General features: G+C 37.7%; 10 protein-coding genes and 2 pseudogenes across 10 annotated transcripts; 7 read left to right on the top strand and 5 right to left on the bottom strand.

Annotated features, from left to right (window-relative positions):
• Window positions 1-11,740: 11,740 nt before the first annotated feature.
• LOC103966394 (protein FANTASTIC FOUR 3) lies at window positions 11,741-13,210 on the bottom strand. Its single transcript, XM_009379552.3, has one exon. The coding sequence runs from the start codon at window positions 12,990-12,992 to the stop codon at window positions 12,006-12,008; it is 987 nt and encodes a 328-aa protein (XP_009377827.2). The 5' UTR covers window positions 12,993-13,210; the 3' UTR covers window positions 11,741-12,005.
• Window positions 13,211-36,028: 22,818 nt separating this feature from the next.
• Window positions 36,029-41,338, bottom strand: LOC125477266 (rho GTPase-activating protein 5-like). Its single transcript, XM_048584212.1, has 5 exons — window positions 40,806-41,338; window positions 40,005-40,125; window positions 39,718-39,837; window positions 37,373-37,603; window positions 36,029-36,839 (listed from the first exon to the last, which is right to left on the bottom strand). Exons 1-5 carry the CDS (start codon window positions 41,228-41,230, stop codon window positions 36,255-36,257), a joined length of 1,482 nt encoding a protein of 493 aa, XP_048440169.1. The 5' UTR covers window positions 41,231-41,338; the 3' UTR covers window positions 36,029-36,254.
• Window positions 41,339-44,859: 3,521 nt separating this feature from the next.
• LOC125477267 lies at window positions 44,860-45,721 on the bottom strand. Its single transcript, XM_048584213.1, has one exon. It carries the CDS (start codon window positions 45,564-45,566, stop codon window positions 45,009-45,011), a length of 558 nt encoding a protein of 185 aa, XP_048440170.1. The 5' UTR covers window positions 45,567-45,721; the 3' UTR covers window positions 44,860-45,008.
• Window positions 45,722-48,536: 2,815 nt separating this feature from the next.
• LOC125477261 lies at window positions 48,537-50,783 on the top strand (annotated as a pseudogene).
• Window positions 50,784-55,584: 4,801 nt separating this feature from the next.
• LOC125477265 (germin-like protein 9-3) lies at window positions 55,585-56,217 on the top strand. Its single transcript, XM_048584210.1, has one exon. It carries the CDS (start codon window positions 55,585-55,587, stop codon window positions 56,215-56,217), a length of 633 nt encoding a protein of 210 aa, XP_048440167.1.
• A 9,268-nt stretch (window positions 56,218-65,485) lies between these two features.
• LOC103941600 (putative germin-like protein 9-2) lies at window positions 65,486-66,100 on the top strand. The gene has a single exon (XM_009351807.2). It carries the CDS (start codon window positions 65,486-65,488, stop codon window positions 66,098-66,100), a length of 615 nt encoding a protein of 204 aa, XP_009350082.1.
• Window positions 66,101-66,458: 358 nt separating this feature from the next.
• Window positions 66,459-67,233, bottom strand: LOC125477269 (40S ribosomal protein S14-like). Its single transcript, XM_048584215.1, has 3 exons — window positions 67,153-67,233; window positions 66,889-67,016; window positions 66,459-66,663 (listed from the first exon to the last, which is right to left on the bottom strand). Exons 1-3 carry the CDS (start codon window positions 67,231-67,233, stop codon window positions 66,594-66,596), a joined length of 279 nt encoding a protein of 92 aa, XP_048440172.1. The 3' UTR covers window positions 66,459-66,593.
• Window positions 67,234-87,019: 19,786 nt separating this feature from the next.
• On the top strand, window positions 87,020-87,655 carry LOC103941605 (germin-like protein 9-3). The gene has a single exon (XM_009351810.2). It carries the CDS (start codon window positions 87,020-87,022, stop codon window positions 87,653-87,655), a length of 636 nt encoding a protein of 211 aa, XP_009350085.2.
• Window positions 87,656-89,990: 2,335 nt separating this feature from the next.
• LOC125477263 (germin-like protein 9-3) lies at window positions 89,991-90,623 on the top strand. Its single transcript, XM_048584208.1, has one exon. It carries the CDS (start codon window positions 89,991-89,993, stop codon window positions 90,621-90,623), a length of 633 nt encoding a protein of 210 aa, XP_048440165.1.
• Window positions 90,624-102,088: 11,465 nt separating this feature from the next.
• Window positions 102,089-110,270, top strand: LOC103941604 (annotated as a pseudogene).
• A 5,760-nt stretch (window positions 110,271-116,030) lies between these two features.
• Window positions 116,031-117,129, top strand: LOC125477264 (putative germin-like protein 9-2). Its single transcript, XM_048584209.1, has one exon. It carries the CDS (start codon window positions 116,059-116,061, stop codon window positions 116,665-116,667), a length of 609 nt encoding a protein of 202 aa, XP_048440166.1. The 5' UTR covers window positions 116,031-116,058; the 3' UTR covers window positions 116,668-117,129.
• Window positions 117,130-117,135: 6 nt separating this feature from the next.
• Window positions 117,136-118,777, bottom strand: LOC103941601 (40S ribosomal protein S14-like). The gene is made up of 5 exons (XM_048584211.1): window positions 118,730-118,777; window positions 118,592-118,635; window positions 117,687-117,774; window positions 117,416-117,550; window positions 117,136-117,201 (listed from the first exon to the last, which is right to left on the bottom strand). The coding sequence occupies exons 1-5, from the start codon at window positions 118,775-118,777 to the stop codon at window positions 117,136-117,138; spliced, it is 381 nt and encodes a 126-aa protein (XP_048440168.1).
• Window positions 118,778-124,221: the final 5,444 nt, after the last annotated feature.

The following is a 124,221-nucleotide window of genomic DNA, read 5'->3' as shown; positions in this document are numbered from 1 at the left end:
TTCTAGTATGATACCTGGCTTTCAAGTGTCAGATTAGTTGACACATATGGGGGGCGTGCGATTGTTGATCTCAGCTTGGGTGATGCGCTCCTACTGTCTCGGATTTTTGGTCTTCCACTATTCTTGGAATCTTTCTTTTCCCTCAAACGACGAAAGAATCTGGACCCTTACGTCTAATGGCCTCTTCACCATCCAGTCAGCCTACAAGGCCTTAACTCCTCCTGCTACCTCCTTATTCTGGCCGAAAAAACATCTGGTTCCCGGCCGATGCATGCGTGCACAGGCTATCTAAGGGCGATTAAAGACGAAGGACTTCCTTGCTAAACTGGGCCTTGGTTACGACTGCGACTGTGTTCTCTGTTACAGAGAATCGGAATCGGTTCCCCAAAAATGAAAAATCTCTCTTCAGGGGCATTCTCAACCTACAGACTATCTTCAACATATCTCTGAAGTTTGGTCAGTTGAGGAGATTGAGGGCACAGCTACTAGACTGGTATTTGCTGCTGCGATTTGGTACATTTGGTCTGAGCGCAACGCTCGCATTTTCTGTACGAAAAGGGTGCCCAAAGAAATGCTGCTCTCTCTTATTCACGAACAAGCAGTACCACAGAGCGGTAAAAGGAAGGGAAAGTGTTCCGCTACTCTTGTTCAAATGGTTTCCATGGTTCGACTTTCATCGAGATTGGCGCAGTCCTTAGGCCGACAAGGGCAGAAATAGCACTCGTTGAAGGTGAAGGACCCTAATGCGGAACATAAATAAGAAGACAAAGTCTTCCATTGAATGGCTGGTTTACAAACCTGGGCTCAGACGGAACTCAGGAGAGGATTTAGCCTCTTGGTGGACTACAAGTTGAAGAGTTCATAATGTTGGGAAAAAAACGGATCTGCCATTCCTACTCCCCAGTTATGTCATCCCTTACCTATGATTCCATCCTAGTTTTCGCCGCCCATGGTTCCGAGAGACCCAATTTATACAGAATGAGCACCTCACCCCTTTCTTTCCTTGTAGTTGGAGTTGGGCAAGATTTCACTTGTAAATGGATTGGCTTTAGATGCGAGATACGGCTCATAACCACTGCTTGTGAACAGCTTGACTCCTGTTTACAGGCTTTCCCGGCTACAGTACAGATTGTGCCAAAGACAGCTCGCTCTGCTCGCTCCTGCTCAAAAATCACACAATAAGCCAAGGCGGCCAGTTCTAATCTAATCTAGCTATTTCAAAACAAATTCTCATCTCAGGAAGACAGATCGAACTATTACAGATAGAACAGATAGATTGGTGTAGGCTCTAAGCCAAGCCTATCTCGTGTGCTATAAAATACACAACGTACTTTCCCAAGCCTTTCTCAAGCTATTATGTCTAGTCCCAGGTACAAAGAGGTGTATATATAGCGTTCTCCTTCCTGCCTCGACCCTTTCGGCCAAGAGGAAATCCGGAGCGACAAAAGCGATTCCGGTCTCCCCACCATTTTACAGGTATAAGGCACGCCATTCGGTCCTTTCTAAAGTAGTAGTAGTAGTGGTGGCTATCTCCCTATGAAGTCTGGGATCTATTCCAACTTTACTTAATGTAAATAGTTGATCAGATTCGTGAATCCTGTTGAGTCCACGGGAAGATCTTCTTGTTCGGATTGCTAGCTTAGCTGCCCTTTTGGATACAACCATTTTCATTTTACAGCTTACATCCAGGCCAAGTCCTTTTCTGCCTGTGGGAAACCAAGCAATTGATTCTCCCTGTGTCAATGTTATGGGTCCAAGTCTCACTCTTTCATTGCTCTCTCCAGAAGCTTCACTTGCGACCTTCTGCTTTCTATCCTAAATAGAGAAAGAGGGAAATAGGTCAAATCAAAAGACGAGGCTGAGCGTTAGCGATGGGCTGGGTAACGAAGGGTGAGTGTAACGATGGTGCGAAGCAGAGAAGGAAAGTCAAGGGCTTTGTGGGCTAAGGGATCTCGATATGCCCTTTTAGATAAGAGTCAGTAGGCCTAGAAGGCTCCTATGCCAAAAGAGAATGCTCTACATGACTAAAGTCAAGGCGAACGGCATTAGTACAGCTGTTAAGAATACTCTCCGATGTTGACTTTGTAAACTAATAGGCCTTGGTAACCGGTAGGTTACTTTTGACATATAATTTCTAATGGAACTGCCGTCTATTGTATAGGGCTACTATATTCATTTGTACTCGTCTACTAATGCCGGTCGGATTAGCTACATCGGATTGACTACTACCCTAGGATTATAGGACCAGTTGGAACGGCTTCTTCTCTTTCTACCTACACATCTCAGAGCTCATACACCTGCGCATCTCACTAGCGTATCTCCTCTCTGTCCCGTAAGCATTTAGGGTCTGACTCTCTCTTCTCGGTCAGTATATTCCCCTAATCTCTCTGTCATTGGAATAGCCAACTATAATAGGTAATTAACTCCTTGGGATCGAAAGAGAACTTTTGCTTTGGTCTCGAGGAATTGTTGAGCGAGGCTGACTTTAGAGGTGTAAGCACCGCGAGTCTCAATCCAGTCAAATTCCTGTTCTATTACTGGCTCATAACTGAGCGAAAGGCATAATAGATTCTTGCTCTTCTTAGCCTTGCAAATGAGGCGGTTGATAGACCCTTCCTGTCCTAGTGGTATGGTTAACATAAACTTCTTCCTCTGAGGCTAGCTCTAGGACAAGCGGAGGTGGTTCTTTCTCCTCTGGGGTTAAGTCCAAGACTAATGAATGTGTATATTTCTGCTTTATTCACTTCCTGAACAGTTTCTGTGCCCATTCTGGATTGAATACCTTTATATCTTGGTAAGATTAGGGTCAACGGTTTGTGCCTGTCTATTCCATCCATCCCTTCGTGGAGTTAGGGTGTGTGATGTGTCCTTTCCGATGGAATGCCCTCGGCCGCATTTCGGAATCAAAGAGTCATGGTGCTTTAGTTGTGGGTTAGCAGGGATAAGTTGGACTGCGTCAGATGGTAAGATGAGCACCGCGATCGAAGGGCTCACTCTATGGAAGTCCTCTCCCACTTGAAAGCTAAATAAGGAGAAGAAGTGCCACAAATCAATGTATTCCATTATTAGCAGAGGTTCCCTCCATCTAATCCCCCATTTTCCATTCAAATGGACTTACCAGAGAGCAGTCCATTTGAAGCCATTAATCAAAGGCTTCTCCTTGCGGCAGAAAGAAAAACGGGATGGCAACCGCCGGTTCAACAAATTATGACCTTAATCGCGCTAAAGGAGGGAGTTCTTACACGCATGGCGGAACTCGACCCACATCCTTTCTGGATGGAGGAGCAAAGCCGAAACCGCCTTCTTAGAGAAGGTATTTTAACTAAACAAAAATGGGAGTACAGCCCAGAAACTCTAAGTAGAAAGCTGGCCGAGTTAAATAAAACAGGACAAAGAAGCTCCTTTTTTCAGGAGCTTCGCCGAGTCCGCCAGACCGAATCAATGAAGTCCTCAAGAGGATTGGGGAACGAAGTGGATTGGTCCGCTCTCTAAGGGAGGAGACAGGAGCTCCAGCCTAGAGACGGTCCTTAGGCCGGACAGAGGTCTGAGGAAAGCCCCGGAAAGGTGGGCTTCACCTTATTCTCTTCTGTAGCCTTCTAAGGCGAGGCCACCCTATATTCAGGTATGGGGTGGAGAAGGAGAGCGGGTATGAGGGCTCCTTCTACCCCTTCTCTGACGAAAAACCTAGAAAGACAACTTATAAATGCAGCCTTTCTCTTGTTTGTTTTTTGAATCTGCTATAATATAAGCAGTTGGGCCAGGCCATTGATAGATGTTCTTTAGGTGGGGAGGATAAGTTTCAAGTGCAGATACTTCATTTCAAATGGGTGAGAAATTTTTGATTGAGACAACATCATCCATTGTGATGCTAACCATCCCCAAGTGGGATTGGGTTTTTTTACCAAGTGCCCCAAGAAGTGAGTCGATAATGGTTACCTGATAGGGGACCTAGGCTTGTTGATTGGTAAACTTCACTGAGTTCCTCGGCTAACCCTTTCATTCCCGAATGGAAATAGGGTACAATTGCTACAGACGATCCTTTAAGGATGTAAATGAGGGCACGTAACGATGCTGGAGTTGACGGTGTACCGGTCTCCACGCGTATAAGGATCATCTTCCCTTTCAACAAGAAGGAGAAAGTTAACAGGGGGCCTAATCCTATTATCTGAAGCTCTTGAGAGATGAAGGGTCTGGGGTATGATCACAAGGCAGCGCCATGAGAACATAGTTGCTTCTGTTAAGCTCAAGAGAAGGGTTTCATTTCCCCTCCTCAAGGTTCTATTACTAGTCTTTATGTTATTAATTTTTACTTTTTGTTTTCCGTTTGTTTTATGAATTTTCATAGATTTCTTATTGCAGCGAAGGAGTCTCCGCAGAAGAGAGCAGCCCCATTTTTGTTTAGTTTTAGTACGAGATCGAAGGGAAGGACGTAGGCACCTCTTCCTTAACTTAATAGAATAGGAACTACCTAGCCCGGGATTAAGCACTAGCTCAATCACTGCTACAGCTTCTTACCTTTGGGACAGGATTCCACGACTCTCTTATTTGAATGAGAGCCCTTATCTCGTTGCGGTATACTTTTGCTCCGACTTCCACTCTTTGTCCCACGTACTGTGCTCGGACTGCTGGAGCAGAAACTAGAAAGAAATGCCGGGTCTAGGAAAAGCGAATTCTCGGTTAGCTGCTTTTTTTAGCACAGGAGGGTGGTCGTAGATCAGGAAGCAAGTCTGACACTCATATTGGAAGAGACTGGCATCTTATCTTTCTTACGATTACGCCCTTAGAAAAAAAAAGTGGCACCTATAAAAAAAAAGATTGGCTTGGTCTTACATCTACCGGTAGAGTAGAAGATCGAAAGGGTCCATCCGTTTAAGAAAGGAAAGAAGGGATGGCATTCAGTCAAGACGATGCTAGTAGGCCTAGGAAAAAAAAATAGTCCTATGCAAAGCACATGATGTCCCAATTAGACTCCTTTGTAGATGTAAGTAGCCATCGCTACAACCATCATGAACGTCACCAATTCGTTGTTCGGGTCAACCGATATGCAGTCAGAACCAACAAAACACAAGTGCCAAAATACAAAACTACATATGCAAACAAGTCCCAAATGAACAAATCTAATCCTTTACTTAACAACTACAAAGATGAACAATGAAGACATAAATTTGCCTCTTAAAAGCTCAGTAAAATATAAAAGCAGCCAAAGCCAGCAACTGTATCCACCACCCGAGGACCAACAAGTGAATACTTTTGATGCCAACAAAGTAAGAAGACAGAACACCATCAGAATCGTAGAAGGAGGTGGCGCAATGACCTAAAACAATTGTAAAGCAGTTTTGCACACCTCCATCCGAGTGAGTGACAACTCACTCTCAAGGTGGGTAGCAAACATAGTGGCCAATAGAGGCTTCTCAATTGAAAGCAAGCATCCAATAGACAATTGGAGGATTTGTAGGTGGATGAGTGGAAGGTAAAGGAGAGTTCTCGTGTGATGCATATAGGAAGGAGATCTAAGTAATTGTTTGAGTTAGTGTAGAAATATATTGTATTGATTTAATTGATCTCACAAACATACAAATATATACAAGTCAATTGACTTGAAGTACAAGTAATCTAAAGCCCACATGGATTTACAAAACATAGCCCATAAAAATCCTAATTGGATTCTCCTACACTAATAGTCCCCCTCCAACTTGGTAGGAGCAACAAGTTTGGAACGTAGAAAATCAAAATGAGGCTTAAAAAGTCCTTTAGTGAGAACATCAGCAGGTTGATTAATGGAAAGAATAAACTAGACTTTGTGAGTGCCCAACTTCACCCGTCCATGAACAAAATGGTAATCAAGCTCTATATGATTTGTCTGAACATGAAAGAGAGGATTGGTAGCCATGTAAGTAGTACTGAGATTATCACAAAACAGAAATGTGGGTGAAGTGACCGGAAATCGAAGCTCACGAATTATCCAAAATCATGTCAATAAAAATAATCACCAACAAACTATCCAAACATACAAAATTGTTCAAAAAACAAAACCAAACTAGTTAAGGAAATTCGGCCAACATAGGGGAATTTTGGTCAACATAGGGCCATGTCTAAAAAAAAAAAAAAATATAATCTTTCATCGATCTAGATACTTCTTGAAAATCAAAGAACTCCATGGTGGTATCTTCGGGATTATCCACTTAAGCAAAATTAGTTGAGCAAACCTTAATGACGTGAAATGATACTCGGCAAGAGCTTGAGTAGAAGACTGGCAAGCTAAGGACCAATGTTCCTTTGAACCACATCGGTAACACATATCAAGTTTAGTAGAAGCTTGGGTGGTTTAGTCTTTGCTTTTATTCTTGAAGTTTGAGGCTTTGGGAGCTAGGAAATCATGTTTTGGGGTTGAATTTCATCCCTTGGATAGGTCTCTGCCCTTTTGACCCTGAGGCGCCGGCTTAGAGATAGAGCCCTTGTTGTTCCTACCATGCTTATTGAGTTGGTTTTGGCCTCGATATTTGTTGACATGTGCTTCAAGTACAGCGCTCAAGCTAGTGGGCCTTTCTTGATGATTCTTCATCAAGAGATGACTATTCTTCTCAGCTAATGTTAAGACATATATCAAATTCGATAACCTCATAAAGTTATGTGCCCTATTTTGTTTTTGCATGACAATATTGGTGGCATGAAAAGTAGAATAGGTCTTTTCTAGGAAATCATGTTCAGTCAAGTCCTCTTTGCGGAATTTGAGGAGTGATCGAATTTGACATACTTCAGAGTTGTATTCATTCACAAACTTGAAGTCTTGTAAGTGTAAATGTTGCCAGTCTTACCTTGTTTTAGGCAAGAACATCATCTTCTGGTGATCAAAGTGCTCTTTTAGAGCCAGCCATAAAGCTCAGTGCTAGATCCTCTTCAGCGAGGTAGTTGGTTTGCAGTGCGTCGTGCATATGTCTTCTAATGAAAATTATGGCGGTGGCTTTGTTAGCTTCGCCAACCGTACATTCGTCTCAGTGTCAACAGGGGCTTTCATTCTCTTTTCGGTAAAGTAGAGCTTCACATTTTAGACCCAACAAATTGACAAGAGATTTTTCAACCAATTTAATATTGTCAACCTAAAAGCTTCCTAGAATCCAAGACTAGGCGAAGTTCATTTTGAATTACTGCCACGTTGCAGTATGATTTTCAGTGCACATTCTTCCTGACTGATTATCTTTCTCAAGGATTCATGCTTTAAGAGAAAATGAGCTTCAACTCACTTCATGACGAGTGATTTTATAATCATCTAATCATCTAATACTCTCGACCCAAAAGCTTCCTAGGATCAAAGACTAAGCCAAAATCTTTTTGAATTACCGATGCTACCTTGTAGTATGATTATCAATTGACGTTCTTCTTGACTGATTATCCTTCTCAATCATGCATGCTAATTATTTTTAAGCCTTGCCCGATGCCCATATCCACAAATTGATATCTTTGATATTATCTGGCTGTACATGGTTTGATCTTGCCTTTTCCATTGTTTCCCTTTCATTTCAGGTGTACGTTTCTTTTTTATATCTTTCATCAGAATTATTATTAGATTCTAGTCCTTTACGTTTTATTTAAAGAATTGTATGCTTACTCTTTACCAATGGAATTATTAAAATTAGTTTTTATTCATCTCTATTCTCTTTAAATTCGAGCAGACAACAATCAAAGGTGTAAAGTCCTTAGCAAGCATATAAAAGAATCTTTACTAAGCCAGCATCTCAGAGACTCACAACACAGTTGTTTGATTAAAATGTTAAGTAATGATACCCCTCTCACACATACACTAGCACTCATTATCTGTATGATGGTGGCATATAGTAGTGACATGCTCACACGCGTTAATAATTTACAGAGCAATTTAACCCAATCTAATTGAAACGTCAACAGGAGGGAAGGGTGCTTGTATTAAGGGTACAAATGTAACATAGTTAGAAACATAGTTAGGAGATTTCACCACCGAGAGCTTCTCCTTCTTGGCGTTGGGTTTCGATCCCAATCTTTCTTGAGTAGTTCTTGGTTTTTTTTTTTTTTTTTTTTTTTTCCGATATTTTCTTGAATCTATAAATTTTTTTCTTGGAACTTTTGGTTCTTGCAATTCTGGGTCACTTCGATTTCATCTTATCTTTCACTTTTTGTTTATGGGCAATCAGACATCTTAGTTTCTGAAACTGGGTTGTGGTGATTTCGATCCAATTCGATTGTTTTTCTTCGAATTTTAAATCCCAAGGCAATGTCATCGAGCTTTACTTCGATCCAACCCTTGAAAACCAGGTCTTGAAGGCTTGGAACGTGCTTGCCCGTCGTCACATTAGGACCCAACTTATCGAAATCAAATCACGACCTCGTATCACCTTCTTCTCAAGTCCCTTTATCGAACCCGCCAAGCTCGAAAACGTGATCAGAACCTTCGCTTCCAAGCAAGAGCCTCTGGCATTGTCTTTCTCTTTGATTGGGAGCCTCCCAAATGACAACAACGTCTTGTTTCTGTCACCAACTCTGTCGGTTTCGTTGTTGCAGTTTCAATCCTAATTGTGTGAGACAATGAAGAAAGAAGTCCAGTTGTTTGATGAAATGCCTAGCTCAGAATTTTCATGTGAAGAGTAAGGAATCGATGGTATCTTGGGTGCTCTATCAAGACTTTCCTTATGGGCAACTTCTTAAAGGATCTTATTTCCATTGACATATGCAATTGCATGCTGATGGCCACCTTCATTGGCAAGATTAGGATTTGCAGATTTTGGTATGGTTCTATGCTTCTTCCTTCCATAACGTTTACTGAACTTGCATTAGATTTGGGTATGGTTCTTGAAGTTGTTGGAGTATAGTTCTTGTTCTTGGATTGGTGATCTTGCTGTAATATTTTTTGGTGGTGCTATTGGAATCAGGTCGTTACATTTCTTTGTTTATTCAATTTTGCACATAAGGTGTTTGTGTTTTATGGGTCAATGAAACTTTATGTAGTGTTGGTATGAATTCTATATGATCTGTTTCGGGGTTTTGAGTATATGATTAAGGCTGATTGCAAGAAATGTTGGTAGTTGAAGAGATTTATGAAGTTGCTTGTTCATAGAGTTGTCAATTGTTGAAGTTTATGAGTTTTATTAATTGAGAATTGATAAGGCTGATGCCAAGAATGTTTGAGTATATAGTATTCATTGAAGTTGATAATTGAAGAAGGTCGAAGTCAGAAAGTTGGTGAATTTGTTACATATATTGAGTAGCATTTGTTGAATTTGTTGAGTTGTTGAAACTATTGAGTTCTTTTCTCTGAGAATTTGTGAAAGTTAGGAATACATTGTTGTATATTTGGGTTTAAGATTGTTGCTCTGGATTGTTCCTGAAATTCTGCTCAGTCTCTTTAATGGGTTTGAACTTTCTGCAAATGGGTATGGATTCTTGGATTCTTGTGTTCATTGTCGAATTACTCAGGAAGTTTTGTAGTATCCAATTCTTGTCTCTCTGCTTCGTTGATTTTTTGCAATTCTGTTGAGGAGTTTGTGTAGCAATTTTCCCTTATCTCAGCCTATAATGTCGAGTCTAACTAACTCAGTTGTTAGCATGAATCTACAGTAAGTCCAGTTAGATGATGAAGTTTGAAGAAGTTGTAAATGGTAAATCCTATGAAGGGTAATTCCATGATGTAAATAGGAAAATCCCATAAAGGGTAGAAGAAGTTGTTAATGGTAAATCCCATGAAGGGTAATTCCGTGATGTGAGTAGGTAAATCCCACAAAGGGTAATCCTACATATATAGATGTTGATTTTCTGCTGTCGAAATTGTGAAGGCCGATGCCACTGTTAAGAGAAGTTGTGTTTTGGTAAAATCCACAAAGGGCGATCTTGCCGATGGCACACTATAGTTTGTTAATTTTCTGTTTTTTTAAATATTAAAGGCCGAAGCCAAGTTGAATGAGATTGTTGACTCATGAAGGGTAAACCCGCAAGAAATTGTTATAACCGGCGTGAAGGTGTGTTACAACTTTATAAGAGGCTATTCTTTGATTGAAGCTCCTGTTAGAGGCAGTAATATATTTTGAAGGAAAACTATGGGTTGGTAAATTAAGACCCAAAAATGAGAAGGGAGAAGATATTGTTGCTATTGCCGTCTTCTGTTTCTACAGGTTGTTGCTGCCCATTGGAAGTATTTTGTACAATATTAGTAGGAAGGTCATCCATAGTTTGGTCAAGATTCATCGAATTTTGGTACAAGTCTAGCAGAAAATTTATATGTCGGGTCTTTGGCAGGTTGCAGGTCCTTTGGTCCATTGGAAGTGTTTTGAACTTCCTTCCAAATTTCTCTTTTGCGTTTTGGCAAGTTGTTACAGGACATATTCTAGCTTTTCCATATCATTACTGTGGAGCCAAAAATAATTAAGAGGCAACACGTGGATTTTTGGGCAAAAAGGACAGGAGCACTGGAATTCCTACGCGTGAGCAGTGGACAAACATCCCACAATCAAGTCAAAAGTGCCCAAATAGGTATTTATTTTTAAACCTATTTCATCCATCCTCATCAATTCCTCTCCACAAGGTAACCCCCAAAACTTTTCTTTTAAATTATGTCAATTGGCTAATTAATGGATTTATTACCTAATTAATCTATTAATGACCAATTAAACCACCAATTACACCCAAAAAATACACAAAAGGTTGGTCACTTTATCTCCCAAAAGGACCAGCCATGCACTATACATTCAACCTCATTTCCTCTAAAAACCTAGGTCTACACTCTTGCTAAATACTCAAAATTCTCCAAACATTTTTCCCTCAAAATTCTAACTTTGGCATCGGAGGTTCTTCGGCCAAAGCCCCTCATTCATCGTGGACGTGTGAGGTTATTGGCCTTGACCTAAGGTGTAATTTGTTTTGTAGGTGCAATTTTGTCCAAGAACAAGGAGGAAGAAATTTGCGTCCACAATTATAGCTATGATGATCAAGCAGATGTCTCAAATTGCAATATTCAACATGCTATTTTATACTCACATTGCTGCAATTGTGTTCTGTTTTATGTTGTGGACATATAGGAAGAAAAACAGATGTTGCATTGTGGCATTGAATGTATGGTGGAGATTGAAGGACTTATGGTTTGTGGAAGAATACATAATTAAAACTTAAAAGAGGAGAAGTGGTGGATCTGTTGATTTTTGTTGATGGGTCTGATGCCTAACTGAGAAGTGATTCCATCAAAAGCAGCTTTTTAAGTTTCAAGTGATTGCAAGATTGCAAATTGTTCAACTTTGTGTTCTGTTTTCTGGTTTCGTAGCATTAATTGCAAAAATGTTCTTCCAATCTCAAACTGGGTTACCCCAGTTGAGATTGAGGGGGAGTATTAAGGGTACAAATGTAATACAGTTAGAAACAGTTACTAATATAGTTAGTAAGGTTGTTAGTATTTGGTTAAAGTAGTTAGGATTTCTCTTATAAAAACTGTGTGTGTAATCTTCATTTAATTAGTTAATACAAATCCTATTTCCCTCTCTAAACTCTCTCTCTCTCTCTCTCTAATATCTATGTGTTCATCCTTCTGTTCATCCTTTCTTCTTAATTTTCCCTTCAATTCCCAAACATTGCAATGTAGTTAACAGCTTGAGCCATCAAATATACAATGTTCTCTGATTGAATAAAATGTTCTCCAAATTGAGTGAAACAGTAAAATTTGAATAAAAAATGGGTTTGGGCCAACGTGTGTTGAAAATATATAAATAAAGCAAAACAAAATATACAGTAACAAGAAAAAGAAGAATCTAATTTACTGCTAAGAGATGAACAGACAGAGAGATCATGATTATCTGACAATGACAAAGGCTAAGGCAAAGCAATACAAATACATTTTTGTTTGCTTTCTTTTATCCAACATTATTTGCAATTCCTTACCTATTGGGAGGAATTAATCACAGAAGTTGAAGTGAAGCCTTATTGGCATCCCATGCCACAAATTCAACACTGAAACTTTTCCTACCTAAACCAAACAACCTCATGTTTGTACCTCATTAATTATTTGTCTTTGCCTTATCATTTCCTTCTTTATTTATTGAATCACGAGCAGCATCTGCATCTGGATGATCTTCTTCTTCTTCTTCAATTTCTTCTTTTTGTTCTTCAATCTCGTCGGATAGATCATCATCGTCGTCGTCTTCCTCACCTAGAATCTCGTTGTCGGGCATGACGAAGTGCAGCTTGAGGCGCCCATCTTCCCTGTGAGCATGCAAGAACTCTTGGGTGGGGATTCTGATTTCTTTGAGGACAAACCTGCCATTATGCCTGTAAGACTTGAAGCAAACCCAAGGCTTCCCGCTGTTGCTTATGCAGGATATCGGCGGAGGGAATCCCCCAACACTAGTACTCCTTGACCTCCTAAACCCTAATTCACCACCACAACAATTATTATTATAACTAATTTCTGAAACTGGAAAATATTGCTTTGTAAAACTAATCTTCTCCTCTTGAACAGTAATGTTTTCTTCATCCTCATGATATCCATGATCACTAGGAGGACTTTCCTTGAATAGTTCCTCAACCTCGTCCGAGCTTTCGAATCCAAGTCCCTCCGTGCATAACTGCAAGCTCTCCGAATTCATTGATGAAAAGCTATCACTGCTTTTGTGAGACTGAGACCTACTGTAATTGCTCGAAGGGGACTCCTTTGAGGGGCTCTTCTGGCCATTCATCTTCTTCATCTCCTCCTCATTTTTCCCAATCTTGGTTTTAGGGTCAAATTCTACGTCCGAAGATGTCAATGAGGACGAGGAGGATGACATGGAAGGTGATGAAAATATTGGAGAATTAACATTGTTATTCTCTTTGAAATGAAGCTCCCCAAACATCTCAGTGAGGGTCGATGATGGATTATTGTCAATGTTGGATGATTTGAGAGGCTGGATTTGGTTCCATGAGGAGGAGAAGGATTCAAGAAGTGTTGTTGGGCTATCGGATAATGGGGTTTCAAAAATGTGATGGAGGCTTCCACAGGCAGCCATGGCCTTGATTTGTTCTCAACTACAGTACTACTACTACTCTCTCTCTCTCTCTCTCTCTCTCTCCCCCTCTCTCTCTCCAAGATGATGCTTGGGACAAAAGAAAGAAAGAATTAAAAAGAGTATTATGCCTTTCCAGAAAGAAATATAAGACGATGAGATTTTGATGGTGGAGAGGAGGAGGCACGGGATCAGACGTGTGGTGTGAGTTGAAAAAATCAAAGGGTGTGTTGTTGCTATTAATAAAGATTGGTGGTACGTGTTGGTTCTTCTACGCCTAAATTTTGGTGGTTATTCTTGTACCAGGGATTTTTTAAGCTTTTGAATAGGGCCTATGGCATTTGCTGTTGCTTTCTACAAATAATTTAGTTAGTTTATATGGGTTTTTATTGTTACTTCATTTCTTCAACTACTCGATGTTGTTACATTTCACAAGGCCTAGCTTCGTTTTAGCTTACACACCAAACTCCCACTTTTCTGGACTTCTAGTATCTATGTTTCGGCTAATACCTTACTATGCAATACTTTCTCCACAAGCTTATTTCTCCGCAATAATTCTCCGCTTTTACGTTTCAGTAATGTTATATTTCACTTGCCTTACGCTGATAAATTGTGTTTCAATAAAATCGTATTTCAATATGTGATTCTTATGAATATGTACCTAAATATGAATTGGCATGCATCTAGGTTCCAAATCCCTTTTCTTATAGTTCAAAGTAATTGAATTAGTTTAACAAAGTAAATCCGCAGCTTGTTTTATTTATTTATTTTTCTCAGATAGATATATGTATCCATCATTTCTGTACGTTCGAAATTATTTTCTTCTAACAATGCTATCTAGCAATCCAAACCATCAATTATCAAGTCCTTATTTCAAAGACTATTCTAAATTTCTAATACTGTAATCATCTAAATATACTGACAAACACAATGAATAAGACCAATCAAAACGTTTATAATGATAAGGAAATATGAGTTCTGAGTTTCAAGCGATGGTTTTATAATATAAATATAAAAATTAGACGATTCCAATAATGAGACCAAGTCGCTCTAGAAAGTGTCATCTTGATGCCTCTTTATTAGACCTGACATTCGTGTCGTGTTTCTCGTGTTCGTGTCGTTTTCGTGTCATACTTGATATCTTAACGGGTCGTGTCGTGTAACACCCGTTAAAATAAACGGTTAAAATGACCCGATCCGAAATCGACCCGATAATATTAATAGGTAATATGACCCGACCCGTTGCCTGTTAAGGAAAATATATTTTAAACCAATACATAATCAAATGAAAAACATAATACTAAATAAGTATATGTATACCATATTATTACACTCAAAACATAAAAACGCATTTGTTTTTCAAGTATTACATATTTACATACCCAAAATAAGAGCATAATAAATAAAAAAACATTAGAACATTATAAAATATCAAATGTTCAAAAGATTTGCAAAATTAAGGAAGTTATGTTTCAAGGTTTGGAACCTTGCACATTTTCTTACAATCAAACTCTTCAATTTTCATCAATCACCAAGAGAAACAGTATTGGAACTTTGACTTGATATATTGTCTTCAAGAGTTATATTGATGATATTTTCAGTGAGGCTTTCTACATTAGCACTCTCTTCTCATTTATCCTATGGCTATTGTTTAAGTAAAGTATTTAATAGTTTTTTAATTAATGTAGAAGCGTGAAAAATATAGAAAAAAATTTATAAACGCTCGTAATGACAAACTTTACAACTTTTGTAAAGGGCTTAACTTTGAACTATAATCATATAAATCATAGATCAAAATTTAACCGTCAATTGTTATCTACACATTTATGCTTTTTCTCACCAATTTTTTTTTTTTCTTTCAGATTTTGTTTTTTTAAAACATGATCTATTAGAGGATACAAGAAGATGAACGGTTCGGATCGTTGATATTATGTTCAAAGTTTTACCGTTGGTGAAAATATTGCTTGGTGTTTATAAAGTCTCTACAAACTATATAACTTCGACTCATATTTCAATTAACCGTAAATATTGGGACGTGATATCAAAGATCCGAACCGTTCGTCTTCTTACATCCCCCAGAAGATCATGTTTTCAAAAAAGAAAATTTTAAAAGTGAAATTCAATATAAAGAATAAAGCCTAAACGACAATCAACGGTTGAATGCAAATTTAAGGTTTATGGATTATAGTGTCGGATTTCGAAGTTGACCCCTTCACAGAAATTGTAAAGCTTGTCACTATGAGTGATTGTGTGTGTATATATATATATATATGATTGTGTATATATATATTTTTTTTTTTTCCTTTTTTAACATTTCTTACACTTCTACAATAATTATTATTAATTTTATTACTTTTACACTCAAATAAAAAACACTGCTCATGATGATTTGGAGGGTTTTAAAAATCTAAACGATAATGTAAGTGTAACCATTGTCTACTCGTGGAGGAATGATGAATCACGAGTGTTTATATATTATTTCACATTTTTCATACTTGTAGGGATGTCCTATTGCCTATACTAATACTATACTTGTTGATTTTAATTTTGGACAACAACATGTTAAGTAAAATTTAGGGAAGTGTTATTGACACTCCAAAAATCTTATTCTACACTCCTCACAAGTGTATTTTTCTTTTCCAATATAGAAAGTTTGGAGTGTAGAATGAGATTTTTGGAGTGCTAATAACAATTCCCAAAATTTATCCTATTAATGAAAACAAGAAACTCTCATAATAAAAATAAATAAATGAATAAAGCTTAATTTTTTTAACTTATTAGAATAATAATACAAAAATATGTATTTAATATAGAATATACCAATATATACAATATGGCTATTGTATTTTATAATAATTTTTTTAGTAATTAAACTTTAAAATTATAATTTATTTTTCTTAACGGGTCGAAAACAAGTTACCCACTTGTTACCCGCGTGTATACTCGTTAACGCGTTCTTAACGGGTCACCCGATAATGACCCGATTAGTTATCGTGTTTACCCAAAATTCGTTATTTTCGTGTCGTGTCACAATGTCATGTAAGAAACTGCCGTGTCTACTCTTTATGATCGAGACTTAAATCGTATTGGCTCCAACAATTTCCATCATCCAACCACATGGTGCCACATCATTGTTATATTGTGATATGGGCGGAGCTGATGTGATTTGCTGGACGATATGAACCCATGGCCTTTTGCATGCATCAGTCTTTACATCATCTCTACATTTCTTGTCGATGCCTCCGAATAACAGAAACGAAAGTGACTTGGTGGAAAAACAATAAATAATGGAATTAGGAATTGTCCTTGATTTGCTTTTGGATATGTGGATATAAAATGCATGATTAAAATATTACTCATTTTAAATGATTGCATCACCCCAAAAAAAAAAAAAAAAAAGGATCAAACCCTATTTTTACGTTAGAAATGAAATTTCAAATAATTTTTTTTTTTTTTTTTGTAACAAAAAAGTTTAGGGGAAGGGGAGGCTACCCCATTTTAGGGCTAAGACATACCACAAGCCTCATTGAAAACTTATAGAGGGAGTCTTAACCTCTCTCTCTCTCTTTCTCTCTCTCTCTCTCTCTTCAAAGATCCCCACCAAGAGAAATTGTTGACAATGAAACTCAAACCTAAACCTTGATCAAGTGAAGAGAACAAAACATTCTTTTAGTACCTGAGATTTTGTTTCCATTCCACTTTCCGTGCATCTATATGAAAAAAGAATACAATTTTCCAAGATTCTAAAAGACGCTAGGCGCTAATCGGGCGGCAAGCTGGGGTTTAGCGCCTAGGCAGCTAGGCGGGGTCTAGACGAGCGCCTAGGCGAATTTAATTAAATATATTATATTTCGTTTAAATAAGTGTCAATTTAACTTAAAATATATATAATTTCATCATAAATTACAAAATAGAATGATATATATATATATATATATTATGAGTTATTGGAACATAATGAAAACGTGAGAAACAAGCATATAATGTGTATTCATTTAAGTATTTAACAAGTGTCTTACAATTTCTTGAAAAAAAAATGCAAAATGAAAGTTATCTATTTTTTGTCTAAGTGAGTCGCAACCTAGGCAGGTACCTTAATAGGTCAAGGCACCCTTTCTTAATTTTCAAACACCTAGGCAGAGATTTTAAAATAGTGCAATTTTCAATACCATGGGGGCAATTGCCCCCTCTGACTTTGTTTAGATTGTAAATAATATACTTGGTTGATAAAATTACTCCCAAAATATCTCTCTTCTTCAATCGTTCTCCATGAAACAAGCGAGTTCAACAAAAGCTAAGCAACATCGTCATCTCTCCCATGTAACTCTATCACTCGATCCTCATCCAAGATATCACGAGGTGATTATCCAATTTGATTATGGCAGCTCACCCGAAGAAAAAGAACAGCTTAAAAACTACATGTTTTTTAGTGAAACAACACAATTTTTTTTTAATATAAATTTAAAGTTAGTCAGCTTTCTTTTCTTAAAATAGTTAAAGGTCCATTAACCCTCCTTTCTTCCAATCGTGTTATAAATTTGAGCTCCTAACCCTATACATATATAATTTAACTTTTTATTTTATTCCTAAAGGCATATAACTAAAAGAGCATTAAAGGTGCATGAATGTATGCTAAGCACAAAATGGTATGAGTCGGCCAAGTGCTCGACAAAATGCCTCACCATAAAAATTGAAAAACAAAATTTTGGCTCTTCGCACACTATTGTTGGGATGCAACAAGGATAGAGTCACGTATTTTCCATTACAGTAGTGCTCTCAGTGAACTAACTTTTTGGCTTTGCCCTTGCATTCAAATACCAACATTTTTTTATACAACAATATATAAACTTACACTAAAGAGTTGGGAAAAAAAAAATTTGTGATCTCATCAGCCAAGAAATTTGAACCTAAAACACTAGGTGGCAATATCATGAATTTTGTTCACATAAAAGTTTAATATTTATGAAATTGAATTAACAGTTTTAACAGTTTCTACTAATTCCAAATCTTAATCCATCATTTTGATCATTTTTAAGGTTGGAGTTTTTCTTTTCAATGAAATATCTCAGAAATTTGATGTTAAATCAACAAGATGAATAGTATGCTGCTTTCAAATGTCTGCCACAGACATCAGTTTTGTATCAATAGGAATTGTTTTCATCAAATTTGATCACACAATGCAACGAATGTTGTAATTTCGTACATGAGGAAAAGAAAACTTCCTAACAAATTACAAGGGTATTGATGTACTATGCTACCTTCATGACAAGGAGGAGTTGTTAATTTGTTACCTCCAATCTAAAATCTGATTTTCTATTGCATAATGTGACTCTTCAAAGTAGGGCACGTGCATGAACCAGAGCAATGTTAATATCATGGTAAGATTTAGTTTAAACTAGGAGCATCACCAAAGCAAATCAAAACTAATCATTCTCTTTAGTATTATTTGAGCAAAGGAAGTCTTATTTTTATCATTTCTTTTATATTTATGACCATGTAACAAAATATCCTGTCTAAGGCATGATGAAGCACTAATATGATGATCTACTTTTCTTATTTTTTGTCTCTCTGTTGATTACTCTATGTCTTTAATTGGGTACTTGATGCAAATTAGAGTAAATACAATCCTAAATTTGAGGGTTGCTTTTTGCGGGTAAGAGTTGTAATTCTACTAGATAAATATCATACTCATAGAATTACTAGGTGTTCGTACTTGTACTAAATACCATGAAAAAGTTGTATTATATGGGTTAGTCTAAGTACCATAGGTAATTTATACAAAAAGAAAACTAACCAATATAACATCAATCGGATTAACAGACGGATAGGTAAATATGAAGCTAGATTGGACTTGATTTTCAAAATTCTTCTTCTCATGTGTTTACATGATTTTAAAAACTCTTCTAGTGTTCGCAAAACTTGGTTTTCAAAACTTTTTCGTTGTGTGTTTATATGATGTTCTTCTTAAATTTCTTGTTAATTTAATTATTAATCAACAATTTGTTTGTTTTTTTTAATTAAGTTTTGCGTAATTAATTGGTCAATTTTCATGGAAATGGCCTTGTTTTTCCGTTGTTGTACTATTGTTAGTTTTATGCACTTACGAGTATTACTAGTGTTTAATTTATTTATTTCATAAAACTGAACTCAAATCCAGTGTTTTAAAAAATGTGTTTGAGGCATGCCAAGGCGGCTTCAGAGGCGGGACTTCTGTGAAATCGCCTCTACACAGTGGGAGTAGGCGAAAACTCGCCTAGACGTGGTCAAGGTGTGCCTAGGCAGTTGAGGCGTGCCTAAGGTGGTCAATAGGCGTTGTTTTTGTGTAAGACCTGCTGGAATCTGGAAAATTTTCAGTTAAATATGGAAATTGTAGGCATAGTAAGACTGCTTGAAGAAGATGAATAGCATGGTGTCGTTTGCTGTACTTTCATTTGCTTACTTTTTTTTTTTTTTTAATATTATTTTTTTCTTTAAAGTGACTTCCAGCTATCTAGCATCCCAACTTTCAGCATCATAACTTCTAGCATATTCTTCCAACATATTTATAAAATTTAATATTATTTTATAGATTTGAAGACACTCATTTCTATAAAAATATCTTATAACTTTATATTCCTTAAAAAGTAACTTTGTATTATTTTTGTGTAACGTTATATTTTTTTCTTCTTAAAATGTTTATTCTTGTTTTTTTTTTTTTAAGACTCTTTAAGTGTTCCACCAAAATATTACATAATATATAATTATACTATAACTCTTAAGTCTCATGAGACTTCGCCTCACGCCTCAAGGTTTTCGTCTAGGCGGGGCTATTCGTAGAACGCCTCACCTACGCAATCGTCTTTTAATACATTGCTCAAATTATATGTTATGCGTCTGAATTTGATTCTAAAACAATTTGTATGTTCCAATTTTCTTTTTGTTCATAGAAGGAAGGCTCAATATAACTCAATCCAGTTAGATTGAATAATCTGTCCTAAAAATTAACCTAGGTGGCTGTGCCACATCCAACCATCGTCTTACATTTCCTCCTGTAATTTCAATGTCACGATGTGGTATATTCGAGTGGTTCAGTTACAGCAGCCACGTCTTTTTTAAGACAATGGTTGGCTCCTATCACGCAATGGTGATTCCTCATCTAAATATACAATTATTATATACAAACAAGCCACTGATATTTTATGGATGCAGATATTTGATTGATACGCATACACTACTCAACTGAGTATATCAACTCCTAGTGTTTGTGGAGAGTTCCATAATCCGATATATTTTGTGTCCTGCTAGTATGACGTATGATATTCTTTCCGCGCGACGTTTATTGCTCACGGGCCATGAATTTGTAGTCCACCAACTCATGGGAAAGTACTTTCTCCAAATAGAAGAAGGGTCAAGGGGTCATGTTTTACCCTATAGTCTTGGAAGATATATTTTAATAAACAGTGTTAGGTCATATTTTATACAATCTCCAACTGAGAGGGCCACATGCCAAACATAACCCTTTGACCAAAAACTCATCTCCAACCGAGCAGGCCAAATGATCATAGGTCAAACATAATTAATATATATTTTATTATTTTAATTGAATTAATATGGTTAATTAAATTAAACAACCATATTAAAAAAAAGGTTTTCGGACATATTTTGAGAGCCACTTGTCGCTAAATGAATAAGTCTCTGGATTTCTTATGTTTATATAATCTCAATAATTTTTCGGATAGGATTGTGAGTCGCAAACGTGAGTAACTCTCTAGATTTCTTATCGTTATGTAATTTTGTTTAGGCCCGGGCCCAAAATAATATTATTAGGCCGAGTGTAGATTTATGTTCGGCCCAAAATTTTTTAATAGGCTATGGGCTGCCTAGTGGTCCCGAGCCGTTCAGTAAGGATGGTCGAATCCTATATCAAGAAGGAGTAGTTCGGATGAGCGAAGGGGTCGAAGAAGTCCTGATACGATAAGGGGTCCTAGTGCAATTTGGATTCTCGACCAACAATGAATTAATACAGCCTCAAAAAGGGGTGAGTTCAAAGTCCTAATAGGAGTAGGATTGGTCGAAGTAGAGTTGGAATAGAACAAGAAGTCCCAATCCAGGTATGATTTTGACTCGATCCTAAGGAGGATTTGTTGCTATAAATACAAGACATCATGCAACAATCAGGCTCTCTCGAATTCAACACACAATTGCTTTATGCAAACCTCTTAAACAACTTGAGATTTTTCATTTTCTTTTTCCGCTGACATATCTTCAGTTTGGATAAACAATATTGTGGAGGCAACCGGCGAACATCTTCAGTTTGGATAAACAGCACTGTTGTCTTAGAATCAATCGACCGAGGGGAATCTTCAGTTTGGATAAACAACACTTTGTCGAGGCCGATTGGTTATCTATCCAAGTCTTGGTCAAGAAGGGTTTTCGGATCCTTATAGGCAGAGGTCATCTTATTAGCCTTCTCGGCGAAGTAAGGTGTTACGAATTACAACATTCGGCACATTGAACGCCGAGCGATTTTATGATTGGATACTCACAAGTGAGTTTTAGAGTTCGGCATTCTGACGGCCGAACTACATTTACCATCAAGATATACATTACCTTTGAGTACTTATGTCCATATAGTCTGGTGTCGATTCGACGTGCTTATACACTCACGAATATAATCACTGTGACCGAATCCGGCGCCGACGATTCGTGAACTTCACATAATTAGCAGCCTTGTCTTCAGGCTCGAGAATCCAAAGGCCGAGACTTGTTCCTTCCTCAGCCGCAATTGCAAGATAAAGAAGTCAGCAATGCACTCAACGTAACATCAACAAATTTTACTTCTCGGCCGAGCTAGACCGACGAGTTGGCACGCCCCGCATTCAACCGAATGACGTAGTTAGCTTATTAGTTACTCGGCCTGCGTGCCACATAGGTTTTGTAAATTTTAGAGTCAACATTTTGGCACGCCTGGTAGGACCTTGTGCTAGACCTTCGGAGTTCATGACCATTGAGACACGGTTCGTAAAAAAGAAAACAATCATGGGAAAGTCAACAACCGACTTACCAGTATAAAGCCCTGGACAAGATTTGTCTCAAGTACAAAATCCCCTCATTGTTGTGCCACCTGAGGCTACAAGTGCGACACGCCGAGAGAAGGAAATTTGTCTCGGCGGACAGCCTCGCAACCCAGAAATTCCCAACCAAACGACAAGTATTTTCGTCGAAGGAATAGTGGAAGATTGCGACGAAGATGGTGAGGAAGGTTCTGATCCGCCAACTAGGTCATTTCTTCGAATACGACTTGATGAACAATCTCGGCAGGTCGAGTAGTCGATTAGCCAGAAAATGAATGATTTGCTTGACATAATACGAAGCAATAGTGATACACAGACCAAGATGCTTGAACTATTGGTCAATAAAGCCTTTGAAGATGGCCATGTCGGCTAACCTCGACAGCCTCCCTTTAAGAATGTTCCATTACAAGCCGAGAAAAGATCCGCTCAGCTAAAACCAATTCACTTGGAAAAAAGAGGCGGATCAAGCAGTAAATCTGATGGGCCTAACCAGGGAGTAGAAGCAGCATCCGTCAATATGACTGAGGTCCAAAGAATGATTGACTCGGCCTTAAAAAAGGGCCGAAGTTCCCAAAGTTCATCCATCCGTACCCGATTTATATTGAAAAGTTTGAATACCCTAAAGGCTTCAAGATGCCTGACTTCAGTCTTTTCGTCAAAGAATCGTCCTTATCTTTATTAGAACATGTAGCTTGGTTCAGTGCGCAATGTGGAGACGTTAATAACGACTTGCATAAACTACGACTATTCAACTTTTTATTAACAGGTTCAGCTTTTGCTTCGTACACCAATCTCCCACCAAACTCCGTCCAGAGTTGGGAGGAATTGGTCGAGAAATTCCATGAACAATTTTATTGACCAGGAATGGAAATGTCCATTTCATCGTTGGCTAGGATGGCTCAAGCTTCAGACGAATCACCAATGGAATACTTAACAAGGTTCAAGTCGGCTAGGAATTGGTGCCGAGTACATCTCCCTGAAGTTGAATTCGTCAGAATTGCCCTAAACGGCCTGAACGTGGAATACAAAAAGAAATTCCTGGGGGCAAATATTTGAGATATGTACGAACTTGCTCAGTACGTTGAGTAGTATGATTATTTGTTCCGAGAGGAAAAAAATATCAAAGTCCCTATCCCAGGGAACAATATACAAGAATCCCACGATCAGCTACGCATTGGCCAAAAGCGAGGACCCCCAATACGCCAATGTGGACACGGCTGAGATAGTGATAGATAAACCATACGTTTGCAAGGCATTAGCTCAAATCAATCCCAAAGATGCCAAGACCCACTCGGACTCTGAAGAGATGATTAAAACATCAAAAGTTTACACTTTCGATATCACTAAGGCCGATGCAATTTTTGACCAATTGTTGGCAACAAAGATCATCAAACTTCGGCCAGGACAAAACATCCCTAAGGCCAAAGAATTGAAAGGCAAAACATATTGCAAGTACCATAATTCAAACAAGCATGCAACCAATAATTGCATTCTGTTCCGTGATGCGATTCAAAGTTGGATTGAGAAAGGTAAGTTAAAATTCCCTGAGAAACAGATGGCAGTTGACGTCAATCCCTTCCCCTCGACAACAATTGGTATAGTGGATGCTCATCTCCCTAAAAATAAAGGAAAAGGGAAGGCCGAATTCGTCCCGATACAGCATGTCCGTAAACAGAGTGGTCAGCCGAGACTTAAGATTGATTTAGTTTCAAATGCACCACCCACGGAGTCTTTAGGGTTGGCCATCATTGAACCTATGTTAGGTTCTAGTTCTGAAGAAACTGATGAATCAATGGTTTTGTGCGACCACTGTAAAACACGAATTGAACCTAAAAAGAGAACATCTCCAGCACCAACTTCATGTCCGCCATCCACGACCACAGCAAAACCGCTGAAGGAACTCAGTGCCGCCCAACGACGGCAAGTGTTTGAGAGACTCAGCCAACAGGTACAAGCAAAAGACCCAACCTCAGTCAGACGATGTCTTGACTTTGATGCGCCATTCTATAATGAGGATTATTACTCGCCCAACTCCAGTAGCTCGAGTTCATTAGTAGGTCGAAAAACCTTCAAGCCACCTAAGTTACGTGACCAACATTGGTACAGTTACAATTCTCCAACTGGCCTGTATACGGTGTTATCTAAGTCTCAAAAATGTCGTCGCCAGTGGATAGATTGCATGGCTCAACAACAAGAAGCACAAGCTAATTCGACTACCCGGTGGTAGCCAAAAGAGGCAGTAAGAAATGGCGACGACCGGCTTACCCCGACCATTATGGCCGAATTACTTCAAAAGAAAAAGGCAGTTGATCGCAACTTTGAAACCACCATTGAAGAGTCTGAGAAACGCATCAAGCTCTTTCTTTGGCCCGGAGAGATGAGAGATCGTCTCGAGCATTTCAGATAAGAAGCCGAAAGTAAACTTCCCCTGTTACCACCGCAGGAACCGTTAATAAAAGTACAGCGCAATCTGCACCCTCCATTCCTCAATGAATCCTTGGAGTATATGCGGGAATTTCATAAGAAATATTCCGCCAATGACTTGTATGGACTGCCCAAGGCATGTCAGGAAGCTCTCAACCTAGAACTAACTTTCCCTAATGCTGAACAAATTATCCAGAAAACCACCGATCTGGCAATGAAAACTAGGTTCCAGCATATACGTGAGGCTCGAGTCTTCGGCTTTGAGGTCGACCCATACGCAGATATAGACACCGCCAAGTTACCTTTTTCACTCGAAGACCTTCAGCATCTGCAATATCATTTTGAAGTCTTCTCAGCCATGTTCTTTTTCGGCATTACGGCCGATGAAGAAAATCGTGTGGCATGTTTAGATGCATACCTGGACACAAGGAACGCCCGAATTGCCTACTAAGAACAAGCCCGTAAAGCACTACAAGAACGAAATCATTCTTCGACAATAAACAGGCTCGAGGAAGATAACCAGAATGGAATAGATTCAGTCCACGTGCCCCAGAAGCAGGTACATACCAAGGCGTTAAATAATCCAATTGAAGACACTCCAAAGACTGATACTACATCAACTAATCTGGAAGTCGACGACCAAGACCCGATGGGTCCTTCAGTCCTTGAGCATATGGAAATCAGTATGGTCGATGTCCTACCAGCTGAATTTCAACCGAGAACCCATCAGTCAAATTTTTTGGATGGGGACGTGGTTGTCGAAAAAGTAAAACAAGTGGATTTCATTGCTACTGAGGAAGATGGGGAAATCAGTAAAGGCGACAAACTTAAGGCAGCCCTGGCCGAATTGTTTCCTCGCTCTCCTTCTGTTAATCTCCAACATCTATAGTCGTTATACGTCATGGCTTATATTGAAGGATATCCCATTTCTAAGGTGTTTGTCGACTGTGGAGCCACAGTCAACATCATGCCAATCTCTATCATGAAGGCATTACGTTGCTCCAATGACGAGCTCATACCATCAGGGATTAGGATAAGCAGCTTCATCGGCGACAAGTCTCAAACCAAAGGAGTACTCTTATTAGAAGTCAGCATCGCAGGTCGCAACCACATGACTGCATTCTTTATAATTGATTCAAAGACCGACTATAATGCACTGCTCGATCGCGATCGGATCCATCAAACAAGTTGCATTCCTTCATCGTTGTACCAAGTTCTCATCTTTTGGGACGGTAAATCGGTCATAGTCCATCCAACTGATAATCAACCGTTTGAAACCAACATGATTTAGGCTCACTATTATGATGATCACGTCAGCTACATCACTCTACAGGCTTTTAACAAGGAAGGACGACCGACTCGAATTTCAGTTCAGAAAGCCATCGAGGTAAGCGCCGAGATTGTACAATAGGATTCGGCAAGACACAGCTTGGCTGATCTAATTACCAATGCCGATGACTGACACTGCCAAACAAGAAAGGAGTTGGGCTACTGTTTCATCTACCATGGAACGTCTGCTGGCTCATTGGTATGCCATTGCCAAGCAACCACACTCGGGCGTAAACTTAATCAAATTTTTGGCCGAAGCGGATAGTTTTATCGTTAGACAAAGTTCAGGACGCACCAGCCGAACTCAAAGACAAGCGGCCCTAAGTCAAAGACCCATTAGAAAAAATAAATGTTGGCATAGCCGACGAGCCTCGATCGTTGTTTAGTTGTTCATTGTTGCTGCCCCCCCCATGAAGGTCGAGCTTTGTAAACTGCTCCATGAATTTAAAGATTGTTTCGCGTGGAATTATCATGAGATGCCAGGCCTTGACTGAAACCTCGTCGAACATGAGTTACGCATCAAAGTGGGGTGTAAGCCTTTTCGACAACCCCCACACCGGTTCTCGACAAAAGTACAGCTCGGCATAAAGGACGAATTAGTTTGGCTTTTGAAAGCTGGGTTTATTCAGAGCGTTCGATACGTTGAATGATTGGCCACTATCGTCCTAGTGTTAAAGAAAAATAGAGCCCTACGCATCTTCATCGATTTCATAATTTAAATCTGGCAACTCCCAAGGATGAATACATAATGCCAATCTTGGATTTACTAATTGATGCTGTAGCCAATCATGAAATGTTGTCCTTCATGGACGGCCATATCGGTTACAACCAAATCTTTATCGCTGAAGCTGATATTCACAAGACCGTATTCCGTTGCCCTGGGGCATTGGGCACTGGGCACCTACGAATGGGTTGTCATCCCATTCGGCCTCAAGAACGCTGGCACCACATACAACGAGCTATGAATACGATATTCCATGATTTGATCAGTACGGTCGTAGAAGTTTAGATCGATGATGTCGTTGTGAAATCGAAAAGCCGCTAAACGCACCTAGATGATCTTCGGCAAGCATTTCTTCATATGTGTCAACATAATCTCAAAATGAACCCAGCTAAATGCGCCTTCGGTGTATCGATCCGTAATTTTTTGGGTTTTCTTATGCACCATCGTGGCATCAAGGTCGATGAAAATAAAGCTCGCGTAATCATTAGCGCTCCACCCCCGACGACCAAGAAGCAACTCCAGTCGTTGCTTGGGAAGATAAATTTTCTCTGCCGTTTCATAGCTAATTCCGCAGGCAAAATGAAAACATTATCTACACTCCTAAAACTTAAGGACTCCGACAAGTTTGAGTGGTGCGAAGAACATCAAGCAGCTTGCATGCAAATCAAGGTCTCCTTTACCACTCCACTAGTACTAGTACCACCTCATCACAGTAAGCCTCTTAAACTGTACATTTCTGCAGCCGACGAGTCCATCGGTTGCCTCCTCGCGCAAGATAACGAGGCTGGGCGTGAACAAGCTATCTTTTATCTCAGCCAGAATTTGAATTCACTTGAGATCAATTATTCACCCATCGAGAAACTTTGCTTAGCTTTATTTTTCGCCACGACCAAACTTCGACATTACATGCTCCCATCAGTTACCCAAGTCATCGCCCAAACACATGTTATTCGTTACATGCTTACTCAGCCTATCGTCAAAGGCCAAATTGGGAAATAGACCATGGCATTATCCGAGTTTAGTTTGCAGTACATCCCCAAAAAGACCATCAAAGGTCAAGCCCAAGTCGATTTTTTGGCCCAGCACCCCTCTCCTTATGGCTTTGAGGGCTACGAAGTCAACATCAGTTTAGTCCAAACACGCGAGAACTACTAGATGATGCACTTTGATGGATCTAGCATTGCTACCTCGGCTGGTGTTGGTATCGTCATTCAATCCCCCGACCATTACCAATGGTATTTCTCTCTCAAGTTAGATTTCAGCTGTACAAATAATTAGGCTGAGTATGAAGCTCTCATCATCGGCTTTCACATCCTCCACGACTTAAGAGCAGCCCGTGTCCTCGTCCTCGGTGATTCTGAACTAGTGATTAACTAATTAAACGGCATTTTTAGTTGCATGAGTTGTACTTTGGTGCCCTATCACATGGTTGCCACCTATTTGGTCGAGTCATTTGAGCGGATTACATTTGAGCACATTTCGCGTGTTTGAAACATTGACGTAGAAGAACTCGCCCAAATAGCCTCCAGAGCACAACTCACAAGGGGTAAGTTAGGCCAAGTAACACCCACAGAACTACGATCTTACCCAGCCTTGGTTAATCAGCAAGTCCTCCAGCGCAATCACGTTATACGCATGACAGTGATGTTTTTACCATCATTACTAGAGCGAGGAGACCCCATAGAAGTATATGTTGTCGAGACACTACCGGACGATTAGAGAAATACGATTTTACGATATCTTGACAACCCTAACGATAGACATGACCTATGGACGAGGGTCCACGCCACGAAGTATGTGTCGTACTAGAATGAATTATATCGAAAGGGTGAGCATGGGTTACTATTATTGTGCATCGGCCTATAGGATACTGCCTAAGCAATGGCCGAGGTGCACGAAGGGATTTGTGGAGCTCACCAATCCGGGCGTAAAATGCGTTGGCTGCTTCATCGACATGGCTATTTCTGGCCGAGTATATTGAAGGATTGCATTGAATATGCCCAAGGACGCATATAGTGTCAGGTTCATTGGCCTACATAGAAAGTCTCAGCCAAATTACTCCAATCGGTTACCAAACCATGGCCGTTCAGAGGATGGGCAATGGACGTAATTGGAAAAATCACGCCGTCTTCTGGAGTAGCAAAACACGCATGGATATTAATGGCAATCGATTACTTCACAAAGTGGGTTGAAGCAAGATCATACACCGAATTAACGTCCAAAGAAGTCTGCAATTTCGTAGAAGAAAATATTATGACTCAATTCGGAGTACCAGAAACGATCATAACTGACAATGGCACAATCTTTATGGCCGACAGGTTTAAAGAGTATGCGGCAAACCTAAAAATTCAACTCAAGCAGTCTACGCCGTATTATCTGCAGGCGAATGGACAGGCTGAAGCAAGTAATAAAGTTTAGATTGGTATTCTTGAAAAAATGGTAAGAGAAAGGCTAGGGATGTGGCATTTGAAGCTAAATGAAGCATTATGGGCTTATCGAACTTCACTCCGACCAGCCACCAAAACAACTCCATATGCCTTAACCTATAGGCACGATGTAATATTACCGGTTGAGCTTAGTATAAATTCGTTGTGAGTAATTGAACAAAGTAGTTTGATCAATGTCGAATACAGTCAGGCCATGAGGTGGGAGTTAGAAGATTTGGAAGAGGCGCGACTTGATGCTTATAACTTTTTAGTGGCGCAAAAAAAGATTGCCGCGCGAGCCTATAATCAACAGGTTAGACAAAAAAACGTTCGGCAAGGGATAATTAGTTTGGCAAACTGTGTTACCCGTAGGAATTAAAGACCCCAGGTTTGGTAAATGGTCGCCGAATTGGGAAGGGTCGTTCGTCGTACATAAAGTTCTCAGCAAGGGGGCATATCATCTTAAATACTATACCGATTTAATTCACAAATTACCGATCAATTGCAAATTTTTAAAGAAGTATTATCCGATCACTTGGGAGATGCAAGAATAGTTTATTTCATTAATAAGCTAGCAAAAACGAGTATACAAGTACAAACGGTCAATTCGTTTATAGCTAAATATCCCTAAGGTGAGGAGGGAAGGAGAGTTTCAAGAACAGCCTTCAATTCCAACCACCTCATTTCACCCATCGTGACCTCGGCCTACCGATTCCTCTTATCCATCTTCAGCTGCTCGATCTGCCGTACACTAGCCGCATATTCAGTCTGGCAGGATTTGCCGCTCGACTCGAAATTTATTGCAAGCTCGGAAGCAACTGCCAACCTCCGGTTTTGAAGTTCGGCAATTTGACGATCGAGGTTGGTCGTCGCTTCTTTCTTCGTCTTCAGCATGTCGACCTGTGGACGCAAAGCTTCTTGAACGACCATCGCAGCTTTCAAGTCATCTTCGGCCCGAAGAGTTCTCTCAAAAATACCTAAATATTCTTGAGTTCGTTCCAGAGTAGAAGATGCTCGAGTAATGGCTTCGTTGCTTAACTAACCATCAGCTGCAAGATCGTTCAGATATACCCTTACGGAGTCGAGGCCCTGGCACTCAAGAATTTGTGACGTCGAAAAAGACAGTAGTTCCTACAGCTTGACGAAGGCATCTGGTTCGGCCGTTGATGTGGAAGGTTTGGTTCCGATCGTTCAGGAGCTAGCTGCTCCCAATGTAGTCGTAATTAAGGCATTAAGCTTAACCTCCCACGAAGGCTGCACAGAAAAGAAAATTTGTAAGCAAAAGGAAAATTATATGGAATGTATAATAGAGGGAATTTTTTTCTAAGCCCACCTAAAGGAGACTTCGGCCATGTCCTCTGGTTCATTGCTCGAACCTAGAGAACTTAATGGCCGAGCCCAGTGTCTAAGACTACTTCTCAATTCACGCGGCCGATGGAGTTTATCTACATTTGATGGCCACTGAAGTGGCCAGGAAATGTAGATCACACCGTTCGATGCATAAAATTGTTGGTGAAATGAACGTTCCGACACCTGACATTTAATATTTTTTTGGGTTCAGATGCGTCATAATAAAATTAAGGAAGAAAGGGGAATGAGACTTACAAAAGCTGAGGCAACTTTTTGTGGAGGAATGTCAAGGTTGTCATCTTGTGGATGAAGCGGTGTTTCTACCGTCGACTCAAGCTCGACCACGGGTCTCTTCCGACGATCGGCCGTGGGAGAATCCAGTTGAACAGCCGCCTTGACCACAGGGGGAAGATTAGCGGAATGAGGTCTGGTTAGTTGAGGGCAACTAGCCAACGGAATCTCGTCACCCTCGTCGCTATCATCTTCCTAAAATAAAAAACTGTTAAGATTTGTAAATTTGATAAAATGAAGAAGGGTCAGTAGCGACATAGTCATACCTCTTCAAAGATTATCGTCGACTGTTTCTTCGGGAAATTTGTCCCGACGAGTGGAGATATTTTCTCCAGGGCAGGCGCAGCCGTTAGCCCCAGGACTACAAGTCCCTTGACCAGCGAAGCAGTCCCTAGATCAACCACGACCCCAGGGACGACTCGGGTTGCTTGGCAGGATGCTATTGGTTGTTCCTTTGTTGGGGCTTGGACGACCGGGGTGGGGGGAGAGTTGCTAGTTGTAGTTATCCTAGTAGTGTGGTTGGAAATCACGTGGATCTCCCATTCCCCCTTCTTCGCCAAGTTCTTGATGCGTTTTGAGGGTCGGGGAGCTTCGTCGGCCACTTCAGCTTCCGGACAAGGCCGTTTGCCTTGTGAAGGTTGCACGGCAGTTTTGCTTCTTTTAGAGAGAGCAGATTTCTTCTTAGCTGTAGTCACGGTGATCACGTCCGCTTTTTTTAACGACTGACCATCTGAGAAAACGAGATTACATTAGCAAGGATCAGTGACAATAGAAAAGAGAAATAGAAGAAAAGGTAGCTGTCTACCTTGGGTTGGCTCTTTGGATTAGGGGCAAAGATTTTCTTTGGCCGATCGTTGAAAATTTTGTCGGTGACGTTTTCGACTGCAGCCCCAAAAAAGGCTCCAGTGTACTCTTCCCACCAGTTGCTAAAGGTGTCTGTGCCGAGAGATTTGAGAAGAATTGGTCGGAGGTGAAATGTTCTGCACCGATCCTGAAACTCTTTCTTGGAGTCTCTGCACTCTCTCTCCGATGAGCCAGAAAGGCGTTCTCGGCTAAGGAGGGAACGGGAAGTGAGTAGAGGTCCCGGACAACCTTGAAGGTATTCGAGTTGTCAGGCCATGAAGTGGGGGTGGTAGACTTCCCAACTCGCTCGGCGAGAATCACAACCAAGCGGAAGGTCACGTGCTAGCACGATCGTCCCCCAATTCTGACGAATGGCAGCATCTTCACTTTCATTCCAGGCTGATGTTGGAAGCCTGATGGAGTAAGAGTTCTCTTGACGATGACACACTAAAAATTTATCGTCGGAGAGGACTTCTAAGCCGAAGAGGTACTTGAAGACTTCTTTAGCCTTGTGAGGAGACAGCGACCGAGATGCCAACTGAAGGCTGAGCAAGGTAGTAGGTTGAAAGGCAGAGATGTCTGGCCGAAGTGTGGCAAAATAGACTTGTAGTCAGAGTTGGAAGACCCGGAGGGGACCGTTCTGGTTTGGGTTAATTTTTCTAATAGTCGCCTCGGCCAGATAGCGGAAAAGATTGGCGAGAACGGCCGAGCTAAACGCTAGAGTATGACCACTGGCCAAGGCTTCAACCACTCGCATGTTCTCGACCAAACACTTGTTTGACCAAGTGCAACAAATAAATTTGTTGTACTAGTAGAATAGGAAGGCTTTGTGTTCTCCCTTCCGAAGACTTACTTCTCCTCGGCCAGCAAAGTGGAGGATGAGGGTGTTGTAGTTGAAGAAGTTTTTATGTAGCTTCTGAACCTCTTCTTTCGAAGGCTCTTGACCATCTCGACTTAGTGTTTCGACGGCTCGATCGTCGAAGAGTGCCTTAAGGTCGAGATTCGACAGGCGTCCAAAAAGAGTGGCATCTATCGGGATGCCAGAGGGAGGAGTCCCAAGAATAGCCGAGACATCGAGGATGGTAAGGTCGAGAGGGCCAAAGGGAAGGACCATGGTATTGGTGGCCGAGCATCAGAGACTCAGCGTTGCCATAAGAAGTTCTTTATCCATTGCTAGCTCCATGGTTAAGAGTTTAATGGCATCATAAATACCTAGAGCCTTCCACTCGTGGCCGAAGGAATTTTCCATTCAGACGACCTAAGCTGCCCAGTTGGCATTGGTCATAGGCTAGGCTCCTTGGGGCTTCGATAGGTCCCACTTTGACCAGTCGAACCCTTGCAGTAAGGGTGTCAAGCAGTGAGCCTTGAAGAGTGTGGTGATGGACGAAGGAACTGCATCTTTGAAGAGTGGCCTTAGGATTTGATGAGTAGTGCTCAGGTCACTCTTGAAGCGCAGGGTTTTGATGGCGCTTCAATCGATAAAGTTTTTGCATTTGCTGCATTCGTCGTTGAGCTTGGAAATAAAGGTGTTGGAAGTCATTTTGGAAAGCCTGGGAGAGTTTTGGAGAAATGCTTAGGTGGATTTCTGGGATAAGGGTTTGTTTTTTCTAGGATTTCGAAAGCAAAATGGCAGAGAGATTTTTCAAAGGTTTCTCGAAGCGTACAAATGGGAGGATTTCAGGTATTATAGGTGTATTGAGAAAAAGGTCAAATGTTTGATGATCTGAGGCGTTTTGATTTTCAAATTTGAGGGAAAAATTGATCACGCAATAGCCAATCATTTTGGATATCTCTAGAATCTCCAAAGATAGGAGCAAGGTTCTCGAGGTTTTAGGACGCACGATTGCGTGCGGCGGCAGATTTAATGCATTGATGAGGAAAAGACGCTTCGGCGGGTGCACGTTTTCGAGGGCCATGATTAAGGGCTGTTAGGTTTATGGGAGAATCAACACGTGGCAGGACATCGGGAAAAATAGAGATTGTGCAATCATATTTCATAAATGCACATAGTGGTGGTTATCGAGACGGTTAGGTCTAATGGTAAAAGACGTTTTCGCTTCTTCAAGATCAAGGCTCGATCGAGGATTGACGATTGACGACCTCAGAAGCAAGGGGGCAATGTTTAGGCCCAGGCCCAAAATAATATTATTGGGTCGAGTGTGGATTTATGTTCAGCCCAAAGTTTTTTTAATATGCTATGGGCTGCCTAGTGGTCCCGAGCCATTTAGCAAGGATGGTCGAATCCTATCTCAAGAAGGAGTAGTTCGAACGAGCGAAGGGGTCGAAGAAGTCCTGATACGATAAGAGGTCCTAGTGCAATTTGGATTCTCGACCAGCAATGAATACGGCCTAAAAAAAGGGTGAGTTTAAAGTCCTAATAGGAGTAGGATTGGTCAAAGTGGAGTTGGAACAGAATAAGAAGTCCCAATCCAGGAATGATTTTGACTCGATCCCAAGGAGGATTTGGTGCTATAAATACAAGACATCATTCAACAATCAGGCCCTCTCGAATGCAACACACAATTGCTCTGCGCAAACCTCTCATACAACTTGACATTTTTCGTTTTCTTTTTCTGCCAACACATCTTCAGTTTGGATAAACAACACTGTGGAGGCAACCAGCGAACATCTTCAGTTTGGATAAACAGCATTGTTGCCGTAGAATCAATCAACTGAGGGGCATCTTCAGTTTGGATAAACAGTACTACGTCGAAGCCAACTGGTTATCTATCCAAGTCTCGGTTGAGAAAGGTTTACGGATCCTTATGGGCAGAGGTCATCTTATTAGCATTCTCGGCGAAGTAAGGTGTTATGAATTACAACATTTGGCACATTGAACGCCGAGTGATTTTATGATTGGATACTCACAAGTGAGTTTCAGAGTTCAGCATTCTGACGGCTGAACTACATTTACCATCAAGACATACATTACCTTTGAGTACTTGTGTCCATATAGTCTGGTGTCAATTCAACGTGCTTATACACTCACGAATATAATCACTGTGACCGAATCCGACGCTGACGATTCGTGAACTTCGCAGAATTAGCAGCCTTGTCTTCAGGCTCAAGAATCCAAAAGTCGAGACTTATTCCTTCCTTAGCCGCAATCGCAAGATAAAGAAGTCAACAACACGCTCAACGCAACATCAACAAATTTTACTCCTCGGCCGAGCTTGGCCGACGAGTTGGCACGCCCCGCATTCAACCGAATGACGTAGTTAGCTTATTAGTTACTCAGCCTGAGTGCCACGTAGGTTTTGTAATTTTTAGAGTCAACAAATTTCAATAATTTTTTAGTTAAAATTTCGAGTGACACGTATGTGAGAAATTAAAGGAAAGATGTGGCCATTTGAAAATTATTGAAAAAAAATTAAAAGAAAGATTATTGGAAGAGGTAAGAGAATAAAATGTGAAGAATTGAAATAAAATAAGGTAAGATAGTATGGAATGGTGAAAAGTATGTGAGAAAATGTGTAGGAATGGTTTATGTATTTATAGGGAAAAAAAAAGAATTAAAAAAAAAACAAAATTCGTCCCAAAAAAAAAAAAAAATCAAATTCCAACGGTAACATGACGTCAGCTAATTGTTGCATTTGAATTAGGCCGAGCTGGAGGGCTAGCTGGTTGGCTGGAATAGGCCAGGTCGCTGGCTTGATTTCAGTTTTTTGGCCCGATGGGTTGCACTAGCCCTTTGGCCTAACCCTCGATTGGAAACGGTTTTCGTGTCATCCCAAGCTATTTTTAGCCCTATGACCCTTTAGCCGGGTCACTTGGAGATGGCCTTACATGCATGTTTTTGGCCGTCACTATAGCATCTTATAATGTTTTAGACTAATAGCACAATGTTATGCTATGCCTATATCTTTATTCACGTGATATTGTGTTACTGATTTAAGACATCACTGCAATGGCAATTTAAATTTAACACTACATTAAAAACTCGTTTGATAATCATTTTGTTTTTTGTTTTTATTTTTCACTTTTGTGTGTTTTTAGATGTGAGAAAGATACATACGAGAAAGGAGGTTAATGTGAGCCTAAGGATATTCAAGGGGGCATTTTAGGACAATACCAACAATCAATGAAAACGAGTTATCTAACAATTTTTAGCTCCCAACCTCTCACACCATTAGTAACAAATTTTGAGAGTGCTAAATTTTATGAATAATGACATTTTGACAGGCCAACTAAAGCCTTTAGCCCCCGGCCCTTGCCCTTCCACTAGGCTTGCTCCTACATCTCTGTATCTCCAACCATCCTTCCTCCACCCTTCTAGTTCCCCCATTTCTTCCACAACTTTTTCCATAACATAACACAAAAATGAAAACTAAAAATTAAAATTAAAAACAAAATAATTATCAAACGGACGCTAAAGTTTTTAAATTTCACTGAAATTTTCTGGTAGATATGCGCATTACTCATGACCAAGTTCTCATTGGTTGTGAATGATAATGTTATAAAGGGTCTCCGGCAATGCACTCACACAGGCACGTAAACGACTAATGCTCGCATAGTTTCCGAAAGCTAGAAAAATGGTTCCAGAACTCGGTTTTCAGAGACCAAATTAGAAAGTAAAAGAAATGTTTGATCACAAATACATCAGGAACCACACCAATGGAAACTCCGATTAACAATGTTAGTTGATAGTAAACATTGTCATCCATGAAATAAGAAACAGGTTAAGTAATCCACCACGGAGCAAGACAGAAAACGCAAACATGAACATATCACACACACCCACAATTTGCAAATCAATCCAAACTATATATATTCACACAATGTCATAGAATCAGTTAAAGCTCCAATCATTGGGCCGAGCTTTTCTTTACCGCCAGGCTTCAATCCGCTCCATCGTTGAATCTATGCGACTCAGAGTGCTGATTCCCCTAGCCTTCTCAATAAGCCCTGTTTCCCTTATTACAGACTTCTGATCACTTAGTCGTTTAGGCCCTGTTTTGATAGTTAAATTACTCGACTGACCAGGCGTGTCCGCTTGAACTTCAGATGTCATCTTGCTGGCTCTGCCAGCTTCCATTTCATTAACCAAGTAGTCATCTTGCACTGCATTCTCGCAACACCCACTGCCGTCAGGATTTAGCTTCTTTACCAGCCTCACCAAACTGCTAGCCTCTCTATTGGTTAGGTTACTGACTTGGTTAGAGATGGAGGAACTTTCAGATTGAGGTTCTTCAGTAATCACTGACTGCTCTTTCTCTTGGTTACATTTGCCAATATCTTCCTTGAAGGACTGGGAAGGGCTCTGGTGTCCATTATCGTCAGAGGGCTCTACATTGCACACAGGAGGCTCTACCGCAGAATCCTTTCTTTCTCGCAATGTCTTCAAAATAAGTGTTTTGAGGAAGTTCATCACTTGGACTGCATACATCAATGCAGTCAAAGGATCTGCCATCTGAAACCAAATAACTCAGTAAAATCTGTCAACGCTCCAACCATTCAGTAAGGGATTAAAATTATACTGTTATCTTCTATTCCTTTTTTTTAATAGGGGATTAAAATTAACATGATAATGAACATAGTGCGAAATCATTAATGACTTTCTATGCAAAACTACAATGATCCAAAACCAGGGCAGTGGGAGGTGTCTCGGTGATGCTTTATATCTTTGTATGTCATATAGGACAAAGCTTAGCATACAACATATGACACAGTAATATCCTCAACCCTTAAACAAAAAGAAGATGAGAACTAACTGGAAATTTAAAAATGTTATACATGTCCTAAACTAAATAAACAATAAGAATAAAGAATTCATTCATGCAGCGAAAGCGTGTATCCAAAATTCCAAATTAGTGATTTGATTCTAAGAAAGTCTACATGCAATCTTTCAGGAAGATATTAATTATGCTTTAAGACTAGTGGTGTTATATCAAATGCACTCTTCAGGGAAGATGGAAAAAACAATGAATAGGAAACTATACACACCTGAGTCATGTTTGGTGCAAAAACCATGGCTATGTTGCGTGCATTCATCTTGTTTAGATGTTCCTGTTGAACAACATCAGCCATAAGGTTGATGGCCCAATCCAGTAGAGAAGCTTCAGTCGGCGGCAGAAGCCTCACAAGTTGTGAACAGTCATCTTCAGTCTGGCATTGCATTACCTGCTCAGGCGATAGAGAGTCCAGAACACCGGCTGGGAGTTCCCTAAACCAAGCCTAAATATCCAAGTAAACATCAGGTGAATGTATAAGGAATCAAGATAATGCAAGATGAGATAAACAGAAGGCACAGCAATGAAGAACATTGCAAATCCAAGTGTTGACTTCACAAACCAAATTTTGGATCTTAGTATAAGAAGAGTAAGAAATAGAGCAGAGAGACCGGGTAAACAGAAGAAAGGAAGCGAAGATCAATAGGGAGCCCAAATGGTTTCATTATTTCGTAATTCATGCTGTCCCAAAAGAGTTGCACCATGACCTATTTATGAGGCCAATTTGAGAAGCCTTCAAAATCAAATTCCTTAGTGAAAAAACTCTTAACAAAATCAATTCAGTAATCGAATCCTTAATTGACTTTCTAATCAAATCCCTAAAATAGGATGGAAGTCTCAAAATAGTAATTATTCTTTTTATACTCTTCACCACTCTCCCTGGACCCCTGCTAGACAAACTTGTCACCTGCAAGTTAATTTCTGGTCAAGAACAAAAAATGAGCATGTGATGGCACAAGTATACAAAATTCAAAATCATTCTCCAGCACTTCCATTCATTATCGAGGAAAGGGTACACAAGATAGTGACAACTGACCAATTACGCTCAAGGGTTCCTCAACAAAACAACGATCATGCTCACATTTGTGTACTTGTTGTGTCTTAAACTGTGCTTTTAGCATGAGCCTTTGTGGCTTTTTAAATAGAATTCATAATGAAGTTCAACACATCTGAGTAGAAGACAATTCATAGAGGCAGATAAACAATGAACACAGAAAAACATTCCATAAACCCAATCTGCAAAATAAGAAGGATTTGAGAGAGAATTAATTCCCAGTGAAATGTTCCTACAAGGGCCTCTCCAATTGGAATCTCACCTGTTTTTCTCTTTATTTTAATTCTTTGTCCCTAACATTAAAGAGCCAGTCTGAATCCCACTAAATCAAATCCCATAATCAACTCCCTTGAAAATTAAATCACTAATTAAGTACTACTAAATATCTGAATATAGTTAAGTAATTATCCTCAACACTCTCTTTACCTGAGAACTACCCGGAAAAGATACATACCAGGACATCATCAAACTTAATTTTCCTGTTATATTTGTCATGCTATAGAAGAGTTTTTTTTTTTCTCTATCAAGATTCATCAAACCAACTACCATGATAATCAAGGGGCTAATGAACTCGTAGAAACAGTCACAGCATAACAAAAGTCAGCACAATATTAATGCAATGGCTTAGAATAGTCAAGAACATTTTGATCACACTATTCAAAAGATGGTGGTATAAATACCAAGATGGTAAGGGTGGAGGTGGATCGCAAAAGCAGCATCAGTGATGGTGTTAACCTGATGCAACGCTTAGAAATCATAGTAGAGTAGGATTTCCTTTTAACTTTTCCTTAATTGAGATGAGTTTCAGGCACGACACCCTGTGTTAAATATAGGAAGCTTTTGAACTCCTTGCTCTACATTGCAACATAATAACATACAATGCAGCTGCCTGTTGTAGACATCTATCTATATGTCCTTAATGTAGCAAAAGCAATCCATATAGTTGGGGGGCATACCACAGAAAGCTGATTAGTTGGCCGTACTTAAAACCCATTTTGCCAACAAAGGTGAAAGGGTCATGTAGAAAACATGTCTTTTGCAAATGAGTAAAGTAGCAAAAAGACTCTAGCTTTGATGTAATTCCTGACCAAAGATACAACAATTAACAAACGTTCTATATGTTTCATTTTGTTCAGATGTATAACCGCAATGGTTGTATAAAATAGAGTGTAAGATTGACACTGAAATTAAAAGTTCGTAAAACGAACTGACAAAAAAACATACAGTTGAAGTTCATTGTTGAAGTCTTAAAACACGTCACATTTGTTTAAGACACATTAAATTCATATACACATTGAACTTCATTTGGGACTTTTTTGGCACGTAAATTTCTGAAAACTTGAAAAGGAAATAATTAGTCCAAAAGAAGGTATTAATTACATCCCTGTATCACTATCCTAATTCATCACTCAGATCATCTCACTTTCACGGCTTCACATATTTCATGCAAACAAGCATATGCCAAATATGATGCAATACATTAACTATCAATCATAATGCTCTACCTTGATCAGTCCTGCCAAACAGTGTATATCCATGCCTTCTGGTACATCTCCCCTATTTAATTGGTCCCTTACATGCTCCTCTTGACTGTTTTCAGCATTAATTCTGAAAATCCCTTCTGCCTACATGTATAATCGAACAATATGAGAAAACTTCAGGGGCAACCATATAGAAGCAAAATTACCCCATATCACACAGGAAATACAAAAGATGAAACAACTATAGTTTTACCAATTCTTAAATAAGAATTCATGATATGAATATGGAAAGCATGGAGGGAAGTGAATACCTGAAGGCCTCCTTCAGCATATAACCGTCCTTGCATAAGCAAGAGAATTGTTGGCACACTATTACCTCTAGAGTCGTATGACAGCTGCATGGACTCCGTGGAAACTCCAAAAACAGTTGTACTACATAGTAAAAACTTAAAGTCAAGGGATAAACAAAGAGACAGAAATGATAATACTTGAATGATTATCTTTCTAAACAAAACAAACACTTCCAAGCTTTGATTCAGGAACAAATAGTTGAGCTGATGTAATGTTGTAAAGAGTTCCTTACACATTGTGCAATTGCAAAGTTTCATCTCATTCATCTGCGATGATCCTGAATGAGATTGAATCCGCAATTGTCAATGTCATCACCCTTACTCAATCGAAGACACCACTCGACCAACCCATCAGGAAGGCAACACCTTTAACCAATCCACAACTAGGCCGAAATCAAGGAGGTTAATAGAACATAATCAGGCAATGCATGTACCTCAGAATGTCGAGGTTTAATCAAATCCGGCCAAACCAAAAAAAAAAAATCAGAAATCGACTGTAGTGTACCCTCACAATCTCAATAATTCCATAGCAAAACAAAAACAATACTATATAAACAACATGCACTATTTAAATTCAAGAAATTCACAAAATTTCAATATCAAGCAAAACCCATCGACCAAAACCAAATGCAAGCAAAGCCCATCAACTAAAAACAAATGCAAGCAAAACCCATCGACCAAAACCAATAATTAATCAACTGCAACAACTGGGTTAAACCCACATTGACATTTCACCCAGAAAGGTAAAAAAAGAAAAGTTACCTTGCACTGGGAGGCCTACTGGGCACTTCAGGTTCAAACTCCACGGGCAAACCCAAGAACCCATTGAACCTATCAAAGGTGACATGGGCAACGTGCCGCACATTGGTTGGCCATCCGATCTGCATAGCGCAAACCTGCCTCCTGTCACTCTTGCACGGAATCAAAGATTTCCTGAAAAAGGTGACCAGCAACGCCAACAGAGAAAGCTGCTCCCTTCTGCGCTTGTCACGGTCCTTCGCCTCACAGTCAGCCACCGCAGAGTCGCAATCGTCGTCCTCTTTGCTGCGCGGGGGTGCGCCGGACAAAGAAGACGGGGGTGCGCAGGACAAGGAGACGGATGAAGAATTGGAAGGAGGAAGAGAGGAAGAGGAGCTGGGTCTTGGGGAGGAACAAAAATGGGAAGGGGAATGGAGAACCTCTGTCATGGCTGGCAACGAAAGCAACCCCTTTTCTTTTTCTTGATTAAAAAACAAAAGAAAGCGTTTTCAAGATTGTTTCTTTGGCTTGGTCTTGCTCAAGGTTTTGCAGAGGGGGGAGAGAGAGAGAGAGAGAAAGTTGGATGATAATTGGATTGAAAGGAAAGGAAAGGGTCTCATTTGGGGAATGCAATGTGGGACGTGAGTATCATTAACTGAAATAAATATGGTTTTTTTTTTTTGCTTACAGAGGAGAGAGAGAGAGAGAGAGAGAGAGAGAGAGAGAGAGAGTTGAGGATTTGGTGGGAAGTCATGACTCATGAGAGAGAGGAAGTAAAATACGGTAGGTTTTGGACGGCTTTAATTTTCTACGCGTAGGTTTTAATTAAGCGTCCACAATCCACATCGCCCCTTAGTTTGGCAGCTCACTGTAGACTCTAGATAGAGTCGGAGAGTGAGGTTGGCTGGCGGCAGGTATTTGGGTTTTTGCAATGGACACCCGGCTTTCGACAAGTTTGTAAACTGGGAATATTTTTGCTGGCCTCTCACTCTCCAGTGGGTATAAAAATAAAAAAACTGTGAAACCAAACCTAATCCAATTAAAAAAATTATAAAAAATCGGATTGACCAAAACCGTTCAGACTTGGACCGGAAGCGAACCAGTTTAAAACGGTTCCACTTCATTAGTTTTTTTTTTTTTTTTTAAATCTAATTCTTTAGCCCTTGTTTTACATAAGGGCAATGCTAGTGAGACCTAATTTATAGACAAAATTTTGAAAACTAAAGACCATGAAAGTTGATGATTGGTTTATTACTTAAACATCGATAAACATGTTTATTTTTGTTGGTGATACATTATTTGTTTGCATACTTTATCTTCAAATTTAATGTGTCTAGCATTACCCTATATATAAATACTAAGCCCAAACTAAAAACCTATATATAAAAGTCTCAAGTACAAAAGTCAAATTTAATGGGTATGTAATATGTCTTACCTAATCCTTATTTACGTTGTTTTCTCTCTTTCGATAGTAATATCTTTTATCATTAATATATTATTGTTTTACAAAAACATCTTTGACGTCATAGATGAAAACCGGACAAAATGAACAAAAAATAGGATGACATGGACACAAATTACGTTTCAAGTGAAGTATCATATGGGCGTGTTTGTTTAGCTTCACTAGATCTCGCTGGACTGGACTAGACTAAAAACTAGTGTAGTCAAGTATTTGTTTGCAAGAGGCACTAAGTTTAATGAGACTAGATGGAATTCGCCTCGACTAAAACACCTGCTAGGTGGTCTTAACGAGACCCCTCGAGAAAGAGGGGACTGCTAAGACCCTATTCTCCTTCACTTCGCCCCTATCCAGTCCCCGCTTCTCTCTTTTTCTTTGTATTTCCTCTCTCTGCTTGAAGCTTTAGATGTTCATGGTGGCTGCACTATCATTGATCAGATGCGATGACCCAGATTCTTCCACCACCGACATCAGCCATGGGGGTTGGACAGGAGCAACCTCGTTGCTCATGGTGACCCAGATTCTTCTGCTGACATCATTGTTGCTCAGAGATGGTGACCTGGGATTTTGAAATTAACAAGTTTTGGGTGCAAAAGGTTAGGTTGGAAACATAGTATAGGGAAATTTCGTGCAAAAGATTGGTGCAAGATTGAAAACTTTAGCATCGGGTGCAATGAAGTTAAGTGATTTTTCTTGCACAACTATGATTTGTCCAGAAAATACAAGTACCAAATATGAAGAAAATGGAAAAATAATTACAAAGGGAGGGATGGGAGAGGGGAAACTAGTATAGAAGTAAAACCGAAGAAAAAAATGGAGGGGAGGAAGATTGGTATAAAGAAGAGGAGGGACAAAAATGGGAGAAAGGGGAATCGGGAGCGAGAGGCAGAGAAAAAAAAATGAAAGAAGAGATTGTAGAGGAAGATGATTCTAGAAAAAGGGAGACGATCCTCTCCAGACCCAAACCCTCCAGGTCCTCCTTCTTCTCTTTCTTTTTTGCAAGGTTTTTTAGCCAAAATAGTCCCTAAGATTTGCATAACTCCTCACTTTGGTCCCTGAGATTTCAAATCAATAGAAGTGGTCATTGAGATTGTCCACCATCCATCATTTTGGTCCTTTCATTAAAAACTCCATTAAGTGTTTCGGAGCTCTTGGCCAGAAGTTTTGGGCAATTTTCAAAGCTTTGTAACTCAATCGTTTCTTAACCAAATTCGACCCATAATATATCAAAATGAAGATAGGAAAATGTAAAATAAGATTATACCTATTTGGAAGCCCAATGGTTGCTGGATATTTTCAGAAAATAGCATCAAAGTTGACTGGTCTGAGAGAAAACTGGAAAACTTGCCGAAAACTGGGCAAACTTTAAATGTTCATAACTTCTTCAATACTTTACGAAATCAAGTGACTCAAAAGTAAAAATCATACTTCTCGATGAGAAGAAGAGAATGGTACCATTTTCAATGGCTAACTCACCATGGTTTGGCCGTAAAACGACTCGAAAGTGACTGTCTTGGTCTCAAGTTAGCCACTTTCAAACCATTTTCCGGCCAAACCACGGCTATTTAGCTGCTGAAAAAGATACCTTTCTCTTCTTCTCGTTGAGAAGTATTATTTTCTTTTTTGAATCACTTGATTTCGTTGAGTATTGAAGAAGTTATGAACGTTTAAAGTTTGCCCAATTTTTGGCGAGTTTTCCAATTTTCACTCAGACCAGTCAACTTTGAGGCTATTTTCCGATCATCTCCGGCAACCATTGGGCTTCCAAGTAGGTATAATCTAATTCTACACTTTCCTATCTTCATTTTGATATATTATGGGTCAATTTGGTTAAGAAACGATTGAGTTACGAAGCTTTGAAAATTGCCCAAACTTCCAGTCAAGAGCTCCGGGACACTTAACAGAGTTTTTAACGGAATAACCAAAATGATGGATGGTGGACAATCTCAGGTACCACTTCTATTGATTTGAAATCTCAGGGACCAAAGTGAGAATTTATGCAAATCTCAAGGACCATTTTGGCTAAAAAACCTTTTTGCAATTTTGCTTCTACTTCTTCTTCACTAACCCTTCTTCAACATTCCTTCTTCTTCAATTCTGCATCTTCTTCTTCACTTTTTTTTGTTTGTTTGTTTATAGATAAACTTCTACATGCTTAGTTTTATGTAAGCACGATCGTTGACGACCATTACATCGATGTTGCCAAGTACTAGCGCTGGGGAGGCACAACTCCAACTTCGGAGAAGCCCGACGCCGACTCCAAGAAAGCCACGACGTCGGCTCGGCCTTTAAAGAAGAAGGATCCGCAGGATACAGAGGGTTTGGATTTGGAGAGGATCCTCTCCCCTAGAAAAATAGAAAAAAAGATAAAGTAATAATAAAATATTAATTGATATATTAAATTAACAATAAAATATTAATATTAATAGATTAAATAATATAATATTACAATCATGTTTCTTAGTTGGACATTGCACCAAAAACATCACTAAATCAATCCAGCTTACTCTATTTTAAACCAATTCAGCTTAGTCCCTGAATCTAATTCAGTCTAAAATAATCCGATACAATAAACGCACACTATAAGTTTTAAAAGCATTTCAAGATATAAGCGTGACATTAAAAAGAAAGTTACGTCTTCTCGCATATCCATTTCATATTATTTAGAACATAATGTCAAAACACCGATTTAACAAATTAAGCTTAGCATGAAAACAAAAACGTAAAACAATTAAAATATAATATTAGCGCCGGGAGAAAATATCGGCTCAAGTATGAAGAAGACTAATCTCCATCTCAGACTTATTTTCCTGATCAATAACATCAAGAAAAACCGGATCAACGGTCAAGTGACTATCCACGTGGATCTTAAACTTGTGGTCCCACCACAAAACCCTTGCCGCACCGACAATATCCACAGCGGCGTCCAGCACCATCTCCCGCCTCGCCGCGTCGGCAATAAAGCTAGCGGCGTGGTGGGCCATCTGGAGGCCGTAGAGGCGAGCTGGGAGGAGGATCTTCTGGGAGGACTTGGCGGGCTGAGAGCCTGCCTCGACTTGGGCGGTACCGAGGAGGGAGCCCTTGTAGAAGATGGACATGGTGGTAGAGGAGTAGTGGATGGGGGCGATGTTGGGGTTGGTGACTTGGACTGTAAGGATGAGCTCGGCGTCGAGGAGTGGGAAGTTGAGCTTGAAGGAGGTCAACTTGATGGACATGACGTCGAAGGTGGGGTCCTTTGGCTTGGAAGATATTACAGCTGTTGCGGCTACGGCGGTCACTGCCCCGATGAGAGCTTTGTTCCAGCTCCATTCCACCTTCAAGTCCATTTTCTACTCGGTTTGCTCGGAGTTCAGACAGACAGAGTGGCGGGCGGCGGCGGGCGGCGGAGTTGAGATGAGTTAGGATTGGGTTTTGAGTTATGAACTCAAGTGTGTGGTCATTAAATATTGTCGTCCTGGAGTTCATTTTGGGAAAAGACGCTTGAGACAAAGTGCACGGTTTTGGGGAGGATAATGAGAACAAAATTTTAAATTAAAAGTTTTGTCTAGTTGTTGATAACTAAATTATTACATGTTTATTTTATATTGGTGATACATTATATAATTAGTAAATTTAATTAAAAAAATTGATTTACTTAACATTACTCTTTGGTGATTGGATGTCCAAAGTAGTGTCGTGTGCCAAGTGTCTGTGTGTCGCACCGAACTTTCAACCTTTCCATTTGCTTGTTTTGGAAAATTCTTCTAGTAGTATTTATTGACATGAAAAATGAATGGCTAAGAGTAAAAAGAAAAGATCTAAGTCATTTAGTATTACGTCTAATAGTATTTTGTAGTGAGAGAGTGGTTTTAAGTTTGATTCTCTCTAAAGACGACTTTGAGCTATATTCAATGAAGCTTAGCTACTCTCTCACCCATTAGTGTAAATAATATTATATGTATATAATATATAATCTAACGGCTAAAACAATTGATAACATTAAATATTACGTAGTATTCAAATCAGACCGGTAATTTATTATTTTGTTTGAAAGAATTTTATTCAATCAAGCATTCCCAAAACCTTGGAGCGTGGACAATTGAAGGAGGAGTTAAAATTCTTCATTACTCCTAGCCTCCGTATTATTTATTTATTCACTCTTTCTAGCTAGGATTTATTCTCTCTTAGATATTCTTCATTAATCAGGTTTGGAAGTTTTCCCTTAATTTTTTCATTTGCCATTGTTCAAATTGAACTTCCAAACCTGATTAATGAAGTTTTCCCTTAATTTTTTCATTTCCCTTAGTTTTCTCTTAGCGTATTATTTATTTATCACTTAATATAACTCCAATTTTACGAGCCATTATTAGTTATAGTCCAATTTTGTTTAATTTTTGCGTTAGGTCCAGTAATTTATTGTCCACACCAGCTTATTTGTATTCTCTTGCCACATTTACCCTTAAAAATTGACTAATCAAGCAATTACTATTTTTTTTAATTTGTGATTAAAGTTAATCTTATCCTTAATTATAGGATTATTTTTTGGGATTTAAATCTCATTTTTTTCTTCTCCTTCCACAAACCATTCATTTTTCTTTTCTTGTTTCAATTCTCTTTTCTTGTTTCTTCCTCACAATATCTTTCTCTCCCTGTATTATTCTGCCCAGCAATCTTCCTCCATAATATTCATCTTCTGCCCCTCCTCCTTCCATAAAGATGATCAATATATATTTGATTGGATTAAAAAAAAGAGATTGCACTAGTCAATCTTATGTTTTGGGGTTCCACAAAATCACTTCTTTTTTCTTCCACGAATTGCATACTCTTATGATTCTCGTTTATGCATATATAATTGCAGGCTCTCACAATTGATTTCTTCTTCAGTTTTTTGGTATATATTAAGTAGAATAAATCTACTTTATAGGTATAAAGTATCTGTCTTCCTAAAGAGTAGGTATACATAAAATTGAATCTATCTGAGAAATAAAATCCTAAATGCCCCACTGAAGGAATAAACCCTCCATCCCCGGCACTCGTAGTCACCAAATTGCTGCTCCACTTTGATCTGCGCCTTCCACCAGTTCAGGTAAACAAAATTTTGTTTCATTTTTTTTGGACAGAAAAAGGGAGAATATCAAACAAATTAAGATGGCATCATAATTAAAGGTCCCCAAACACCAAGGTACAAGCACAGAAAGTAAAACAAACTATGAATCAAATGGATATATAAAAACTCTGGCCATACGAGGAGGATGGATTGGGCGTGCCATGAATTATACACAAGGAGGATTGAAGATGCATAAATCATTCCACCAAAACAGGTAGATAAAACTAAATTAATTAATTCCACCCACAGAGGTAGAATGAAAACCCTTTTCCACCCATAGAGGTGGACAAAAACACATAACTTACGTACCTCTATCACAGGTTTTAATTTTTTTTATCTACCTCTCACAATTGTTTTACTTTTATTTTTGACAAACTTATCATACTTGTTGTATATGGATTTTTAAATTTTTTTTATGAGAAAGTAGACAAAGGCATTTGAAATTCAAATTTAACAAATTAAAAAATAATTTTATTTTTACTTTAAGGGGCAAAATGGACATACTAACAAATCAAATGAAACTGGTGCTGGAAGTTCTGGACGCCATTGTTGAAACCTGATTAACTAAATTTGAGTTGGATGAGATATTTGTGCTTCTAGGGACTATATAGAGGGTGATTTGTGTCGATTCTAAAGGCAACAACATTTGAATTTTTTAATTTGTTGCTGCAGACCTTGCTGTAGTTGCAATTTACAATATTAATTTATTTTATGTTAACTTTGTCGAGCATTATGATGTTTCCTTGTAGTTACGGTAGGAAACCATGAAAGTTAGAGCTCTAGCTTATCTTGATCAGCATTAAATATATAGATGGAGAAGAACACAAGTATATGCTTACGAGCGTTTGGCTTTGTTCACAAAACGTTCCTTGTTCATTCAATATTGTGTTGAATGAAAAAGCCAAATGCTCATAAGCATATACTTGTGTTCTTCTCCATCTATATATTTAATCCTGATCAAGATAAGCTAAAGCTCTAACTTTCATGGTTTCCTACTGTAACTACAAGGAAACATCGTAATGCTCGACAAAGTTAACATGAGATAAATTAATATTGTAAACTACAACTACAGCAAGGCCTGTAGCAACAAATTAATAAATTTGAATGCTGTTGCCTTCTCTTTAGAATCGACACAACCATCACCCTATATATAGTCCCTAGAAGCACAAATATCTCATCCAACTCAAATTTAGTTAATCAGGTTTCAACAATGGCGTCTAGAACTTCCAGCCTCAAATTCCTCTCACTAATAATTTTTTTATTTGCCATTGTTCAAATGGCAATGTCTGGAGACCCGGACATTCTTACTGACTTTATAGTGCCTCCAAATGCAAATGGTGTAAGAATCCTTATTGGACTCAACTAGTTGTGATAAAGATGAATCAACATGTTTGAGTTATAAATCAGTATGAGTTTTGTATGCATGCAAAATCATTCCCTACAATTGAGGAGTTACATCCATAGTGTTTCAAACTGAAAGCAATGGAGCCTGTAACCAACTCCCATGGTAGATGGACGTTGTGTATACCTTACTTTATAAATTGGATACCTTGCTCACAAAGGATAACACTCTTCGATCGCTTTGGGACTATCACCATAAAGGCTCGTTTACTAATCCGTAATCAAAATGGGGGGAATTGAATTGAGGATGAATTGAATTGACGTGGAATTGGATTGGAGAGGAATCATAATTAGATTCCTATGAAAGGTGTTTACTAAATTGTCAGGAAACGGAATAGGAATGATGTTGGTTTCATATAAGTTGTTTACCAATTCACTTCTGAATCGGAATCAAAACCATTTGATTACTAAACTACCCTTGGTCTAAATGAATTATTTTATGTGATAATTAGTATAATTTAATTTTCATACAATCTTAACCCATAAATGATTGAATTTTCTATCTCTTTATAAACTAATTTTTGAACTTTTTTTTTTTGACCTTTTCAAACCTAATTTTTTATACCCACCCCATTTCTTCCCAAGCCAGCAGCCCAAGTTCCTTTTGAAACTTAATTTTTAACGTCGTTTCTCTTCTTCCCAGTATCCTTCGTCAGTCCTCAGCAGCGGCTACCGCCACCACTCCCTCCCTCCTTCTCCTCCATTTTATTTTCTGTGGATCCTTCATCATCATTTCCTGTGCATCCATTGATCTCTCTTGCGCGTCGCACCTCCATCCCCACACAACCACAATGCCACAACCAAAGAACAACCAGCTCACTACGATATATGAAGACGCCCTAGGATTCTTGAGATTGGTTCGCTGGGCACGGGGAGGTGAAAGGGAGGCAGGCAGAGAGGTCTGGGCTTGTTGATTTGAGTGGCAGATTTGGAGTTTTTCAGGATGATGGGGTCATAATGGGTAGAAAATTGTATTCCGCATTCCTCCTTTGTCCCGGAACTCAAATGACACCTCCTACTCAGGAGTTCAATTCCTCCAAAATTCGGAATTCAATTCCTATCTTTCGAGTGGACCCCACCCATTTTGATTTCTTCAAATTTTAGTAAACACAAGAATAACTCATAATCGGAATCATACTCCGACTTTTGATTCCGATTACGGACACATAAACATGCCATAAGAGTGTACAGGTCTCCCAATGAGTAGGAGAATCATCTTGAATCACTACCATGTCTACTGCAAGTTGGAAACTGAGATGTAATTATCGAACTGGTGATCTAGGATTTCCTGTTAGTCTAAAGTATATATGTATCCATTCCAACAAATGGAACAGTAAATGGAAACTTCTTTACATACACCGGCTTTTGTGCCCTTTTTGGAGGAGACCCTCACAGACCCTCCCACAGCCTTCAAGGCTATGAAGGCATCCTTGGCTGAATTCCCTGCTCTTAATGAGCAGAGTGTTTCGTATGCCGTCCTTCAGTTTCTAAATAGAACTACCAACCCACCACACACTCATCCTTGCTCTGCTGAGCTACTTTTCCTCGTTGGTGGTACCCTTGAAGTTGGTTTCGTTGACACCAAAAACAACCTGTTTACGCAAACGCTTCAGGCAGGTGATTTTTTGTGTTTCCCAAGGGACTTGCGCACTGCCAGTACAATGCTGATGCAGAAAACCCAGCCACAGCAATTTTTATTTGGAAGTGCAAATGCAGGAACTGTATCAATCCCCTCCACCTTGTTCACCACGGGCATCGACGACAATGTGTTGGCTATCTCCTTCAAGACTGATGTTGGCACCATTCAAAAACTCAAGGTTGGTCTTGCTCCCAAGCCATAAAGATAGTCCCATAATCATAGAATTGATGGCCAGTATTACATAGTTTGTTGAATAATTACCAATAATGTGTTCAAAGGGTGTGCCATCAACCTGTATTACATTGTTTGCCATGATTAATTTATTCTCAACTATATGAGAACATTTCCTTGATTATTTGTGGTGGATTAATATTTTTGTTTTGTATTAAATTAATATTTTGATTTTACAATTCAATATAAAAGTTAAAAAAAAAAAAAAAAAAAAAAAGGCGCATGCCTGATTCATAAAACTTAAGAGTTGTAGTTAGAACAGTTATGGACAAATTGAGTAAACAAGAAGGGTTGTTTGATGTGGGGTGTATGTGGAGGGTTTGGGGTGTATGTGGAGGGTGTGAGGCATATGTATAGTGTGGAGTGTGAGGGTAGTAAGGCAATATATGTCAGGTGTCTTAAGATAAGATTTAACTCGAAACGTAGATGTGGGGTGAATTTAGTATGTGATGTGTATTCAACAATATGTGGAGTATCAGTAAAATAGCCAAAACATAAAAGCAATAAACTGTATAAATTATGAACTAAAATTGTGCCTGCTTGATAATCAATTTTTAAACCCTCCCATCACCTCCCCCTTTACCAATGTTAATTGTTATATCATTAATGTCTTGTAGAGTATAGATGTAAGTTATTAAGTGAACGTTTTGAAATTATCCATTTTCATACGCGTGCTATTCATATACCTTTTTTATTGCCCACACACCCTTGTTAATTTTTGTTCATTGATCTTTTTCAATTCATTCAATTTGACGGCAGAAAATTGAGACGGGAGTGAGAGAGGTAAAAATGGATGTGTGGATAGTACCATCCTTTTCATAATTCACTTGTGCGATCCATACCTTCACATTTAATAATGTTAGATTATGAATTAACGACGACCAAGTGAATAATCCTAATTGAAGTTAGTTTTATACACTTATTAGACAGTCAACAAAATCATTCCGGGCAGTGAATAATAATTCATATTAGTTGAAAAGATAGATTTGTTTTACTCAATTTTAGTTTCATCTAGTTTGCCTTGATTCCACCGTGTTGTTTTTCTATTTCTCTTGCCCTGCAATTTTCACTTATCTTTTCTCTAGCACTAGTAGTCTAGCAATTTCTGCCATGCAATCTTTATGAAAAACGACCAACAAAACAATTAGAAAAACTTCTTGGATGCTCCGGAGAGCCCGCTACTCCGGGTGTTAACCATCATGATTCATAGGACTAACACCATTCTCAAACTGTGGAGTAAAGGAGGTGTTAGCACACATTGCAGCTGGAATGGACTTGTTGCCATAGGATGGATTCAAACGGTGTGGACAATCCATAGCTTCATGATCAAATTGGCGACATATCTGGCAAGAGAGGCGACGACCAGAATTGTAACCAGAATTATAGCCAGAGCGTCCTCCTAGATTGAATCGTTGATTATGCTGGCAACTGAAGTTTTGGCGCTGATTGTTGGATCGATAATTGGAGTGATTACGACCTTGTGAACCCCTAGAATTTGAGGAATAACGATCTTGATTGCGACCTTGGGAGGAGTTGAAATTTGAGGAATTCTGAGCAACAAAGGCCTAGAATTAAGGTTTGCGCCTGGAGTAGGTAGTAAACCAGAAGTAGATGATCCAATGGATGAATTATAGGCTTGAAATGTTGAAGAGGATGACAACTTCTTCCTGTTAGCCAACTGAAGTTGCTTGATGAGAAGGAGGCCATGAAGCTCATCAATTGTAGTAGATCCAAGGTGAAATTGAATCGCATCCACAAACAATTCATATTCTGGCGGAAGTCCATGAAGTGTGACTAAGATCAATTCAGAATCCTCAATTGGAGCACCTGCGCTAACAAGAGCGTCAGCAATTTCTTCAATTTGTTGAATATAAATAGCAGCAGTGGAGTCACCTTTTGTAATTTGACGGAGACACCATCCGAGTTCATGAATGTGCAATTGAGACACCACTGCAAGGTGTGATTCAAGTTTTGACCAAAGTTCACAAGAAGAATTTACACCGACAGTGTAAGGAATCAAGGAATTAAAGAGAGTAGAATTAATCCAAATCAAAATGTTTTGATCATTCTCAAACCAAACTACATACTCAGGATTAAGTGTAGTGGTGCGATTTCCAACAGAATCACAGAAAAATTTGGGCGGAGCCGCCATTGAGCCATCAACAATTCCAATGAGATTATATCATTGAAAAATCGAAGTGAAAATAGCACTCCAAGTAAGATGGGAGAAGAATCTTGGACCGCTCTATTACTTCTTAGGTATGGAAGTTCATCGTATTGCCGCAGGTCTTTATCTTACTCAAACCAAGTATATCACCGATCTCTTTAAACGTACCAATATGCTGGAATGCAAGCCCATTTTGACCCTAGCTATTAGTGGCCAATGCCTAAGTTTATCAGATGGCGAACCATTGTCTGATATCACCAAGTTTTGAAGTATTGTGAGGGCCTTGCAGTATCTTCGCTTCACTTATCCAGATATTGCCTTTACCGTTAACCAGGTTTGCCAGTTTATGCATAAGCCCACTACATCCATTGGGTTGCTGTTAAACGCATCCTCTGTTATCTTAAGGCTACTCCGAATCATGGTATTGTTTACCGGCCCAGTTCTCTTTAGCTCACTGCCTATGCTGATGCGGACTATGCTGAAGATCCTGACGACGTTGCTCCAGTGGTGGTTATTGTATTTTCCTTGGCGACAACCTCATATGAGCTCCAAGAAGCAACGTGGTGTCTCTCGCTCTAGTACTGAAGTTCAATATCACCAACTTACGTACATCGTTGTTGCTTTCTCTTGGTATCACACTTTTTTTCGCGAGCTTCATCTTCCACTTGCTCCCCTACGCCTCTGATGCGACAACATTATTGCCATTTATGTAGCCTCCAATCCAGTCTATCAACAACGCATGCGGCATGTTGAAGTTGACTATCATTATATTCGTGAAAAAGTCACTCACAATGAGATCATTGCTGGCTATGTCTCCTTTGTTGATCAGTTGGCAGATCTCCTTACCAAAGGCCTCTCGGCCGCTCGGTTTACTTTCTTGCTGTCGAAACAACCAGTTTGTGACCTCCCTGTCAATTTGCGAGGGCGTGATAAACCAGTATCTTCTCTGGTTGTTGCAACAGGTTCCAACTCCAACAAGGACAAGGATATTCGATCCCACTCCGATCAGGATGTTCATTCCAACTCCTACACGAACACACGAGCACCAGCCTAGTCCTAGATTGTTTAGTAGTTCTTTTCCTATTCTGATTGTAATTATATTATCTATATCCTTCTACACAATTACTTTGTAACCCTATATATATCAATGTTAATTGACTCACTCATTCATTGAGTTGAGATTCATAAATAATATCTTTCATAAACAAGAAGGGTTGTTTAATGTAGGGTGTATGTGGAGGGAGTGAGGTGTATGTATAGTGTGGAGTGTGTGGAGTGTGAGGGTAGTAAAGGAAAATATGTCAGCTGTCTTAAGATAAACTTTAACAGAAAAAGTAGATGTGGGATGAATTTAGTATGTGAGATGTATTCAACAATATGTGAAGTATCAATAAAATAGCCAAAACATGAAAGCAATAAACTGTTTAAATTATGAATTAAAATTGCGCCTGCTTGATAATCAATTTTTAAACCCTCTGACCACTTCCCCCTTTACCAATGTTATTTGTTACATCATGAACGTCTTGTAGAGCATAGACATAAGTTATTAAGTGAACATTTTGAAATTATCCATTTTCATAAGAGTGCTATTCATATACCTTTTTTACTTCTCACACACCCTTGTTAATTTTTATCCATTGATCTTCTTCAATTCATTCAATCTGACGGTAGAAAATTGAGATGGTAGTGAGAGAGGTAAGGGTGGATGTGTAGATAGCACCATCCTTTTCATAATTCACTTGTGCGATCCATACCTTCACGTTTAATAATGTTAGATAATAAATTAACGACGACCAAGTGAATAATCCTAATTGAAGTTAGTTTTATACACTTGTTACACAGTCAACAAAATCATTCCGGGCAGTGAATAATAATTCATATTAGTTGAAAAGATAGATTTGTTTTACTCAATTTTAGTTTCATCTAGTTTGCCTTGATTCCACCATGTTGTTTTTCTGTTTCTCTTGCCCTACAATTTTCACTTATCTTTTCTCTAGCACTAGCAGTCTAGCAAATTCTGCCATGCAATCTTTATGAAAAAAGACCAACAAAAGAATTAGAAAAACTTCTTGGATGCTCCGGAGAGCCCACTACTCCGGGTGTTAACCATCACGATTCGTAGGACCAACACCATTCGAAGGTGGTTGCCCGCCCTGCCTAAAACAGTCATGTTTGACTGGGCTTGCACATATTCACTAACTTACGCTGTGCCCCATCAGCTCACCCTAGCCCCAGGCCTTTTGTTCTTCTAACGTAAGCTCCAAGGCTTCACACCAAAAATCAAGATCTAACTGGTAAACACCCAGAGTACCCAGTACATTGGAGCACCAAAGAGAGTCCCCACAAATAGACAATAAGAAAGTTTGGCAAGTCTCTGTACAAAGCTGTTCTCTCTATACACAAAGGTTAAGCTGGTATTAACGTCTTGTGGGTGTCAAGAATCAGAACCGAATGAACATATACCCTATTGTGTTGTAACATTATTACTCAACAAGGAACGTTTGTGAACAAAGCCGAATGCTCATCAGCATATACTTCTGTTCTACTTCATCTATATATTTAATGCTGATCAAGATAAGCTAGAGCTCTAACCTTCATCGTTTCCTACTGTAACTACTAGGAAACATTGTAATGTTAGACTAAGTTAACACGAGAAAAATTAATATTGTAAACTCCAACTACAACAAGGCCTGCAGCAACAAATTAATAAATCCGAATACTGTTACCTTCTCTTTAGAATCGACACAACCATCACCCTATATAGTCCCTAGAAGCACAACTATCTCATCCAACTCAAATTTAGTTAATCAGTTTTCAACAATGGCCTCCAGAACTTCAAGCCTCAGATTCTTCTCACTAACAATTTTTTCATTTGCCATTGTCCAAATGGCAATAGCCGGAGACCCGGACATTATTACTGACTTCATAGTGCCGCCAAATGCAAATGGAACTGTAGATGGAAACTTCTTTACATACACCGGCTTTCGTGCCCTTGTTGAAGCAGACCCTCCCACAGCCTTCAAGGTTATAAAGGCATCATTGGCTGAATTCCGTGCTCTTAATGGGCAGAGTGTTTCATATGCCGTCCTTCAGTTCCCAAATGGCACTACCAACCCACCACACACTCATCCTCGCTCGGCTGAGCTACTTTTCCTCGTTGGTGGTACGCTTGAAGTTGGTTTCGTTGACACCAAAAACAACCTCTTTACGCAGACGCTTCAGACAGGTGATCTGTTTGTGTTTCCCAAGGGACTTGCGCACTTTCAGTACAATGCTGATGCAGAAAACCCAGCCATAGCAATTTCTGCATTTGGAAGTGCAAATGCAGGAACCGTATCAATACCCTCCACCTTGTTCACCACCGGCATCGACGACATTGTGTTGGCTATCTCCTTCAAGACTGATGTTGGCACCATTCAAAAGCTCAAGGCTGGTCTTGCTCCCAAGCCGTAAAGATAGTTACATAATCAGAGAATTGATCACCAGTATTGCATTGTTTGTTGAATAATTACCAGTAATGCGTTCAAAGGGTGTGCCATCAGCCTGTATTACATTGTTTGCCATAATTAATTTATTCTCGACTATATCATAACATTTCCTTGATTATTTGTGGTGGATTAATGTTTTTTTTTTTGTATTAAATAATATTTTGCTTTTACAATTCAGTATAAAAGTTTTTTTTCTTTAAAAAGGGCGCATGTCTGATTCATAATACTTAGAGCTGTAGTTGGACCAGTTCTGGGGAAATTGAGTAAACAAGAAGGGTTGTTCGATGTGGGTGTATGCGGAGGGTGTGAGGTGTATGTGTCCCCTCTTTTTTTTCCTCCCCTTCGCTCCCCTCCTATTTGAACGGTTACAGTTAAGCCACGTTAACATCTTATATTAATTTTATATAGAAAGAGAAAGACAAAATAGAGATTGTGAGAGGAGGGGAGGGAAAGGGATGGAAAGAGGAGATGAGATAATTCTAATCCGTATGTATAGTGTGGAGTGTGCAGGTAGTAGTGGAAAATATGTGGATAGTGTATTGAGATAAACTGTAACTGAAAAAGTAGATGTGGTGTGAATTTAGAATGTGAGGTGCATTGAGTAATGTGGGTTGTCAATAAAATAGTTCAAACAAGAAAGCAATAAACTGTTAGTTTTACAATAAATTATGATTTCGAATTGTGCTTGCTTGACAATCAATTCTAAGGGTAATGCTAGGGAGACCAAATTTTTTAACCAAATTTGTAAACCAAACAGTGTGTCACTAATAAGAAATAAGCACGTTAATCGACACTTAGTTAATAAACCAATAATCTACAACCACATCATTTGGTTTAAAAAATTTAGTATCGTTAGCATTACCCTTCTTTTGAACCCTCCCACGACCTCTCCCTTTCTCCACTCCTCATTTCTCTCGTATACTTTCTCCTTTAACTCTAAGCAGAAGAAAACTAAAAGCTAAGCCAACGACTTGTAATGATCGTTCTCTTCCCTAAACCAAGACCTAGGTTTGAGTCATGCTGTCGAAAATTCCTCTTGGTCGGCGATCTGTAAAAATAAAAAAGGAGCTAAGACCCCTCTTTGTAAGTTTTCCGGTTGACTTGTGGTATGCCCTGGACCTTGGATGGGGTAGCCTCCCCTCCCCCTGATCTTTTAAAATACACAAAAAAAAAAAAAAACTAAAAACTAAAGACTAAAGCAAATTACAAAATGTGCCGTAAAATTTTGTATTACTGAACGAATTCAATTTTTTTTTTTTTTTAATTTCTTGTAGTGTTATTTGCGGCTAGAGGCTGACAAAGACTATTAACAGTCTAAGAATTATGTGACTTATGTCCAGCAGCAAGAAGTACTGATGCTGTTTGAGTTAATTGGTACCCAAAATACTAGTTTTTGTTTTCTTTTTCTTTTTTTCCGAACCAAAATACTGATTTACACCAACCTGGGACGCAATTGGTTGAACTAAAATACTAGATTGTTGGTTGTTTCCAAAATTTTGCCACAACGTAATATAAAACTGGGCAACGGAGGAATGGAGTTTGGCCATACAACCACTCTGATGCTATAAGCTGCAGACTGCAGGTAATTAACATTGATTAACAGATAGCAATGGATGTTGTTAATTTAGCCCATACCTTGAACCAAAAAGGGTTTAACCTGTTGAATTATAAGTCTATAGCTGATTAGTATTACTGAAATAAGATGAGTTTATTTGTGTATTCACTTGAGCATATATGCCAAGTGTGAGGTCATAAGATGTAAGGCTAAAATAGCCATGTGTAGTGATCCTATAAATTAGCTAGATGTGTGGCTGAGATCAAGTGTGATGTGTGTGGATCTAGCTAAGGCAAAACGGTCATGAGATGCACGTGTGTGTGCTTATTTTTCCATTAAGAGAGAAATATATTCTTCTCTGCAACTTCTGCAAGAGAGAAGAGAACATTCATTCCTTTTGCATCCTTCAATCCTCTCTATCTCCATATCTTATAACCCAGAAAAATAAAAGAAAACAACATGGCCTCAAAGCCAGGTTCAATCATCTGAACCTGGGCGTAAATCTATGAACTCATTGAGCTGAGTTGAAGCTCAGTGAAAGTCACCAGAGACCCATTATCATCTGAGAAGAGAAATCAACCCATTCAGACCAAAGATGTCTAGATTTGGAGGCTCGGAAGTGAGAAGTCCAATTTTCTCCGGTGAGAACTACAAGTTCTAGAGAATCAAGATGGTGACAATATGTTTCTTTCTATTCCAGAAAGCACTAGGAAGTTCTGAACACACCTGTTGCTCAAATTCCTTTTGTAAGCACTCAACTTTACTTTTAACTATTTTAGTTGTGAATTATTCTTCAGTCCTTTTAAAATGTAATTCTTCTTTTAAAGAGCAAAGAAACTTCTCTTTGTTTTAAATTAAATTGACATATTGGGTTTGTGGTTCTCTAAAGAATTGAAAACATACCTTGGTTCTTTCGACTTCAGTTTCTATTTATTTTTCAGAAACTTTGATGGAATATAACATATTAATAAAAAGGGTTCCAATTACTGCATGACTCAAACCTTTTACCATGACGAATGGAGTTTCGAAGCATACTCCATCTTCTAGTACTGCCGCATCCGAAACCTTGTGTTGGATTTTCATTGGTTGATCCAATGCATTCCGAACACCTTGTATGGTTTTGGAGAAATACTTTGTGTGTAAGACTCCTTCATCTATGCACTTTAAGTCTATTTCGAAATCAACGAGCGTTTCCACATAACACTTGAAAGTTTTGTTCATAATAAAGGTAATCACGGAATACCATTTTTGGGAAATTACTTTATCAATATTGCTGACAAACTTCAAGGTTGAGATGCCTGTGTTTGGATTAGTGAGTTCTAGTACTGGTTCGAGATCTTGCAACTTCTTCTTCCTTTCCATAAAATCGCCCATCAATTCCTGAAACTCGCTTTTACATTTTGTTTTGCTAGCTTTTGCTTTGAACTTCATCTGTTAGAGAGAATTGATAGAGTTCGAGGACTTGAACCTTTTGTTTTAGTTCACAGAGTTCTTTGTTTGTAGCATTGATTTAATGTTGTAGCTCATTTACAGTTGATTCTATTTTTTACCGAACTTTCAACCATTCTATCAATTACTATTTTAAAGCTATAAGCTTTAACTAGTTGTTTTACTATATTTTTCTAAAGTTTCTCATTTTTCCAAAGGATCTTCTAACTTATCAATTAAGTCTAAAATTAGACTTTCTTCTTTGATAATAACACAGAAATTAAGATTTTTCATATATGACATGAACAATCTTCTTCTTTTGAGCTAGAACTACTATTTTCAAATGCAGACTCAAATAATTCTTCATTTCAGGAGATGTGACCTCATCTTCACTTTCTTCAGAATCAGAGTTCAACATCAATTGGCACAACTGTCACTTTAATCCTTCGTCAAGATTATGATTATTAATTTTGTATTTCATCCTACATTGATGTTGCATGTGTCCAACTCTTCCGCACTTGCAACAAACAAGAGGCTTTTCTTTTAATCATTTCCTCTTCCCTTCTTGTTTGTGAGAATGATATTTCTTTTTCTAAAAGGACCTATAAGGTTTTGAGGATTTTTAGGACTTTCTTTTGAATATCTTTTGTGAAATTTTTTATTTTTCTTAAATGGTTTTCTTAAGGAAGATGATTTACACTTAAGCTCAAATCCAAATTGCTCACAGAAATCACCCATTTCTTTTTGCCCTATACTCTTTTGCTTTTCAAGCTGCTTCTTAAGTTTCATATCATTACATAGTGCTAAACCTTCAATACAAATTTTAGCCGTTAATTCTCCATAAGTTAGTCTATCATATACTATGACTCCTCCACACTTATTTCTAAGTCTGTTTCACACCTTCTCTGCAAAAAGAGCAGGTAATCTAGAAAGAAATTTCTCTTCTGTATTACAATCAGATCTAATGAAAACCTTAGAATAAAGGACATCTTTATACTATCAAAAGTGAGATAGTGTTGGACATGTTAGATTCATCAAGATTTCTCTAGATCTATCAAATTAGAGCTCAGCTATTCCATAAAGTGAAGTGTAATTGTATAATAAGGGTATTAACTGAATCTTCTTGTCTTACAACTTCTCCATTTATTTCTATCTGGCTAGTTGCTGAAAGGATTTGTTCTTTTGCTTCATCGCTTAGATGGAAATCCCACCATCCACAAAGTTGTCCAATAAATCCCGCAGCCATAATCTAGGCGATGGTTCCATCAAAATTTCCTTTTATCTTACTAGCTATTGAGAACATAAACATATGTCTCATGGTAATAAGAATCATTGATGTTCCAATCAATCCATTGAATTGAACCCTTTCTTCCATATCATTTTCTTTTAATTGAAGGTCTACTAGGGTTGGTTTGGGATAATAATTCTTTGTGATAGCAGTTCTTTCAACTATCCTCCCAAATTTTATCCTATTTATCTCCGATTTGGGTTTAGGCTCTATGAATTGCTCTTCTAATTCAGAAATTTGAGCTACCGAAATTACCGAGATCTTTGGCTCATCTAACTTTATCGAACTTAATATTTTGGCCAAAGCATCTACAAAGCTATTATCAATAAATGGATGTTTTTCCAACTTATGATTCTTAAGTTTATAGGTTGGTTTAAGCATGGCTTTTCTAAAACTATCATTTTCCTTTTCATTCTTCTTTTCTTCAGAAGAAATGGGAGATGTTGCTTGTACTCTAGGATTCCAAATTCTAGATTTAAGAGAATCATATTACTCTTTAATGAGTTCTCTATTCTTGAGCCCTGTCTTCTTAAGGATTGAAGGAACAAGTTGGTATAATTATTTTGATGTATCACAACATCAACTCCAGTATGTAGAGAAGCATTTTGTCCTCCATCTGGTACTTCTTTATTTGGAGAGGCAATTGTTCCTTTTGGATTTTTTTGAATAGCCTTTTCTGGTTGATGTATTGCGTTTTCTTCTGTTCCTTCTTTCATTGTATAAATTCTAAATGAGTTGTTTGGAGTACTTATAATTGAGTATATTCAAGAAACTTGTATTTATTAGCACACCATTCAAATCAAGGAAAGAACCTTTTATTAAATTATTTTTCTATTATAAAGGTCTAGTGAAGTTTTCTCAAGAAGACTTTTCTTTCTTGACCATAGGATTTATTTTTACCGTTCTCTTTTCAAAGCATTTTCTTCACTAAGATAATCTTTATCAATGAATTAGTTATCTAGCTCAAATTTTGTTGTTACATTGCATATATGTTAGATTCAACATCATCCCAAGATTATTCTGGTTGGGGCGGATTCCTAGAAGGTGTGGCTCCTGTGTTTTCAACTTTGTACAATGGAAACTGGACTTGTTCGTTGGTCTTGCTAAAGCCTTTTAAAATGATTTTCTCATAGGAATTCGATCCTGAAGTTGATTTTTAGCCGAATTTGTCCTAAATGGGATAAGTCAGGTTACGCTTTGAAAATCAACGCTTAATCTATGACCTACACTTAGTAGGGTCGGCGTATTGTTTGAGAATTGTATTTCTACATCTCCGTCTTCGTATTGATTAATCTCATCTGATTCTTGATTTTGAATAAGTTTCGGGGGAGTTGCCTCCTGCAACTGTTGTGAAATATTGTAACACTCAAATTAAAACCCTATGATTGTAGTATATGAAAGTAGGAATCGTTTTAAGCCGGGGATTAAAAGGGATGCTAATCTACTCTAAACTGACTTAAAAACACAAAATAAAACTTAAAAACACTTAACTAGACTAATATGACTCAAAACAAACTAAAAAGACTCAAAACACACAAACTAAGTTGAATTGACTCGAAACAGACTCTAAAGGGTGATTTGGACGAAAATTACTTTTAACTTGACTCAAAACACTTAAAACACAATGTTGGACAGATTCTAACTAAGTTGACACAACAAAGTAAAGGGGGATTGGATTTTGGACGAAATTAAGGTAAAAACAAGCAGATTGTAAAGACTCTAAACAACTTGGACGAAATTGGGTGGAATATGGGTGAATGGCTAGCTAGAGGGTCCTTCTCCACACATGATATATGCATATAAACCAATTTCTAGTTATTTTTCCTTTAGACTATGAATGACAACACCCCAAGTTAGTTGCATCGCACAACTAACCATCAGATTTTCCTTATTTCACTGAATTAGATGGAATACGCATCTAAACCAAATTATCTTTCTCAAGTTCCCTATATGAAACGCATGATAGAGATACATGTCAAAAGTCATTAAGTTCTATAAAAATCATAAGCATTGACAAGACATTCATCACTATGAAACGCATGAGACTCATACCAAGGATTTACTTAACACGATTGTGACTAGCAACCTCCACTACTTGTGAATATAAGTAAATAACTATTACGTGAGACCCCCTTATACTCTAGCATCAAATCCATGCATGCAAATTAAGTGTCGACCCCCAACCCACATACATAAACAAGTTTTAATAACTTAGATAAGCAAATCACATTCATGCCTTAAAAAACAATAACTGGACGTAATCAATTCATATAAAACATATAATCATGGCTTCGAATTCACCTCTAACTAAAAAGAAATTAGTTCCACATGTTTGCAAAACAAAGATAATTAAACTTAAACATTAAGAACAAAGATATAATACACCTAGAAACACTCCAGGTGGCTCCTCCTTCCTTCCTTGCTGCCAACAATGGGGATTTGTATGAATTTAGGCTCTTGAGGTGTGGTGGATGGTGTGGTGTGACTTTGTGGTAAAGGGTGGTGCTTTATGAGTGTTGTGGCATCATGTATTTATAGGGTGAAGGGAAGGCATGAATTTGGGCTGAAAATGAGAGGAATTAGGACTCCAAATCACCAAAGAACAAGGATACTTTCAATCAGATTCTAAAGAGGACAAGGAATGGTCCTTGTGGCAGATTCTAGAACTTCTAGAATGGTTACATGTGGCATAAACTCAATGCACGAAAATAGGACTTCTAGAACTTGATATTTAGGTGATTTAATGTGAAAAGGAGTCCTCTTTGAAGTTGGAATTAAGGTAGGAAAAGAGTAGGATAGGATAAGATAAAATAAGGTTGGATAAGGTGTGGATAAGATAAGGAAATTTAGATAAGGTTCCTTATTTCTTGCTCTTTCCTTATCTTCTTTGCATTTGGACTTCTTTCTCCAGATTTTTAGCCTTTCCTAGCATCTCTTGACTTCAATTACGTCCATCCACATTGCTCCATAGTTAAGCTATCCAATCCATGCCCAAAACTGCTCCAAATAGCCTCAAAATGCACTTTCTTGCTCCTTTTGCCATTAGGACCTAAAAACATACGAAAATAGCTTAAAAGACTAAAATAGATAGTAATTAAGTAACTAAATGCAAGGAAACAACATAACTGAGTAGCATAAATATGCACTTATCAGCAACCTCCATCCTTTAGGTAGAGTCATTCTACCTAATTATTTTTTGTACTACCGTATGGGCTTTTCTTAAACTGGCTTGGAACAAAGTGGCCTGTCCCTTGTTGTCCATGACCTTGGCTTTAGGTACTATGGTATTTCCTTTATATGAAATCCTTGATTTTATTTATATTATATATGTACATATATATATATATGTATATATATATATATATGTACATATATATATATATATATATAGTTAGTTAGTTAGGTAGTACTTAAGTTCTTCTATAAATCTGTTGACCTTAAACATTACACAACGTACGACGCATGCCGGTCGAGTAACTTAATGAGTTAACTATGTCCTTAGATGGTTGATTGCTATCGGCATGCCAACTCGCTACCTAGCTTAGCTGAGCAAATACTTTTGAATGTGGTGGTATGATGGAATGTGTTCCCAACTCCGGAATCATGCGACCTTGGTCGAGGAAGCAACACTTTTGGCCTTGGATTCTATAACCTAAAGACAAGGTTGTGTAACTCGCAACGAAGTTCTAGGTCCTTACACTTGGTTCAGCAATCTCAACTATTTTAGTCAGAATATAGGTCCCTTGAACTAGAATTAGATTGTAGAGATAAAGATACTCAAATGAGAAGATTGTCTTTATTGTAAAATTGGTTTGGCAATTGATATGTCGAACTCTGAATGTCACATAATATCCGATTATAGAACACTCCACTTCACCTAGAAAGCTAATGCAGTGACGTCGTTCGGCAAAAGAATCAAAGACTCTTCACTGGTAGAGACTTAGGATAAATAACCAGTCAAAAAGGAGAATTGTTGTTTAACCATATTTTCAAGACTCCTTAGATGAGCTGATTCTACAACTCAGGTGTTTAGCCAAATTATCACCTTCATTGTTTGCCTTTGAAAAATTCTGTTTAACAAAATAGTAATATTCCATCGGCTACCAACCCAAACCTGTTTAACCAAACTAAATTTGTGCTGACTTTGTTAGTGGAGCAGTTAGTGTTTATTTATTTTTAATATTTCATTTTTTTAATATTTTGTTTATTATTTGATTAATTAGTTATAAGGGTAAAGTTGTCAATTTATTAGCAGAATTTGACTGAAGGAGTTATATGAAAATGAATTTAAACCTGAAGGGTATTAGTGTAATGTCTCAAATGTGTGGAGGATTTTGTGAAACCTCGATAAACCTTAAGTGATATTAGTGCAACCAACCTTGAACAAGAGCTTGCATAAAAAAAAAAATAAAAAAAATAAAAAAAAAAAAGGTGTGCAAAGGTCATTTTTTATCTCTATATTCTTCCTAGTTTTTAAACAGTTGTTTCTCGTTGGGCACAAACAAAACAACAGTATAAAATGCTTGATCTAGAATTTTTGGCTCAGGTATTAGACTCGTTTCCCTGGCATTTTGCTTTCAAACGTTAAGGTAAGATCTCTTCAAAAAAGTTAACTTGATCGGGTTTGGTTGTCAAATTTGAGCATACACTAGGAATTTAATATTTATTGGCGATGAAATGAGCACAATTTGTAATATGTTTAGGCATGATCTTGTCCATAAAATGACAAACAAACATCTGTGGAACTTCAATTACAAGAAGAAACATTGTAACCTTCATCTCCAATTTTGAAATCAGAAAGGCCTGCAGCAACAGCACAAACCCTAATCACCACGTTTTCTTTAGGGTTCATTCAACCCTGAACCTTATAAATATTGCCCTTGTGGCCAACGATCTCATCAGACAACCAAACATTAATAACACAATATTGAATATTTCTACAATTTAATCAAGTTTCCAACTATGGCAGCTCTCAAATTCTTTTCACTACTAATTGCTTCAATAGCATTTGTCCAAATGGCAATGGCCGGAGACCCGGACATTATTACCGACTTCATTGCTCCTCCAAACGGAAAAGTAGATGGCAACTTCTTTACATACACCGCATTTCGCGCTGTTGTTGGGGGCGGCCCTCCCACGGCTTTCAAGATATTAAAGGCAACCATGGCTGAGTTCCCTGCTCTCAATGGCCAGAGTGTTTCATATGCCGTCCTCGAATTCCCATCTAATAGTACCAATCCACCACACACTCATCCTCGCGCCGCTGAACTCCTTTTCCTTATTGACGGTACCCTTGAAGTCGGTTTCGTGGACACCAAAAACAAACTCTTTACACAGACCCTTCAAGTAGGTGATCTTTTTGTATTTCCCAAGGGACTAGCACACTTTCAGTACAATGCTGATCCACAATTCCCAGCTCTGGCAATTTCTGCCTTTGGAAGTGCAAATGCAGGAACCGTATCAATACCCAGCACCTTGTTTGCCACCGGTGTTGACGACAATGTCTTGGCTATCTCCTTCAAGACCGATGTTGCCACCATTCAAAAGCTCAAGGCTGGACTTGCACCCAAGCCATGAGGACAGAATTGTTAACCAGAAGTTCAATGTTCAGCTCAAGCAATTTTCTATCCCTTTTTTACTTCTAATTCTGTTTGAATAATTTACCCTTAATGTATTCAAAGGGCATGTTCCTACAAATGATTATGGTTAACCAACTAAAATCTTTACTTTCTTTTCCATTGTTTTTCCTCAATGCCAAACGTCCTAAAGTTAAACAGTACAGAGAAATATACTCATCCGAGATAGCAAGTAAAACAGAATTATGCTCTAAGCCTATAAAACAGACCAAAAAGAAAAGGCAGCATATAAAATCGGACCCGTCTGTAAATACAAATTCTTAACGCAAAGCTCAGTTTTTTTTTTTTTTTTTTTTTAGTTGAACGTAAAGCTCAGTTAGCGAGGACAAAAACTACATAACATTCCAGTTCTTCAATGCTAATACTGCCATAAACTACATCCGCCCCCAAAATTTATGGATAAAATCGTCGGAGATGAAACATATGCAAGTCGCTTACAGTCTTCTACCTCTTCTGCCACCCTTTCTTCTGGTGCTGTGAGTGGGAATTGGAGTCGCATCCTCTGGAAAACAAAAAGCAAGAATGATTCAAGACCACCACTGATAAAAGGATTGGCATACAAAGTTAAATCGTTCTAGGTTCAGTCGGTACATTACTATATCTCACAACAGAAACCCCTACCAAATCACCTAAGCTAGAACGATGACGAGGATAGGTTGCACTCTTTTTCATGCAATAGTCGTGCAATAGTGATCTTAAACATTCTTTTAGAAATAAAAGGGCTAATCGATCCGGCCAATCCTCATTCCAGATCGAGCATGGGCCCGTAGTGGAGAGTGAGGACCATGACCAGGAGTCTTGGTTTTGTTGCCTCCAGTGGCACGGAGCATAATACGAAGAGCAATAATTCTAAGTTCCTGTTAAGAATTGAAAGTCAACTCATCATACTGATTAAACTCTATCATTTGGTAGCAAATCAACCATAACCTATTCAGGTTGGCAATAGTATTCAGTTTCTAATCATGAACGTGGTTAATGAGAGATGAGGATGACCTTGCATCTCTGAGACACGTCCTGTGCAGCAAGCATGGCCGCATCTGGTGAAGACTCATCCCGATCAGCCTGTACCTTCATACCACCTATATTTGGTTCGTATGTTAGAATTTTGACTTCAGATACAGCTACTCAGGCCTACAACCAATGCAAGCAAAACATAGAACCCCAAATACCATTAAAGAAAAATACAAACTACAATGACAATGCGGAAACAGCCATGTCAAATATTCACATCAAAATTGGAACCAACTGATAAACTTCCTAGACCAGCCAATCTTAAGCTTGAGAAATACTCACGACTAATTTTGGCCACGCCCCAGTGCGCCGAACCGAAGCCTCCGTATAAACTCCAATATGACTCAGAAAAAAATTCGTGGGAAGTGTATGTCTTTCAAGGGGCATGGAAATCAAGCATTCAAGAAACAGTTTCTCCCAATCGCAACCAAATGTGGTTTGAATCGGATGTTACTACATCTATAAATTTTTAATGTTTCATACTTCAGATGAGTATCTACCTGATCAACTTGGGTATTCAGTAAGAGAAGAAAAACAATCACAAGAATTATGGAATCAGAATCTCTGATATAATTGATGACGGGTCAAGCAACTTAGCTTGTCCTCATACTATCAGCAGTACACATGCAGGCATATGATAATTTCTTACAATTCTAATGTACAGCTGTTACATCTTGTTAGCTTGATTAGTGAATAAGTCGTTAGTTACTAGAGAATCCACAAATGTGGCTTCGGCTACTCTTTGTTATCATCTATAATATAGATTTGTACATTTGTTTTTGCTAAAGTAACGAGAAGTAGCTACGAAAATGGGAATGGTGATGCAAAATTGGATTCAATTCTCACAGAGCAACCAACTTGCTTTCTGTGTGTATATTCATTTACTCATCACGGCCAATGGCTGTTATAAAATGTGTTTTTTTTTAAAAAAAAATAACTAACTAAAAAATATATAAAGAAACAACAAAATTGCACATTTACTATAATACAATATTTCATGAATAATCATATAGTCAAAATGTATTACAAGATGTACAAAGCTACCACCAATGATTTAAACTACACATGAATTCCAAATTGGCTCTAAAAACAAGGAAATTGTCACTTGAAAGACTTCACTTTTCTTTGAACACCTCCAAACGAAGTCCTTTGATAGTGAAATACTACTCGTAATGCTTGAACCTCACTAATTGCTCTCTTTATTTGTATAGACAAAAGCATGGAACAAAAGAAAATCTAATTTATCTAATAAAAACGAAGCATAAGAAAACTAACAGTTTTAAACAATCCCATCCAACTACTGGAACATCAATAAATCTAATATCATAACATTTATTCATATATAAAACTTTGAAAGAAAACTCCTGTCTCAAGAACATCATATATACAAATTCAATCTACAAAACCATCGATTTCACTAATATAAATAAAATAATAAATTAAAAAATCCAAATACATATCAACTATGGACTCGTTTGGAAAATAATTTTAAAATGACTAAAAGCGCTTTTGTTAAAATTAATTTGAGTCCCTAAAGCATTTTAAATGTTTTTTGGAAGAAGTGTCAGATATATGCTTCTTGCAAGAAGCACTTAAAATGATTTTTTAAGATTCACTTGAATTTTTACTAAGAATTGGTTTTGAAAACAATTTCACCAAAAGTGTTTTAATAATTTTAAATGTACTTCCAAACAAGCCTTATATATCCCATTAAGTTTAATGTGAGCAAGCTTATTAAATGGAGAAAATCCACTAACTATTGAAACTGAGCAACACAAAATATTTAATAAAGCAAAGATAATTAATTAAAATAAAATAAAAGGAATGAAGAAAGAACATTTTCGCAAAAAGAATTCTACCAGATTCCTCCACAAGGAGCACCGCTCCAATTTGGTCTTTGCCCTAGCCAACTCAATCGCAGAAAGCACCATCAGCCAATACTTAACCTAAAATTTTAAAATAATATGTTGTAAACTCCAAATCTTGAAGCATAAAAATCACCTAAATTATGGAGATTCATTTAACAAAGGAAGAGTAAATAGATGGAAGATTTGTTGATAGAACCTAGCCTACGATGCACGGATACTTCTGTTTGGCCCCATATTCCATATCCCGTATTTGATACTTGATCGGATACTATACTTGCCCGATACTCTCGGATACTCGTTCGACACGTATCTTGGTTAATGGACACGAATTGGACAAAATGGATATGCGTATCCTACAATTAAGATACATGTATTCAGCTTTTATGATACATTTACACTTTCAGAAAAGGTAATGAGGAGGAGAAAATTGTATAACTAATAGGAGACATCTATAATTGAAAGTTGTTGAATACAGAGAGTTTGCCTCTAATTAAAACCATGAATACGACTCTCACACTTCTTCTATTGTATAAAGAGGATTAGATTTTGAACTTTTCTTCTCTAACAACTCAAATGTACTTGAATTTAAATGATGAATTATGTTTTAAAATGTATATTTTGTTACTATATACATTTTTATTTTCCGTATCCATAGCGTATCGTATCTTAATTTTTAGAGATTTTTCAAATCGCCGTATCTATATCCGTATGGATCCTTCATAGAACCCAGAATATTTAAAAACAAAATATGAAAGGTTCGAAAACAATTGACTAATGTCAGAGTAGATGGAAAACAATTGACCAAACCTCCTTCAAATTGCAGAGTTGATGGAAAGTGAAAATAATCAATTTTCGTTAAAAACCAACCATGTCAGTGAAATCGGTGAAATTTTTAGTTGTGACAGAAACACAGATAGTATACCACGTGTTTTTATGTAAGTAGTAGAAAATTTTAATTTTTAAGTTATTAACCTTTTAACACATATATCCCACCATTTATATAAGGATACATAGTGTACCGTCCCGTGTGACAGTCACATTGAAAAATCTCTTGTGAAATCGTAAGTGGATTCGCTGTTGTACTGGCCAGCCATTGTACAATCCTGCCGCAAAGCCGATGAAACAAGACTCGAAAATTCTAGCTTTATCAAAACCCCTAATAAACAGAATGGAGGGTCAGAAATACAGTGAATCCAAAACAACAATACAATTGCAGAATTTAAGATGTATTCAAATGAGGATTTGAAATATTTTAATAGATTTATAAATAAAAAAACTAATGAAAATAACTTTAATACTTTCAATTTTAACCAAAAATTATATTATAATTTTATTTAATTATAAGAACAACGTTAAACCAGTCTAATTAAAATATCCCAACGTCTAATGTCCTTCCAAAACTCTCTGCTACGCTCTGTCGCCCCCTCTCTATCTCCTCTTCCGTTGCTCCGTCGCCCCAACATTGACCACCTCTGCCATCTCACTCGCTCTCAATCATCATCAGGTACTACCGTCACTCATGTCCTCATTGTCTCCGCCCATTGACGCCGAACAGCACTGCATCAGCGTCTACAACATCACCGTTGGAGTTTCCCGTCGAGATTCACCAAGAGGATAGGGTCTACATTTCGGAGTTGATCTTCGGACACCTCCTGACCAGTATCAACTATGATGATACGGTGAAGAAGACCACCGGTGGACGCAAATGCTACGGCGCCAAGCTTACGAACATTTTCTCCACCGAGTTCATCATCGAGACGGTGAACGGAATGCGATAGAAGAAGTATAAGCAGGTATAAAATTGTGGATTCTCTAATTTATGTGATGTTTGATTTGTGTTTTAGGGTTTTTGTGTTTTGTGGAATTTAGGAATTAGGATTTGGTCTTCTATTTTAGGGTTTGGTGTGTATAAAATTGTGAATTTTAGGGTTTCACTGTTTGGTGGAATTGCAGAATTAGGATTTCGTCTTCCATTGTGATAGTTCATTTGGTGTAATTTCGTTTTGTAACTTGTGAATTATTGGGGATTACTGTGACTAATTTTTCTATGGGTTTGACTAATTTGTGATTGTTCGTTTTATGGACTTAAAAGTATGTTTATCTTGAGCACCTATAAGAGGTCTTGAGAAGATGATGAACACGGAAATGGCATTGAAAGCCAACAGAAGAGAATTTTAAAGAATTTTGAGATTTCATTTTAAAGAATCCACACACACACACATACACACATATATATATATATATATATATATATATATATATATATGCACACATTTATTCAGAAATATGAATATATACTAGCTAGTATGCATATAGTTTTTGACGGTGATTAGTAGTTGAATTGAACCATTAAATAGAATTATATATAAAACTATGACAGAAACTTGGCAACGTCATAATCAAACCAAAAGTATACTTTAACAGAAGTGAAGAACTTTACCCCGATCCCTGAATTTTTTTTTTTTTTTTTTTTTTGAAGTCCAGTGTCTATACAACCAAATTCTTAGACTTTTCTTTTTAGGAGTTATTGTCAAATTATATTGGAAAGTGGTCTTGTTATCGCATCATGTAACTAAAGTTTTATAGTTTGTGTTCTTTGTCAGACAACCACTGCATAGTTTAATTAATAAATATCTGCTCTCATTCTTCCCACATAATAAGCTCCTTATTCGATGGAATTTATAGGATCCTGAAACAAAAAAGCCTTGTGTGAAGCTATTTTGACAAAGCGACCGGAAAGAAAAAGGGAGATACACTCGTTACATATATATGAAGGTAACAATGCTTTTTGTTACTTATTCTGCCTTTGTGATTGTGTTTGGACCTAATTTTACATTTTTGGCCCAAGCAATCGAAACCGTCGGATGATTATGAAAATTTAGAGATTTTCCCTGGCATTACTATTGATTTTAATCATAGTAATTATCTTGAAAATATCCTTAAAGCTTACAGAGTTCTGCGTGGGATTATTCTGCAGATAATCAAGAGTTTTATCGGAATGTAGAGAAATTAAAGGAGATTGCACAGTTGGCTACTTGCCAACCCCTTACAATCAACACGGCAATAAGGAGAGTTATGTGAGGGCTTGTCGTGCAACTTTAGGATTCTATCCTAATCAAAATGGTATCTAGTTAGTTGCATGGATTCCAAATTTGAATGGGTTTGCATGCAGAACCATGTGGAACAATGGTACAAGGATGCAACTTTGGATGATTAGCATATGGATATGCCATTTTTTATCCATTTGAAACATTAAGATGGTGATGTACCGTGAAGATTAAAAGGTCCAATGCATCGCAATGATTAACATTACGATATCACCAAAAGTCAAAGGATAATGCGTGGTAGTTCATGATTATTATTTCACAAGTTATGGTTCGTGGATGACTCTGCAACTTGGTTATTTGGTCATCGTGAAAGTTCACCCTTATAAATACATAACGATCTGCAACGAGGACAACTCTCTTCAAATCAACATACAAATTGCCCTGCGCAAAGCTTTTCAACAATCCTGAGATTTTTTCCTCTCCCCTTTTCTTCTCGCCAACACATCTTCAGTTTGGATAGACAGCACTGTGAAGGCAACTGGCGACATCTTCAATTTGGATACATAGCAATGAAGTCGTAGAATCAGCTGACCGAGGAGCATCTTCAGTTTAGATAGACAGCACCGCTTCGAGACTGATTGGTTATTTATCCAAGTCTTGGTCAACAAGGATTTCCGAGTTCTTGTTGGTAGATGTCATCTCATCAGCCTTCTCTGTAACGTCCCGACCCAAAAAATTTTATTTCAGAAACTAATTCCGGAATTACATTTAGTGGTAGGCCAAAAATAAACTCTTGTTTACTTACTACCATTAATCACAATTTATTTAATAAATTCTTAATTTCTCGCAAAATCTATAGCTAAATTTATTTACCAAAAACATAGGGTTAACCTTTAAACTAAACACCCAATCCCTTTTCTTCTTTCTAATTTTCAATAAAGATTAATCTAGGTCATTTTAAGACTGCATCTAACTCCCATTAGACTACCTACGTAAAAGATTTGTATTTTCATTAAACCAAATGATAAGATCACACGAGTATTTATATACAAGCTTTGACCTCTGCACATGTGTGGACTCCACACTCTAACAAACTATAACAACCAAAACAAAAAAGACAAAAAATATCTCAACAATTTAACAAACTAAGTTTTATCATTTTCTACTAAATGAGTTTTATTAGCCCCACCTCAAACTAAACTGAGGAACTCGAAGTGATAGTTTGTGTCTGAGAAGAAGAAATCTCGATTTTGGCAGTGACTTTATGCAGATGTCAGCTATTTGATCTTAAGAACAGACAAAATGTATGAGATAGCCTTGGAGAGAACCTTTTCCCTTATATAGTAATAGTCAATCTCAACATGTTTGGTGTGGGCATGGATGATTGGATTCCTAGCTAATGAGATAGCTGAAATATAATCACACCATAGTTTGGGAGCACAGGGAAGAACCAAACCAATGTCAACCAAAAGTTTGCAAATCCAAGTTATTTCTGCAGTAGAAGTAGCCAGAGACCTGTATTCAGCTTCAGTGGAAGATCTTGCCATTGTGGGTTGCTTTTTAGCATTCCAGCTAATAATAAACTGACCAAGAAAAATACAAAAACCACTAGTAGATCGTCAATCAAGTGAACAACCAGCCCAATTTGCATCTGAGAAGGTTGTAATGCTGAGAGGACTTGAATGTTTAGAAAACCATAAACCAATATCCAATGAACCTGTCAAATATCTCAGAATACGTTTATCAACTTGCAAATGAGAGAGCCATGGACTATGCATAAACTGACAGACAAGATTAACAGCAAAGGAAAGATCTGGCCGAGTCCATGTAAGACTGTAAACCCCCAAGTAAATACCTGTATTCAGCTGGATTTTTCAGAATAGGTGATGTGTGATCCAGTTTAGAAGTACTCATAGGTGTGGAGCATGGTTTTGCACCATCCATCTTAGCTTTTTGAAGAAGATCAAGAATGTATTTTGTTTAAGAAACAAAGATACCAGCAGTTGATCTTTTAACTTCAAGACCAAAAAAATAATGAGCACGTCCTAAGTCCTTGATAGGAAACAAAGAACTGAGTTGGGAAATCACAGATTGACAAGCTGCAGGAAATGGCTTGTGACTAGTATAACATCCACATAAACAAGAACAAAAACCAATGGATCTCTTTTAAGAAACAGAGAATGATCATTTTTAGAACTAGAGAAACCAAGAGAACAAAGAGCACCATGTAACTTCTCGTACCATGCTCTATGAGCCTGTTTCAAACCATAAAGAGATTTATGTAATTTGCAAGCATGATGAGGCTTGGTGGGATCCTCAAACCATGGTGGTTGTTACATAAAAACATGTTCAGAAAGATTGCCATGAAGAAACGCATTACTAACATCCAATTGGTTTAGAAACCCGTCAAATTGAGCAGCCAAAGTGAGTAGAATTCTAATTGTGACAGGTTTAGTCACAGGACTAAAGGTTTCAGTATAGTCCAAGCCCTCTTGTTGATAAAAACCTTTAGCAACAGGTCGAGCCTTATACCTATCAATGTTTCCATCAGGCTTTCTTTTTATTCAAAAAACCCATTTACAACTTACAAGGTTTTGAGAATATGCAACAGGTACTAAACTCCAGGTATTAGTATTAAGTAAGGCATTGACCTCCTCTTGCTTGGCTTATCTCCAATGAGAGTGTTTTGAGACTTGAATATAGGTAGAAGGTAGGTAATCTGGAGATATATGGGAAGGTAAATGATGTTTAGTTGCTGTGTAGGCTTTGGGTTTGTGTATACCAAATTTAGATCTAGTTTGCATGAGGTGAGTATTGGTGCAGGGTAATGATGATTGATTTGTATAATTTTGAAGTTGTGAAGAGGGTTGAATGGGTGAAGAGGAGTTAATAAGTGAGGAGGGTTGAATGCCAGGAGGTGGATGAGGTTGTTGGAAATAATTAATTTGAGAAAATGTTAGGTTTATGGGATAGGATGTGAAGATTTACAAGTTTTAGTAGTATGATTGGATGTAGATTTGACAAGGTGATGAAAAGGGAAAGTAACCTCATCAAAAAGAACATGCTTGGAAATATACACTCTCCCAATTTGAATATCAAGACATCTATAGCCTTATGACAGAGACTGTAACCCAAGAAAACACAAGCTTTACTCTTTGGATCCAGTTTTGAAGTTGTGTAGGGTTTGAGCTAGGGGAAACAACGACAACCGAATACCCTAAGAGTTGCATAGTCTGGAGCTTTCCTGTAAAGAGATTCCCATGGTGAACATGTGGAGATTGTTGGAAGCCTATTTATGAGATAAAGGGATGTTGAAAAAGCCTCAACCCAATATATATGAGGGACACTAGAGGTTGCTAGAAGTGTTCTTGCTGTTTCTACCAAATGTCTATGTTTGTGCTTAGCACACCCATTTTGGTCAAGTGTGTGGGGATAACTTAACTGATGTTGAATTCCATGAATTTCTAAATACTGAGAAAATGTAGAATATGGGAATTCTCCTCCAGAATATGATCTAAGAGCTATAATTTTTGAACTTAACATATTTTTAACAAGATTCTTGAACTTGACAAATGTTGAAAACACCTCAGACTTGTATTTGATAGGATAAAACCAAGTGTACTTGGTATAGTCATCAACAAAGGTGACATAGTACCTATAGTCATTTACAAAAGAAACTGATGCTGGTCCCCAAACATCAGTATGTAAAAGTTCTAGTGGTTTACATGTAGTGCTAGGAGAGGATACAAAGGAAAGCTTAGAACATTTCCCTAAAGCACAGTTTCAACAAAAACACTTATTTGAATGAAGGATATATTCTGAATTACAAGATTGAGAGATTATATTCTGAATTTTGAATGAAGGATGGCCCAACCTTTGATGCTAAACTTTATGAGAGACTTTATTTGCTGCAGCAAACAGATGATTGCCAACAGAAGGAGAGGCATGAAAAGGATAAATCCCATTCCTTACTGGACCTTTAAAAAGTCTCATCTCTAAAGAAAGATCCTTCATAATAAAGTGAAACAGATATAGATGAACAGATCACCAATTATCAAGTATAAACTGATTTGTAGATAGCAAATTTTCTTGTAAATCAAGCACATGAAGAACATGCTTTAGAGCAAAATTATGATTAGGAACAGAAACTCTAGATGAACCAAAGTGTAGAATTTGCAAACCTTTGCCGTCTCCAATATAGACTTGTTCAGGTCTATGATATGCTTCTGGATTTTGTAATTATGGCAAAGAATTGGTCATGTGAGATGTGGCACCAGAGTCAAGAATCCAAGACCATGGAGTAGATGAGGTGTTAGCACACATTGCAGCAGGAATGAACTTGTTGCCATAGGATGGATTTAGATGGTGTGGACAATCCACAGCTTCATGATCAAATTGGCGACAGATCTGGCAAGAAAGGTGATGACTAGAATTATAGTCAGAGTGTCATCCTCGATTGAATCGTTGATTATTTTGGTGAATGAAGTTCTGGAGTTGATTATTGGATCGATAATTGGAGTGATTACGACCTTGTGAACCCCTAGAATTTGAGGAATAACGATCTTGACCACGACCTTGGGAGGAGTTGAAATTTGAGGAATTTTGAGCAACAAAGGCCTGAGAATTAAGGTTTGTACCTGGAACAGGTAGTGAACCAGAAGCAGATGATCCAATTGATGAATTATAGGCTTGAAATGTTGAAAAGGATGACAACTTCTTTCTGTTAGGCAACTGAAGTTCTTTGCTGAGAAGGAGACCATGAAGCTCATCAATTGTAGTAGATCTAAAGCGAAATTGAATCGCATCCACAAACGATTCATATTCTAGCGGAAGTCCATGAAGTGTGACTGAGATCAATTCAAAATCCTCAACTGAAGCACCCCCACCAGCAAAAGCGTCAGCAATTTCTTCAATTTGTTGAAGATAAACAGCAACGGTGGAGTCACCTTTTGTAATTTAACGGAGACGTGATCGAAGTTCAAGTTTTGACCAAAGCTCACAAGAAGAATTTACACCGATGGTGTAAGTAATCAAGGAATCAAAAAGAGAAGAATTAATCCAAATCAAAATGTTTTGATCATTCTCAAACCAGGCTACATAATCAGGATTAAGTGTAACGGTGCGATTTCTAACAGAATCACAGAGAAATTTGGGCGGAGCCGCCATGGAGCCATCAACAATTCCGATAAGATTTTATCATCGAAAAATTGGAGTAAAAGAGCACTCCAAGTGAGATGGGAGAAGAATCTTGGACCCCTCCATTACTTCTTAGGTATGGAAGTTCATCGTACTGCCGTAGGTCTTTGTCTTACTCAAACCAAGTATATCACTGATTTCCTTAAACGTACCAATATGCTGGAATGGAAGCCCATTTTGACCCCAGCTATTAGTGGCTGATGCCTAAGTTTATTAGATGGCCAACCATTGTCTGATATCACTGAGTTTCGAAGTATTGTGAGGGCCTTGTAGTATCTTCTCTTTACTTCCAGATATTGCCTTTATCGTTAACCAGGTTTGCCAGTTTATGCATAAGCCCACTACGGTCCATTAGGTTGCTGTTAAACGCATCCTCTGTTATCTTAAAGCTACTCTGAATCATGGCATTGTTTACCGGCCCAGTTCTCTTTAGCTCACTACCTATGCTGATACAAACTATGCCGGAGATCCTGATGACCGTCGCTCCACTGGTGGTTATTGTATTTTCCTTGGCGACAACCTTATCTCCTGGAGCTCCAAGAAGCAACGTGGTGTCTCCCGCTCTAGTACTGAACCTAAATATCGTCAGCTTGCATACACCGCTACCGCTCTCTCTTGGTATCACACTTTGTTTCACGAGCTTCATCTTCCACTTGCTCCCCCACGCCTCTGGTGCGACAACATTAGTGCCATTTCTGGAGTCTCTAATCCAGTCTATCAACAATGCATGCAGCATGTTGAAGTCGACTATCATTATATTCATGAAAAAAGTCACTCGCAATGAGATCATTGTTGGCTATATCTTATTTGTTAATCAATTGGCATACCTCCTCACCAAAGGCTTCTCTGCCGTTCAGTTTACTTTCTTGCTCTCCAAACTACCAGTTCGTGACCTCTCTGTCAGTTTCCAGGGGTGTGACAAACTAGTATCCTTTTTGGTTGTTGCGACAGGTTCCAACTCCAACAAGGACAAGGATATTCAATCCCGCTCCGATCAGGATGTTCATTCCAACTCCCACACGAAGACAAGAGCAGCCTAGTCCTAGATAATTTAGTAGTTCTTTTCCTATACTGATTGTAATTATATTTTCTGTATCCGTCTACACGATTACTTTGTAACCCTATTTATATCAATGTTAATTGACTCACTCATTCATTGAGTTGAGATTCATAAATAATATCTTTCATAAACAAGAAGGGTTGTTTGATGTGGGGTGTATCTGGAGGATGTGAGGTGTATGTATAGCGTGGAGTGTGAGGGTAGTAAAGGAAAATATGTCAGGTGTCTTAAGATAAGCTTTAACTGAAAAGGTAGATGTGGGGTGAATTTGGTATGTGAGGTGTATTCAACAATATGTGAAGTATCAATAAAATGGCCAAAACATGAAAGCAATAAACTGTTTAAATTATGAATTAAAATTGCGCCTGCTTGATAATCAATTTTTAAACCCTCTCCCCACCTCCCCCTTTACCAATGTTAATTGTTACATCATGAACGTTGATGTGTATTTAAACTAACCTAAATAATAGATTAATTTAAACCAAATTAAACTCGTAAGTGCACGAATCAATTGTAGTAATATATGCAAATATGAGTTCGATCCCACAGGGATTGCTTGAACACCAATTTAACCGATTAATCACGCTAGACTTAATTAAACAAACAAATGATATATTGAATTGAGTAATTGAGTAAGACTAAAATTAACAAGAAAAAGAAAAGACAATTAACTAAAACAAACATATGACACAAGAAAGCCTAAGGTTATGAATCCACCAATAACAATCCTATTTACTTTTCCTATAGCCAATTACTATCCAATTACCATGCCAATGTTCAAGGTTGTTCTTTCTAAGGTATGACTTAATCCGTGGTCAGGCATTAATTCTTGTATCTCTACATGATAATTATATCCTATTGGTTAGACATACAAACACATAAAAACCCATTAAGTATAGAAGAATCATGTCAACCAAGTAGGACTAGCTTGATATTGGTCATCCTCACTAGTTTGTCTACTCTTCTTAATCTTAGTTCCAATAAACCTAATTGATATTGGTCATCCTCATAGATTTAGCTAAATCTCTAGACGCAAAATTCCTAAAGGTGATCAGTCATTAGAAACTAGAGCCTAGAATAAAATACCCACAAAGATTAAGAATATACACATGGCATATAATCGAATAATAATCAATAAAGTACTTCGCAAATATTCATGTCATGGTTTCATCATAAACCTTAGAAAATAACTTACTTACACATAGAAATCAAAATAAAAGAAACATAGAACCCGGAGTTCATGGCAAAGCACGTCCCAAAGCTCTTATTCACAAATTGCGGAGATGGTGAATGGTACTATGGTGTGGTAATATGGGTATGCGGGGTGATGGATGGATGGATGTATTGGTATCTTAGGGACCTTATTTATACTAGAAAACCCTAAAAAGGCTGGGAGAAATTCTCCTAAAACAAAACAACCTCCTAAACAATTAATGACACAAACTAGGAAAGAATCCTTCTTGACTTGGGAAACACGTCATCTGTCTTGCATGCCAGTTTTGGGGTCGATTTATCTTCTGGAAAATTCTGTAAAAATATGGGAAACGTAGCTCTATCTCTTATCTTTCCAGGCATATATTGCACATTACTAGGAAGAATTGGGAAAGCCTTCAAATATTCATTCTTCCACAGCTGTACAATTCTGACGGGAAAACAACTTATGCGGGATTGATTTGTAAAACTGGAATGAATGGCTCCATGGAAAATTATGAAAATTGGGACACAACGATCTTCAACCTCTTAGCTTCCTTCTCCAATTGTCCTTGCATCACAAATTCTCCGGAAAGTCGAATTATCACCAAAAACGTCATGCATGCGCAGATTGGCTGAAATTGAGAAAAGGAAAGTAATAAAGCTCTTTTATAATCAATTCCTTAACAAAACATAGGGATAATTAATATGAAAATATGATAAATAATGCACCTATCAAATACCCCCAAACTAAGCTTTTGCAAGTCCTCGAGCAAAACCAAAATAAAAGACAAGGAAAACAATAGAACTTCCATAAATTAGTCTCAAAGCAATCAAGAGATGGTCACCAAAAACTTAAGAGACACTACTACAAACTTATCTATTGCTGGCGGTCCAAAAACCGACAAGAAACATATATTATTGTCGAATATTATGCAAAATCCGACAGAAAATGGATGCAGTGACGGATATAATAAGCGACAAATTTGCCAGCGTCAGGAAATGAATTTTCCGACAGAAAATACTTTAAAACCGACAGAACTTGTGTCGGATATAACCGACAAAAAATATATTAATAATGAATAAATAAGAGCATTTTCTATCGGATTAAACTGGAAGAAAATACATATAACCGAGAGAAATTGTGTCGGATATAAACGATAGGAAATATTAATAATGAATAAGGAAAGCATTCTCTGTCGGATAAATCCAACAGAAAATATATTAATAATAAAAAAAAATAAAAAGGACAAGAGAGCATTCTCCCTTTTTCTCGTTAAGCATTCCTTTCCCCTGTTGCTCGAAATCAGAATTTGCAGCTAATAGACAACCAGAAAAACACGCAATCCATCCGAGACAAACAAAAGAGAAAACCCACATCTTTCATACAATGGACAAAAACAAAGGAAAACAGAAACAAAAATCAACCCTAAAACAGGCGAAACCAAGAGTTAAGATTACTTCCTCATCTTGTAGGTTTTTCTCTCCAGATGGTTTGGTCCCTGATTCCTATATACAGAGACTTGTCATTGGGACTCATTGATACATGCACAAAATCAATCTCTCGCCGCACTTTGTAATCTAGCTTTGTGCTATATAAATATGCACAAAATTTGCACGTTCCGCGACCACCATGAACTGACCATCTGATTAAATTGAACAGTACTTCGTTAAACTTCCCTGTATTGAAGCATAGCATCAAGTTCAATTCAAGTATTCAAACAAAGCATTCAAAATACGCACTCAAATGCAAACACAGAGCAACACATTTCAACTAATATCAATAGATTTAAGGAACAATTAAGGATCGAAACAGACAAATTCCAAGCGACCTCATGTTCTTTTAGAAAAATCCAGAAACCCTAGATTCCCAAATTGAAATTAAAACTAGAACAAAGTAGAAATCATACCCGAACCCAAGGCGAGAAACGGAGAAATCGAAAACGGAGCAGAGAAATTACCAGAAGCGGAGGACGAGACGGGATGAGGGCGAGGATGAGTGGAGGGTATCAGAGGCGAAACTACCGAGGGCTTAGGGTCTTAAGCGGAGAGGAGGTTATCGGTGACGGAGGCGTGCTTGGGATTCTGGCGTTTGAGCTTGATGGTGTAGGAGGACGAGGACTGCGAAGAGGCGGCAATGGCTAGGGCGGTGGTGGAGGAAATGGTGTTGGTGCAATCGGAGAGACGGTTTAGGGCTCTCAGTCTTCTTCTGGATTGCTCAGCTTCCATTTCTTTTTTCTGCTACTTCATAGGTTTTATTTTGAAAAATTTTCATTCCTGTCAGTTAAAACCGACAAGAACATTTTTTAAAATAAAAGACGACAGAAAATCAGAAACAAAATGGCCTCCCTAAAATTTTAAAATTCCCTCCTAAAATTTTAAATTCCCCCCTAAAGTTTTGTTACGATTTTAAAAAATAAAATAATAATTGTTTGGTTTAATAAATAAATAAATACTATGTATTTGAATAGAATACATTTTTAAAAATTAAATAAATAATTGTTGATTTAATAGATAATAACTCATGTAAAATATGCGATGAAGAAACAAACCGATAATTGTACAATGAAAATGTCATCACACAAACTAAATATTGCCTAACCAATACTTGAAAAACATAAATAAAAATTTAGCACAAATTACTTTTCGCACTTCAAAATTTAGGCAAATTTAACGGAGATATGCATTCTACGAAACTAGTTTCCATGATTTAACCATCAAACTTGTTTGTAGATACTACAAGATCACAAAAAAAAAAAAAAAAAATTCAAAGATTAGTAATAGAACAAAAGTTTTCGATGGTTATAAACGAAAAATCACAATTTAACGGTTATTTTAGCTCCTATTTAAAATATCTACACTAGTGGATACCACAAATTTAACAAAGTACAATATTAACTATAAGTGTTTGTTTAATATGCCGTTTTGACGCAATATGCATTCTAGGAAACTTTTTTCAACGATCCAACCGTCAAAATTATTTGTAGATACTCTGAGATTGCATACGTAAAAAATCATAAAAAACAAACATTCAGAGATTACATAATGGAACAAAAGTTTTCGACGGTTATAAACGAAAAATCACAATTTAAAAGTTATTTTAACTCCGATTTTGATGATTTTTTACAGCTACACTCCTCGACCTTATAAGAATGTAATGAATAAATTTGATCTTTAATTTAAAATATTTACACTAGTAGATATCACAAAATCTTATTTTATACTTAATAGAAGTATAATATTAATTCTAAATGTTTATTTAATCTACCGTTTTGACACAATATGTATTCTACGAAACTTTTTTCAACGATCCAACCGTCAAACTTATTTGTACACATTCCGAGATTGCATAATTAAAAAATTGTAAAAAACAAATATTCAGAGACTACATAACGGAGCAAAAGTTTTCGACGATTATAAATGAAAAATCACAATTTAACGGTTATTTTAGTTTCGATTTTGATGATTTTTTATAGCTACACTCCTCGACCTTATAAGAATGTAATGAATAAATTTGATCTTTAATTTAAGATATTTACACTAGTAGATATCACAAAATCTTATTTTATACTTAATAGAAGTTTAATATTAACTCTAAGTGTTTGTTTAATCTACTGTTTTGATGCAATATGTATTCTACGAAACTTTTTTCAACGATCCAACCGTCAAACTTATTTGTAAACACTCCGAGATTGCATACTTAAACAATCGTAAAAACCAAACATTCAGAGATTACATAACGAAACAAAAGTTTTCGACGGTTATAAATGAAAAATCACAATTTAACGGTTATTTTAGCTCCGATTTTGATGATTTTTTACAGCTACACTCCTCGACCTTATAAGAATGTAATGAATAAATTTGATCTTTAATTTAAAATATTTACACTAGTAGATATCACAAAATCTTATTATACTTAATAGAAGTGTAATATTAACTCTAAGTGTTTGTTTAATCTACCGTTTTGATGCAATATGCATTCTATGAAACTTTTTTCAACAATCCAATCATCAAACTTATTTGTATACACTCCAAGATAGCATACTTAAAAAATCGTAAAAAACAAACATTCAGAGATTACGTAATGGAACAAAAGTTTTCGACGGTTATAAACGAAAAATCTCAATTTAACAGTTATTTTAGCTCTGATTTTGATGATTTTTTACAATTACACTCCTCAACCCTATAAGAATGCATTGAACAAATTTGATCTTCAATTAAAAATATTTAGACTAGTGGATACCACAAAATCTTATTTTAAACTTCATGGGGAAGTATAACATTAACTCTAAGTGTTGGTTTAATCTACTGTTTTGATGCGATACGCATTCTACGAAATGTTTTTCAACGATCCAACCATCAAACTTGTTTGTACACACTCCAAGATCGCATACTTAAAAAATAAAAATAAAACAAACATTTAGAGATTAGGTAACAGAACAAAAGTTTTCAGTGGTTATTAACGAAAAATCACAATTTTACGGTTATTTTAGCTCCGATTTTGATGATTTTTTGCAGCTACACTCCTCGATCCTATAAGAATGCAATGAATGAATTCAATCTTCAATTTAAATATTTATACTTAATGGAAGTATAACATTAACTCTTAAGTGTCTGTTAAATCTATCACTCTATCAATTTGATAGGATATGCATTCTACGAAACTAGTTTCAATGATCCAACCGTCAAATATATTTGTATATACTCCGAGTTAGCATGTGTAAAAAATTGCAAAAAAAAAAAAAAAAAAAAAAAAAAAAAAACATTCAGAGATTATTTTGGCGGGCGTCCAAAATTTTGCTTTATTCGTGTCGGTTATATCCAACCGAGTGAAAAAAAAAAAATTAAAAACATGTGTTTATTTATTTATTTATAATCACTATAACATTTTAAAATAATAAAATCATACATGATAGAGTACACAAGATGTTCATGTGTGTTTATGTGCCAGGCAATGTGCTTTGTGACGCATTGAAAAAAATTGTTTGAATTTCTTTGTATCTTGTTGCTTGCCTATGAGGGAGCATAATCCTTATTACAAAAATGATAGAGCTTCAGATTGTAGTCTATTGTTATTATTCTCTTAGAAAATTTATGGCTCGTGGGAATTGGGTTCATTAGACTTTAGTGTCATGAGTGAAAGAAAATAATTTAAAATATGTGTTTATTTATTTATTTTTAATCAATATAACATTTTAAAATAATAAAATTGTCATTTCTGTCGATTATAACCACCAGAATACTAAAATAATAATTGCCAGAAAGTAAAATAATAAAATAGTCAATTTCTGTCGGTTATAACCGCCACCATTAAGCCATAATCCGCCACTAAATATCCGCCAAGGCTTTATGACGGATATAACCAACAAAATTTTTTCAGTATCCGCCACTTAATATCGGCCAGGACTTTATGTCAGATATAACCGACATGATTTTTCTAATATCCACCACTAATTAAATGATGTGTCGGATATAATTTATCTGATAGGATTTTTCTAATATCCGACACCATCATCTGCCACCTAAAGCTAATATTGTAGTAGTGAGAACTAAACATTTTTCAAAATAAAATTAACCAAACCTTACACAACATTCTCAAGTGTAATGAGTGAAATAACCAATATCAATACAACTTACTCAACCCGGATAGGTATATGCAAACCAAAGCTTCCGCTTCAAATCCTCTACCATGAATATCACTCTGAAAGAAATCACACATTAAAGGGCAAAGTGTCACTCAAATCATGATAAGCAATATAAAACCCCATATGCTTGCTCTTCATATCAACTCTCCACTAATGTAAGTCAATGCAACACCAAAGATCAAAGGTCTTGACAAGGGTTGTAATGATAGGTTAGGGTATAAGCTATCAAAGAAAGGATATGGAAAAACTAAAGCTTAAGAAATACCAAGATATCTTCATAATGTAATTTGGTTGGCTCTCTTTTGAAACTTGGGTCTTCTATTATTGGCGTCCAGGACTCATGTCATAAGGATGGAACAATTTCGAACTCTTCTTTTCTAATTCTTTTGATTTTTTTTTTCTTCTCTCTCTCTCTCTCTCTCTCTCTCTCTTTTATTTTTTTTATTTTTTATTTTTAAGAAGAATAAAAATAATACTATACATGGTACCTCGGTACACGCAACATTTATCTTCCTTGACATCCACTTGGTATCCCTTAAGCTATAGGGTATGGCTAATATAGGTTAAATAGGTAAGGATGAATATGCGTAATGAAAGAAAAGGCTGAGTGTTTGGCTTCAAAAGGGTAACCAGGGATAATATAACATAAAATGTTTGTTAGAAAAGCTCAAACGATCCGAACATGGCCTTAATCATCTCTCTAATGTTGCATGACTTAGGATTTCGCCTCGAGAGATATTGAAGCAAGTTCTAGTGTATAATAATGCTATCATGAAACTCACAAGAAAGAATATGCAAGAGGCTCAAAATCTCAAAAGGGTTCAATAAGTTTTCACTTAAAATCCACATATAACCATCACGATTCATAGGACCAACACCATTCGAAGGTGGTGGCCTGCTCTGCCTAAAACAGTCATGTTTGACTGGGCTTGCACGTATTCGTTAACTTATGCAGTCCCCTGTTAGCTCACCCTAGCCCCAGGCCTTTTGTTCTTCTAGCGTAAGTGTTAGATGTGTGATTTGTGTACTGTGATTCAATGGATCTAAAAAGATTTCTGGATGAAGGTTTGAATAATTTCAAAGAGCTTCACAGTGATGGAAGCCTCGCACTCATTTTATTGAAATTGCTCACTCTCTCTCTTACATAGCAAAACGAATATTACCGTTGCCCTGGGGAGGGAATATCGCCCTTCTCTCTCCCCTAACGGAATAAAAACAATCTAACCCATTCATGTTATCTATCCTATGAGATAGTTACATATGTCACGCAACACTACTTACTCTAACTTAATCTTGAGCATCCATTGGGAATATAATCCAAGGGCTCTAATTAAAACAAGTAAAAACATAAACTTATTTTAGCTAAAATCACATAAATACTAAACACAGAGAGTACCCAGTACAGTGGAGCACCAAAGAGAGTCCCAACAAATAGACAATAAGAAAGTTTGGCAAGTCTCTCTACAAAGATGTTCTCTCTATAAACAAACGTTAAGCTGGTATTAACGTCTTGTGGGTGTCAAGAATCAGAACTGTACAAAGCCAAATGCTCATAAGCATATACTTCTGTTCTACTTCATCTATATATTTAATGCTGATCAAAATAAGCTAGAGCTCTAACCTTCATCGTTTTCTACTGTAACTACTAGGAAACATTGTAATGTTAGACTAATTTAAAACGAGAAAAATTAATATTGTAGACTCCAACTACAACAAGGCCTGCAGCAACAAATTAATAAATTCGAATGCTGTTACCTTCTCTTTAGAATCGACATAACCATCAACCTCCCTAGAAGCACAACTATCTCATCCAACTCAAATTTAGTTAATCAGGTTTCAACAATGGCCTCCAGAACTTCAAGCCTCAGATTCTTCTCACTAATAATTTTTTCATTTTCCATTGTCCAAATGGCAATAGCCGGAGACCCGGACATTATTACTGACTTCATAGTGCCGCCAAATGCAAATGGAACTGTAGATGGAAACTTCTTTACATACACCGGCTTTCGTGCCCTTGTTGAAGGAGACCCTCCCACAGCCTTCAAGGTTATGAAGGCATCCTTGGTTGAATTCCCTGCTCTTAATGGGCAGAGTGTTTCATATGCCGTCCTTCAGTTCCCAAATGGCACTACCAACCCACCACACACTCATCCTCGCTCGGCTGAGCTACTTTTCCTCGTTGGTGGTACCCTTGAAGTTGGTTTTGTTGACACCAAAAACAACCTCTTTACGCAGACGCTTCAGACAGGTGATCTGTTTGTGTTTCCCAAGGGACTTGCGCACTTCCAGTACAATGCTGATGCAGAAAACCCAGCCATAGCAATTTCTGCATTTGGAAGTGCAAATGCAGGAACTGTATCAATACCCTCCACCTTGTTCACCACCGGCATCAACGACAATGTGTTGGCTATCTCCTTCAAGACTGATGTTGGCACCATTCAAAAGCTTAAGGGTGGTCTTGCATTGTTTGTTGAATAATTACCAGTAATGTGTTCAAAGGGTGTGCCATCAGCCTGTATTACATTGTTTGCCATAATTAATTTATTCTCGACTATATCATAACATTTCCTTGATTATTTGTGGTGGATTAATGTTTTCCTTTTTTTGTATTAAATAATATTTTGCTTTTACAATTCAGTATAAAAGTTTTTTTTTTTAAAAAGGGGGCATGTCTGATTCGTAAGACTTAGAGCTGTAGTTGGACCAGTTCAGGGGAAATTGAGTAAGCAAGAAGGGTTGTTCGATGTGGGTTTATGAAGAGGGTGTGAGGTGTATGTATAGGGAGTTGGATTCTCTCCCCTCTTTTTTTCCCTTCCCTTCACTCCCCTCTTATTTAAACGATCACGGTTAAGTCATGTTAACATCTTATATTAATTTTATATAGAAAGAGAAAGTCAAAATAGAGAATGTGAGAGAAGGGGAGGGAAAGGGATGGAAAGAGGAGGGGAGATAATTCTAAATCCATATGTATAGTGTGGAGTGTGCAGGTAGTAGTGGAAAATATGTGGATGGTGTATTGAGATAAGCTGTAACTGAAAAAGTAGATGCGGTGTGAATTTAGAATGTGAGGTGCATTGAGTAATGTGGGTTGTCAATAAAATAGTCCAAACAAGAAAGCAATAAACTGTTAGTTTTACAATAAATTATGATTTTGAATTGTGCCTGCTTGACAATCAATTCTAAGGGTAATGCTAGGGAGACCAAATTTTTTAACAAAATTTGTAAACCAAATAATGTGTCACTAATAAGAAATAAGCATGTTAATCGACACTTAGTTAATAAAACAATCATCTGCAACAACAACATTTGGTTTGCAATTTTGGTTTAAAAAATTTAGTCTTGTTAGCATTACCCTTCTTTTGAACCCTCCCACCACCTCTCCCTTTCTCCACTCCTCATTTCTCTCATATACTTTCTCCTTTAACTCTAAGCAAAAGAAAACTAAAAGCTAAGCCAACGACTTGTAATGATCGTTCTCTTCCCTACACCAAGACCTAGGTTCGAATCCTGCTGTCGAAAATTCATCTTGGTCGGCGATCTATAAAAATAAAAAAAGAGCTAAGACCCTTCTTTGTAAGTTCTCAAATTGGCTTGTGGTATGCCCTGGACCTTGGATGGGTAGCCTCCCCTCCCCCTGATCTTTTAAAATACACAAACAAAAACTAAAAACTAAAGACTAAAGCAGATGACAAAATGTGCCGTAAAATTTTGTATTATTGAACGAATTCATTTTTTTCTTTTTTTTTTTAACTCTTGTAGTGTTATTTGCGGCTAGAGGCTGACAAAGACTATTAACAGTCTAAGAATTATGTGACTTATGTCCAGCAGCAAGAAGTACTGATGCTGTTTGAGTTAATTGGTACCCAAAATACTAGTTTTTGTTTTCTTTTTTCTTTTTTCCGAACCAAAATACTGATTTACACCAACCTGGGACGCAATTGGTTGAACTAAAATACTAGATTGTTGGTTGTTCCAAAATTTTGCAACAAGATAATATAAAACTGGGCAACGGAGGAATGGAGTTTGGCCATACGACCACTCTGATGCTATAAGCTGCAGACTGCAGGTAATTAACATTGATTAACAGATAGCAATGGATGTTGTTAATTCAGCCCATACCTTGAACCAAAAAGGGTCTAACCAACAAAATAAAAAACAAAAAGGGACGTCAAAACATACATTACTTCTATTAATATTTATTTCTATTTAATATTAGTATTGGAGAAGTTAAGCAAGAGTTGTTATCTCTTGTTTCTATTCCAAGAAAAAAAATACAAATTAACAACTGTGGTACCGCAGCTACGACAACGATTACATTGTAATCTTCATCTCCAGTTTGGCAAGTCTTTCTGTACAAAGCTGTTCTCGCTATACTTTTTCTATAAAGCAAAGGTTAAGCTGGAATTAACGTCTTGTGGGTGTCAAGAATCAGAACTGAATGAACATATACCCTATTGTGTTGTAATATTATTACTCAACAAGGAACATTTTGTGAACAAAGCCAAATGCTCACAAGCATATACTTCTGTTCTACTCCATCTATATATTCAATGCTGCTCAAGATAAGCTAGAGCCCTAACTTTCATTGTTTCCTACTGGAACTACAAGGAAACATCGTAATGTTCGACTAAGTTAACATGAAATAAATTAATTTTGTAAACTGCAACTACAGCAAGGCCTGCAGCAACAAATTAATAAATTCGAATGCTGTTGTTGCCTTCTCTATAGAATTGACACAACCATCACCCTATATATAGCCCCTAGAAGCACAAATATCTCATCCAACTGAAATTAAGTTAATCAGGTTTCAACAATGGCCTCCAGAACTTCCAGCCTCAAATTCTTCTCACTAATAATTTTCTCATTTGCCATTGTCCAAATAGCAATAGCGGGAGACCCGGACATTCTTACTGACTTCATAGTGCCTCCAAATGCAAATGGAACTGTAGATGGAAACTTCTTTACATACACCGGCTTTCGTGCCCTTGTTGAAGGAGACCCTCCCACAGCCTTCAAGGCTATGAAGGCATCCTTGGCTGAATTCCCTGCTCTTAATGGGCAGAGTGTTTCGTATGCCGTCCTTCAGTTCCCAAATGGCACTACCAACCCACCACACACTCATCCTCGCTCGGCTGAGCTACTTTTCCTCGTTGGTGGTACCCTTGAAGTTGGTTTCGTTGACACCAAAAACAACCTCTTTACGCAGACGCTTCAGACAGGTGATCTATTTGTGTTTCCCAAGGGACTTGCGCACTTCCAGTACAATGCTGATGCAGAAAACCCAGCCATAGCAATTTCTGCATTTGGAAGTGCAAATGCAGGAACTGTATCAATACCCTCCACCTTGTTCACCACCGGCATCGACGACAATGTGTTGGCTATCTCCTTCAAGACTGATGTTGGCACCATTCAAAAGCTGAAGGCTGGTCTTGCTCCCAAGCCGTAAAGATAGTCACATAATCAGAGAATTGATCCCCAGTATTACATTGTTTGTTGAATAATTACCAATAATGTGTTCAAAGGGTGTGCCATCAACCTGTATTACATTGTTTGCCACAATTACTTTATTCTGGACTATATGAGAACATTTCCTTGATTATTTGTGGTGGATTAATATTTTGGTTTTGTATTAAATAATATTTTGATTTTACAATTCAGTATAAAGGTTAGAAAAAGGCTTTTTTAACCTTAATCCTTGAAAAAGATAAAAATTAATAAAATCCTAATGCCAGATTACATATTGGATATAGTCCCTTGATGTGTCCTTAATTCAAATTAATTAATGTGTATTTTATTCAATGTCTCCATTACACATTTTAATTTATTTTTTGACCAATTTTTTTTTTAAATTTATTAGTTTTATTTAACATTCTTCAAACTTGAAAGACTCAATGAATGTGCCTAAATGACACATTCCGACCAAAATCAAGACGTGCTGGCCGTCACCACCGTAGCACGATATTGTCAGCTTTGGATCCTGGCCACGCCCTCATAGTTTTATTTCTGAGAACTCACACGAGAACTTCCCAGTGGTCCACCCATCATGGGATTGCTCTCGCGCGCTACTCGCTTAACTTCAAAGTTTCGATGGAACCCGAAGCCAATGAGGTCCCAAAAGGCCTCGTGTTAGGTAGAGATGAGAATATACATATAAAGCTTACAGGATCCACTCCCCTGGGCAATGTGGGATGTTTAAAATCCACCCCCCTTAGGGGCCCGACGTGGACAATATCATGCTAGGTAGACAATATCGTGCTAAGTTAGATTTTGATTTAACTTATGATTTTAGTCTAAAAGTCATCTTTGTCAAGGATTAAATCAAGTTTCCTAAAAAAAAAAAAAGAGGAAAACTAATGAAAAGGGTTTGAAAACTTTGAGTTTTAATGATAAGGACAAAATAAAGGGTAAAGTGAATAGTACCAGGTTTGACTTTTTAGTGTAAAAATGTGATTTTTCGTTAAAATGAACAGTACCGTGGGTTTTTCGTTAAAACTCCCAAAAAAAAAGGGGGCGCATGTCTGATTCATAAAAATTAGAGCTATAGTTAGAACAGTTATGGGGAAATTGAGTAAAAAAGAAGGATTGTTTGATGTGGGGTGTAAGTTGAGTGTGAGGTGTATATAGTGTGCAGTGCGAGGGTAGTAGCGGAAGATATGTGGGGTATATTAAGATAACCTGTAACTGAAAAAGTAGATGTAGTGTGAATTTAATATATATGTGGGGTATATTTAACAATATGTGGAGTGTCAATAAAATAGCCCAAACAAAAAGGCAATAAATTGTTAGTTTTACAATAAATTATGACTTAGAATTGCTCCTGCTTGATAATCATTTCTTTTAAACTCTCCCACCAACTCTCCCTTTTTCCACTCCTCATTTCTCTCATATACTTTCTCCTTTAACTCTAAGCAAAATAAAATTAAAAACTAAGCCAACGAGTGGTAATGATCGTTCTCTTTCCTAGACCAAGACCTAAGTTCGAGTCATGCTGTCGATAATTTCTCTTGGTGGGCGATTTGTGGCTAGAGGCTGATAAAGACTAGTAACAGTCTAAGACTCATGTGACTTATGCCTAGCAGCAACAAGTACGTACTGATGCTGTTTTGAGTTAATTGGTAACCAAAAATTACTAGCTTTTGTCTTCTTTTTTCTTTTTTCCGAACCAAAATACTAATTTACTCCAACCTAAGACGTAATTGGTTGAAGGCGGCCCTAATCACTAGGACAATCCATCACGTGCAAAATACTAGATTGTTGGTTGTTCCAAAATTTTGCAACAAGATAAAAGTAAAACTGGGCAATGGAGGAACGGAGTTTGGCCATAAAACCACTTTGATGCTATAAGCTCCAGCCTGCAGGTAATTAACATTGTTGGAAATTAAATATTATAATTATTCTATTATAATATTTAATTATAAAATATGAATGAAAAATAAGAGTCAGTCAAGTGTTAAACGTTATGCATTAAAGGGTGCCGCAAGGGAAACCATCCCCTTCAGTGATGTGTCTGTTAGAGGGTATTACTTAACTACATAAACCCTAAATGATACATCTCTTTGGCAAACAGTATACTTGAGTTTTATAAAAAAAAACTCAAGAACTATTGTGTGACAGCCTGTCCCAGACTTTTTGTACCGTAGAGGTGAAATGACGGTTTTGCCCCTAGTATGTTTGTTTCGTTGTGTGGTCGTTTTTGGAATTTGGTTGGTTGATTTTGGACCACAAACACGCACCCACACTCATTCCTCTCTCTCTGCCCTATCCCGTATTTGTCTCTCCCTCTCTCTCCTCTCTTCTCTTCACCATATGTACGGACAACACCAAAACCATTGCTAACGTTGCGGATCGAGGAAACAAACTACATATTTGTGCTCATGAGGTTCTTAGGAGTTCAACCATACCCATTTCAGGTAAAGGAACCCTTGTTTTCACGTCGAACCCGAGAGGTGTAAATCGGGCTACTGTTCATGCACACGTTAATTCTTGTGTTTTTGGGAATTTCAAGCTTGTAGGAAGCTTGGTGATGTCCTTAGGAGGCTCGGGGTGGTTCGTTTGAAGGTATTGGTCGTCGGGATCGTGAGTTGCAGGTTTGGCCAGAGTTGGTGATGTTTTCCTGGCGAGTTTCCGTTGGTTTTAGTGCTTGAAAGTGGTAAGGATTTGTTCCTATAGTTGTAAGCTTCATTTTGGTTCCAATTTCATGAAATTTAGGTGAAAAACGAGTGAGATATGAAGTTTGGAAGTTTTCCCGGTTTTTCGGCGACGGGGCCGAAGTTTGGCCAGAGAAGATGACGGAATATTCCTAACGGCGTTAACGAAATCTGTTAGACTTGACGGAATATTCCTAACGGCGTTAACTGATGCCGTCAGTGTGCCAGGCACGTGCCTGCGCATGGACGGCGCGTGTGGCCGTGCCTTAGTCGGCGCATGGGGGTGTGTGTGGTGTCAGAAAATTATTTTAAAAATATGGGGATGTTCGTGAGGTTGAGTAGATCACGTTGGTGTATTCATGCACCCCATTTGAGCATTGTATGATAAGTTGTTTCGTAATGTTGGTTATGTGCTTTCAAATTTACGTTTTTATAGTTGTTTTGCATATAGGTGAGACCTATCCCGAGGACGAGCGTAGTCACTCGAGGCAAGGGGGTTACGACCCTTCTACATACTAGTGAGTGGGCTTTTGGTTTTCCGTATATACCTATATACTTGTGATTTTCCCACAAAATGAAATTAAACGTTTATTTGTTTTATATGCCATGCATTATGTTTGCCCGGTTAATTATGCATTATTATTTGCATATATACATATGTTTGGTGCTGCGGACGTGTAGGTAAGTGCCAGGTAAGTTATGGTTTATGTTTATGTTTATGTTTAATAGTGATTTGAGATGCATAGAGAGCTCATAACCTGCACCCCCGGTGTTAGTACTCTCGCCCAGAGTAGGGCACAGTCCTTCACGTGTTGTTCACCTCCCGCACCACATGCTTATCTTGGATCCAAGTTAGGTGCACAATCCTGTCGTACAGACCACTTTAGGTGGTTCCGACTCGTAGGTGACTCGCGATTATTCGCCCAGTCTTCACGTGATTGTAGCACTTGAGCCTATCTATTTACACCCAGTCCTGTCGTACAAACCACTTTAGGTGGTTCCGACTCGTGTGCAGGTGTAGTTATTAAGTTGGAGATTTGAGCTCTAGATTCAGCCGTAGAGGTCACGTTAGGTGACTCCGGCTGACAGATTATATGACATTGATTTAACATTACCTGAGTACTTGCATTCTATTTAGAGGCATACGACATGGCATATTTTATGAGCATGTTTTCTATATTATGTGTATATTCTATTTTTTTGGGAGGTATACAGGTTTTACGGCGAGGGGTTAAAACCTTGTTATTGAAATGATTTCGAAAAGCTTTGTTTTTACCCATTCACGCTTTCTGTTTTGAGCCCCTCCAGGTTCTAGTTTGGATAGCGCTTTTGGTGGCTCCCCATAGGATTTCTCGGCATATTTGACAGATTATCGCCAGTGTAGGACCACCTTTGGATGTGTTTATTTAGTGTTGTTTCTCCCGGACTGCACTAGGTCTTCCTTGCTCTGAACATTGTTTTTCACACTTACGCTTGCACATGTATGTTATTGACTTTGTGTATAGCTAGGTTTGTATTTATTCGTACTTTTATTATTATTCTTAGCTTCCGCATTGTGCACATGGTTACGTCACTTCCACGTGACGGCTAGCATGCCCTGATCTCGGTCGGGGTGTTTATTGTAACATCCCACATCATCCAGGGGAGTGATCCTTAAATGTATATTCTTATCCCTACCTAGCACGAGGCCTTTTGGGAGCTCACTGGCTTCGGATTCCGTAGGAACTCCGAAGTTAATCGAGAAGGGGGTGAAAGCAATTCCATGATGGGTGACCCACTGGGAAGTTGCTCGTGAGTTCCCAAAAACAAAACCGTGAGGGAATGGTAAGCCCAAAGCGGACAATATCGTGTTACGGTGGTGGAGCGGGCCCGGGAAGTGATCCGCCCCGGGCCGGGATGTGACATATTGTCTTTTAAGATATAGAATGAAGAGAAGAGTGGTTTCTTCAAGGTCTTTTATTCCTTGTTAGTCAAATTTCGAGTCGTGTCTTGAAAGTACGGAATATATGAAGTTCGCCAGAGTTCGAAGATTGATATGCTTTGACTTCGAATTATAGATTGTTGAATCCTGGAAGATGGACGCCTACCGAACTACAAGCACAAGAATCAGGACAAAATTCTGTCTTTAAGACATTGTATTTATGCAAGCCTCAATCTCTAAGTTTGTCAGTTTTTCTAACTATTTCTCTAGTTGTTTATATTAATCTTATATATAATTGTTGTAGTGAATTTATTTATTATTATCATTAGAATTACATTATTTTTTTTTATATTTTCTAATATTACTCCAACAGTTAACATTATTAATAGAGAGCAATGGATGTTGTGAATCCAGCCCATACCTTGAACCAAAAGGGGTCTAACCAACAAAATAAACAACAACGTCTAAGAATATATATATATATATATATATATATATATATATTTATTATATTTATTTCCATTTTAATATAAGTGTTGGAGAAGTTAAGCAAGAGTGAATCAAAATAACACTCATCATTTCTAGAACTATAGTATAATAACCCAATATTTTTTAAAGTAACAAAAATAACCCATATTATTTCTGAAACTACAATATAATAACTCACACAATTTCTGAAAGTAAACCAAAATAACCCATATTATTTATGAAACTACAGTATAATAACTCACACTGTTTCTGGATCTACAATATAATAACTCACACTATTTCTAAAAGTGAACCAAAATGACCCACAATATTCCTGAAAGTGAACCACTATTTCTTCAACTACAACAAATAACCTATACTATTTCTGAAAATGAACCAAAATAACCCACATTATTTTTCGAACTACAACATTATAACCCACACTATTTCTGAAAGTGAACCAAAATAGCTCACACTATTTCTAGAACTACAACCACACTATTTTTGGAACTACAGAATAATAACCTACACTATTTTTGAAAGTGATCCAAAATAACTCACACTATTTATGAAAAATAACAAAATAAACACTATTTCTAGAACTAGACCAAAATAACTCACACTAATTTTGGATTTGAACAAAAATAACGTACATTAAGGCTACAACTGTCACAAATTTATACACTATTTATAACACTGAAGAAAACACACACTATATCTCATAGTTCTAAAAGACGTTAGGTGCTAGTCAGGTGGTGGAATGGGTGAATGTAAGTAAATGAGATGAAAGTTTGATGAATTTGATAGAATGAGATGAAAGTTTAAATAATTAAAATTTTGTAGGACAAAGTGGCAAACATTTTAGAATAATATTGTCATAATTTCGGTGTTTAAAAGAATTATTGAATAATCGTTACACGACCAAAAACTTTTGAATGCATTTAACTTTTTGTAGAGATGACTTTAAATGACAACCTAAAAATAAACAATTCAAATCGTTGTGCAACATTGCAGAATGAGAAAGAAAATTACGGTTTCTAAATTGATTTGTATAAAAAATAACAAGGTGATTTGTAAAAAGCATAACATGGCGACTTATAAAGCTACAATTCAAAACAATTGATTTGCTGATATAAAAATAATTTAATGGGATATTGCTACTATGTAATTTTAATTTCACGTGCAATTTTTTTTTTTTTGGTTGATTAATTTTGATTTTATTCATGTTGCTAGATTATTAAGATGCATTCCTACTGGATACATGAGTAATAGGTAACATTGATGATAATAGCTTATTTTTGTATTTATTTAAAAGTCAAATGAATTAGTGCTACAATGGACGGCCTGATTGGGAGAATTGATAGAAACTTTTAAAATTTTCATTTTGGGTAAATGACATTTTACCCCCCTCAAATTTAGGGTCAATTTCAATTTCTTACAACATTTTTAAAACATTTCAATTTCATACATTTACTTATAATTTAATTTCAATTTCATACATCTGTTAGAAAATCTGTTAAGTTAACCGTTAAATGATGATGTGGCAAACATAGGGTTCCTATTTGTGTTGATGTGGCTACAACATTTATGCCACGTGGCTAAATACTTAATAAAAAAAATTTAAAAATAAATAAATAAAAAGAACCTAGAAATCCCCGACCCACTTCTCCCTCTCCTCCCTCGCCCCCCCCCCCCCCCAAAGAAACCCATCCCTTCACCACAACTTCACCACAATTACAAATTTAAAATAGGAATGTGATTGTGTAAATTCTAAGGAATCTGGGAAAGTATTATATATTCCTATTAGGATTAGATTACCTATTAAATGTTGTTATCCTAAAGGGAAAGGTTTTATCTTTTCTACTACTATAAATAAAGGCACAATGGGGTGAATTAAACACACCCACAATTACACATCCCTCTCTTCTTCTTCTCTATTGCCGCACCTTTCTCTCTTTCTCTCTCTATGGCCTCCATAATTGTTCAATAAATTATGCCTACAACACGTTATCAGCACGCTCTTAACGCTACGCTAAAGAGAGTTTATTCTTCAATCAAGGGAGTATTACATTTTAATCATCCTATTCATGATGAATTAATTTATTATTTTGAATTGATCTACATGTTATTGATTCAATTTAATTTTTCTGTGTTGAACGTGATACAGCACATTGGAGATACAATTCCGACTCTCCGAGAAGGATCTTCTACAAATTCAAAGGTTTTTGTCGTTTTCTGCTAATCAGGTACAGTTAAAATAAAGAAAGATATTTGAAACGTCCATGAAGCATGAAAACATTCTTCATGATACATGAACCCTCTATGTTTATATTTTCCTTCCGATATATATATTGTATATATTCATATATTTGTCAATATATATATATATATATATATATATTTTGTTTTATGCATTACGCAATTAAATTGCCATGTAGAATTTGTGAGTCAAAGTATTTTCATAAATTAGAAGCATATTAGGGTTTGTAGAACCCTAACAATTTCAAGAAAAAAAAAAAGGATTGGAACTTGGAATTTTGCGGCACCACTGCCGTGGCAACACCACGGCATCACCGTGGATGGCATTAACGAGATGGACCACTTGCGCAGTCCTATTTGGGTCTGCCGCTACCTCAGCAGCACCAAGCCTTGGCTTGGGTCCATGTCAGACGGGCCTGCAGCCCTGCCCTCTTGTCTCGGCCCACGGCCTGCATGCCGCAACCTTTATGGTTGTTGGGCTTTGCAGATGCTCCAGCCCGCATCACATGCAGCCAGCCCTTGCGGCTGGGCTCCCCGCGCCACATCTACAAGCCAGCTTTTGTTGGGCCTTCTCCCATGCCTACCCCCTCGGTCCAACACGCCAGCCTTAATAGCTGGGCCTATACCCCCTGACCCGTAACCTGCAGTCACTCCCGAGGTCCTTTTTGGGCCCTCCCTTTTCTACTTAAGTCACCCAATTTGTACCCTTACACACGGTACCAAGCCCAAATATTTTTGGGGCTCTATTTTTCGACCTAATGCCATTATTTTAACACTCTAACTAATTTTAATCCGTATGTTAATATTATTTTTGCTTCTACGATCAACCCCGAATGGTTCCGATCTATTGAATTAATTAAAAGTGACCCGCAGTCCATTAATCTGATAATAAATCCAAAATTATTGACTTGAAGATTTCTTTTGGACATTAACGATTCAATAATTTATTTTTATACTTTGAACTGTCACACACTTTCATAGTAACGAAGCTCTCAACTTGAGTTCCTGAAGAACCTCAAATCCACTATACTTAAATTAGCATATTGCATTCTGTGTTTCTTACAAGAACCTCTCATTATGAACTAATTATTCATAAAACTAAATTGAACCTGTAGTTTCAAATTTAGTGCCCTTGAAATACGAAGTTTTCAAAAAACAATACACCCATGAAAACCCAACGTTTTTCATGAAAACAATGTCTTAGCACTCGAATGTTCTAACTTTGATGCTTACAGTTGATTCATTCCCATACTGCTAATCACAATCTTGTTCCCTCCAATTCAGTGGATTGTCAAACTGTAACAAATTCGATTTTCCTGATTTGGACGTTTCTAATAGAAACCACTTTATGTGGGGTACAAGACGTGAATCTCCACTTGACTATCAAGAAGCTGAGAAACCATTGAAGCCAACAATGGCAAGGAAGAGCTAAATAAGCCTCTGACATGATCTTCATTCGAAGACTTATGCCCGAAGCATTATCAATGGAAATACCTCCCGAACAAGGATTCCCTTTGGCTTGCTCCTACGGACCGTGTGATCATGTGACATATTGCCCGAAGCACACCATGATTACGTCCATGAATGAGTACAATTCTAAAGTTTATAAATCCAATCGAATTTTGACTGGAGAATATTTTTCTCATCCTTCCATGTTTCTAACTCGCCCCCTGAAGCAGCAGTGTAGAAAGCGGAAGTTTACCACATTCTCGGATCTGATTACTACCACAAACATATGGTAGAATTAGGGCCTACCAAGGTGTGGCATCATGCTCGAAGCCTGATCCTTGGCACCTAAGACCTAAAACTTCAAGAATAAGGGATAATATTCCCGAACCTTAACCCTGCAGAATCTTCTTCTCCGTCTTGATGGAATAGATCATTGGTTATGCACCTGTTTGTGCTCCTACCAATGTAGTTAAGGAGTACCATTCTAGTAGTCAATATGTGAGACTAATTTTTACTCCACCAAACACCATTGGAAGAGCCAAATTTTGACATGGATGGCCTTGTTGGCCGAATCCCCTTAGTGAAGCAGTTACTTTGTGAACATTTTTCCATGTTCTTGGATTCAAGTTTGGTATATGTTTTACTTATGGATAAGCTTATTGATATTGTCGTCGAATATGAGTTAATTGAATCATGTTTCTTAATACATGTGACCGATTCAATTAAACACGTGATTAGGTTGGAATGTGGGAAAGTTAGTTGTCTGGATGAATGCATACTACGCACACTAACTTTACACCTAAATCACATCTCTAACAACGATTTCAGGTTTATCTAACCTGATTAAGAGCATTGGCACGCTCCTCGTTGTATGAATGGTACTGCATCACCATTTAAGGGACCTTAAATTCTCCCTGATGTTGAGTTTTTAAGGATATTCGAGATGACAATGATCATAAATGAAACCATTGAAGAAAATAAAGTGAAATATCTTTGCACCACCTCCAAAAATGAGCATGAAGCTTTGATTTGGGGCTAATGGGATGTCTCCCAACTGAGAATACACCACATGTGGCCGCCCTGGAGCCTGGTGATTGACCAGTTTACTTGCTTTGGCACGACCTTTTGGGACACTTAGGTCGAACACTGATGCTACAATGCATCTCCTTATCTGAAGTAAGGATATTGTGCCTACAAGCACACTTTGCCAAGCATGCACTTTAAGGAAATTGATTTTCTATATCATTCCTTGCAAAGATACGACACGACTCTCTTTTTACAGTGGATTCAAGGGAATATAGGTGGACTAATCCAACCAAAATGTGGACCATAAATACTTATGGTTTTGGTTGATGAATCGATAAACTGATCACATGTTTGTCCACACAAATTGCTGCTAAACCTCATGGCCGATTATGGGTTCACCACCCTACTTATCCCTTAAGGTCTGGGAGACTGGATAATGCCGGATTGTTTATATCGAAGGTTTTCACTAAAGTATTGCATGTCGTTTTGGGTTTTTAATTGAACATCGAATTCCCATGTTCACCCCAAATAGCCTCGCCTAATGATCATAAAGCGCAATTTAAATGATCGCCCGAATTTTGGTGAACATACCAAGTTTTCGGTTTCTGTCAAGGGCTATGCAATCCTTGTACACAGTTATGTTGGTCTGCCTTGAGGCTCATTGCCACCCAAGCTATATGACGTTACAGTTGGTTACTGGATACGAACTTGACGATTTTCGTATTTATGCATTTGGGTGTGCATTCCTTGTGCCAAGTTGCGCCGCCGTAACGTACCACCATGGGTCTTCAAAGAAGGATGTGTATCTTTTGTCGATCATGATTCTCCTTCACACTAGCTCTCTTAGAGCCTTTACATGCGATCTCTTTATCGCTCATTTGCGGGTTGTCACTTTAATGAGACAGTCTTCCTGCCGTTAGGGGGAGATAAGAACGTTAACGTTCCTGTAGAACGACGTGAATTTGCGTGGACATTACCCAATATGTCTTATCTAGATCCCCGTACCGCATATGTATGATAAATAAGTGCAATGAGTTCTAGATTTTAGAATGTTGCTCTAGACGCATTCCTTTGATCTAGTTAAAATGACGAGATCATATACCAGCTGCAAACATGCCTGCAAGGATAGACGTACTTAATGGACGTCGAGTCAACATCCCTGGAGGATGTGCCACCCCCGTTGAACGGTTTGGACGTCCTTGTTGGACAGTCTGGAACACCGGCGAATAGCCAATCAATTTGTCTTGGTCTGGAGCACGACAAATCACTCGGTTCGGAATAGCCAATCAATTTGTCTTGGTCTGGAGCACGACAGATCACTCGGTTCGTATGATTCACTTCCCTAGAAGAAGAAGACATGGCACAACAATGAATCTAAACTCGATCGCTGTCTCAAATCATTTCCATCTTATGAGATTAATCTGGATTTATCCCGAGATTTAAAGTTCTTGGTCCAGTATACTAGTTGGGATGAGCTAAATGGAATTGAAATGAGATTATCATCGATGATGTTTTCACTTATATGGTAGCTACCAACATAAATGAAAAGCGATGATATCGAATTGTGTTCCGTTGATTAAGTGACAACGTAGAACTGATTGGATAACTAAAGTTACAATCCAGGTCAAATTCCTTACCAAAATGTGTATTGGACCTTTCGTTCTTACACAGCCCAAGGTAACCCTGTTGTGTTACAAGTGGGAAAAGAAGCGTTATGAGATGAATGAAATAGTGCGATATAATGCACCCCTTAGTGCGCAAAGTTTCTCTCAAACATCCTGTGATTAATAGCAGCATTATGAAATGTAGTTAGTGTTTTCTCCATGGGGATATAAATACAAAGATTTACATGCAAGTTCCTGAAGAATTACATGGACTGGTTCAAATAGTTCCAAAACCACGAAACACCTTCGTAACTCGTTTTGAGGTGTTCACTTATTGATTGAAAAATCCGACGGATGTGGTATACTTGTCTATGTGATTATTTGATCAGTCAGGGATGAATTATGTCTTTGCATGTTAAACTATGAAGTATTATTCCAAATTGCTAGAGTTACAGTTTATGTCGTTGACACGAATCTCACTAAGACTCCGGAAGAGCTTGAGAAAACTGCCTCGCACATGAAGATGGAATTTGAGGTGAAGGATCTTGGAAAAACTCGTCTATGCTTTGACTTGAAGTTCAAGCATTGTTCAGACGGTATTTTGGTTTACCAGTCGAACTGCACCCCGAATGTGTTACTTTTGAGTATACCTTTGATCGTCCATACGTTATATGCACATGAGACCCTGAAGAGGTTATGGAATCCGAAATTCCATATCTAAAGTTCAACTTTGCGCTTCGTTATACTTAGCTCATTGTATTTAGACAGGACATCTCCTTCGCTGTTGATCTATTGGTAAAGATGCAGCAACGCACCCACACACATCTACTGAATTGGTATTAAAGACGTACCTTGAAGGTATTACATAGGCAAATCCTAACGCATCTCAGCGGATCCAACCCCCCCTCCCCCCCCCCCCCCCCCCCCGGATCCTTGGAATGATGCTTGCCTTATTTGTTATGCTGACGTTGGTTACTTATCAAACCCGCACAAGGAAAAATCCCCAAATGGTTATGTCTTTACCGTTAGGGATATCGCAATATCTTGGAGGTCCACGATATAACCTTAATTGCGAAATCTTCGATTCGTTCCAAGACTCACCTCACTTCATTACGCCACAAGTGAGACATGGTTAGGAGTTCTTATTGAGAATTTCGAAGTACTTGTTATATTTTCATCCATTGTTGAGTCCCGACGACGATCCATGAAGATTATGCCACATGTATTAACCCAACCAAGCCATGATACATCAATGAAGTCAATGACAAGACATATTGTGCCTACATCTACATCAGCAAAGCATCAGGAGATTGAAGTCATGCAATCCGTTCCCAAGACAACTTGGCCGATCTTTTCACCAAGTCATTGCCCAAGTCTACATTTCAGAAGCTTGTCCAAGGAATCGGTATACGTAAATTATCTGAGTTGAATCGCTTGTAATTCTCTTATTTAGAAGTTATGTTTAACTCAGGCGGAGTATCTTGAAGCATATTCACATGATCTTAATGTACTATTTTCCCCTACGATTAGGAGCATTTTTCCTGCTAGGTTTTTGCTACCTAACTAGGTTTTAATGAGGCACCTATCTCGGGATGATCATACTCCGTTGAGTTCATTACCTTCGTCCAATTTGACGAGCGTTTTAGACATTATGCATATTTTTTTTACTTTTCTCCTTAGTCCATGGGTTTTCCCCATTCCTTGGCTTTTACCATAGCAAGGTTTTTGTGAGTTTTTACAAATGCATACTTCAAAGTAAATTTGAGATTCACGATCACCCGTTGTGCCGATGACTTCATCAACTATTCTACCTTATCTGCTGAAGAATATGATGCAATGGTTTGTTGAGTATTTACACACTCAAGAAGGAGTGTTGTAGTCATATTTAGAATAGGAATGTGATTATGTAAATCCTAGGGAATCTGGGAAAGTATTATATATTTCTATTAGGATTAATTACCTATTAAATGTTGTTATCCTAAAGGGAAAGGTTTTACCCTTTCTACTACTATAAATAAAGGCATAATGGGGTGAATCAAACACACCCACAATTACACATCTTTCTCTTCTCTTCTTTATTACCGTACCTTTCTCTCTTTATGGCCTCCATAATTGTTCAGTAAATTACGTCTACAACAAAAAGGTTATTTTTGTATTTATTTAAAAGTCAAATCAATTAGTTCTACAATGGACTACCTGATTGGGATAATTGATAGAAACTTTTAAAATTTTCATTTTGGGTAAATGACATTTTACCCCCTCAGATTTAGGGTCAATTTCAATTTCTTACAACATCTTTAAAACATTTCAATTTCATACATTTACTTATAATTTAATTTCAATTTCATACATCTGTTAGAAAATCTGTTAAGTTAACCGTTAAATGATGATGTGGCAAATATAGGGTTCCTATTTGTGTTGACGTAGCTACCACATTTATGCCACGTGGCTAAACACTTAATAAAAAAATTAAAAAATTAAAAAATAAATAAAAAGAACCTAGAAATCCCCGACCCACTTCTCTCTCTTTTCCTTCTCCTACCTCGCAACCCCCCCCAGAAATCCATCCTTTCACCGCAACCCCTCATCCCATCCCACCCCACCCCCACCTCCCCCGCGACCCCTCCACCACCCCGAAACCCCAATGCCCAAGATGACGTCGTCCGCCACATCAGTCTGCGAGTCTTATCGACCCTAGAAGCCATGGATGCCCGTATTTCCATCCTCCAACTCCTTTACACCCCCAACCTCGCCACCTCCATAACCACTGTGTTGACAGCGCTCGACCTCTTCCTGGTGGCTTTGGAGTGTATCTTTAAGGATTGTATTCGATTCTGCCTCAGATTCCTAGAGGCCGTCCCATGGACCCAAGATGATGAAGCTCGAATGCTTGACCTAATCCCTCACTTAAGTGAAGACGAATCCAAAGATCTCATCACTAGGGTTTCTAGAACCCCCGATTCGAGCGAGGAGATGCGATACGGTCTCATCCTCGTATTAACTCATAACCTGAGCATGGCGTTCGTCAAGGCATTCGTCGCAAAGCTGCTGTTGAAGTTTGGGTCCATAGACTTGGTCGAGCGAGTTCTGGATCGGGTATTTCAAACCACCTTCAAGGTCGTCAAGGAGTCTATGGAGGAGTACACGAGTCTCGGAGTCCGTGGCGACCATGACGAGACCAAGGCCATCTAGAGGCTCAACCTCCACACCACAATGACCAATGGGAAGCACCTGGTGTCGCTTGTGGAAAGGATGGTCAAGCTCCGAGTCACGGTGTCACGCCCCGATTCCGACATACGTCCAGTATCGACACATGACGTCACCAAGTATCCGTATATCTAACATACCCCACCTCCAGAATATGTACCAAGCACGCTCAAGCCTCGAATTGAGTAATGATTTTTCGTATACTTTATGGTTGCATCTAACCTTCTCGTTAGACTGCCTACGTACCTACAATAGGGATCAAGCCATTCGTAGTTCACCATTTCACTATACTCGAACATTTTTCACATAAATCGCTATGTCACAACAATATATCACAATGCATACCATGCAATATGTTCAAGAAACAATGATGAAGAACAACATTCTTCTCAAGCCACATTGATCAACTAGAATAATCATAATAATGACATCTATATCCCAAGTCATTCCGCAATCCCGTCAATTAATCAATTCATGAATAAAAAATGCATGATCTTAGCATTTATTTACGTTAATCAATCAATGCGATAACTTATCATTTCACGAATTTAACTAAGAAATTCTATATAATTCCCTACTTGGATTATGAGTAATAAACATGGTAATTCTAATTTATAATCAAAAGGTCTATCAGGGGTGATTCCCATCCACTTGAATCTAGGGTTCTAGACTAATCTTATGGGAATTAGCAAAAGCAAGGGTTCTAGACCACTCAACGGAATCCAACAACATCAGGTTCCGAACCACTCAACGGAACCAAAATACCAAACGATTTCTCGTAATCTACCCAGACCTGTCATATGTAAAATCAGTGCTTACATCAAGGGAATGCTGCACTGGCAAATCAGAACTCGGTTAAGCTGCGAAGCTCGGGTAAGTTGACAATAATACAAGTATGTGATATTTAATAAAAACATACCATTGATCACAATCTATAAATATCAAGTGTAGAATCATGCTTTATGAAATCATAATCAAGTGGTTGAAAACTCCGAATGAGTCACCTAGACATCCAACGACTTTTCTAATTCAAACCCTAAGATTCTCAAAAACCAACGTTCATATGTACATTAAAAACTAGGGCTAGAGGGACGCGGTTCGGCCAAAGCCTACATAAGTAATCAAACAGGAAGTGGTCCCCCATAACGGATTAACCAAGCAAAGCCACCCCTAAGTAACCATGTAGGTAGTGACCCCCCATCGCGGATTAACCAAGCAGAGTCACTCCCACGAATCTATTAGGCAGTGATTACTCATTGTGGATTAACCAAGCAGGACCACTAGTGACCCCCCAATGCGGATTAACCAAGCAGGGTCATAGTCCCCTACTACCCTTCAATTTACAAAACATTTCAATATGCAATGCGAATCACTTTTCCACAAATATTACCAATGCATGAATCAAGTCAAATTTAACAAAAATAGATCGATGGCCAATTATAAAAGAATCACATTTTAACAGAAAACACATTTATAAAACCATGTCATATCCACAAAGGATATTAATATAAAGAATCGGGTAATCACCATATCACATATATATATATATATATTAAAGTCACTCCTGAGACAAGTTCGCAAGGCTTCACTGAGTCTCTAGTAATACTAATTTTAGTAATTCAAATGGTTCAAAACCTGTTGACAAAAATCAATGGTGGGGTCCACACCCTAGCAATTTAATCCGGAACATTCGTACATCATAATCTAGATCCGTAACTTCTTAAGGTCCACATTATCCTCAAAGAACAACATACTAAAATCTCATTGTGATCTGACGGTCGGATCTCCGCCAATTGCTAGAATTAGGTAGTGGTTAACAATTAATTTTACTAACTTAGAAATCCAATTTAGGAAGATCCATAAGTTAGATTCTCGATCCATCAATTCCAGCTATTCTCAAATATTATGTTCTATAATGCATTAAAGTTTGGTGATGATCCAACGGTCGGATCGTTGATTCAAATTTTGATCAAGTGATGTACCATAATGAAACTAAGTTCAAACAATCAAACCACTTCATATGGATATCAATTATGAATTCAAAGCATCTAATTGGACTTAAAAGGGCATTGATGGCCCACTGGCCATGCGCCGTCGCGGGTTGCGGTCGATCGCCCCAACTCGCCGGAATATTCAACTATTTTCAATAATTACCAAATTTTACAGGCAAATAGATCTCAGTGAGTGGAGCAAGTTTTATACATGTGGCCAAGTCCAATTTGGCTAGGAAAAGCTTCAATTGCCCTCGAACCCGTCAGAAAACCTAGAAATGGGTGTTCCTCGATTCATTGCCAAAACGAACTCCGACGCCTCATCACATACTTGGGCCTTGCTACAAGGGTTGAGGGGAGTCTATTGGTGGTGGTGATCGCAGGTAATCGTTGTTGGAATCACTGTAACATGAGAAAACTCGCCGGAAAACCATGGACTTTGTGGCTTCGTTTTGTAAAATTAGGTTAGAAATTGAGAAATATAATACCACAAAGATGTTGGGTTCGCCGAGAGCTTTCCATAGACACCAAAATCACCTCAATTGGACATCGGACGAAAGAGATACAACCGGGTCGGGGTTTGAAATCGGATCAAGGTTGCTTGGGTGTTTCTTCCCTTCTCTCCTTTCCCTCCTTCTTCCTCCCCCTGATTGGTTCCCTTAACTAACATAAATAGGATTGGCCTCTTTCCCACAAGATGAGAGTTTAAAATAAATTTAAAATCTATAGTTTAGTAACACAACTTCAAATGTTCGTATCTATAACATTATAATCCGGACTCGCAAATGGTTTTCGCCTATGCGCTCGTAGTTTCAAGATCTATTTGAATACGTTACTTGTGACCTCAAAAGGTCAACGAATTTTAGATAATTACTTCCCAAACTTCAAACTTTGTAACTAATTTAATTAAAATCTAAATCCAAATCAATTAATATAATTTCTCGAAAAATAATATAAAATCTCAATAATACAAATACGGAGATTATAATAGTGAAATCCAGGAACGGGATTTCACATGCAGACTTGGCGGTAAAGGATTGGAGTGAGCAACCTGCTTTCTCTGCCGATTTGCAAAGACTTTTCAGGATGATGCGTGGAGAAATATTGTGTCGGGGCTACCTAGCATCCTGCTTCTTTGCACTTCAAGGATTGCAAATGTTGTCGCTGCTGGAACCATTTTGGTTGATGCTCAGGTACTATTCCCATGTCTGGGGGGGTTGCAGAGAAGGAGAGGGAGAAGTGGGTCGGGGATTTCTGGGTTCTGGTTTTTTTTATATTATTATTTTAATATTTTAAATTTTTTTATTAAGTGTTTAGCCAAGTGGCACAAATGTGGTAGCCACGTCAGCATAAATGGGGACCCCATATTTGCCATGACATCACTTCATGGTTAACTTAACAGATTTTCTAACGGATGTATAGAATTGAAATTAAACGATAAGTAAATGTATGAAATTGAACTGTTTTAAAGATGTTGTAAGAAATTGAAATTGGCCCCAAACCTGAGGGGGTAAAATGTAATTTACCCTTTCATTTTTATATGATATTTAGGCTTTGATGAGGTAGTGGTATAGTTGTAAATAAAGAAAAGTTTGCTTCTAACTGAATTGGGCTGACATAATGAAGTTTCTGTCAAGGGCATGGCTGGAAAAAAAAATTATTCTGTGTTTGGGTTTTTTATTCAGCCCATGTCTCTAAATGTTTGTAAGGTTTGATTTAAGTTAGTTTTGTCCTTGTGATTAAATATAAAACCCTTTTAGTTAAATAATAGTTTATGGTGGTTTTTGGTTAAGTTAAATTTAGCCCAAACCCTTTTCATTAAAACTCTCCTTATAAATCCAAGGAATTTTATGGAGTTTAATTGATTTGTAGAGATTCATGTAAAATTTTGGTTCAATTCCCTCGAAATCTCACGGGAAGAGGTGAAATTTGTAGATGCTTAAAATACACTACGAAATCTCTAAAATTCCGTCGAATTCCTTAACTTTTTAAAATTCTTTAAAATCAATTTCTAATTAATACACCCAGAATATTATAAACTGCTTTAAAATCCTAATTGAATGCACCTGAATTTCTAAGAATTTTAATTAACTATCTTAAAATTCTGATTGAATACACTTTGAATTTCAGAGAATCACTTAAAATCCTAATTGAATACCTCTAGATTCATTAAAAGAATTAAAATTCATCAAAATCTAATTTGAATACAAAGTACCAAATGGAGGAATCTAATCGAGAAATAGAAACAAAACCAAATAAACTAAAACTGAAAAATAAAATAAAATAAAAGAAAAATAATAATAAGTACATGAGATGATAATAGAATAAATAAGCGTAGTTTTTCCTTTGTGGAGGAAACCGTCGTGGGAGAAGTGGATAGTGGGTTTCAGAATTTAATTGCACTTCATAGACATACGTTCAGAAAACTACTACGATTTCTTTTACTGGTCTAGTTTTGCACAATGGATGGGTGTGGTGTTTGTCTGGTTCTACACGGTTATTGTTTCAGTTTTTATTTTCTTAAATAGTATAGATAATTACACATTTTGAAATTTTGCAAAATTTAGTGTCCCACCTCCTCTAAATTTTTTCAGTTAAGCATGTATGGTTCTAACAGACATTATGCTCGTGGTAGATAACAAAAAGGGGTTGTGGATACAAATAATATTGACCATGAGCATTGTCCATGGTGGCTTAGTAAATTTACAATGTGCAACTTTGTGCGTGGTCGTTTACTGCTATTTTACAACGGGTTAAAATTTAATTGTAGTAAAAAATTGTTATTTACCGTGTGTTTATCATGCCTGTGGTAAAATTGTACTCTTTTTTTTTTATTTTTTTTAACGGACACATGAAGCCTGTGATAAAATTGTCGTAGTAGATGAGCTATTAGTGTGGAACGGCCAGTATAAGGCATGGAAGTACGAGCTGCATAAGTACTACGACACTTTTCTGACACCTGAGGCAGCTCTTGCAAAACTACGCCAGGAGTTTGTGGAGAAGGGGGCCGAGTGGGAGTAGCTTTGTATTCATTTTCAGAGTGAAAAGTTTTAGGTAATCAAAGTTTATTTATATACTTTTTTTTTTCAGTTAAGTTAAATTAATATTTTGTAATGGACAAAAAAATCTGCTGCAATTAAAGGTAATCGGGACAAAAAACCGTATCTTCACCACTTCGGTTCTCGATCCCTATCTTACCAAGTCAAGGAACGGCAGGTGGCTGGGGAGCCTTTCTCCAAGGTGGTGGTTTGGGGGGGATGCACACCAATTATGGCAACGAGGTCGCGATGAAATTTATGTAAGTATTCATTTATAATTCTTTTACTGTAAGTTTCGTTACAGTAAATAAGATTTAAATTATAATTGATAATCTTTATTTGTTTCCATTGTTTTTTTTTTAGGCTTCTATGATACTCGATAAAGGAGTGTTAGTGTAATTAACCTTTATTTTTAGGGTTTGAATTGAATACATGATAGAAAACATATAATATAAGGAAACAGAGGTGCTCAAAAGCCATTTTCGTCAAACAACAAAATACATATATTTTTCACCAAGGACTTCCACTAGGACTCGCAAACATGGCCTGTTTATGTTTGTTATCAAGTCCTCTCATCCTCAATTTTTTGGCTTTTGAGGCTATGTAGTTGCTTGAGCTGTTTAAGTTATGTACAACTCGAAAATTTTCAAGTTATTAGTGTGTAAATTACCATTTGTGACAAGTAAGGTTCTAAAAGACGTTAAGCTAGTCGGGCGGTAGGTTGAGGCCTAACGCCTAGATGACTAGGCAGGGACTAGATGGGGGCCTAGGCGAATTCAAATAAATTTATTATATATTGTATTAATAAGTGCCTATTTATACTTAAAAAACACATAATTATATTGAGATACATAAACTACATAATAAAATGACATATAGATTATAAAGTATTAGAACATATTGAAAACATGCGAAACAAGCATATAATGAGTGTTCATCCAAGTATTTAACAAGTCTATTATATTTTATTTAAAAAATAAAATACAAAATGAAAGTTATTGATTTTCTTTCTAAGTGGGAGTCGCAACCTAGGTGGATGCCTAGGAGAGCTAGGCGGACGCTTAAGCGGGTCTAGGTGACATTTCTTAATTTTCAAACGCCCAGGGACTAATCGGTATGGTGGCCAACCGTCTAGCATCTAGGCAAGGATTTTTAGAGCAGTGATGACAAGCACCTGATTGAATCTTGTTTTCGGTACACTACGAATCTGATGAACTCCAGCAACCTACATCCCAGACAAAAAACATATGAATACAACCTTGAGCGAGCAAAGTATAAAGAAATGGCCAGCTGATGTTGTATGCAATAGATTAAGAATTTGTACTTACAGAACGGTATATTCTAATTCCTTTTTATTTCCTGTATAAATACTATTTTACCTATGCAACCTCGGGGTACCTTAGTTCTGACAGATCGATTATCCATTTTTTGCTCATGAGACTGATGAGATCGTGTTCTTATTTGAGGTGCATATATACCGTTAAGGGGTCCTAATCTTTTCGACTTGAGTAGCCTGAAAAAAACACATAGAGCCTTGCCAAGAACTACCTTGTACGGAATAACTCATGCTTCTTTTCCATGTATATATGCATGGCCAAGTGAATCGTAGCTTCCTTATCATCCAACCCAGCTTTCAGTAAATGTGATTCTGATTGGTCAATGCCACCAGAAGTGTGAAGCTCCTCATGTCATATATATACAGAAGGAGTTTAGCAAATACGCGCGAGGAAGGTAATAGTCAGTAAGATTTCTCTATATTAAAAACCTGCATTTTGAACATTATGAGTAGATTATTTAGTCAAACACAAGTTGTCGACCTTTTGGTCACTGGATTTACAGGAATGCTCCATTCTTGGTGGAAAAAAAAACTTCACTGAACAATCAAGAAATGAGATTAAAAATGCAGTCAAAAGAGACGAAGATGGTATACCCATCTTTGATGAACATATAGGACGAGGAGTCCCAAATGCAGTTAACACATTACTTTTCACCATTATAGAACATTTCATAAGAACACCAGTAATGTCACCTCTAGGATTCATGACCCAACTTTCCAGAATGGTTGATTACTATCTTCTCTAAGCATGACTCTAGACATGAAAACAACTTTGTACCACCTAACATCACTTAGATTGCTAAGTTACTCATAATGTTCAAAATGCAGGTTTTCAGTATACAGAAATCTTACTGGCTATTACCTTCCTTGCGCATTTGCTAAACTCCCTCTTAGCTCATGCGATCTGCTCATGCCAATCCTATGGACTTATTGTTTGGAACATGCTTTACTGTTTGGGTTGAGAGTAAACAATCCTTCTTAAAAGGTTAACAAATGAGATAAGCTGTAACTGATAAACTGAAAGATGAACAAATGTAGTGATTATAAAGATGATAACTCAGAATTTCCCATTACTCCATCAATTCCGGCATAGTCAGCACAACCATCTCTGCCTACCATCCCGGAACAGCCATTATCGGACATTAGTCCATCATCATCACTCAAAGTAACACCTATGGACTTCTGATGGTTGAATTTATCCCACCACTTGACTAATCTGGTTCTATAAACTTCACATATTTCAACTTCATAATTCCACTTCATATATATATATATATATATATATATAGCTACAAGGGCGGAGCCAAGTACAGGGCTATCCTGGGCTATAGCCTAGGTAACTCATGTGGGTACAAACCAATTATTCCCTATGTTTCATTTATTTTTATATTCATCTCACTATTAGTCCATGTATTTTTTATTTATTTATTTACTTCATTAACCAATACTATTTATTTCCTAACAAAATCTATTTTACACTTCATATACTCTCCATTTATAGTTATTTGTGACAATAATTACTTACTCTAATAGTGCTTTTAATTCTTTTCAAAAGCAACTCATTGCATGTTTTAGTTTTTGAATTATTTTATGCATGACTTTTATCTATTTAAAAAAGTTTTACAGTGTGTTAACCTTTTTCTGTTTATTTATGTATATATTTGCCATCTTAAAGGTTGATGAACATAGAATAATTGGACAAGCTTTGCTTGTAAGATTAACGTATAGTCATTTTTTTAAAAACCAACTATTTTTTTAGACTTCTTAGCTAGCTTATCGGCCGAAATTTTTTTGGCTCCGTCCTTGTATAGCTAGTACTTGAGGGTTTCTATATATCTATTGACCCTAAAAACTACATAGCGTATGAGGCGCGTAGGTCAAGTAACTTAATGAGTTAACTATGTCATTCGTTGGTTGATGGCTGATATGGGCATCCCAATTTACTACTAAGCTCGGCCAGAAAAATTCTTTTGAATGTGGTGGTATGATGGAATGTGTTCCTGACTTCAGAATCAAGTGACCTTGGTTGAGGAAGCAACACTCTCAGCCTTGGATTCTATAGGTTGTGCAACTCGCTACGAAGTTCAGGGTCTTCTACACTGGGTTCGGCAACCTCAACTATTTTAGTGAGAATATAGGTCCGTCGAACTGGAATTAGATTGTAGAGACAAAGATACTGAAAGGAAATGAGTGTCTTTATAGTAAAAGTGGTTCAGTCGTTGATATGTTGAACTTTAAATGTTACGTGAGAATATCTAATCCTAGAAAAATCCAGTTCATCGAGAAAGCTAATGAAGTGAGGTTGTTGGGCAAAAAAAGTCAAAGACTCTTCTCCAGGAAAGACTTGGGATAAATAACCAGTCGAAAAAGGAGAACTTATTATTTAACCAAATTTTCAAGACTCCTTAACCAAGCTAATTCTATGACTTCAGTAATGTTTAGCCAAATTGTCACCTTCACCAGTTGCCTTTAGAAAATTTTGTTTAAGCAAACTGTAATCACCCATCGGCTACCAACTCAAACCTGTTTAACTGAATTGAATTTGTGTTGACTTGTTAGTGGAGTAGTTAGTGTTTATTTATTTTTATTATTTCCTTTTTCTATTTTATTATTTAATAAAAGGGTAAAGTTGTGAATTTAATAGTAGAATTTTGACTGAAGAGGTTATGTGAAAGTGAATTAAAACCTGAGGGCTATTAGTGTAATGTCTCAAATTTGAGGGGGTTTTGTGAAATCTCGATAAACCTCAAGGAATTTATTATTTAATTAATTAGTTGTAAGGGTAAAGTTGTCAATTTATTAGCAGAATTTTGACTAAGGGAGTTATGTGAATGTGAATTAAATCCTGAGGGGTGTTAGTTTGATGTCTCAAATGTAAGGAGGTTTTGTGAAAACTAGATAAACCTTAAGGAATATTAGTGTAACTGACCCTATTCAGGAGTATGCATGAAGTAGGCTTAACAATTTCTGACACGACCCGTTAACCCAATATGAAACGACATGAAATTAACAGGTTATCAGGTTGACACGATACGAATCAGGTCGTTATAATAAGCACCTGTTAAGATAACGGGTTGGTCCGGGTATACACGTGGATAACCTGATACACGATAAGTAAAGTATTAATTTAATAATTTTATACCCCTAAAAATAATATAATAATTATATATATATATGTATGTATGTATATATATTAAATTAAATATAGAAAATTTGGAAAATGAGGTAATATTTTAATATGATATAGTACTATTGTTTTATTTATTTTCATAGTTATTTTGGTAAACTTCCCATAATTTGAATGATTAACAATATTTGGTTTTTCTATACTTAGTTTACGCAGAAGAGAGTCCTCATATGGAAAACCTTACCGAAAACATTATCAACATAACTCTTAAAGGCAACAGATCGAGCTAAAGTTCCAACACATTTCTCCATGATGATCAATGAAAATTAAAGGATTTTGTAAAAGGAATGATGTGCAACCTTTTAGTTTCATTGACAAAGTTTTAACTTCTGAGAAAGGCTTCACAACTTTGAAAAGAAAAACTCCTTCGTTTTGCATATCCTTGCACATTTGATATTTTGTAGTAGACTAGTAGTGCATTGTTGCTTTTTTATTACGCTCTTATTTTGGAGTGTAGATGTAATACTAAACGACAAATGTGTTTTTAGGTTTTGAAGTAATATTTATGTGGCAATGTAGTAAGTGCAAATTTAAGGAAAAAAAATATTTTTCTTAACGGGTCATAACGGGACGGGGTCATTTTATCTGTTAAGTGACCCACTTATTAAGGACCCATTAAGATAATGGGTGTGACATGACACAACCTATTAAGATAATATGTATTACACGAAAACGACACGAAACACGACAAACACGACCTGTTTGCTAGGCCTACATGAAAGAAAAAAGTTGTGTAGAAATTATTTTTTTATCATTATATTCTTCTTAGTTTTTAAACAGTTGCTTCCCTTTGGGTATAAAATGCTTAATTTAGAATTTTTGGCTTAGGTGTTTGACTTGTTTCTCTGGCATTTTGCTTTCAAACGTTAAGGTAAAATCTCTTTAAAAAAATTAACTTGATCGGGTTTAGTTGTCAAATTCGAGCATATGCTAGGAATTTAATATTTATTGGCGACGAAATGAGCAAAATCTGTAATGTTTTTAGGCATGATCTTGCCCTAAAATGACAAACAAACATCTGTAGAACTTCAATTACAAGAAGAAACATTGTAACCTTCATCTACAATTTTGACATCAGAAAGGCCTGCAGCAACAATACAAACCCTAATCACCTCGTTTTCTTTAGGGTTCTTTCAACCCTAAACCTTATAAATGTTGCCCTTGTGGCCAACCATCTCATCCCACAAGGGCCACAACCAAACATTAATAGCACAATATTGAATAATTCTACAATTAAATCATTCAACTATGGCAGCTCTCAAAATTTTTTCACTACTAATTGCTTCAATCGCCTTTGTTCAAATGGCAATGGCCGGAGACCCGGACATTCTTACCGACTTTATTGCTCCTCCAAACGTAACAATAGATGGCAACTTCTTCACAAACACCGCATTTCGCGCTCTTGTTGGGGGCGGCCCTCCCACAGCTTTCAAGATATTAAAGGCAACCATGGCTGAGTTCCCCGCTCTTAATGGCCAGAGTGTTTCATACGCCACCCTCGAATTCCCATCTAAAAGTACCAACCCACCACACACTCATCCTCGCGCTGCTGAACTCCTTTTCCTTATTGAAGGTGCCCTCGAAGTTGGTTTCGTGGACACCAAAAACACACTCTTTACACAGACCCTTCAAGTAGGTGATCTGTTTGTATTTCCCAAGGGGCTAGCACACTTTCAGTACAATGCTGATCCACAAGTCCCAGCTCTGGCAGTTTCTGCCTTTGGAAGTGCAAATGCAGGAACTGTATCAATACCCAGCACCTTGTTTGCCACCGGCATTGACGACAATGTCTTGGCTATCTCCTTCAAGACCGATGTCGCCACCATTCAAAAGCTCAAGGCTGGACTTGCACCCTAGCCATGAGGACAGAATTGTTAACCAGAAGTTCAATGTTCTGCTCAAGCAATTTTCTATCCTTTTGTTTTCTTCTAATTTTGTTTGAATAATTTACCCTTAATGTATTCAAAGGGCATGTTTGTTTCCTACAAATGATTTATGGTCAACCAACAAAAATCTTCCCTCTCTTTTCCATTGCTTTTCCTTATTGCCAAACGTCCTAAAGTTAAACTGTACAGAGAAATAAACTCATCCGAGATAGCAAGTAAAACAGAATTATGCTCTAAGCCTATAAAACAGGCCAAAAAGAAAAGGCAGCATATAAAATCGTACCCGTGTGTAAATCCAAATTCTTAAAGTAAAAGCTCAGTTAGAGAGGACAAAAAACTATATAACATTCCAGTTCTTCAATGCTAATAACGCCATAAACTACATCCGCCCCCAAAATTTATGGATAAAATTGTCGGAGATGAAACATATGCAAGTCACTTACAGTTTTCTACCTCTTCTACCACCCTTTCTTCTGGTGCTGTCAGTGGAAATTGGAGTCACATCCTCTGGAAAACAGAAAGCAAGAATGATTCAAGACCACCACCGATAAAGCATTGGCATACAAAGTTAAATCGTTCTAGGTTCAGTCAGTACATTACTATATCTCACAACAGAAACCTCTACCAAATCATCTAGGCTAAAACGATGACGAGGATAGGTTGCAGTCTTTATAGTCGTCAAATAGTGATCTTAAACATTTTTTGAGAAATAAAAGGGCTTTATCAATCTGGCCAATCCTCATTCCAGATCGAGCAAGGGCCCGTAATGCAGAGTGAGTGCCTGGACCAGGAGTCTTGGTTTTGTTGCCTCCAGTGGCACGGAGCTTAATATGAAGAGCAGTAATTCCAAGTTCCTGTTCAGAATTGAAAGTACAACTCATCTTACTGATTAAACTATATCACTTGGTAGCAAATCAACCATAACTATTCAGGCTGGCAATAGTATTCAGTTTCTAATCATTAACGTAGTTAATGGGAGATGAAGATGACCTTGCATCTCTGAGACACGTCCTGTGCAGCAAGCATGGCCGCATATGGTGAAGACTCATCCCGATCAGCCATCACCCTCATACCACCTACATTTAGTTCATATGTTAGAATTTTGACTTCAGATACAGCTACTCAGGCCTACAACCACTGCGAGCAAAACATAGAACCCCAAATACCGTTAAAGAAAAATACAAACTACAATGACAATGCGGAAACAGCCATGTCAAATATTCACATCAAAATTGGAACCAACTGATAAAGTTCCTAGACCAGCCAATCTTAAGCTTGAGAAATATTCACGACTAATTTTGGGCACGCCCAGTGCGCAGAACTGAAGCCTCCGTATAAGCTCCAATATGACTCAAAAAAATTTATGGGAAATGTATGTCTTTCAAGGGGTATGGAAATCAAGCATTCAAGAAACAATTTCTCCACTATCTAATGCTGCAAATATACCTCATTTAGACAAGGCCCAATCGCAACCAAATGTGGTTTGAATCGGATGTTACTACATCTATAAATTTTTAATGTTTCATACTTCAGATGAGTATCTACCTGATAAACTTGGGTATTAAGTAAGACAAGAAAAATAAACGCAAGAATTATGGAATCAGAATCTCTGATATAATTGATGACGGGTCAAGCAACTTAGCTTGTCCTCATGCTATCAGCAGTACACATGCAGGCATATGATAATTTCTTACCATTCTAATGTAAAGTTGTTACATCTTGTTAGCTTGATTAGTGAATTAGTAGTTAGTTACCAGAACGCACAAATGTGGCTTCGGCTAATCTTTGTTATTGTCCATAATATAGATCTGTACATGTGCTTCTGCTAAAGTAACGAGAAGTAGCTTAGACTTTCACAGTGACTACAACAATAAGAAATGATATGACACGTAAAGGTAGTGCGCATAAGGGTTTCTCTTCCAGACAAATCAGTGGAGCAGTTGTAAAACAGAAAGAAAATTACTCTATCCAACTGAAAGATGACAGATGACTGATGTACAGTATTAAGCACAGACTACAATACTGATAATTATCATGAAAGTATCATCACTGCTAGAAAATATGGCTTTCTCTACAAACATTTACGCGATGGAACAGATTTCGTCATGTAAACGAACTTTACCCAACGGATATTTCAATTGGAAGGGCGAAGACGATCAATATTCCGGGTTTACTCAAAAGCTTTACACGACGAACTATTGTCATAGTGCAAGTAAAATGTCGTCAAGCAACATTTTGGCTCGAAGTAGAAAAAAAATGGCGCGGAATAGCAGGGGGTTTGCCTGACGAATTAAGTATTCGTTGACTAATTCTAATAATATTATTAAAAAATTTGTAGTTACTGCGAACCCCCACCATTGGCTTGCACTCCTTGCTCTGGTAGTACTTACTATTATGATTTATACCACCAATATATTACTCCTTAGACCTCCATAACTAAAGGTGCACCTCCTTCCCAAACAATTAGGGTTTTTTTTTTTTCTTCAATATGCTAGTTTCCATAACTTTTACATGAAAGCTTACATTCTATTTAATGGAAGTATAGAAAAAACACTAAGTGTTTTGGAATCGATTATTTACAAGGGGACACACATTCTACAAAACTAGTTTCCACGATCCAACCGTCAAACATGTTTGCATATACTTCGAGATCTGCTCCGCCAAAATCACCCAAAACAACCGTTCGGAGATTAGGTAACTGAATAAAATAATTCGACGTTTAGAAATTAAAATTCACAATTTAACGGTCATTTTTGCTTTGATTTGGTTCAGTTTTTTGCAAATGCAATCCTCGACCCAACAAGAATAAGATGAATGAACCCAATCATGAATTAATTTTTGTTTAATAGCATATACAACAAAAACTTACGTTGTACTTAGTGGAAGTATAGAAAAAAAAAAAAGGGAACTTTAACGAAAAGCTCCCGGTGTATATACTCCGAAATCTCTTACGCAAAAGATCACCTAAAACAAATGTTTGGAGATTAGGTAACAAGATGAAATCATTCGATGGTTAGAAACTAAAATTCACGATTTAATTGTCGTTTTAGCTCCGATTTGGTTCATTTTTTACAATGCCCCAAATTGAAAGTAAAAGCACATACTAAATTTACCTGGTCATCAAATTTGATGATTTTTTGAACAGTTTGAACTTAACGTTCAAAAGTAGGTAAACGCTATTTTTCTTTTAAGTTTGCCCAACAGAATACTTGTATTTGTCGAGCGAACTTTCTAAATTCCGTCAGCTTAAGGTTTAATTCCGTCGGGCAATGTCAATAAAAGGATGCCCACAAATTTCCCCAAAAATTGAAATTGGCCCCCAAACTAGTAGAGCAAGTACAAGTATTAGTAACATAGCAAAAATTTGTTCCTTATCATTAATATGTTTTGCCGCAGTAATTGTGGCCTCTCGAGCGAATCGATGATTGCATCTTTTATGCACTTGCTTTGCTATGTTACTAATTTCCCCCAATTTTTTTTTTCACCAAATTTTACAATTTCTAGTAACTTTGCCAAATGAAATCTTAGGGTTATGAACACGTGTCAAAATTTTTAAAATCTTTGCCCAACAAAGTCGAAATTTTTAGTTGTAACGGGAAAATGGATGGTATACCACGTGTTTTTATGTAAGTGGTGGGAAATTTTATATTTAAGTTACTAACTTTTTAACACACATATCTCACCATTTATATAGCGACACGTGGTATACTACCCCATGTGTGACGGTCACACTGAAAAATTTCTCCAACAAGTGTCAGACAAGTTTTTAAATTGTTATAGGAGGCAGATTGTCTGCCCTATGTTTGGCTGCCCTTCCCATCCTCTTCTATTTGTGCGGTCACGTTAAGTCACGTCAACATTTTATATTCCTATTATTTTTTGTCTTATTATCTCTATAAAAAAATCAATATAAAATATTAACATGGCTTAACCGTGACTGTATAAAATAAAAGGGATGTGAAGGGTACCAAACAGGAGGGCAGACAATTTGCCACCATTGTTATAACCCAGATCCTTCTTCTTACTTCCTCCTCACGCAGTTCAAATTCAGAACCTCTCCCTCAGTGCTCTCTTTCTCTCAATCTCTCCCTCTCAGATCTCTCTCTCGATCTCTCTCTCAGTCCTTTGTCTCTCAGTCCGCATGCCATGAGCAACCACCATGCCAACCACCAAGATCCGAGAGCAATCCCTCTCTCTCAATCTCTCTCTCATTGTAAGTTTTTAATTTCGAATTTGCATTTGTGAAATGTTATTTGAATTTCGTTGTCCATATTTGTGAATTTTGTATGTGAATTTCATTGTGAATTTGGTGGAATCTGGATTTGTGAATTTTAATGTGAATTTAGATTGTGTAGGGTTTAGGGGTGGGTACGGTTTAGGGGCGGGGTGGTGTATGGTGGGGGTGTGAATTTCATTGTGAATTTGGATTTGTGAATTTGGTAGAATCTGGATTTGTGAATTTTTATGTGAATTTAGATTGTGTAGGGTTTAGGGGTGGGTACGGTTTAGTGGCGTGGTGGGATGGGGTGGGGTTTGGTGGGGGTGGGGGGACCAGTTTAGGGGTAGGTACGAGGTGGTTTTAGGTGGTGCTGTGTTGGCCAGGAGGTAATGATGGTGGTGGTGGGGTGGGGAGTGTACGGTTTAGGGGTAGATATTGGGTGCTTTTAGGTGGTGGAGTGTTGAGCATGGGGTAGTTGTGGTGGTGGGGTGGGTACGGTTTAGGGGTTTGTTCGTGATTGTGGTAGTGAGTGGGCATGGAGGTGGTGGTGTGGGCACGAGGTTGAGGTGGTGGTGGTTATGTGAAATTCTTAATTGGGTTAATTTATTTTAAACTTGAATTTGTGGGTTAGTTTAGAAATTATTTGAAATATTCAATAATTTTAGAAATTGTTTGAAATATTCGGCAATTTTAGAAATACGAAACATGTGAAACTTTTGAAATACATTAGAAATTATGTGAAATTTTAGAAATTTTAGGAATTATTTGAAATGTTAGGCAATTTTAGAAATTGTTTGAAATTTAAGGAATTTTAGCAAATTTTAGAAATTATGTATTTTTTTCACAGATATTTTCCCATGTGATCACAAGTGGCTGCCTTTCTGCTTCCACCTCTACTCAGAGTGAGCACTGGGCCCCTAATGCCACTTTGGCGACCAGCGGGACCTAAGTGGCCACTGTCGAATCGGTTGTCGGCAGGAGTACGTATGCGCCAATGACTTAGGCCACCTAATCTGCAAGGCAACTCCATAACCGTAGTCGTCACCAGCCTACGCTAGCACCCACCTCTGCCCTATCTCACCCTTTCTCAAGGCAGCGCTGAGGCTGAATCCGTAACCCTGGAGGAGTTGTTGGAAGGAAACATCCCCGCAGGCTTGAGGACTAAAAGTACTACATGTTCCCAACGTCGGCCAACAAACTCCTCATTTGGCCTGTCTTGAAATACAGACCAAGGAGTCTGATATGTGTGCAAGTCAATAGACGATAAACCCATAAGGCGCAAGCAAGCTGATTGGTGGGATCCCCTTGAAGGTTACACCGCCGACCAACCTTGATCTTCTAAGAAGGATTCGAGTGTGAGCATGCCTGCTGGGACCTGAAGGGTGGTGAACTATGCTTGAGCGAGGTGAAGCCAGAGGAAACTCTGGTGGAGGCCCGCAGTGATACTGACGTACAAATTGTTTGTCTAACTTGGGTATATGGGCGAAAGAGTAATTGAATCGTCTAGTAGTTGGTTCCCTTCGAAGTTTCCCTTAGGATAGTTGGAGCTCATAAACAAGCTTTATCAGGTAAAGCCAATGATTAGAGTCATCAGGAGCGACACACCCTTAACCAATTCTCAAACTTTAAATAGGTAGGAAGGTTCGGTTGCGTCGCTGAGTCACGCCATGGAATCTAAAGCTCAAAGTGGGCCATTTTGGTAAGCAGAATTGGCGAAGGAAAAGTAAGGAAGTTCGTAACGTAGGAGCAGGATGGGTTCGGGAATTTGGGTCTTTTCCTTAATCCAGCTCTACTCCATCAACTGAGACTGATTCCAGACTTCATCGAGTAGAGATGGAGTTGGCGCGCCAAAGGGAATTAGTGCGCTTGTACTTCACTGTCATAGCCAAGTCCTTGTCAGCTTCTAGCATTAGGATTCTCGAGCCCTCGCCCGAACTTTTGTAGCCATTCCAGGAGCCCCCTAGCAACCATCCCAAGAGCTGCCTCGATAGTCACACCATCCCTCACCACAGTAGTTTATATTTTCTTGTTAGTTTTTGTAATATAATTGTACGAATATATTTTTTTTTTTTTGGGTTGTACACATTATATTTCCATTTTTGTAATTATATATTTAATATTTTTTAATTGTTGTTTTTTTTTATTTAAAAAACGGTCGCTCGACGGAACCGTTGTCACACAAAATGTTTACCGTAGAGATCACTTGATGACTCTGTTGTCGGGTCAAACTCACCACATTATTTAATCATGTCCTAGCTAACAACATAGCTTTCGTCGACCAAGAGTCCTTTCGTCAAGTCATTGGGTCAATGCACGGTCCCCCCACAACCACTTTCGTCGGGTCAACCCATATTTACGCAACAGAATAGTGTTTCCGTCGTGTAAGGATAGGAGTGACGAGTTTTGCCCAACTATTCTTTGCTGACGAACCTCAGTCGGCTAAAATCTTCGACGACAAATGCTGCTTTTAGCCGATAAAGTTGTTTAGTATGCGATGTGTTTTTATTTTATTTTATTTTTGTGGTACATTAAATGAGGCAAAAAATGTGAGCCACACCATACGCATGTTCTCCGTCTCGCAGAGCAGGCCCAAGGGTCCCATTTTCTTCCTTTGTTTCCCTTTGCTTTCTCCTGGACGACTGGGGAAAACCGCATCAAAAAAATATAGAACGAAAAAGGTTAGGAATAAAAAAAAAGGTTCACCTGTTCTTTTGTTCTTGCACCCAGTGAGAGTACTGTATCAATGGCGGACTAACCTTCTGAAGGGAAAGTACAATTAAAAATAGAAATGTTAATCTCAAACAACAGTTCGAAGGCCACTCTATAAAAGGCACACATACAAATTTGAAATGGAACCAAGTCCCACTATAGTCTCAAACAAATCAAGCATAACAAAATGTTTAATCCCGAAACAATTTAGCTTCCTACTTCTAAATCGATACCGAAGTCATGATTTCTTTTACAATGTGTGAAAGAAATCAAGTTTCCAAAATATACATGGGGTATGTATATATAATTTGAAATCCCGTCTTCATATTTCACTATTCAATTTTTCGTAATTAGTATTTTCAAGAAATTATTATTATTTTTCTTTAATTTTATTATTTTAGTTGCCTGGTTACAAAGTTTGATTTTCATGATTTGTCATCAAATATTTGTAGACATTTATGGGTCGCTCATAGTATTTTCAGATAGAGCTTGATTCCACATATGCATTAGCCAAAATCATTCGCTAATCGGAGTTTTAACGAAGAAATTAGAGCCCCTAAAGTCTGGGGTATTTTTGTCATTTGAACATCTATATAT

Source organism: the organism of the source record quoted next, unplaced genomic scaffold (assembly GCF_019419815.1).
Source record: "Pyrus x bretschneideri cultivar Hongxiangsu unplaced genomic scaffold, Pyrus_bretschneideri_v1 Contig209, whole genome shotgun sequence".
Classification (NCBI taxonomy): domain Eukaryota; kingdom Viridiplantae; phylum Streptophyta; class Magnoliopsida; order Rosales; family Rosaceae; genus Pyrus; species Pyrus x bretschneideri.
Note: the sequence above shows the minus strand (reverse complement) of the source record. Positions and strands in the feature narration are given on the sequence as shown.

Excerpts from the sequence above, each read along its gene's own strand:
- LOC103966394 (XM_009379552.3), bottom strand. The coding sequence starts at position 12,992 with ATGGCTGCCTGTGGAAGCCTCCATCACATTTTTGAAACCCCATTATCC.
- LOC125477266 (XM_048584212.1), bottom strand. The coding sequence starts at position 41,230 with ATGACAGAGGTTCTCCATTCCCCTTCCCATTTTTGTTCCTCCCCAAGA. Across the intron at positions 40,126-40,805 it reads AGTAGGCCTCCCAGTGCAAG|TACAACTGTTTTTGGAGTTT; the intron begins GTAACTTTTCTT and ends TTTACTATGTAG. Across the intron at positions 36,840-37,372 it reads TTGCACCAAACATGACTCAG|ATGGCAGATCCTTTGACTGC; the intron begins GTGTGTATAGTT and ends ATTTGGTTTCAG.
- LOC125477267 (XM_048584213.1), bottom strand. The coding sequence starts at position 45,566 with ATGGACTTGAAGGTGGAATGGAGCTGGAACAAAGCTCTCATCGGGGCA.
- LOC125477265 (XM_048584210.1), top strand. The coding sequence starts at position 55,585 with ATGGCCTCCAGAACTTCAAGCCTCAGATTCTTCTCACTAACAATTTTT.
- LOC103941600 (XM_009351807.2), top strand. The coding sequence starts at position 65,486 with ATGGCAGCTCTCAAATTCTTTTCACTACTAATTGCTTCAATAGCATTT.
- LOC125477269 (XM_048584215.1), bottom strand. The coding sequence starts at position 67,233 with ATGAAGGTACAGGCTGATCGGGATGAGTCTTCACCAGATGCGGCCATG. Across the intron at positions 67,017-67,152 it reads ACGTGTCTCAGAGATGCAAG|GAACTTAGAATTATTGCTCT; the intron begins GTCATCCTCATC and ends AATTCTTAACAG. Across the intron at positions 66,664-66,888 it reads GGAATGAGGATTGGCCGGAT|AGAGGATGCGACTCCAATTC; the intron begins CGATTAGCCCTT and ends TTTTTGTTTTCC.
- LOC103941605 (XM_009351810.2), top strand. The coding sequence starts at position 87,020 with ATGGCCTCCAGAACTTCAAGCCTCAGATTCTTCTCACTAATAATTTTT.
- LOC125477263 (XM_048584208.1), top strand. The coding sequence starts at position 89,991 with ATGGCCTCCAGAACTTCCAGCCTCAAATTCTTCTCACTAATAATTTTC.
- LOC125477264 (XM_048584209.1), top strand. The coding sequence starts at position 116,059 with ATGGCAGCTCTCAAAATTTTTTCACTACTAATTGCTTCAATCGCCTTT.
- LOC103941601 (XM_048584211.1), bottom strand. The coding sequence starts at position 118,777 with ATGTTTGTAGAGAAAGCCATATTTTCTAGCAGTGATGATACTTTCATG. Across the intron at positions 117,551-117,686 it reads ACGTGTCTCAGAGATGCAAG|GAACTTGGAATTACTGCTCT; the intron begins GTCATCTTCATC and ends AATTCTGAACAG. Across the intron at positions 117,202-117,415 it reads GGATTGGCCAGATTGATAAA|GATGTGACTCCAATTTCCAC; the intron begins GCCCTTTTATTT and ends TGTTTTCCAGAG.